Source organism: Eubalaena glacialis, chromosome 10 (genome assembly GCF_028564815.1).
Source record: "Eubalaena glacialis isolate mEubGla1 chromosome 10, mEubGla1.1.hap2.+ XY, whole genome shotgun sequence".
In the NCBI taxonomy this organism is placed as follows: domain Eukaryota; kingdom Metazoa; phylum Chordata; class Mammalia; order Artiodactyla; family Balaenidae; genus Eubalaena; species Eubalaena glacialis.
The window spans coordinates 21566691-21710869 of record NC_083725.1 but is presented as its reverse complement, the minus strand read 5'-3'; the positions used below and the strand labels follow the sequence as shown (position 1 = coordinate 21710869).

At 36.4% G+C, this 144179-nt stretch overlaps 1 protein-coding gene and 1 long non-coding RNA gene across 2 annotated transcripts in view; one reads left to right on the top strand and one right to left on the bottom strand.

Moving 5' to 3' along the window:
• Nucleotides 1-40187, bottom strand: part of LOC133100051 (uncharacterized) — a 47639-nt gene extending 7452 nt beyond the window's left edge. Inside the window, exons 1-2 of the long non-coding RNA XR_009702381.1 lie at nucleotides 40029-40187; nucleotides 32786-32886 (exon numbers count right to left, since the gene is read on the bottom strand). This is a non-coding gene — a long non-coding RNA (uncharacterized LOC133100051). The remainder of the gene's footprint in view (nucleotides 1-32785; nucleotides 32887-40028) is intronic.
• A 12676-nt stretch (nucleotides 40188-52863) lies between these two features.
• Nucleotides 52864-122126, top strand: RDX (radixin). The gene is made up of 14 exons (XM_061203911.1): nucleotides 52864-53101; nucleotides 66117-66190; nucleotides 74880-74963; nucleotides 86407-86502; nucleotides 87022-87296; nucleotides 92604-92687; nucleotides 92893-93039; nucleotides 94187-94283; nucleotides 95150-95313; nucleotides 100457-100587; nucleotides 112363-112523; nucleotides 113982-114074; nucleotides 118347-118589; nucleotides 119551-122126. The coding sequence occupies exons 2-14, from the start codon at nucleotides 66179-66181 to the stop codon at nucleotides 119713-119715; spliced, it is 1752 nt and encodes a 583-aa protein (XP_061059894.1). The 5' UTR covers nucleotides 52864-53101; nucleotides 66117-66178; the 3' UTR covers nucleotides 119716-122126.
• Nucleotides 122127-144179: the final 22053 nt, after the last annotated feature.

The window sequence follows — 144179 nt, the reverse complement described above, 5'->3', positions numbered from 1 at the left end:
CTTATACAAAAGCTGTCAGTCATTCTATTCAAGAGCTTCTTGGGGAAACAAATCTAAACAATTGAAGAGGAAACCCACACAAGCTATCTCTACTAAATTAAGGTGTTTGTTTAGTTCTTAATTCATTCGTGTAAATGGACAGCAGGGAACATCAAACTTGTGAGAAAAAACAATGCAAAAGTGAAAGACTTAGAAAAATAAATTAAATAACTGAGGCTGAAGGAAAAAGATAATCCAAGTGGTTAAAGAGAATTTTTTTAAAAACATAATTAACACACACAAATCAATCACATTCCTAATACCTATATTAGGCAATTAAGAAAATTAATATTTAAAACATTTCCAATAAGAGCAATAAAAATGCTAATTGTATCATCAGCAGAATTTATAACCTACTGCATTCTTAAGACAATTATAGTCTGTGATAAAAAGTAACAATCAGAGAACTGGAAAGAGTTCTTAGAAACTAAAAATTAAAATTTCAGTGGAATTGCTAAATAATATAGACACAATATAAGATCAAGTTGGTTACCTGGAAGATAAAGTAAAGGAAATAAAGAGACAGAGAATATGAGAAAAAATGAACACACGTGGAAGTTAGTAATAGGAAATCTAATATTTATCTAAATGTGATTCTAGAAGGTATAGGGACTATGGAGAAAAAGAAATAGTCAAGAAGATAATGAAATAAATTTCCTTACACTAAAGAGTTTTTAGATTGACAAAGCCCACCAATTACAGAGCAGGAAAAACAAACAAAAGCACATTCTAGACACCGTGGTGAAATTTTAGAATTCTAAGAAGAGGAAGATATCCTAAAAGCTTCCAAAGATGGGAGAAATAAAAAAGAACAATAATCAGACTGTCATCCAATTTCTTTTCAGCAATACTAGTACCAGAATACAACTAATTAATAAAACAAATATATATTGAGTATATACTGTGTGTTAGACACTATTTCAGATCCTTCAGATAAATCAGTGAATCAAACAGACCAAAATCCTGCCCTGGTGGATCTTATATTCTATTGGCAAAATGTCCAAAATCCTGAGGGGAAAAAATGAATCTTAGTATTCTAAATCTGGCCAAACTATCAATCAAATGTGAGGGCTAAAAAAGACATTTATCTATCTATCTATCTATCTATCTATCTATCTATCTATCTATCTATCTATGTATTGTGGTGAAGGAAAGTACAGCACTTATTGTAGGGTGCCAAGCAAGGAGAACGGGCAGCACATACTCAAAAGACCAGAACTCCACAATAGCTTTCAGGCAAGGATTTTTAAAGGCAACGTTTGGGGTGAGGGTCACCCAGTATGTGATCAGCTCGTGGACATTTTTCTGATTGGTTGGTGGTGAGGAAACAGAGTGATATTTCAGGAATCTTAATCATCAACCTTCTGGTTCCAACCAGTCTGGGGTCTACATGCTTGTGATCAGCATGTAGTCACCATCCTCCACCAAGTGGAGAGGGTCTTAGTTCCTGCAGAACAACTCAAAGATATGTGTCAGGTTGTTATGTATATCCCTTGAGGAGGAACTAGGAATCCTGTGACTCTGTTGTATCACTGAACTATTTATTAAGCTATCATTACTTTTCTTGCTTGACTGCTTTTCCTTTCTTTCTGCATTCCCTCACTTCTCTAATCAGTAACTTCTTCACTCTGCTCTTTGGAACTCAAGGAAGGCCTAAGAGACTAAAGCTCTAAAAACAAGAGACATGGAGTGGTTTTTGTACCCAGGAGGGCCTGGTTGGCTCCAATCCCCCCCTTTTTTGGATACTCTTCAATCCTGAGGGGAACAGGATGGGACAAAAAGGGAATAAAGTTTTGGATAGAGAGATTAATCATAAACTTGGCAGGTAAACTCGGTTTCAATCCCCATTCCTGTTTTAACATTCCCCAAACCTTTGAGAGAGCGGGTGACTATTGCTCTGACTACTTCCTGCTGAAACAGGGCACAGTTTTGTCTCAGTTTGGGGAGTGGACACAGAGTTGGAAATATTCCTGAGTTCCAGGTCTTGGATCTGAGTCTTGCATGATTAAGATCTTTGTCCCTTGGTCCACTGTTTTGGTGCAACAGACCCAATTAGAAGTCGGAGGAGGAGTGAACACCCAAACTTTAATAAACCTTGGAAAATAAATCTCATTCCTTGAGTTCAGTCTGGAACCAGTCTGGACCTGGCCCTTCTGAGGAGACTTGTTATGGCCAGGTAGCCAATTGCCTAAAAAAAAAGACCATTTTTAGACATTTAGGAATTCAGAGAACTTATTTCTTACACAACACAAAACAAGAACTTAAAGAAGTAATCCAACAAATAGTAGTCCAAGAAAGAAAACAAGAAGCAATGCTATCTGAATATGAGCCAGAGGAATTACAGAAAGCAAGAAAAGGAGTCAAGGAAAGAAGGTAGGAAGGATCTCTAAGTTCTTCAAGCTTAGAAGAATCTCATTTAAGCTGCAAATTTTTAATTAAATAAGATTATATTTCCTTCTCAATGAGGGTTCATCCACACAACTCAGTTGATAGTAATAGCTGGCAGTTATAGAGGACCTATGTGCCTGGCACTGTGCTGAGTGCTTTATATGGATTAACTTTTTTACTCTTCAGAAGACTTAATTATAATTACAGAGCAGAATATAAATATATTAAAATATGACCACATAGATACATATACATGTATCTGCACATTAGAGGTGTGTTGAGAGATGGACTCTCTTATATAACTGGTAATCAAAAAAGTCTCTCTTAATAAATAAACCCAGAAGTAGAAGTATAGGCACATTATTTAAAGTTATAAAGAATAATTTAAATATAATTTTTTGAAACATTAGAAATATATTATAAATAATATAACTAACACAAATTAGGTGATGGAGGGATACAGAGAAGTTGGGAGGAAGTATGAACATAAGAAATTACTCATCTTTCCTGGATGGGAGTCAGTACATACTTTCTAAATTTGCCAAATTGAGAAATGAAGCTGTAAGCATATTATTTTAAATTATAATGGTAACTGTGGCATGATCTAGCAACAGTAACTGTTAACAGTGCTTGTTTCTAAAGAACGGGCCTAGGCTGCAATGGTATGGATATCATATCCATCTTATTTTATTTTTTAAAAATTTTTATTGGAGTATAGTTGATTTATAATGTTATGTTAGTTCCTGCTATACAGCAAAGTGAATCAGTTATACATATACATATATCCACTCTTTTTTAGATTCTTTTCCCATATAGGTCATTACAGAGTACTGAGTAGAGTTCCCTGTATACAGTAGGACCTTATTAGTTATCTACATATCCATTTTATACTCTTCTGTACTGATAAATTTTTTTCTTATTATGTGTGTATAAAACTGCCATAGAATAATAATAAACTGCTTCAACAGTATTAAATACATTAATATTTTTAAAGAGTGAAAGCATACTAAATTAATCTTTTCCACAAACACAACAATAATATTTAATATAGATATATGTTGCTTGGTCATAGTTGCTAAATGTCCTCAAAGATTCACAGTTTTTAGAAGTTTTTAGGTGAAAGAGAGTTTAGCATATTACTTACTTGACTTTTTTAAGTTGAAAAGAAAAAGTAAAATTCACTATGCAGGTTTTCTGATTTCAAACTGGGGAAAGTTGCAAATATTGTGTGTCCTAAACTTTTTGACCCTACAAATGACTCAAAAACTGATGAACTAAAAACTTTGCACTTTCAAAAAAGGAATTCATCACTGAGGATTACTCATCTGTCAAACTAGAATAAAATGCATTTTGTATTAAGCAAGCTTCTTTAATGCTTAATATTTATTGAGTCAAGGATGCTGTGGTGAAGTGGAAAGAGCTCAGGTCAGAAAACTTTCTGTCCCAGCTCTGTCCCCAACTAGCCTAGTGACCTGAGGCCACCACTTAATCTTTAGTTCCTTCATTTGTAGAGTGTGGATATAATCTCCCTCTTCACTACTTCATACTGTCCCTATGAGGATCAGAAAGGATAAATCAATTGAAAGTCCTTTGAAATATTACAAAGTGCTCTGAGATTACAATGTAGTATTATTTGGATGATAGAATTTCAAAGTTGGAAAGAACTTAGAAATTATCTAGTCAAATTTCTTTAATTCGGTCTCTTTTTCTCATCTATTACTTGCTTAGAGTCCCTTCATATATTATTACAAAGAGTTTTACAACAGAAATTGATTTAAAACTATATTCTTCTGAACTATGCCCTCTTCTAAAATTACAAAGAATCGTAGCCTGTTAATGCTGCAAGGGACTTTGCCGGCCATCTCATCTAATCCTCTTGTTTTAACATGAAGCAATAGCAGCCCAAAGAGGGTGGCTGGCCTAAGACAAACACAGGACGATGAACTCAGACCTTGGATTAGAACCCAGGTTCCCAGACTCGCAGTCACATGATCTTTTCCCAGGTCACAGCTGAATCAAGAAAAGAATGACCATTTATGGATAATCACAGTTAATAAAGGTATATATTAACCTGACAAGGTATAATTAACCTGACAAGAGTATGCTAATTATTTCTAACCATTTTTGCTATGTTCAAAAGATTTTTCTTTCCTCAAAAAGCAACTATATGACAAAATAAACTAAACAACAAAAATATAAAAATTAAGGGAAAAAATTTTAATAAAAAAAAGTACTTATGCTTGAAAAAAATAATATAAATACATAGACCCAAATTATTCTCTAAATAAAACTAAGATTGTAAGTATCAGAACAGTCAGGCATTTAATAGTCAAATTAATTACCAACATTTCAGTGACACTTGATCTCACTTAGTTCCTCATACAAATCCTTGGGAGAGAGACAGAAGAGTATAAATGGTTAGGAACACAGGGCTTTAAGTCAAGCCATAAGTTCAAATTCCAGCTCTGCCATTTACTAGATACGTAAATTTTGAAAATGTACTCTATCTCCCTAAGCCTCAATTTCCTCATCTGTATTATGGGAATCAAAATAATAATTATTTCATAGGGTTGTTGTAAGGATTAAAATACAATTCACATAATTCAATAAACAGCATCACTCATTGTTATCACTTAGGATTTTCACAGATGGAGAAACCAGAGCTCACAGCAATTATTTACTCAAGACTGCCCAGCTAGTAAGTGGTAGAGACCAAACTGAAATCTATTTAGCTTTGCTAAAAGTTCCAGCTCTTTCCACAACCAAAAGAGAGATTTTCCTCCTAAGTAGGACAGCTCTGTCAGCCAATTTCAGATGATAAGGCCTCTAAACGGTTGCATCTCTGCCGGCCTGCCAAAGAAATCACTTGACTCTTTCAAGTTCACAAGCCCCCGTGTGCTGTTGAGGGGGTGGGGTGGGGTTGCTGCCTGCCTGTGTCACACAACCCTCTCTTGTACTCTTAGGACCCTGACTCTGTATCCCAAGAGGAGACACATGTCCTTCACTCCCCTCCCCCATCTCAAGCTGCTCCTGCCAGAATTGGGAAAACCTTTATCCTTTTTTTTTTTTTTTTTTTTTTACGTTTTATTTTATTTATTGATTTACTTTTCTCCCAGTGACTGAACGCAGGCTCTTCAGCACTCAAATCCCCCTCAAGCACCCTTGATTTTTCTCTGAGAGGCTCGTCCAAATTTGACTCCCCCTGTTCTAGAGGTTAGGGGACCCAGTCTTTTTATTTTTGTAACTCTCAGAGCCCAGCATGAGCTGACATTCATTAACACTTCATAAATGTCTGCTGGAAAAAAATTGGAAGGAAGAAGAAAGGAAGAAAGAGGTGAAGGGAGGGAGGAAGAGGGAGAGGGAGGTAGGTACCAGTGGTCTTGTCACCCTAGAGTTCCTGAAAAAAGCATAGCATTGAGGTCACCTCCCTTGTTCCAAAAACATTTAACAATATTTATATATTTATCTATCTATCTATCTATCTCTGGAAGTATTGATAATAGAGAAATCACTTCAATTTTAGTCTCAGAAATAAAGTTTAAAATCTAGGAGACTCTGTGTGTGTGTGTGTGTGTGTAAAAGTCTGAGTTAGACTGGGACCATGAGGGTTGAATTGCAAATATGAGTAAAGTCCAATAGCAGGACACGGAGATTAAAAGCCCTATGTTCTTCTTAGAGATATGCCTCCAAACTGTATAAACCTGGGTAAGTCACACTCTCAGATCTGTTAAAATAGAAGTAATTTTAAAGGATGTCAATCTTACAGAATTGTCACAGACAAAAATGATAATGTATTTTAAACAGTCAATTTTAAAAGGATCCATAGCAGTGATCACTGCGCTTTCTGAATTTTACAATGCCTATTGATCTTTATGGACCATATTCTATCATTTGAGTTTTTTCTAGTTGCACTTTCTCCCTACCTCAACTAATACCTCTAGAATTCATAACTTTTGGCTATACAGCCATTTGTTCCCACTAATTCTGTCTCTGAAATGACTTTAGAATCTGTTCCTGGCCTCTCTGTTCCCACTGTGACTCGCCTAGTCTTTTCATAATTCTCACTTAGATGCAATAGCCTTTTTAACAATCACTTTCCATTATATCTGCTTCACCCTAGGATATTTAAATAAATTCAGACTGCCCATGTCCTGTATCTCTGAGAGTATGCAAAAGCTCAGCTTTTGGCAGCAGATATCTTTGATATATCCTTCAATATTCTCTGGTTTCTAATCCCTTGGCACATGATTCCAACTCCTGATATCAGTCACGGACTCTCCCAGCTTTGATTACCTGGGTGGGTGGACATGCTTCTCTTTCACCGTGTGTTCTCTTTGACTCAACATCATTTTTATTCACAAACTCATATCTGCAACCCTGGGTAGAAAGTATTTTCATCGCCTCATGCTGGCTATGACTGACTCATGCTAGCCCACCGGCCTACTCATCATGAAAAGGAGATCAGGCAAAGTCTGTCATTAAAGTGTCATTCCAACACTCAAATTGTAACATGGTACTCTCTGATTCCAGTGCCAAGAGCAAAATGTCAGTGTGGTTGCTCAAGATTTGGGGACTTGGCTGGGTGGGTATGAGGCACAAATGATCTTTGGCGATGGAAGCCTGGTGGGAAGGAAAACAGAAGCCAGCTTTTGGGGAACACCCACCACTGGAATGGAAGGTGGCCTGGGAGGAGCTGGCCAGGCTCCAAACGCAGGCCCTGGAATTAGTTATTAGGGAAGCAAAGGCAGGAGGTCTCAACAGTCTCAGCTACCAATCCAGAAGCTATTGGTCCTGCCATGGAGGCAGAGGGGATGGTAGTTAGCCAAGCCGGCAGCAAATTACACTCTTCAAATTTTCACCTTAAAAAGCATACAGATAAATCCTTGCTGAACACTCCATTTATTCCTTCAATAAATAGTTAGTCACTAACTATATATCAGGCATTGTGTTAGGCATTGAATACACAAAGGAAAAAGAAAGTAAGCATGGTGACTTCTTTGGCAAGCTTTGTTAAATAACTTGGCATGCACCACTCTTCTTTATTGTCTTGTCAATATTAGAATAGGTTTTGGATCAGTAGATGTGGCTTCTAGCCAGTGCATTTATGCAAACAATTCTCAGATGTGCCACAAATATGTGGCCAAGATAACATTATAGCCTCCATCCCTGCTCTGGAATAATGACAGTCTTTCAAAAAAAGGAAACTTCATAGGCAAATAATAAAAATATACCAAAATATATAGCCAAAATATTGGTGGCTTCTGGATGTCTTGAATTTTCCAAGCAGCTTTTTCAATTGGTCATCCCTCTATATTCAACTCAAAAAAATCCCAACCTGGAATCTCAGATAGTTAATCATCACAGCACAGTTTTCAGCAATACACCCATGTGTTTATGCTAACTGTCAAGAGTACTTGGTGATCCAACATGAAATGATTTCATTTTGTTGAACTTGCTTCTTACAGCAAGATTAGTAACAAAAAAGTTTAGTCTCTTGAGAAGAAACTAGTTCATATCACTAAGGATCAGTGTCCAGTGGAAAAGAAGAAGACACATAAATAAAGAGGCATGTCATATTCTTGGCTTGAAAGACAGACATTGTAAAGATGTCAGTTTTTCCTAAAACCAACCTATAAATTTATTACAACTCAATAAAATTCTAATGGAATTCTTTTGGTACCTGGGAAAACAATTTTAAAATTTGGAAGTATAAAAATGTGCAAGAATAGCCAGGAAGATCCTAATACAGAAGAATATTAGGGAGGATTTTGCCAGTTATTTAAACTGCAGTATTTACTGCTTATCGATATCCTTCTGCAGGAATAGACAGAGGAAGACTAAAACAAAATATTTGAATACAGAATTAGATATGAATATGATTTGATTATATAATAAAACGATGAAAAGAAATGTGTTATTTGGACAACGAGTTTAATCATTTGGAGAAAAAATAAAGTTGGGTCCCTACCTTGAACTTTCAGATGTAATAAAGATTTAGGGTACTAAAAACTTTTAGATAAATACTTTTATAATGTTTAAGTGAAAGAGGGCTTGAAAACCTGACACTTGGCTGTCCCAGCATCAGATCCCTGCCCTGCCCACCCAGGGTGGGATTCCCCACTTTGAGTAGTCTTGGTATGACAGAGTATACTGCCTGCACTTTAGGAGCTGAGGAGAAGGACCCTCCTCCAGCTCACACACGTGGCCTTGTGGGGACTCCCTGTGAGTTGCTGACTAAAAAAGCTTTCAGGTTTTCAGATGGCTCTTCTCCGAAGTAAGACACTAGTACACTACACTAGTACATCTCATTGCCCACCTTCCTGGAAGGAGCAATGGCCTTTGGGTTTAGAATCCAAGGAAAAAAGGGTTCAGTCAAGGGACATATTAAAGATTCCACTGAACTGGAAAATGAAACTCTTTCTTTTTCATATCTTGGCATACAGACAGAAAAGAAAGTTCAAGTGTAGACTGGGCAGTTAACTCTGACTATAAAGGGAAAGTGAGTTATAGCATAATAGGGGCAGAGAGGTGATCCCCAGATACACCACCACATACTCTATGGTCAGTGTTAAAAGTCAGTAGGGAACACACTAGTAACACTACACAAGCAGGGCCACTATGTGCTTAGATCCCTTTGAAATGAAAATTTGGGTCACCTCCACTAGTAAAGAACCTTAACCAGCTAAAGAACAAGTGGAGGGCAAAGAATCAGTTTTGTATTTTCAAGATTGTATAAATGTATTTTGGGTTATGAATCCCAGGACTGACTAACTTTAATGTCAGTATAGCCCCATTTTAAGCACCAAGTCTGTGTGGAGAAAAGGGAACCCTCCTACACTGTTGGTGGGAATGTAAACTGGTACAGCCACTATGGAGAACAGTATGGAGGTTCCTTAAAAAACCAAAAATAGAGCTACCATATGATCCAGCAACTGGACTCCAGAGCAGAGAAAACCATAATTTGAAAAGATACATGCACCCCAATGTTCATTGCAGCACTATTTACAATAGCCAGGACATGGAAGCAACCTAAATGTCTATCAACAGAGGAATGGATAAAGAAGATGTGGTACATATATAAAATGGAATATTACTCAGCCATAAAATGAAATAATGCCATTTGCAGCAACATGGATGGACCTAAAGATTGTCATACTGAGTGAAGTAAGTCAGACAGAGAAAGACAAATATCATATGATATCACTTATATGTGGAGTCTAAAAAAAAGTGTACAAATGAACTTATCTACAAAACAGAAATAGAGTTACTGTTGTAGGAAACAATCTTATGGTTACTGAGGGTAAGGGGAGGAGGAGGGATAAATTGGGAGATTGGGATTGACATATACACACTACTGTATGTAAAATAGATAACTAATAAGAACCTACTGTAGGGACTTCCCTGGTGGTGCAGTGGTTAAGAATCCACCTGACAATGCAGGGGACACAGGTTCAAGCCTTCGTCCGGAAAGATCCCACATGCCGCAGAGCAACTAAGCCCGTGCGCCACAATTATTGAGCCTGCACTCTAGAGCCCGCGAGCCACAACTACTGAGCCCGTGTGCCACAACTACTGAAGCCCATGTGCCTAGAGCCCGTGCTCTGCAACAAACAGAAGCCACAGTAATGAAAAGCCCATGCATCACAACAAACAGTAGTCCCCACTCGCCGCAACTAGAAAAAGCCCGCACGCAGCAACGAAAACCCAACGCAGCCAAAAATAAATTAATACGTTAATTAATTAAAATAAATAAAGAGATAAATAACACCCCCCCCCAAAAAAAAGAACCTACTGTATAGCACAGGGAACTCTACTCAATACTCTGTAATGGCCTATATGGGAAAAGAATCAAAAAAAGAGGGGATATATGTATATCTATAACTGATTCACTTTGCTGTACACCTGAAACTAACACAACATTGTAAATCAACTATATTCCAATAAAAATTAAAAAAAAAAAAGCACAAGGTCTGTTCAAGGTTCAGAGAGGAAGATGCATCTTCTTGTTTACAAATAGTTCTGCAGAGAAAGTTTATACCATCTGCTAATTTTCATCTTGCTCTCTCTTCTCTCTCCATCCCCTACCTCCTGGCCCTTGGAACTCTCTCCACCTCTCTCTTTCTGCTTTATGATACTTCACTATTCAATCCCTCAATCTGTCAGGCTATATCCCACCTCCATCCACTCACACCCTGTCCCCTTCCTCCCCCTCCTTCCATGCTGCTCACCTACTACCATCTGAGATTCCACCTAACAGTCCTCTCTGAAGCCTCACAAGTATATGCCCGAAAAGACTGATCACTTGCTCCTTATTTATGTAGGAGTACTTTAATGCTTTATTGTCATTATAGGTTTACATGTTTGTCTCTGCTTACCAAATTTACCTTTAAAACTCCAGAGCTTTCACTCTTATTCAACATAGTTTTGGAGGTCCTAGCCATGGCAATCAGAGAAGAAAAAGAAATAAAAGGAATGCAAATTGGAAAAGAAGAAGTAAAACTGTCACTGTTTGCAGATGACACGATACTATACATAGAAAATCCTAAAGATGCCACCAGAAAACTTCTAGAAGTAATCAATGAATTTGGTAAGGTTGCAGTATACAAATTTAAGGCACAGATATCTCTGGCATTCCTATACACAATGAAAAATCAGAAAGAGAAATTAAGGAAACACTCCCATTTACCATTGCAACAAAAAGAATAAAATACCTAGGAATAAACCTACCTAAGGAGGTGAAAGACTTGTACTCAGAAAACTATAAAACACTGATGAAAGAAATCAAACATGACATAAACAGATGGAGAAATATACCATGTTCTTGGATTGGAAGAATCAATACTGTGAAAATGACTATACTACCCAAAGCAATCTACAGATTCAATGCAATCCCTATAAAACTAGCAATGGCATTCTTCACAGAATTAGAACAAAAAATTTTACAATTCGTATGGAAACACAAAAGACCCCAAATAGCCAAAGCAATCTTGAGAAAGAAAAACGGAGCTGGAGGAATCAGGCTCCCCAACTTCAAACTATACTACAAAGCTACAGTAATCAAGACAGTATGGTACTGGCACAAAAACAGAAATATAGATCAATGGTACAGGATAGAAAGCCCAGAGATAAACCCACGTACATATGGTTACCTAATCTACAACAAAGGAGGCAAGAACATACAGTGGAGAAAAGACAGCCTCTTCAATAAGTGGTGCTGGGAAAACTGGACAGCTACAGGTAAAAGAATGAAATTAGAACACTCCCTAACACCATACACAAAAATAAACTCTAAATGGATTAAAGACCTAAATGTAAGATCAGACACTACAACTCTTAGAGGAAAACATAGGAAAAACACTCTTTGACATAAACCACAGCAAGATCTTTTTTGACCCACCTCCTAGAGTAATGGAAATAAAAACAAAAATAAACAAATGGGACCTAACAACACTTAAAAGCTTTTGCACAGCAAAGGAAACCATAAACAAGATGAAAAGACAGCCCTCAGAATGGGAGAAAATATCTGCAAATGAAACAATGGACAAAGGATTAATCTCCAAAATATACAAACAGTTCATGGAGCTCAATATCAAAAAAACAATCAATTCAATTAAAAAATGAGCAGAAGACCTAAATAGACATTTCACCAAAGAAGACATACAGATGGCCAAGAGGCACATGAAAAGATGCTCAACATCACTAATTATTAGAGAAATGCAAATCAAAACTACAACGAGGTATCACCTCATACCGGTCAGAATGGCCATTATTAAAAAATCTAGAAACAATAAATGCTGGAAAGGGTGTGGTGAAAAGGCAACCCTCCTGGGGCTTCCCTGGTGGCGCAGTGGTTAAGAATCCGCCTGTCAATGTAGGGGACACGGGTTCAAGCCCTGGTCTGGGAAGATCCCACATGCCGCGGAGCAACTAAGCCTGTGTGCCACAACTACTGAGCCTGTGCTCTAGAGCCCACAAGCCACAACTACTGAGCCCACGTGCCACAACTACTGAAGCCCGTGTGCCTAGAGCCCATGCTCTGCAACAAGAGAAGCCATCACAGTGAGAAGCCTGTGCACCACAATGAAGAGTAGCCCCCACTCATCTCAACTAGAGAAAGCCCTCACGCAGCAACAAAGACCCAATGAAGCCAAAAATAAATAAATAAATAAATTTATAAAAAAAAAAGAAAGAAAGAAAGAAAGAAAAGGGAACCCTCCTGCACTGTTGGTGGGAATGTAAATTGATACAACCAATATGGAGAACAGTATGCAGGTTCCTTAAAAAACTAAAAATAGAACTACCATATGACTCAGCAATCCCACTACTGGGCATATACCCTGAGAAAACCATAATTCAAAAAGACACATGCACCACAATATTCATTGCAGCACTGTTTACAATAGCCAGGACATGGTAGCAACCTGAATGTCCATCGACAGATGAATAGATAAAGAAGATGTGGCACATATATACAATGGAATATTACTCAGCCATAAAAAGAAACGAAATTGAGTTATTTGTAGTGAGGTGGATGGACCTAGAGTCTGTCATACAGAGTGAAGAAAATCAGAAAGAGAAAAACAAATACCATATGCTAACACTTATATATGGAATCTAAAAAAAATAAAAATTAAAAACAAAAATAATGGTACTGATGAACTTAGTAGCAGAACAGGAATAAAGATGTAGACATAGAGAATGGACTTGAGGACACGGGGTGGGAGGGGGAAGCTGGTGCAAAGTGAGAGTAGCATCAACATATATACACTACCTAATGTAAAATAGTTAGCTAGAGGGGAGCAGCTGCATAGCACAGGGAGATCAGCTTGGTGCTTTTTGACCACCTAGAGGGGTGGGATAGGGAGGGTGGGAGGGAGGCTCAAGAGGGAGGGGATATGGGGATATATGTATGCATATGGCTGATTCACTTTGTTGTACAACAGAAACTAACACAGTATTGTGAAGCAATTATACTCCAATAAAGAGCTATTAAAAAAAATTGTTTAACTCCAAGGCTTGACACTGAGAATAGCACAGAGTAGGTGCTCAATAATGCCTGTGGACTAAACTATTGAATCGCCAGTGTTAGAGGTAGGTTGAGAATGAATAGACTCTCAGCCATGGATGTTTTTTTTTAATTGAAGTATAGTTGATTTACAATGTTGTGGCAATCTCTGCTGTACAGCAAAGTGACTCAGTTATACACGTATAGACATTCTTTTTTATATTCTTTCCCATTATGGTTTATCACAGGATATTGAGTATAGTTTCCTGTATATAGTTTTCTATACAGTAGGACCTTGTTGTTTATCCATTCTAAATGTAAGAGTTTGCATCTACCAACCCCAAACTCCCAGTCCATTCCTCTCCCTCCCCCCCTCCCCCTTGGCAACTACAAATCTGTTCTTTATGTCTATGAGTCTGTTTCTGTTTTGTAGATAGGTTCATTTGTGCCATATTTTAGATTCCACATATAAGTGATATCATATAGTATTTGTCTTTCTCTTTCTGACTTCACTTACTGTGATAAACTCTGGTTGTACATAGACTTTCAAGGGAACAAATATTCCTCTAGGTTTACTCTGCCCTAAATAACTAAAGCTTATACCCACAAGCACTTGGAAAGAGCCAGAATTAATTCTGTCCTCTAGAACATGTAAAATACAGCTGTTTTTCAGGTTCAACACTTAAGCGGGAAAGCTACCAGGCCTGTGTGTCCAAAAAGATCCTAGTAATAACCAGTGAGCCTTTTTCTACCTTTGGACCTGACCATGTGACTCTCCTCTCCCTTTTCTGTTCAAAGGGCAAGAGGAAGTTGTACAAGCACACGACATAGTCTGTAGTGCATTTTCAGTTTCAGTGATAATTAAGGCTAGGAGGAGTTCAATACTATTGCTGTATTTCACAGTTTGCATTTTTGTTACAAACTTCAATCACTCACTGACCGAGTTCTTCTTCCTTTCCCTAAAATTTCCCTAGGTCTGATAACTTTCTTGGTAAACACACTGTATATTAATAGCAAGTGAAATTCTGGGAAATTTCCATTTCCTTCCTTTTTTCTCAAAAACACTGTTTTTCATTTTTATCCGCCATCATTTTCAGAAGTATATTTTACATGACAGGAGTCTTGTAACCTCTCCAAATGGTCTCTATTTCCTCCTGAATATATTTCAATCATTTTTGTTTCTGGTTGACCTAATTTTAATTATGATTCCACTGGTCATGGGGCTACTCACATCCAGCTTTCTGTTCTATGTAGTTACTCATTGAGCCAGATTTTTAAATCCACAAACTCAGCATATTAGCTACCATTGGGAAGACACATGTAAGCTTTGGGGATAGTAGAAGCTATTTTATGCACTAAAGCAGTAATTTGCCAAATGTTCCCTGGTGATCTGAGAAAAAAATTGCTGAGTTTTTCATGGTATTTAATTTGCTTCCAGGAATTTAGGGAAAAGGAGAATCTGAGCTAATACGAACAAATGGGTAATCTTAGGTGTTACCTGTCCTAAGATCAATACTGTTGCCTAATTGAGTGAGCATGTACAGGAAATGTGCTCAAAGATACAGGCCCAGCTCTCTGAACACTGAAATGCTTACGTTCCTTTCTCAGGAAAATAACTATAGGAGAAATTCTGTTTCTCCCTCATGACTTCTCTCAAAGTTAATTTTTTACTTTATGTACCAAATAATGGTAAAAACACGCATGTATTTTTAAATCTCAGGTTACCAAATATCAGGAATTTCTTGTTTACATTCACCATTTTAAACTTAGAAAGTCAATATTTATGAAAATTAAAAAGTGGTCCTTTAATGACTTTATAAATTACCCTTTCCGCTCCATTATAATCACCGCTAAGTCCCCAAATAGTCTACATCCTCAAGGGAATTCCTGACAATAAATTCCTTTGAAATAATCTGAACAGACTGGAATATTCCACAAATATCTGTGGAGTGTTTACTATGTTCCAGGCACTGAGCCAAACAATGGAGACAAAACAGTGACTAAAAGAGACATCATCCTTACGTTCATGAAATTTACAAACTAGCTGGGGAGATTGCTATAACAGGTCTTCATGTCTAATCAAAACTCTGAGGATTTTGATCTCAATAAAGTATTGAATTCATCTGGTCAAGATCACCACTGATCTTCATATGGTGATCTACATCCAATTGTCCATTCTCAGTCAATCTTACTCAGCTTCTCAAAACATTTGATGCAGTTGATCACACCCTCCTTTTCTAAACATTTCTTTAATGGATGTCCAATTTCTTTTTTTTCTTGAAATATTTATTTATTTATTTATTTATTTGGCTGTGCCGGTCACACGGGATCTTCATTGTCACATGTGGGATCTTCGTTGTGGCATGCGGGATCTTTAGCTGAGACATGCGAGATCTTTTAGTTGCGGCATGCAAGCTCTTGTTCACTGACCAGGGATTGAAACAGGGCCCCCTGCATTGGAAGGCAAAGTCTTAACCACTGGACAGCCAGAGAAGACCTGAAGATTTTTTTGATGTGGACCATTTTTAAAGTCTTTGTTGAATTTGTTACAATATTGCTTCTGTTTTATGTTTTGGTTTTTTGGCCAGGAGGCATGTGGGATCTTAGCTCCCCTACCAGGAATCGAACCCACACCCCCTGCATTGGAAGGCAAAGTCTTAACTACTGGACAGCCAAAGAAGTCCCCAATTTCTTGGTATGACTGCTAAATTCATATTTTCTAAATTTGACACTTTTATATATCTATCTGCCTACCCAATGCCCCCTCTCAGAGATCTAATAGCATCTTAAACTAAACCCGTCCTGAACGGAACTCTTAGAGGGAACTTTGTTCCCTTCTCCACTCCACAAAAATCTACTTCTCCCCTCCTGTTCACTATTTTATTAAATGGAAACTGTATTTACTCAGTTCATCAGGCTAAAGATCTTGGAAATGACCGTAATTTTTCTTTCTTTCATACTCCTTATTTAACTGACCAGAAAACACTATTGGATTTATTTTCAATTTATATCACAATATTACTGTCTCCAACCACCTTCATCAGTATTATCTTAGTTCAAGACAACATTTTCTATCATCTGGATTATTCCAGTAGATTCCCTACTCATCTCTTTGATTCCACTCTTTTGTTCTATTCTCCACACAGCAGTGAGAGAGAGACTTTTGAAAGTCTCATCATGTCATTTCCTTCTTTATATCCTTTCCATGGCTCCCCATGACACTTAGAGTAAAATCCTTACCATGGCGTATAAGACTCTACGATCTGGTCTTTGCCTGCTTCTTCACTCACCTTCTCTCCTATTCTTCTTGCTATTCCTGGAGTTTGCTCTGTACCTTCCCACTTTGAGGCCTTGGCATTTGTGCCCCTCTGCCTAGAATATTGTTCACCTAGATATTACAAGCTTCTATTCTTCAGTTCATATGTGTCTCTATTCAAATGTTAACTTTTCAGAGAGGACTTCCCTTACTCCTAAACTAAACTACTAAAACAGCACAAACTCTCCATCTCCTTCTCTTGACCCTCTTGACCTGTTTTATTTTCTTTCTAGTTCTTATCACTCCCTGACATTGTGTGTGTGCGTGTGTGTGTGTGTGTGTGTCTATTGTGTGTCTCTCCAAGAGATTCAAGATTCAAGAGCACAGCAAACTTTGCCTCATTCACTCTTGTATCCCAATGCCTAGAACAGTGAGTGTCTGACACATTCTAAGTACTCTTCAAATGTAGGTTACATAAGTGAATGTGATGATAGTAAAAAGGAAAATTACAGAGGATGTCAAGATATCATACATAGTTATGCAACTTAGACTGAGGTATCAGGGAAGCCAGTAAAGGAAGCAATCATGCGTCCTGGTTAACATCTATAAATAGAAAAGGCGGCTCACAAATGTGCATAACAGAGTTCTCTAATACTCTCAAAACAGTTGCACATCCCTCCTTCTGAGCTGACCCATTAGTGGTAGGCATAAAAGCTCTATTGAAGAAAAATGTTTTTCATGTATAGTTTGCTTTTGCTTTTTCCCAGAGAAATGTGACCAGCAATATCTCATTTATCTGTGTAACAGATCTGTTACGTAGTCAGACAAGAGAGATGAAAGGAAAAGGGGAAAGAAAGGAATAATACCAGTTTTGTCTTAATAAAAAGGCAATGAAACAGAGAGAAGTCTTGTGACATACCCAGCATGATAGCGGTAGAGCTAGACATGTAATGAATCCTTCTAGCTTATTATTGATCTCTGCTTCTAGGACCTGAGATGCGGGGTGGGGAGGAGGTGGGGGAGATGGGGGAGAGAAATTTCTACATATCAATCCAGACTGGATATGTTTTCTGTTATATCTTCTCAACCCAAACCACTACCTGTAATTCCCATCATGACTCCCTTTAGGTTTGCAGTGCAAGAAGTAGAAAAGGTGTAGAAGGAAAGAGTGGGTGTTCTAAAAATAGCTGTTGAATTGATAAATTAGTTGGTAAGAGAAAAGGGAACAAGAAAGAAGATTTTGTTGTATGTGAATACATGTGAATTCACATGTACACGCACACAGGTACGATTCCTAATGGTTTGAGCCTATGTGAAGAAAAGGAATTTAATTAATAGCATAAAAAGAATTGTAATTTATGGAATTGGAATATGGAATTGAATGGAGAATTTATCTTCATTTCTCTGACTTCTGTGTTTATAGTCTCAGTGACCTCTCAACCACCAGATAGTTCTTATTTATGACAAAGTATCTTCTTTTCAAAATGATAAAAGAACTATATTTGTCAAGTACAACTTTATTGATATATCAAATTTAATTGTGTAATACGTTTTTCCACTCCAGTCCAGGTATATGGTAAGATCAAAATGACAGTAACAAACAGTATCAACTTGACTTGGCCCTCAGAATCCCTTAATCCCTTCCAACCAGGTGCATGCTCTTTAGTGTGTGCTCAAGTGTGATGCCTGGTCTGCAGCATCTATATTTCTTCCCTTTCTGCTCCTGACCTGGGCCTTGTGGGTGCTGGGCCTCAGGCTGTCATTTTCTGTGTGCTTCTCTATATCAACGTCTCTGTGATTCTTTCCCATTTCACTCTTAACTCTTCCAACACTTGACTGTCCTCTGGCCACTTTTTCCTCATTTCTGATGCACAATATGCTCTGCTCCTCCTTTTCTGTGCTGCTAGCATATTGTATTTGAGAAATTGACTGCCTTGTTTCCTACTCAGCAGGAAAGAATGAGGGGTTGTGGAAGATAATGTTAAATGGCTCCTACCAAGCCATTCCCAAACCTCTCACCCATCCATTTATGCCTCCTACTATACAGCCTGAAAAGCAAGATACATTCTTTTCCATCTTTCTTTGCATTTAGACATGGCCCTAGGACCCAGTGCTGGCCCATGGGATGCAACTGGAGCCTACTGGTCAAGGGAGAGGGGATTCTGAGAAAGATTCTGCTTTCCTGCAAAAAGAAAACTGATGAGACCAGTGTTGTTGCCTCTTTCCCTTTACCCCATTCTTTCTCTTTCCCATGCAGAATTGATGACTGGATCTGCAGTGTCATCTTGTAACCTTGAAAGAAAAGGTCAGGAAAATCATAGGTGTGTCCACTGTGACATCACTGACTTAGAGAACCAAGACCAGCATTTAACTTCTTGATAAATGAGAAAAATGAACCTCTTTTAAGCAACTGTAGGTGGTTTTCCTGTTATTTGTGGATGAATGCAAGTTTAAGTGATACACAGGAACTTCCTCACCACCACACCATAGTCCCCTCTAAAGAAAGAACCCAGGCCTTTGTAAATTGAGAATAGGGCTTCTTGGTCACCACGGAAGAGCTCATGGAAGATGTTTTTATTTTTTAATGTAGGCTAATTGGAGGACAAAATTGACTTATTTAAGAGAAGAGAGGGATCTAGTCTGGGGGAAGAGAGAGAGTCGCAAGACTGGCAAGGATGGGAAACAGATTCTACAAATGTCCTTGAATGGCTACTACCCAGTGCCTTAGAGGGGTAGGACCTCAGGTGGGTGTTACCTGTGTCACCAACTACTACAGTTCTGAAAGCAGAGGTAGGGTCCTCTGTAGCTGAGTCTGTGGTCAGTAGAGAAGATCACTGTAAAGTGTATCTCTTTACTTTCCCAGTGAAGCCATACTGAGGAGCAATTGAAACTGGCATCATGTGGTACTGAAAGACCAAGTGTAACCTCCAGCAACTATGTAGATTAAGGACCAGGCCTCCTGTTTACTTACAGGCTCTTATATTTTTGTGCAATATAACTATGAATGGGGAAAGGATGTGCAAAACCTTCTTAGTTTGATGTAGCCCTATTTACTTACTTTTGTTTTTGTTTCCCTTGCCTGAGGAGATATATCAAAAAAATATTGCTAAGATTGATGTCAAAAAGTGTACTGCCTATATTTTCTCCTAGAAGTATTATGGTTTCAGGTCTTCAAATTAAGTCTTTAATTCATTTTGAGTTTATTTGTATATAGCATGAGAAAATAGTCCAGTTAGATTGTTTCACATGTAGCTGTCCAGTTTTCCCAACAACATTTATTCAAGATGCTGTTTTTTCCCCATTGTATATTCTTGCCTCCTTTGTCATAAATTAATTGTCCATGTAAGTGTGGGTTCATATCTAGGCTCTCTATTAGGTTCTATCTATGTGTCTGTTTTTGTGCCAGTAACATACTGTTTTAATTACTTTAGCTTTGTAGTATAGTTTGAAATCAGGGGGCATGATACCTCCTGTTTTGTTCTTCTTTCTTAAGATTGTTTTGTCTAATTGGGGTCTTTTGTGTTTCCATGCAAATTATTTGTTACAATTATTTGTTATAATTCTGTGGGAAATGCCATTGGTATTTTAATTTAATGCCATTGGTATTTTAATACCCAGATTGCTTAGGTTATTATGGTCATTTTAACAATATTAATTTTTTCCAATCCATAAGCACAGTATATCTTTCCCTTTGTGTCATTTTCAATTTCTTTCATCAGTGTCTTATAGTTTTCTTAGTACAGGTCTTTTACCTCCTTAGTTAGATTTATTTCCAGGTATTTTATTCTTTTTGATGAGATTGTGAATGGCATTGTTTTCTTAATTTCTCTTTCTGATAGTTTGTTGTTAATGTATGGAAATGCAATAGATTTCTGTATATCAATTTTGTATCCTGCATATCAATTTTGTATCCTGCAACCTTACCAAATTCATTGATGAGTTCTAGTAGTTTTTGATGGTGTCTAGGATTTTTTATGTATAGTATCATGTCATCTGCAAACAGTGACAGCTTTACTTCTTTTTTTCCAATTTGGATTCCTTTTATTTCATTTTCTTGTCTGCTGTGGCTAGAACTTCCAACACTATGTTGAAGAAAAGTGACAAGAGTAGGCATCCTGATCTTGTTCCTCATCTTAGAGAAAATGCTTTCAGGTTTTCACCATTGAGTATGATGTTAGCTGTTGGCTTGTCATATACGGCCTTTATTATTTTGAGATATGTTCCCCTATATCCACTTAGTGAAGAGTTTTTATCATAAATGGATGTTGAATTTTGCCAAAACCTTTTTCTGCATCTATTGAAATGGATCTTTTATTCTTCAATTTGCTGATGTAGTGTATCACACTGATTGACTTGTGGATATGGAGCCATACTTGCATCCCTGCATAAATCCCACTTGATTATGGTGTGTGATCCTTTTAATGTATTATTGAACTCAGTTTGCTAATATTTTATTGAGAATTTTTGCATCTAAGTTTATCAGTGATATTGGCCTATAATTTCTTTGTGTGTGTGAATCCTTATCTGGTTTTTGTTGCAGGGTGATGTTGGCCTCATAGAATGAGTTTGGGAGTGTTCCTTCCTCTTTGGACTGTATATCATCATTAGTACTACTAATGAATACAAAAATGTTTCAAAACATGTATTTTGACTTTATTGTTTAGCTCTTCATTTGAAGCTTACTTATATGTTGGTACCACATTTTGTAAAAATGGCCTATGTATTAAACTAAACTTCAGTCAAACAGAGCAGAAGCATTTTAAGAGTCCTGAAAGCCTAAGATCTACTATTAGACACTTAACAACTTATATATTCCAACATTATTTCCAAATTTATGGCACTTATTTTTTGAACTGACACTAAAAAGTACAATATGAGGAGAATGCAGCCATGCTTCCAACAGAGTCCCAAAGGTATATCGTAATCAATGTATGTGTTCCTCAATTCTCAGGCAGATGACAGATTCATTTTTTTGGAATATATTTGAGATAGAAAGTGAATAGGTCTTCACAGACCTTGTTCAAAATGGTACAGTGTTTGCAAATATATAATTCACACATCTTTGCTTGTATTTATTTGTTTGTTTTTCAGTTGCTTTTGTATGTCTCCATATAGGTCATCAGTCATACTTCAAAGGTAATACATATCAAAAAAAGTATTTATATATTTTTAAATATCTGTGTCTTTAATTGATAGCTCTATAAGCCTCCAAGATTTAAGTAAATTTTTGTTTGTTTGTTTATGTCCATTACAGGGTTATGTGTCAATGAGACCAAAGTCATAATTCTCATAAGGTAGGTGTTCCAAGTTTTAACTCCTGAGCCCAGTCACCAGGCTTATACAATCACTACTTCTAAAAATGTCTTAGTTAGTTCAGGTTGGTATAACAGTACACCATAGACTGTGTGGCTTATAAACAACAAACATTTATTTCTCACGGTTCTGGAGACTAGAAGTCTAAGATCAGGGTACCAGCATGGTTTTGGAGAGAGCCCTCTTCTGGGTTGTAGGCGGCTGCCTTCTCACTGTGCCCTCACATGGGAGAGCCAAGAGAGAAAGCAAGCTCTCTTGTGACTCTTATAAGGACACTAATCCCATTCATGAGGGCTGCACAGTCTTGACCTCATCTAATTCTAATTACCTCCCAAAGGACCATCACATCAGGGGGTAGGGTTTCAACATATGAATTTGGGGGCAGGGGGACACAAACATTCAGTCCGTAACAAATAAAAACAACTCAAAACCTACAGATAGGAGCTCAAGAAACAATTAACTTGTTTCTGTGTAAAAGATTAGCAGCACCATAACACTGTCCAAAACACAGCTATGACCTACACAAATAACAGGGCCCAATATCCACTCTAGCCCAGTGCATAAGGAAATTTCCAATTGGTTCTTTCCATCCTACCTTGGGAGGGAGATACACCACCTCTACCACTATCACAAGGTGTCCAGAGGAGGAGGCTCACTAGTGTATAAGAATGCTACAGGGTAGGCTGACCACAGGCAAGGAGGACTGGGTAGGAGGTTGCAGCACTGGCTGGCGGGGGCACGGGCGGGTTGTTGGTGGCAAGCTGCTCTGTATCCAGTCTGTTTTCACAGCCTGAAAGTGTCCTTTCCTCATCTTTCCAAACCTAGTTTCTACACTCTTTCCCCTGCCTTCCCAAACAAGAGTCTCATGTAAGCCCTAGAAGATAAAGCTTCCACAGCTTTCTTCTTTGACCTTTTGTTTCGCCTCACTAAGTGGGTAACTCATGGCTATCATAGTGCTCTGGGGAAGAAAAATAAAGTGTCCTCCAATACCAATGAGAGTATGGAAAGGAAGGGGGGAAAACCAGAAAGCAACAGATTAATTCCTGGAGTTATAACCTTGCCATGTTCAAATACGATCCTCAGGACTATGTTTTTTCGACATGTGCTATGATGTATTTATATAACCTCCTGCCTGGATTTTCATTTTCTCTCCCTGTTGTCTCCTCTACCTGCCTCTTTAACGTATTTAAGAATGTTGGTTAAAAAAACAAACAAATAAAATAAACTCTCTTGACTTTACATCCCTCTCGAGTTACTATTTTACTTTTTCCCTTTAGAGCCAGTGTCTTGAAATAATCTCTATATCAGGGACTTCAAACTGGGGGACAGGTACCCCTGGAAGTGTGCCAAGACTTAGAAGGGACTGTAGTTTAATGGTAGGTGTGCAGGTCACACATAATAAATCCACTCCAACCTTCCTATCTCCCTAAACCTTTGGGTTCCCTTCTGCACATCATGCAGGGAAGCTCTGGCATCTCAATCTCATTGTCACCGATCAGTCCAAGTTTCAGTAAATCCATCAGGTAAGTTACTAGAGGCAACTACAGCTGCATGAATTAACATATTAAATCTGAAATCTCCAGTAAGTGCATCCATATTAATTTAATTAGCCTATTTTTATATCTTCCCTCTTTAGTCTAACACCTTTAGAATCCATTTCCACACACATTCCCCAATTTCTGCTGAAACATATTCATAAAATCTTGCAATTGGTTTGGTGTGCAATCTGTTATCTCCCATAAATGTTTTGGTCCTTAGAAATATGATGAAATTTGACCATAGTTACAGGTATAATGAAAACAGAAAGTGATTGTGGTGGGTATTGAGAAGAAAGAATATCCCCTTGTAAAGCATACGTCTGAAGTGAGATTATCACAGGAAGACTAGTAATCTCAGACATAAGATAGAAAGCTATGACTGGGGTTAAGGGAGGCTTAGATTCTCAGTTTCATATGAGTCTAACTAGATGTTCTCATATCAAGTTTCAGAGTGCCATAATGTCCCAATCAATGCCCTAATTTTCACATGAGTTACTTAATGAGGCTGTAAATTTAACCAATGTTATAATTCTGCAACCCACATTATTAAGTTTTATGTTTGATTTTCAACATCAGCTCTGTAGCGACAAGAACTGAGCTTCTTTTAAAGATCTCATAGTTCTGTTGTTCTAAGACCATGATTTTAACTAAGTGTTATAGAACCTGAGATTTTCATTTTCTTTCTGTAAGCACTGCAATGCACTCAGAAGAGTCTATAATAGTCAAATACAGCTGCGTGGACTCCCACGACACTTATTTAACTGGCACTTAATTAACCATAGGTGATAAGTTAATTGTAATGTTGCTGCATTCTATGGGTTACTAGCATCTTGTTTCCCATTGGCAAGAAGCCCAACACATTACCCAATCCCGAAATTCATCTTTTCGGGTCTGTCTCCTGGGACCACCCCAGATATGAATTCTGTATCAGTCAGAGTTCAGTTAGGAGACAGAAACCGTGCCAGTAATTAGAGCAAGGGAAATTTAAAATAAAGAATTGTTAACTAATAAAAGGTAGTTAACTATTAAAAAGGGTAAAGATGACTCAAATATCCATAAGTAGCAAGTACAAAAAAGAAGCTGTAGTCTAAGAAAGAGTGAACAATGTAGAAACAAGGGATTGAGCAGAGACATGAGACCTCTTCAGAGAGAGCTGCCACAGAAAGACACAGCCTGTCCATGGTGTGTAAGCTTGCCAGAGGGTCTGGACCAGAGCTGGTCTGCAGAAGTGTATTCTGCATTTCCAGAATACATAGGTGAATAGCTGGACTATAGACGGAGGACTAATTATTATTAAGACTTTAATTTGACACCTCCAAAACCTGCCCTTTTCAATATGTTGGTGGCTCACCCCCACTTTCATCTATGCCTCATTTTCCAGAGTTCAAAGCCTCTGGTTCAGTTTCTCCAGAGAATGAATTTTGCTCCAGTTTTCTGCACAAGCGAGGGAGAGGTCATAGAATAAAGGAGGAGATCTGGGTGTACTAACTGCTCCTTTCAACCAATCCTTCTGTTTTCAGACCAACCCTGTACCCTTGTCTTCAAAGGTTGCTGAAGACTACATGCTTGAATCTTTCTGGAACTCAAAGGCTCAAAGGCTGAGACTATTTCACTTGTTACCTTCTCACCTAAGTAGGCACTTAGGTGATTTTAGTGAGTTTTGAAGAGAAAAGACAGAAGTCCTTTCTTTTGTTCAGTCTATCATATTTAACCAAAATCCCTCTTATCTTTTTTTATACTTCACTTAAAAAATGTCTATCAGATATTTATTTTGGTGTGTGAAAGGAGATGAGGATATAAGTTGAATCTTACTCTGCACCAGAGCAAGCCAAAAGCCCATCATTTATTGAACATTCTTTCCTTCCCTCTTGTTTGTAACACACAGGGAAGAGTATACTTGGCTTTCAGAAATCAGAAATGGTATCAAAAATTTATAATATTTTCTCTGGGTCTTAAATGATGAGACAAATAGAGACATGTGAAGTAATTGAGGCATATGAAATGATGTGTGGGACTGCGTGCAGAAGTGAAAATGATGGGACATGAAAAATGAGGCTGATAAGAAGACATTGGGCCAGATCTTGAAGGACATTTTATACCACATAAAAAATTAAACTCTATGTATAGGACCCACTAGGTCATAATATGATAAGCTAAGCCTAACACTTTAAGAGATACACACAAACCATCTCCTTACCAGTTGATTAAGTGACTTTATGGTGGTCCCTTTTCAGTTATATTAACTAGTAATTTTTTCATCTTTTACTCTCCCAAGCATGTTTCTTTATGAGTCCATCAATGCCTTATGCCTTTATGATTTTTACTTGTTTCTGCATCTGCATGTGACACCACTGAAGAATTACTCATCTCATATCTGCTAAATAAATTCTTCACACATCTCTGGATGACTGGGAAACTCTACATACACACAAAGGAGACACAACGGAGTTCAGTAGAAAGCAAAAGCCAAGGGACACTTGACAATTGGCTAAGCTTTGAATGCCCTACCCAATCACCACACAAATGGATCAGCAGAGTTTGGAAGCCTTATAGGCTTGGGGTATCTGGAAACAACTTTGTCCAAATCACTGGCTGACTACTAAGTCATGAAAATACAAAAGTAAACCCTAGGAGGTTAGGCTGAAAGAAATAAAAATTGCAATGAAAATGTCAGCAGACATATCAACAGCCGCATACTGCGAGGAAGACAAAATCTGCAGTTCAAGTCCAGGAGAGATACCCCCGCTCCAACAAATCTCAAAATCCATAGTTGCTACAACATATTAGCTAAAATGTCTAGTTTTATAAAAAAAAAAAAAAAGGAAATGAGATATGCAAAGAAGCAGGAAAGTAAAAAAGTAATCAGCAGAAACTGACTTTTAGTGAGCTCAGATGTTGGATTTATCACAAAAAGACTTCAAAGATATTATTATAAATAAGTTCAAATAATTTTTTAAAATATTGTGACAATATTATATATATATATAAAATATATATCCTCAACAAATTGAGGATACCAATGGAGAAATATAGACTATTTTTAAAAATGAGATTCTAGAGTTGAAAAATGCCACACTAAAAAATTTTTTTAAATTGCTATATGGGCTCAACAGCAGATCTGAGATGTCAGAAGGAGGCATCAGTGAACTCAAAATAGAGCAATAGAAATTGTTCAGTCTGGGGACTTCCCTGGTGGTGCAGTGGTTAAGAATCTGCCTGCCAGTGCAGGGGACACAGGTTCGAGCCCTGGTCCGGGAAGACCCCACATGCTGCAGAGCAACTAAGCCCGCATGCCACAACTACTGAGCCTGCGCTCTAGAGCCCTCAAGCCACAACTACTGAAGCCTATGTTCCTAGAGCCCGTGCTCCACAACAAGAGAAGCCACCGTAATGAGAAACCCGCGCACCACAACGAAGAGTAGTCCTTGCTTGCCGCAACAAGAGAAAGCCCACACACAACAATGAAGGCTCAATGCAACCAAAAATAAATAAATAAATAAATAAATTTTTTAAAAAAGAAATTGTTCAATCTGAACAACAGAGTAAAAAAAAACAGATGGGAAAAATGAACACAGTCTCAAAGACCTGTGGGATAGCATCAAACATATAATAGGAATCCCCCCCCAAAAAAGAAAGACCAAATGGTACAGAAAAACATATTTGAAAAAATAATGGCCAAAACCTCCAATTTGATGAAAAACGAATATTTATAGATCCAAGACACACAAATAATCCTAAGTAAGATAAACACAAAGATATCTATATCTGAACAAAGAGAAAAAATGGATAAGATTTTCTCTTTCTTGGTCTAGGTGTGACACACTTTAGATTCAAAGACTCAATGATAAAATAAAATGCAAAGTATGGAAAAGGGTGATAATGCAAACAGAAACTATATGGTAGCTGGACTGGATATGTCAGTCAAAATATACTTTAGAAAAGTATTTCTCGAGACCAAGAGGGACATTTCATAATGGTAACAGGGTCAATACACCAGGAGTAGTTAGCAATTGTAAATAGATAACACCTACAAACAGCCACAAAATACATAAAGCAAAAACTGACAGAATGGAAAGGAGAAATAGACAATTCAACAATTGTAGTTTGAGATTTCAATATTCCTCTCAAAGTAATTGATAGAGCAAGTAGACAGAAAATTAGTAAAGATATAGAAGACATGAACAGAACCACCAACCAACTTGATATATACAGGACTCTCTACTCAAACAGCAGAATACATGTTTTTTTCAAAGACATGGAACATTCTCTAGTAGAGATCATATGCTAGGATATAAGACAAGTTTCAGTAGATTAAAAATTATTGAAATCATACAAACTATGTTCTCTGACTTCAATGGAATCAAATTATAAATCAACAACAGAAAGAAATTTGGAGACTCTCCAATATTTGGAAACTAAGCAACACACTTTTAAGTAACCATGAGTCAAAGAAGAAATCACAAAGAAAATTAGAAAACATATTGAACTGAATAAACATGAAAACACAACATGTCAAAATTTATGGAGTACAGCTAAGGCAATACTTAGAGGGAAATTTATAGCTTTATATGCTTCTATTAAAAAGGAAGAAAGATCTAAAATGTATAATGTAAGTTTTTACCTTAAGAAGCTGGAAAAAGAGCAAATCAAATCTATACTAAATAGATGGAATTAAAAAAATAAAGAGTCAGAGAAGAAATAAATGACATAGGGACTTCCCTGGTGGCTCAGTGGTTAAGAATCCGCCTGCCAGTGCGGGGGACACGGGTTCAATCCCTGGTCCGGGAAGATCCCACATGCCACGGAGCAACTAAGCCCATGTACTACAACTACTGAGCCTGCAAGCCACAACTACTGAGCCCACATGCCACAACTACTGAAGCCTGCGCACCTAGAGCCCATGCTCCGCAACAAGAGAAGCCACTGCAGTGAGAATCCCATGCACCGCACTGAAGAGTATGCCCCACTCACCACAACTAGAGAAAGCCTGCATGCAGTAATGAAGACCGTGTCCCCTGCATTTTTTTTTTACTGTAAAAAAAAAAAGAAAGAAAGAAATGAAATAGAAAATAAGGATACAATAGAAAAAAAATAAGTAAAACCAAAAGTAGACTTTTTAACACAATCAACGAAATTGATAAACTTTCAGTTAGACTGACAAAGTAAAAAAAGAGAAGACACAAATTACCTAAATCAAAAATGAGAAAGACCCAACAGAAATTAAAAGGAATACTACAAACTACTTCATGCCAACTGAACTGTCTCAAGAAGAAATAGAAAATTTGAAGATCTGTATCATGTAAAAAAATGGAATTTTAATTAAGAACCTTTCCACAAAGAAAATCGGAGACCCAGAAGGCTTCCTTGTTGGATTCTATCAAACATTACAGTAGAAATAATATCAGTCTTATAGGAACTCTCTCATAAAGTAGAGGAAGAGGGAACATTTCCCCAAACCATATTATGAAGCAGCATTTTCCTGATGCTAAAGATACATCACAAGAAAAGAAAACTACAGACTAATATCTCTCATGAACATAGACATAAAAATTCTTAATAGAATATTAGTAAACAGGACTCAGCAATGTATAGAAAAGATTATGCATCACAACCAAGTAGAGTTTACCTCAAGCAAGTAAAATTGCTTTAACATTCAAAAGTCAATTAATGAAATACATTATATTATTAGAATAAAGGACAAAATCTATGTAATCATTTCACTGGACACTGAAAATGCAATTGACAAAATCCAACACCCTTTCATGATAGAAATGCCAACAAACTACGACTAAAAGGGAACTTCCTTAATTTGATGAACAACATTTATAAAATACCTATGGCTAACATGATACTTAATGGTGAAAGTCTGAATGTTTTTGCCCTAAAATCCATAGGTTTATTAAAAGTAAGGAAAAAAGAAAAATAGAAAAAGAAACATAGAAAGGTAAAAAAAGAAGTCCTTTTAGACTAATCTAATGACCTTCTTTGAAATAGTGGTGGATAAGGGGGTTTGGGAGGGAAAAAAACTATAATCTTTGTAACCAAAAGTTCTGTGCTGATGCTCCAGGAAAGAGCATGGTAGATCTGAAGGGGAAAAGTGAGGAAGGAAGTGATGGGTAAATGATTCAAAGAAATTCTCACATGTATATTCGTTCTTTTCCATGTGGAAGCGTGACTCCATATTTGTTTGCATATGTACGGTCGCTGTTTTTTTGTTTTATATATTTTTATATATACATATATTTATTTTTGGTTACATTGGGTCTTCGTTGCTGCACGCGGGCTTTCTCTAGTTGCAGCGAGAGGGGGCTACTCTTCGTTGCGGTGCACGGGCTCCTAATTGGGGTGGCTTCTCTTGTTGCGGAGCATGGGCTCTAGGCATGTGGGCCTCAGTAGTTGTGGCAGGTGGGCTCTAGAGCTCAGGTTCAGTAGTTGTGGTGCGCGGGCTTAGTTGCTCTGCAGCATGTGGGATCTTCCCAGACCAGGGCTCGAACCTGTGTCCCCTGCATTGGCAGGTGGATTCTTAATCACTGCGCCACCAGGGAAGTCCCCAGTCGATGTTACAATGAGAAATTATACCGATTCTGTGTTGATAAGTGTCTGTTTTTCACATTTTGGTTGGTATATTTGTATTGGAAAATGCTCAGCACTGTTATTGATGCTATTGCATTAGAATCTATTCATACCAAGGAAGTGAACCTTCTCATCTGAGTTTTGGCTTTGATGAAAGATGTATTTGGATTTGTTTTGGAAGAGCGTAAGACCACTTGATCTATCCCATAAGAAGGATTGTTAGGTCTTCTGTAACAGGTTTTCTTGGAATCCCTTGGATATGCATGCCTGTTGACACTAAGCAGGGGACTAGGCCAGCCCCATGTTAGATGGAATCTGAGTTCGTAGTGAGCTAGTTGAACTGCATAACCAGTCATAAACAGAAATAACTTTGGTGGGTACTTTCCTGGACAGGAGAATACTAGCTCAAATACAAAATGTGGCAGAAATGTTGGGTGGTTCCTGTACCTACAACTGAAACACAGTTATTCAACATTTCAAGTAAGGATCCTCTCTCAGTCCATTTTTGTTCATTGGAGTTACCCTTAACTAATCTCTAAATTTTAGTTACTGTCCTACTGCTAAAACCACTATACCAACCATTACTTTTTAAAATTTTATCTATTCAAGAGACCTGTACAGTGGTAATAATGGGGGCTAACATTTACCAAGTACTTACGATGTACCGGGCCCTGTTCTATATGCTTTACGGGTATTAAGTAACGGTCGCAATAACCATAGTAGTAGTTGCTATTATTTCTCTCCATATTCCAGATGGAAAACTAAGGCACAAAGTGGATAAGTAATTTGCCAATAGCTAACTAGCTAGTAAGTAGCAAAGTTAATATTCAAATCCAATGGCCTGCTTCCAGAGCCTATGTGCTTGACCCCCATGTAAGCCTCTAGAAGCTCAGTTGTTTGGTGTAAAAACTATAGCCAGGGCTCCCAAACTGTTTGTTCAGGGATTTTAAAACATTTGCAGAAAAAAATCTTGGAGGTGGGAAAACTCCTCTTTCCTCACTGGTGAGCAGGACTGTGTGTGTGTGTGTGTGTGTGTGCATGTGTGTGTTTAAATGGTACAACTAAAGGGTCACATCCAGTAAGTGTGCTACCACAAAGTGGTGAGGTCCATGAGAGATGAGTTATCTCAGAGAATCTGGTAATAATTGGTGGAAATGGTAACTGAATTGTAGTGTTTGGGCTCAAAATATGTCATTCTCTCTGCCTGGCAGCTGAGCTGAAAAGAGGAGGCCATCCTCAAACAGGAAATGGGATTGTCCGAAAGAGGGTGTATATTTTCAAACAGAAATAGAGAAGATGTCTGCTTCTCATCATTTGAGGAAGACAAAGCTCTAGGGGACTGTGGCCACCCAAGCTACATGAGAGAAGCCCAGATATTGACTTAGTGTAAAATGAAGAAATTGTACTATATCACACCCAAAGGTAAACCCAGCCCTAACTACTCACTTGAGACAAGCCAAGCAGAAAGGAAGGGATTAGAGCAAAAGTAGAATTTCCAAGGGCCAGAGCCGTAAACATGAATTGGAATGCTGGAGCTGATTCCAAATGCCTGAAGATTAGGGGCAGAGTCCTTGCAAATCAGGGAGGAAGATGCTTTTTCTATTTAGAAAGACAGAGAAACAAAGCTGAGCCAAAAATTCTGGGATTTGTGTGAAGGAAAATCAGTTGAGCCCCAAGCTGGAACTGGCAGTCAGAGAGCTGATCCTAGAGAACAGACACAGAGGCAAGCTCCGGAGGAACCAAAAATCCTTCCTGAGATTCCACCAGAGATCGTTTGTTCCAAAGTGACGTTGGGCCAGAAATCCAAGGAGCTCAATCTAGCCTCCATCCTATCTGGCCAGACAGCTTGGAGGCCAGGAAAAAGAATTGAAGCTGGGTAAACTCCTCAAACAGTGCCAATCTAACCAGGCTATAGCTGAACCTTGGTGAGATTAGGATGAAAAATCTGGGATTTGTAAACCTATCCACTTCTCTGCTCTCATATTTGCTTTCTTTTCCTTCAGTTCTTCCCGCCACCGCCCACCCCCCCCAATTCCAACTAAGTCCCAGCTGAACCCAGAGAAAAAGTGATCTCCCATACCTAAATCAGGATAAATAATGGAAATGCTCCAGAGGCAGATACAGTGGCGGCAGAGCCAGGGAATCTGAGGCAGAGCAAAAAGTAAGGAAGAAGGATGTGGAAGAGTTCTGAACAGTAGGTTATACTACTACCTCCTTCCTAGGGATTTTTACCTTATCTTTATCCTTTTCCTTGAAGTTTGTGCTTGCATGACGACCTTGGGTAAGAGGTGAAAGAGGCTTTGTGACTTCTCATTGTCAGGGCAGGAGGAACAAATAAAGGATTGCCTCTATGGAATTGTGGAATGTTTATTATCCTAAAGAAAAGCATTTATCTTCTCTCACAGGGAAATCCTGTCATCTTATCTCAGATATATATTGAGATATAATTGACATTGTGTCAGCTGAAGGTGTACAACAGGATGATTTGATATAAGTGTGTGTTGTGACCACAATAAAGTTAGTGCCTTTAATACAAGAGAAAACCAAAACAGGAAGGTTTGGTGACCTATCTGATCTATCTGTGGGCCCCCATCTATGGACGGTGGCTAAGTTCAAAAGCAACCCCCCACAGCTGCTCAGGTCAAAAATGACCATGAAACTAAACCCTCTCACCTGATCCCAGCACGTTTCTGCCCTGTCCTTTCTTCTTTCTCCCTTCCCAGGGAGCAGGATCTGGGAGGCTATGGTCTTGAGCAGAGCATCAAGGCTCAACCCTAGAAATGAGAAATGTAACTCATTGACAAAAATTGCTGTGAACTCTTAGTATATTTAAGAACTTGAAGGAAGCCGGGAAAAGTGCAGGCAACCCCAGCTTGCCTTCCAGCTCACGCTGTCTTGCTGACAGAGAGTGCCTGATACCCTGTAAGGGACACACAACTGCTTTCACGATTCCGAAATTGCCCAGAGAGTGAGAGACTTTTAAAAAATCTATTCCTAGTTTAAAAACAAAAACCTTTTCCTCCTTTGTGTTAGGATTTTATACATTTTTTTTTCTTAATCTCTTCTGTAGGATCTAAGCAAATAAAATGTGACATTAACAAAAACCCATTATCGTTTTCTGTAACTAATACATAAATATCTTACAATCCTACTTCCTTTTTTACTTTTTTTTTTTTTTGGCCATGCCATGAGGCATGCAGGATCTTAGTTCCCTGACCAGGGATCAAACCCATGCCCCCTGCAGTGGAAGTGCAGTGTCCTAACCACTGGACTGCCAGGGAATTCCCTACTTTTTCTTTTTCACTTTTTATTTCTGATGCTCACTTTTCAAAAATAGCTTGCCAAAGTGAATTTAGGAGCTGAATGCAAGACTTATGTCTTTGTCTTCCTATTTTCATTGTCCTCCTTTGCAGTCTAGTCTATAATATACTCACACATCCAAACCAAAAGAAAACACACTTTTGTTTACATAGGATAATTACTGAGCTGATGTTATCACTGATTTATAAACGCACATTTAGAGATTTGTAAAAATGCAGTTTAGCAGGTTCAGAGTCTAATTGACTAAATAGTTCTTATTTCTAAAAAGGGCAGAATTGGAGGATTTTGTGCTTAAAATAGAAAAAAAAAAATTCAGCAAAAGAACTTTATGATCCTGGTAGTATAGAAGTTAAATGCCAGAAAGAAGACCAAAGGACACAGTGAAATCTTCATCTCTAGAAGAACAAAGCTAACATGGAAATTTATTCCTAAATGAAATCAGGTCCCTTTTTGCTTTAAGGTTATATAATTTTGTAACACTGTCACTCACTCTGTGTGCTGGAGTTTGTTATCTTATGTTTTACCAAATAAGACTGCCTTTAAACAATAGAAAATTCTTACTTTAATGAAATCTAAAATGATTCATTGTCAAATCAAAGAAAGGAGAAAATGTCTCTACCAAAGATAAATGTAGCCAATTCTATAATTTTTCCTAAAGCAATATGGTTTTACACATTTTCTCTGTTTACAGTTTACCAGTCACATGTGAACCTTGCAAATTTTATCAAATGTATGTTTGTTAAACAAATGAATTGTTGTTTCAGACAAGTAGAGAAAGACTTCTAAGCCTCAGACTTTTGATAAATGGCAGAAGCCCATGTAACTGTTGAGGACCAGTCTGACAGGAACAGGCAACGATAACACACAGAACAATGAAGGTCCATTATCTCAGTGTTCACAGAAGAATGGCTTGGCACCTAGCCAGGTGTATAATAAGTCTATTTTAGTGTTTATCATACAAACCAATGGATTTTTCCAAAGAATAGTAAATTAGGTGTGGCTCTTTTCTTTCTTTTTTTAAAAAGAGGATTTCCTGACAATCTGTCTAGAAGTTATGATAATATCTTTGCATATTTTCATAAAATGGTACATCATGCACCTATGATAAACAATGGGACTTTGGTATCAGCTTTTTGAGTCTGGGTGTTTGGGGAATTTTAGTTTCAATGGTTCTCTCTTGACTATGTTAGTCTACATCAAGGCTGACTTTACCTGAGTCTAAATCCCTTAAAATATGTGACTTGTGATGCCCCATTGCAATAAATAAGGAGAATCGATTTGCTTATACTGCAGCCTGGTCTCCACACAATCAAGAGGAGAGCGAAGCAAACCCAGGCATCACCTGCAACGTATAATTCTAGGGTCACACATGTGTTTTTGAAACCAAATATCTGTATTTATTAGCACATTGGAGTAACTGCTGAGTAATTAACTTTCCTCATTGTCACAACATATGGAACTAAAATTTAAGTTGTTGACTGTGAAAAGAAAACCTCAACCTCAAATCACTTAACGTTCTATTTATTATTAAAGCTGCCATAAAGAAGTCAAAAATTTGATTTTTAATATTAATGAGATAATTCTTCTTTTTTTAAATTGGAGATACTATAAATCCATTGCAAATTTTATAAATAATATTAAACATGACTCACTCTTGTGTGTATTTGGTGAAAATTTTAAAATTAATATTAAAGTAATTGCTCAAACTTCAAATAATGCTCAAAATGTTTAAAACTCCAACATCATTAACAAAACTCTCAGCAAAATATGAATAGAAAGGAACTCCCTCAATCTTATAAAGGGCAACTATGAAAAACCTACAGCTAACATCATATATAATAGTAAATATTGAATGCTTTTCCCCTAACTTTGGGAGTGAGGCAAGGATATCTGTTCTTACTACTTCTGTTCAAGATTGTACTGAAGGTCTTTGGCTGTGCAATAAAGCCAAAACAAGAAATAAAAGGCACATTGGGGCTTCCCTGGTGGCGCAGTGGTTGAGAATCTGCCTGCCAATGCAGGGGACACGGGTTCGAGCCCTGGTCTGGGAAGATCCCACATGCCGCGGAGCAACTAGGCCCGTGAGCCACAACTACTGAGCCTGCGCGTCTGGAGCCTGTGCTCCGCAACAAGAGAGGCCGCGATAGGGAGAGGCCCGCGCACCGCGATGAAGAGTGGCCCCCGCTTGCCGCAACTAGAGAAAGCCCTCGCACAGAAACGAAGACCCAACACAGCCATAAATAAATAAATAAATAAATAATTAAAAAAAAAAAAAAAAAAAGGCACATTGATTGGAAAGGAAGAAGTAAAGCTGTTTTTATTTGCAGGAAACACGATCACCTATAGGAAATCCTACAGAATTACAAAAAAGCCACTAGAACTAATTATTGAATGTAGTAATATTGTAGGATACAAGACCAATATAAAAATCAATTATATTGCTACATTCTAGTGAAGAACAATCTCATCTTGAAATTTATAAAAGTGGGCTTCCCTGGTGGCGCAGTGGTTAAGAATCTACCTGCCGATGCAGGGAACACAGGTTCGAGCCCTGGTCCGGGAAGATCCCACATGCCTCAGAGCAACTAAGCCTATGCACCACAACTACTGAGCCTGTGCTCTAGAGCCTGTGCTCTAGAGCCTGTGCTCCGCAACAAGAGAAGCCACCGCAGTGAGAAGCCCACGCACTGCAACGAAGAGTAGCCCCAGCTCACTGCAATTAGAGAAAGTCTGCGTGCAGCAACAAAGACCCAATGCAGCAAAAAATAAATAAATAAAATAAATAAATTTATTTTGAAAAAAAAGAAATTTATAAAATCAATACCATTTATAATAGCACCAAAAAATATTTAGGAATAAATTTGACCAAACATGTTAAGACCTATACATTGAAAAGTATAAGACATTTCTGAGACTTAAATTAATGGAGACGTGCAGTGCGTTCCTAAATTGGAAGACTCAGTATTGTTAAAATATCAATTCTTCCCAAACTGATCTGTAGAGTCAGTGAAATTCCAATCAAAATATTAGCATTATTTTTTCTATAGTAATTCATAAACAGATTCTAAAATTTGTATGAAAATGCAACATACCTGGAATAGTCAAAACAATTTTAAAAACAAAGAATAAGGTTGATAGATATACACTACCTGGTTTCAAAATTACTATAAATCTACAACAATCAAAATTGTGAGGAATTGTCATAAAACAGACATTTAGGTCAATGTAATGAAAGAGAGAGTCCAGAAATAGATTCAACTGGTTTTCCACAAGGGTACCAAGGCAATTTAATGAGGAAGGGAAAATCTTTTCAATAAATAGTACTAAAAAAATAACCCCTAAAATGAACCTCAAAACCTACTTCACATCATGTGCAAAAATTAACTTGAAATGTGTTACAGACCTAAATATAAATGTTAAAACTATAATAGTTCTAGAAGAAAACATAGGAGAAAAATCTTAATGACATTTAGTTTGTTAAAGAGCTCTTAAATATGACACAAAAAGCATGAACCGGAAAAGAAAAAATTTAGTAAATGGACTTCTTCAAAATAAAAAGCTTTTGCTCTTTAGACACTGCTATGAAAATGAAACAGCAGGCCACAGACTGGGAGAAAATCGTTGCAAAACTTTTATCATGCATGGGACTTTAGAATTTTAAAATATCTCATAAACCAATCAAATGGAAACCTTTGTTAAAAATGGGCAAAATAATTGAATAGACACTTTAGCATAGAAACTATATGAGTGACGAGCACATGAAAAGCTCATCATGAGTCATTAGAGAAACACAAATTAAAATCACAATGCAGTATCACTATACATCCACTAAAATGGCTAAAATTAAAAAGACTGACAATATCAAATGTTGGTGAAAATATAAAGCAACTGGAATTCTCATACACTGCTGGTGGAAATGTGAAGTGGTGCTGCCACTTTGAAACCAGTTTGGCAGTTTCTTAAAAAGTTATACATATACCTACAATTTGACCCAATCATTCCACTCCTGGGTATTTACTCAAGAGAAATGAAAATATATTCCATATAAAACTTATACACAAATGTTTATGGCAGCTTTATCTGTAACAGCTCCAAACTGGAAACAACTCAAATGTTCATCAACAATTGAATGGAAAAACAAATTACAGTACATCCATACAATGAAATACTATTCAATAATGAAAAGCAACAAACCATTGATACATGCAATGGCATGAATAAATCTCAAAATAATTATTCTAAGGTGAAAGAAACACGACCAAAAAAAAAAAATACACACTGAATGATTCCTTTTATATAAACTTCTAGGAAATGCAAACTAATCTATAGCAACAAAGATCTGATTCAGTGGTTGCCTGGGTCTGGGTTGGGAAAAGAGAGGAATGGATGGAAAAAAGGGCACATGAAACTTTTTGGGATGGTATGTATTCATTATCTGGGCTGTGGTGATGGTGATGGATTGTGAGGCTCAATATGTCAAAACTCATCAAATTTTATACATTAAATGTGTGCAATTTATTGTACGGAAAGTATAGCTCAATAAAGCTGGGGGGAAAATGCTTTGTAAACATTGCTCTTTTTACCCCTTTGTTTGTGAATTATGTAATGTTAGCAATCCAAGCGCATGTGCTTGACCCAACATTTCAAAATTCATACTTAAAGTCTTTGTTATATTTACGTAGTTAAGCTAAAGTTATATTTAAGTGTCTAAACATAGTTTAATAACATTTTATTACTAAAAGTTACTTCAGAAAATGTGGAAAATAGAAAAAAATATTAAATATATTTCTGACCACTCAGGAATAACAGCTGTTATTTTGTTTTCAGACTTTTTCATGCATATATGAAAATAATATTTTTTTTAAAAATTGGGATTATGGGGCTTCCCTGGTGCCGCAGTGGTTAAGAACCTGCCTGCCAATGCAGGGGACACGGGTTCGAGCCCTGGTCCGGGAGGATCCCACATGCCGCGGAGCAGCTGAGTCCGTGCGCCACAACTACTGAGCTTGCACTCTAAAAACCGCGAGCCACTACTGAGCCCGTGCGCCTAGAGCGTGTGCTCTGCAGCAGGAGAAGCCACTGCAATGAGAGGCCCGTGCACTGCAACGAAGAGTGGCCCCCGCTCGCCACAACTGGAGAAAGCCTGTGTGCAGCAACGAAGACCCAATGCAGCCAAAAATAAATAAATGAATAAATTTATTAAAAAAAAATTGGGATTATGTTATACGTAATGTTTTGTATCTTGAATTTAATTTAACATTACATTAAAAGCATTTTACATGTAATTATATAATTTCCAAAAATGCAATTTTTCTATTGTATAATAAATGTTACGTTGTATGGATATACCATGATTTATTTAACTTTTCTTGTATAGGGACATTTAGGTTGTTCTCAAATTTGCACTAATTTATATAATGCTATGTTGAACATCTTTGTATATGTGTGTGTTAAACGGTGTCCTTATTTTTAAGTATAGATTCTTAGAAATGGATTAATGATCAAAGTGCATGAATATTTTTAGGACTCCTGACCCATAGTGCCAAACTGTTTTTCAGTAATATTGTACCAACTCACATCCCACTGGAGTATATAAAAGTATATGAAAGAGCTGATCTTACAATATTCTCCAAAGTATTGAATCTTACAGAGCTTTTAAATTTTAACACTATCCGCCCCCTACCCATTGTCTAAGGAAACAAGGAAATTCCTTCAAGGAAATTATTATTTTGATATGACATCCTACTTAAAAGACATGAGTCAGTTTTGCAGAAAAGTAAAAACTAAAGCATTACATTTATGAGACAAGTAGTGTCAAATTCATCAACACTACATTGCATTGTAACTCATATATCTATAGTTTCTGATTCTGATACACAAACAAGTAAAAATTTAAGGCATAATTTGTGAAATGATAAGTTGATTTTTCTTTTTCTTAATGTTTTATTATTTTCCAGCAGAGAATGGTCACTTGGCGAGAAGTAACAATTACTTAGCTATAGATATCAAGTATAAATTTTATGGATTATGAATATGAATATAGACTATGAATAGGTAAAGCCATGAAGAGTCATTCTAGGATCTACAATCTAGATATATTTCCTGTTTTTTTTTTAAACTGTGTTATATCAGGAAGAAAACTAAGACAAAGATCAAGTGCTAGGGCGTTTTCATTTTTGTGCATTCTATAGAATGCTGAGTCTTTTGAGTCTTTGACAGCTCTGACCTTCACCCAAGTGATTGTCCTTGCTGGTCCAGCACTCAGCAAATGGTGTAGGCTCAGTCTGTGGTGCTGGTGGGCAAGCACTACAGAGAGAATCCAGGCTGGGCCAAGGTCCATGGGTCCAGTGTCAGTTTTTGGTGGCGTATTCAGAAAGAAAAATGGTAAAGAAGCAGACAAAAAGTTATACTATTTGAGGCCAAAGAATGACTAAATATACTATGAATGAGGTCTACAGAAACCTGCTTAAAGAAATTATCTAAAACGTGATTTAAAAGTAAATAATGTGTATATTCATTAGAAATTGCAGTATGTTATAAAAATGTGTTGAAATGATGAAGGGTAGTATTGAAATGATAGGTGCAAGTAACTTACCCCTGCTGCCTTTCATGGTGCTTGGTGTTTGCAGGTTCTTTACAAAAGTTTGCTGGATGAACAAATGATTGTTATCTTGGAGTCAAGAAAAAAGATGGAGAATAAAACAGCAATAAAGGAGATTGACACCTTGGGTTTGGATGTTATGCTCAGAATAGTCCTAGATGATTTTCTGTGTGAAGAATGAAGAGATGAACGTGAAGATGAGCAGTCTGAATTTTCTTTGAAGTTTAAATAAATCACACTTGAGCCTTTGTCAACCTTATCCACCCCCTCAGTATTTCTGTTCTTTTCCATACAGATTTATAGAGGAGATTTGGTTGAGTGGAAAGAATGATGTCTTCCTTAGCCAAGGAAGGAGGCCTCAGAGGCTCCAGTGCTGAGGGTAGATAAGAGATCAAGGAACTGGATTGTCTAGATCCAATTTTTACCAAAATGTGGGGCCAGAAAACAGAAGAAATCTTAGACAGTCTGACCTAGTTAGGTTTACATTCTAAGGAAAAATGAGTGAGTAGTATAACTATCAAGTTTTAAGGCTGCTTATAAGTTTGAAATTTCTCTGTGATGCTATTTTAACCACCTCCCCCCCAAATGTTTTTCTTCTTTTGAAAGCTGTAAAACTCCTTAGAAACACTTTCCTGAGTCATTTGCTGGCATATAGACAAGGAAGGGAGGAAATAAACAATGATATTGTTTTCAGAGTCAAAGAGGGAAGAAAATTCAGGCTGGGGAATGAGGGATGATGCCAAAAGAAAGCTAGGGTCAGACTTGGATCATCTGGGAGAAAAGGATGAATAAAGGGCCAGGCCTGGCAAGGAGACATGTCCTCAGGAATTATCACTAGCAGGGAACTTTGCTACAAAAGGCACTGCTAGTTTCTGGGTAGGAATAGATGGATGTACTCTACAGCACAGAAGAAAAAAACATTAGTTTCTTTTTTCTATCAGATACTGACATGTGTTTTAAGATCATGAAGTTTCCTTTCCTGAAAATATCTTCTTTTAATCCCACGCTGATTTTGCAACTTTCTCATTATTAATGCCCTGCCTCAGAGAAGCCCTGCCTCAGGAGATCACCCAAATAAGCCTTGGGTGATTTCCTGAGTATAAATCCTGACCCCACCAATTACTAGCTATGTTAATATGTCCATTCATTTCCTCATATAGAAAATTAAGAGCAAAAAAAAAAAATAGTAAAAGAAAAAGAATAATACTTTCCATCTGGGTTTGTTGTGAGAATTCAATGAAATAGTACATACAAACCTCTTAGCAGACTACCTGGTCTAGAGCAGGTGGTTGCTAAATGTTATTGTTGTTACAAATTCAGTTGTATAAGTATCTCATTTTGGGGCATATGTACCAGGGGCTTACTGGCTTTGTCAGTGAGACGTTAACCCCAATTTAAAGTAGTGCGGCAGAGAGACTGTTGGATATTTGTTGCATCAGGTGCCCCTTGAGATCTGTCAGCCTCACTTGTCTCCAGGGTTTCGACTTCTTGTTTGGCCCCAGCTGCTGCTGCAGTACCAGCTCTGCATGTACTCTGACTTCATGCAGATGCCGTGTGATGGTGACTCCCCTCCTGCCCATGCACACACATACTGACTCTCTTGCTGAAGCTCCACTATTGATGCTGAAGCATGAGATGCCATGGGACCCATACAGCACCCAGGCAAACAGCTGGAATTGCAAGGAGGTTAATACCTGATGGGGTGAATCTCAGATGACAGGAGATAGGAACCGGAGGTTGAATTTCTCCTTCTTTCTCACCTGGACAAACCGTTCTGAGATGTGGTCATTCACACTCCTCTCTGAGGGCTACCATATAAGATCAAGTGGTTAGTTGTGCTTGATACAAAGTGATGGCAAATTCAATAAAGACTTTGACATTGGCTCTCCCTCCTTCCCTGCCTCACTCACCCTCTTTTCACTCCTTCTCTCCTGGCTTTGTCCTCCATGGTAAATGGGAGCCCATTCACTTTGTCTCAGCCTCTGCTTTCTGGGGAACCCATGTTAAGATACTTATCATATCCATTGTTACTTCCTTTATAGAAGATAGTATTTTTAATTTGTAGCTAAATACATGGTTGCCCAGAGTAAACCCTGTAGTATGCAACTTCTCTTGCAGCTATACTTGGTCATATGACTAAGTTCTGACCAATGAATATTATTATTTATATATAAATATAATAATAATAACATATATTACATTATAATAATATGTAATGTATATAATAAGATCTAATAAGATGCACACACGCATACACTTTGGAAAATGCCTTTGAAAGAATGGGAGCGGCTTTCTCCTTTCCTCCTGGCTTTAATGTAAATACGATGGCTGGAGCTGGGGCAGCCATCTTTTGCCATGAGTTGGAAGACACATGTTGAAGATGGTGGAGCATGAAGATAACAAGGCTGGGGTTGGGGCTCCTGGTGATTGGGCAGACACCACATCAGCTTTAGAATGCCTACCTGGATATCATTTTAAGAGAGAAGTTTCTATCTTTTCAAAACCACTGTTATTTGGGGCTTTTAGTCAGTTTCTGCTGAGCTTAATCCTAACTGGTCCAGTAGAAAATTGACTTTCTTTGGAATAAAAAAAAGAAAAAGGAAGAAAAAATAGCATCAAGTGTCACTTTATATTCCTTACATGGCAGCACTGGATACAAAGGCCAAAATTTTTACCATTACATTATACTACCTCTTGCAAATTTAGATTATATAAGCCAGATATCCAGTGACCCGATCACCTTTGAGTTACCAGAATGTTGACATTCCAGACTAACATAAAACAAATAAAATGCTACCCATTCAGAAACCTGGCCTGTCAATGCTTCTCATCTACATGAATACATGGCATTAATTACGATAGTACTTACTGTGGGTCAGGCCCTGTGCTAAGCTCTCTAGTTAGAAAACCTAAGAAATAGCACTCTATGAAGGATATGTTTGAGAAAGAACCCTAGTCTGGGATTTTAGTCGGGAAGCTGGCCAGTATCCTGGATTAAGACAGTGGTAGGTAGCAGAGTTAGATAGGAGGAGTGGGCTAGAAGACTCTTTAAGAGATAATGTTAGTAAGACTTGATGACTGATGGAATGTGGGGGTTGAATGAATTCAGGATTATTCTCAGGCTTCTATGATGGATGTCTCATTGGAAGATGGTTTCACAAATTGAGATGAACATATACAGAAGGAGGAAGAGGAAAAGAGGGAGGAGGAGGGGGAAGGGAAAAGGGAAAAGGAAGTTTAATGAAGAAGATGATGGGTTCAGCTCTGGGCATGTTGAGTTTGAGAGATTCCTGAGTACCAAGTAGAGACGTTAAGCAGGAAATGAATATATAAGCCTGGGAAAAGGGCTTAGCTAGAGTACTTTTCAAATTATTTTGTAATTTTCTGCTTTGACATTACTCCTTCCAGTAGACTGACTTTCTTGGGGGCAAAGTAGTCTTGTTAATCTTGGGTTCCCAGCACCTAGAACAGAGGCTGCAGCATAGCCAATGCTCAATAAATGTTTGTTCAGTGATTGAGAGACAGATTAAATAAATGAATGAATGAATTTCAATCTATCAAAAAAGGGACATGTTTTTTTCATCTCAAGTTGAAACTCCAGTATACATTCCAATGGAAACATGATTACAAACCTCAGTTGGTTGCACATTACTGTGGGTCCAGCTACATTATGTTGTTTTTTTTTTTTAAATAAATTTATTTATTTATTTATTTATTTATTGACTGCATTGGGTCTTCATTGCTGTGCGCGGTCTTTCTCTAGTTGCATTGAGCGGGGGCTACTCTTTGTTGCGGTGCGCTGGCTTCTCATTGCAGTGGCTTCTCTTGTTGTGGAGCACAGGCTCTAGGCGTGCGGGCTTCAGTAGTTGTGGCACGTGGGCTCATTAGTTGTGGCTCGCAGGCTCTAGAGCGCAGGCTCAGTAGTTGTGGCACACGGGCTTAGTTGCTCCGCGGCATGTGGGATCTTCCCAGACCAGGGCTTGAACCCGTGTCCCCTGCACTGGCAGACGGATTCTTAACCACTGCGCCACCAGGGAAGTCCCCTACATTATGTTTTAATAAGCTTCTGCAGACTAGCCTCAGAATTGAACCACCCTTCAAAATCATTTCCACGGGGGTGGGGTGGGGGACATTTTTCAAATTCCAAATTAGTTACACCATACTTTTGAACCAAATGTCCTTCACTTGTTGGGAATGTCGTTCTGTTATGTTTCCCATGAAGAACTTACATAATGCCCTGTACCTGCACCCTGGAAGCCATCATGTTTACCCTACAACTGAGAGTCGGTCAGAGTGTCGAGTGGTCACTACCTCAACGCTTCAGTGCCACCCTAGGCACCCATTTTTGGAATCAGGTCACTACAATGCCTATAGAAGGAGTCTTGAGGAAGGGAACAGAGGCATAACGCAGTGACTTGAAAAGAACTCCAGAGACTAATAATTGGACTAGATCAAGGACTTAAGTGGATTTGCAGAGGGCCTAGAGTTTGTCCCTTTTCTTCACACATAGTTATCAGTAACAGCTAGATATTTATCAGCAATAGCCAACTCTGATTCAGACAGTCCCTCCAACTTTTCTGTAATCATTACACTTATATTGTATGTTAGCTTCTTGTGTAAAAAAAGCATTCATACATTCAATTACTAACTTAATAAATCCCATACTGTGTAAAGCAATTTATAGTACAAGTTGTGTTTTAGTTATTTTAAGTAATGGTTGTTGTATGGCTCACTCAACGTTCTCAGAGAAACAGAACCGATAGGTTATATAGAGATATGTGTAAGAGGAGTTTTTTGTTTTTTTTTTTAATAGGAATTGGCTCACATGTGATTATGGAGATGAAGAAGTCCCACGATCTGCCACCTACAAGCTGGAGAGCCAGGAAGCCCAGTGTTGTAATATGGTCTGAGTCTGAAGGCCTGGGGACCAGGGGACTGCTGGCAGAAGTCCCAGAATCTAAAGGCCTGAGAACCAGGAGCTCCAACATCCAAGAGCAGGAGAAGATGCATCTCCAGCTAAATAAAAAAAAAAAAAAGAGAGAGAGAGAGAGTTCACCCTTCTCTCACCTTTTTGTTCTATTTGGACCCCCAATGGATTGGATGATTCACCTACATTGGTGAGGGCAGATCTCTTCACTCAGTCTCTCCAATCAAATGTTAACCTCTTCCAGAAACACGCTCAGAGACACACCTAGAAACAAGTTTTTACCAGCTATCTAGACTTCAAGTTAACACATAAAATTAACCATCACAGTTGTATTTCAGGAAATAAGTGGCAAAGTCACAAAGTAAACAAGTCTACATGACAGCTTTGTCATTATAATACAGTAACTATGCCTAGATATTGTATACCACTAGTGTTGCCAAAAACAATATTTGAAGAATGTCAATGATTTTCTTTGCACTTAATAAATGTATTATATTGGTACTTAGAGTTGAATACATCAAATTGAGAGCAGCAGGTGTTGTAAATAACATTAAAATTGGAGTCAGGAAACCTGGATTTTAGTCCCACACTAACTTCTTGGGTGATTTCATTCATTCATTCAACAAATATTTCTTGGCCACCTTATAATGTTCTGGACATCGTGCTAAGTGCTAGGATACAAGAGTAAGAAGAAATTGACATCGTATCTACATTTTTAGACTGGTAGTTTAAGAGGACAGACGTCAATTTTGAAAAAAATCTATGTGTTAACAATGTACCTGCTATTAAATACTGTGAAGAAAAGTTACGTGGAGATTGGACCAGGGTAGTAGGGTGGTCAGTACAGGCTTGATTGTGATTGACATCTAAAAGATGGTTAGGTGTCAACTAGGTGAATGGGGCAGAAGGAACTGCGTATGCAAAGTCCCAGTACCCTGGGTGGGACATCAGGTGTATTCTAGGAATTATAGGCCAGAGTGGCTTGAGCTCAGAGAACAAGTGCAAACCAATGACCGGCAATAGGAATCAACAAATGAGTGTGGGGTAGGCAGGGGCAGGGAGATGGGAAGAAATGAGATAATCATAATTTTTTCAACAAATTAACTCTGGATTCAGTACTGAGAACTAATTGTAGGAGGCACAAGTAGACGTGAGAAGACCAGTTAGGGGGCTACTGCTGGAGTCCAGAAGAGATAACTGTTGTGTGACCCGGTTGGGAGTGGGATAGATATAAAAAGGTGGACAGACACAAGAGGAGGTAAAAGCAACAGGAGTAAATAGTAACAGGCTGGGTATGAAGGAGGTGAAGGAAAGTGTTAGGATGGCTCCTGCATTTCTAGCTGAGATAGGGAATAATGGAAGCACACCAGACTTGAGCAAGACAAACTCTGCAGATCTTAATTTCTGTTTCTGCAAAATAAGAGGCAAACTTTAAAGTCCTGTCCAGTTCTATTGTAAAATTGTGTGATTGTGTTATGTAATTCAATCATTTTTTGAAAATAAGGAGTGGCCTAATTAGAGTAGAAATTCCTTATAGGTAAATGCATTAGTTATCTGTTGTTACATTAAAAAAATTATCCCAAACTTCAGTGACTTAAAACAACAGACATTATCTCACAATTTCTGTGGGTCAGAGATTCAGGAGCAGCTTAGCTGGTGGTTCTTGCTCAGGGTCTCTCAGGTGGTGGCATTCAGAATGTTGGTAGTAGCTACAGTCATCTGAAGGCTTGACTGGGGCTCGAAGATTCATCTGCTCCCACAGTGGCTCACTCACAGGGCTGTAAGCAGAAGCCCTTACTTCCTCATGGGATTCTGGCAGGAGGCTCCATTTCTCACCACATGGGCCTCTCCATAAGGCTGCTTGAGTGTCCTCATGACATGGTGTCTGGTTTGCCCCAAAGCAAGTGATCCCACAGAGAACCAGCCAGAAGGAAGCTGCAGTGCCTTTTATAATGTAGTCTTGGAAGTCACATGCCGTCAATTCCACTTTATTCTTTTGTTAGAAGCAAGTCACTAAGTCCAGCCCACATTCCTGGGAAGGGAAATTAGGCCCCATCTCTTGATGGGTATCAAATAATTTGTGGTTATATTTGAAAACTACCACAGAAAAGTTTAAATCTTGACACTTTGCAAAGTGCTGGGTACCTTTCCTTGACAGTAAATAACACTGTTGTATAGGATTAAATTAAAATAAAACTACTGTGTTATAAACTAGAAAAGAGCTGCCTAGAATACTCAATGCTAAGTTCAGGGCAAATATTTATCATTTATTTATTTATAGCTCTGTAATGAGGCAAGGAAAGTCTAACAATGTACAAAGCTTAATGGGTCATAAACTAATGGATATTTGAGTCAAAAATTGTGAAATATCATGGTAAGTGATCCTCCATGTAAATGCTTTATGTTGTAAAATACATAATGAATTCTAGAAATTACACATTGTTATGTATGAGAATCAAATATTTTATATGTGAATCACAGTCAGAACTGAAGGATTTTAGAGCTTGAAGAAAGCTTACAGATGGTCTGTCTAATCCAGCTCCCTTATTTAGTAGATGAGAAAACTGAGTCCATTAAAAAAAAAGAAAAAAGAAAAAAAGAAAAAGATGTTCCTAGAGTCTCACATAGTCAGTGGCAGGAAGCCACTGCTGATGGGATGGATGGCCATTTCACAGTAATACCAGGGAGGGGATTTAGTGCTTTTTGAGCTCCTTGTCTAGTTCTGAAAATCTACAATGCCTTAAAACAATCTCTGGGACAGGCCCAAAAGGTGTATGTAACATTCTCCCTCTTTTAACATTGTTTGCAAGTAAATTACAGACTAGTCCATTGGCTCTTTCAAGGTCACTTAGCAACCTGTTGGTAGAAATTGGGAATAAAGCCAAGGTTATAGATTTCCTCACTTGGACCCTTTCCACTCCATTTATTACTTACCTCTGAAATGTTATTGCTGTTTATCATGAACTAAATTGGCTTTATTACCTAAGCAGAGAGGATTAAGCAATAACTTTTACCTTGTCTTTGTTGAAGACTATATGCTCATATCTGTGATCACATTATGAATTATGTACCTATGTAATTTAATCTTAGATAGGGAGAGAATAAAGGTAGGAATACACCTGTGGTTTCTTGACTCTTAGTTTAGGTACATTGGACATCAAACCTCTATTGACTGTATTGAAATTTTATAGCTTGTATCAGCAGTTAAATTTGTATGGCTTACTAGGCATACAAAGCAGATGATAAGATAGTTTTATTTACTTTGCCTGTTTTTACTGAGGTCTGTTATATTGGTGAACACATTGTGAATATGTACTTAAATATGCAAGATAGTGTGAATAGTATGAAATATCAGTTTACAACAGAAGATTCTCATTTGTATTTTTTCTATGTATAGGTTTTAAAAATAGTGATTTTACATTGTTGTAGCTTTTTAAAAATAGTGAATAAAATTTTTAAATAATTAAATAAATAATTAATTAATTAATTTGGCTGTGTTGGGTCTTTGTTGCTGCACGTGGGCTTTCTCCAGTTGCGGTGAGCGGGGGCTACTCTTCCTTGCGGTGTGCGGCCTTCTCATTGAGGTGGCTTCTCTTGTTGTGGAGCACGGGCTCTAGGCACGCAGGCTTTGGTAGTTGTGGCACGTGGGCTCAGTAGTTGTGGCTCGCAGGCTCTACAGAGCAGGCTCAGTAGTTGTGGCACACGGGCTTAGTTGCTCTGCGGCATGTGGGATCTTCCTGGACCAGGGAAACCCATGTCCCCTGCCTTGGCAGGAGGATTCTTAACCACTGCGCCACCAGGGAAGTCCTGTGAATAAAATTTTTTGATGGAAAAATATTTTAGTATGTTATGGTGCTCCAGGTTAATTTAATTCTAAACTGTAGTAAAATCCTTGGCTTGAACGAAACTATATTTTCCAAAGAAATAGCTGGAAATGGAAGGCCTATTTTAGCATGTTATCTATGTTCATTTCTTTAACAAGTATTTATTGGATGTCGCATTTGCTGTACTTATAGTTCATATATTTCCAGTTACTGAGTCCTAGGGTGCCTGTAGACACTTAAAAGTCAGCATCTTCCTAACCTGCCTAATTATCTTCATCTCTCAGTTCTACTTTTTTTACAATCCGCATTTATCTTAATGGTACCCATCAGAAACCCTGAAAACATTTTCACTTCTTCTTTTCTCTTACTTCTAAAATCTTTTGAAAGATTTTATTTCCTCTTTTTCATCCTCACAAACCTCCCAAGTTCAGACCCCTCATCCTTTTGTGCTAGAGGCAAAACCGTCTACATAAGGCATCCCTCAGATCTCAACATCCACTTTCACTGTCATTGAACCTCTCTCCCAAGCAATCCACACAGCTGCCAGTTACTTTGCTAACATAAATCGGATCACATTATTCCTCTTCTTAATACCTATTATGGGAATTCCCTGGTGGTCCAGTGGTTAGGACTCTGTGTTTTCACTGCTGAGGGCCCAGGTTCGATCCCTAGTCCGGGAACCAAGATCCCACAAGCTGCATGGTGTGGCCAACAAACAAACAAACAAACAAAAAACAAACAAAAAAAGAATACCTCTTATGGACTCCTATTTCCTCAAGGATGAAGGACAAATTCTGAACTTCCCAAACGGACCTCAACTTACCTTTCTGAAGTCTCTGGTTATAAATATTCTTATGTCTAAACATCAATGCCATCTTTCCACTGTGTCTCCCAAGCTAATTGCCTTTCCCCTCACTTCTCTTAGGGAACTTCTACTCATTCCTTTATTCTCCCCTTCTCTGCTTATCTTTCTCTTCTCTAGGCACAGTTAATTACCCTCTCTTCTGTCTCCTTGACAATAATGTGTTTATCTTTATTATGGTGCATATTACACAGCATTGTTTGTTTGCCTTTCCCATTACTGAATCTAGAGGGCAATGACCAGGTGTTATTCAAACTAGTAAAGGCCTGGAACTCAATGTTAGTTCTAGACTAAAAAAAAAAAACCTTCCATTTATAAACCATACTTGCAAAAATGAATTTTCTTCATTTTTAAGAAAGACTTATATGTGCTAGTGAGACAAATGCTTTATAACTAATCATTGGAATCCCAGAATTCAGAATTAGCCAATATATTTTGGTGGAGTAGAGCAGGATTCTAGCATGGAAGACTTAGTAATAGATTGTAATAGATTGGTTTTGTCTTTCTTTTTTATGCATACTATGTGCTATATATAAAAAAATTTTTGTAACTACTGATAATATCATCAGATTTTTTCTAAAAAAAAGTAGTTTTAGCAAATGTGATTTTACCACTTAAAATCTGAAGTATTGGAATTAAACTGAGAAAGAAAATTTTCAATTAAGCCTTATTATTATTATTTTTTCCACTGCAAAAGTAATACAGAAAATACTGAAGGATAGAATAAGGGGTGGGGGGGAGGGGTGCCCATAGAAACATCATCCTGAGACAACTCTGGGTTTCAATCTTTCCTTTTTTCTAACACTTCATAGTTTGTTTTTTTTTTTAAACATAGATGTGATCATACTACATGGTTAGTTTCATAACTTGTGGGTTTTTTTTCACTTAATACTACTTTTTAAATTGTTACCTAAAATGCTACAAAGTATTTATGGTTACTTTTAAGACATTTAGTTTCCATAATCTTTATTTTTGCATCTTATAAATAATATTGTGACATACAGCTTATGAATAAAACTTTTGCTCTATTTCAGATTATTTCATTCAGAAAAAATCTCAGATACAGAGCATGAACATTTTTTTAGGTTGAATCACAGCACCAAATTGTTTCTAAATAGGTTGTTTCAGTTTACACTCCCACTCACAATGTCTGGGAGCACCCTTTTAATCTCACCAGCATTGAATATTATCCTTTACTTAAATATTTACTAATATGATAGCTGACTGAAGTATTACAATTTTTGGTCTGCTTGCTGTTGAAGAGTACAGGATAAAATCAAGGCTTTGGAGTCAAATAATACTGGGTTTGGTCACAGCTCTGCAACTTCCTAGCTGTGTTATAATACATCAAGCAAATTGCTTAACTCTTTTTTTAAAATAAATTTATTTATTTATTTATTTTGGCTGTGTTGGGTCTTTGTTGCTGCCCGTGGGCTTTCTCTAGTTGCGGCAAGCAGGGGCTACTCTTCGTTGCGGTTCCCGGGCTTCTCATTGCGGTGGCTTCTCTTGTTGTGGAGCACGGGCTCTAGGCGCATGGGCTTCAGTAGTTGTGGCTTGCGGGCTCTAGAGCTCAGGCTCAGTAATCGTGGCACACTTCCCAGACCTGGGCTCAAACCTGTGTCCCCTGCACTGGCAGGCAGATTCTTAACCAGTGTGCCAACAGGGAAGTCCCTACTTAACTCCTTTGAGGCTCTCTTTATTCATCGGTTTTTTAAAAAGGTCGGTGATAATATTTACCCCAACTCAGGGTTGTTGTAATTATTAAAAGAAATAGTCATGTAAAGCATTTCACACCAGTGCCTGGCATGTGACAAATGATAATGAATGCTTCATTTTCTGTTGCAAAAGTATGTTTGATTAGTGCACTGTCTAGGAATTTACACAATACTTTTACTATCCACGCAGCTTGTTGTGGAAGGCTGGACAATCACCTGGCTAATTCTTGCACCCCAGGGAGAAGGTCAGGGAGTAATCTTATAGTTAAAAAAAAAAAAGCACACACTTGGTTCCCATTCTTGAGGAATCTAAAGGCCTTTGAGTTAACTCTTGGGGCTTTTAATTGTTCAGAGAGGTCTCAAAGGGCAATGGTGGAAACTCACTAAAGAGTAAATTTAGTGAAAGTAATCAGGGGAGAGAGTTCCTGGAAAAGCTATTGTCTCAGGGAAGGCAAATGCTAAGGCAGGAAGGATATGAATTATTTGTTCTGTAGAAGTTAAGTACACTCGTGAGGTTTTATTTGAATCTAAAGTTTATTAATAAAAAGTATATAAAGCACTGCAAACAGAGCAAGCTCGGCGAATCTGATTTTGTGCACTTGCTCCTTCTATACTCAGAGCAAGTTTTGCTCTTTGAATCCCAGCAGAAAATACCAGGGGCTTGGGAGTAGATGACACAGCATCGACCAGAAGTCTATCTCGTCCCGACCACTGAAGTGAGTGGGCTGGAGTCACACCATGGTCAAATGCGTAACTTTCACAAAGTCTAGGATAATTTAGGTTTGGCTGCTCTTCGGGGTCCCACTTCCAACATTTTCCTTTTAACCGACTTCTTCCAACTGCCGAAGCATGCCAGAGATAATAAAAATTTATCAAATATCCTTGCCTGGATAAAAATCTGCATTCTCGATTGGGGCCATATCCATCGAGGTTTCGGTGGGGGTTTAAAAACTGCCCCTGAAAAAGCAAGTTTTTCTAGTTGGGTAAATTCTGCGAAAATAATGTAAAGTTCTTTACTGCATGCATAAATTCCTCTAAGGCAGGTCTTTTTCTCTCTCCAGGTCCAGGATTTTCAAGCTGAACAGCCAAGTAACACGCTCGACTCGGTTCTGGATTCCCTCGGGGAAGAATTCCTCCTTGGGGGCGATAGAAACGCCCTCGGTGAGTTTTCCGGCACCAGCAGGAGTTTCAAGTTTCCACCCGTCGAGGGGAGGCGGCGGGCCCACTCCCAGCTCCGGGTTGGGCGGCTCCTCTTCCCTGAGCGTCGGGCTTAGCTCAAGCCCAGTCCTGCCCGGAAGGAGTCCCCCACCCCCGCGCTCTCCCCCTTTCCCTCCGGGCTCCGGAGCCGCAGCCCGACCCTCGCGCGTCCCCGCCCGGGACGGGGATCCCAGGCGACGCCCCGCGCGGCGGGCGGCCGCGAGCCCGCGGGCCTGGGAGGGACGGGGGCGGGGCGCGGGAGGTCTGGCGGCGGCGACTGCGGCGTTGCTTCTCGGGACGCGGCGCGAGGCCGGCCGGCCGGCAGGGGGAGGCGGGGGGCGTGGGGCAGCCCCGCCTTTCCCGCGAGGAGCCGCCGGGCAGCCATATTGCGGAGCTGTCTGCGGTGGCGGCGGCGCCTCTCGTCTCTCGCGAGCCATCGCTCCCTCCACCGCCTCTCCCTCCCTGCCGCAGCCGCGACATCCGGCGCCGCCGCGCAGCGCCCCGGCCACACTCAGGGCGGGAAGGAGCCGCCCGCTCTCGGGGTAAGCCGCCGGCGCCCTACCTTCCCCCACTCCCGTTCCCGGGCTTCGCCGGAGACGCTGAGGTGGCGGCGAGAAGTTTCGGGGCCCAGTGCTGCCCGGCGGCCGCGCCGCGAGGGCCGCGGTGTCGCTGCCCTAACAGCCCGGCTGGCCAGGCCGCATCCGGGGCCGCGGGAGCCACGAGGCTCTGCCCGAGTCGTGGCTGCGGCCTGAACACGCCGGTGCGCGCTTCTCCTCCCTTCGGGCGTGGGTCCGCCTTCAGCGTCCGCCCCGGACCCCCTCCGCCTCGAGCTCGGTCGGGTTCCCGTCGCTCGGTTGCGGCCCCGGGCTCGGCCTGGCTCGTCCCTTCTAGGCAGTTTGAGAATACAGATTTAAGCCTAGGAAAAATTACGTTTTGCCATGTAGGGAAGGAATTTATTACAACTTCTTCTCCCCGGTCTCCAGTTTGAAAGTAAGGGTGTTGAATTACTAGAGAACGTGTGTTCCGCCCTGGTGGCAAAGGGATGTTGCCTTACGGGGTTTGGGGCGCGAACCGCCCTCAGCCACCCGCACCCGCGCGGCGAGGGCCGCCGTTCTGGCCCCGGCTCTACCTGCTGCTTCTACTGCTGAAGGCGGCCTCCGAGCCCCATAACTTTCTTCGGCCTTTGAGGCAGCCCAGTTGAGTATCTTAGACCCCAGTAGACAAGTTGAGTACATTACAGTCCCCCCTTCCTTTAAAGGGTTGTAAACTTAATTCCCGGGCTAACTTTGAAAGCGGGGGGGGGGGGGCACTGCATTATTGCAGTTTAAATAGAGCACTTCACTTTTTATACACATGTGGCATGGTTCTTTAACCATTCACAACATGTATTTAGCGTTCTTTACCATTAAGGAGTGGTTATTAATGAGGCTGGAAATAGGTTAAAAGTCAACTTCATCAAAGATACATTTTAAAATAGAGTTGAGATTTGTGTAGAAGACATTTTAATGAGTTCTGTGGCACTAAGACGGGCATGATGTAAATGTAAAAACCCAAGATAATAAGGGTTTATTTGATAAACGAGCACTTGGACATAGACATTGCAATCTATTGTTTATGGAGCATACATTTTTTAGAACACTAAATACTCTTTTATATTTCGGACGGAGCTCTGAATGAACAATTGCCCCGTTCATTTTGCTGGATGAATCATGGCTTAATCCATTTGCCATAACAACATTATTATCGATGGATTTAAGAAGAGAGACTAATATTCAAGATTGCATTTAAAAAAAAAAATTTCGGTATTACATTACTTTAACCAGTGGGCTTTATCTTCCAGAGACTAATTACCTCAAATGTGGTAAAATGTATTGAATAAGACATTTCTTTTGAAGTTAATGGTATCCTGTAAAGTTGATTGCACTGACTTTGTTTCTTTTGCTAAACCACTTTTTTAAATATATGATGGGATTTAATAAACAATACATTATTAGTGAGGAATGAATAGACATGCATTGGAATTCTTTACAGTTTTATTTAAATGAGACAAAATTTGTGGCATTTAGGAATGTTAAATTCTTGCCCTAGTGGATTATACGTTGTTTTGTTCACTCCTGTATTCATTCCCAAGCATGGCAGAGCATGTAGGAGAGGCTCAGAAGTTAAATGTAATTAATTTCAGCGTGGGGAAAGTATGTTTAGTCTGTCCTTTGTTTTGGACATTTGTATTAACTGGAGATGAAACTGATATGCTTTTTTCTGTGGCGGTGAGAAATGACAGACTCTGCTGTTCTTTCTCTCTTTTGTTAACTCTCAGTCTCAGGGAGAGAACAAGGCTTATTTCTTCTTTTTTTGCTTCACTATTCCCAAGAGCAGAATTGGATTTTATTATTCATTTTTATCTTTGGCAGGCAGTTGAAATGAAAGTCTTTATGTACTTTTATCTTAATTTCAGTTCTCAATCTTCTAATGTAATCTGTGTATAGTCTAATACAATGGAGCCTGAAATCTTGAATGATGATGGGAGTCTTGTTTTTTCTTCCATTTTTAACTTGATTCAGTTCAACTTGTACAATTTAAAAATGGCAAATTTTAACCAATATTTCCCAAAGACCAAAGCCTAGAAAAATGTGTTCTATTAAGATTGTGAAGGTAGCCATGTTGGTGAACATACTTGATAGGGTAGAGTTAATATCATATCGTGCTATTGCTGTGAATCTGGGAAGTTGAGGAAGTCACCCTTTCTTGGATGGCTTGGACCTCCTGCAGACCAGGAGCTAGTGGGCACTTCTCACGACCCTGATATTATCCTTGGGGTACTGGATTCAGTGGAACTGGATTGGGTTGCTGTAGACTCCAGCTTTACAAGGTTATTTTAAACCTCATGGTGTTAAAAGCCCTTCAGGGAACTCCCCTAACTTATGCAGCAAGTATATCCTCACCTGTTGCGTGTTAGAAATGGCCAGTCTGAGCCCAGAGAGTTCCTGAATATCTAGCCTCTTTCAGAAGAATCCTGCCTTTACTGTTCATATTAGTTCCTGGTATATTTTTCAATATTAATTTATAATGAACATATTTTAAACCATTTTTAAAGACGATAAAATTAATAAATTTTATGACAAAGTTAAAAAAACCCAGAAAGATGTTAAGGAAAAAGTAAAAGTTCTCCCCAGCTTCCCAGAACCCACCCCCCCACCTCTCCCAGTCCCGGTCTCTGTTTTTCAGAGGTAATTGCTATTAGCTATTCCTTGTAGTATATAGAAAATGCCAATATTTATGCAAGGGTAAACATATACTTTATATATATCCCTTATTTGCAATTTTAAAGTCTTTAAAAATAAGGTTATTTTGTAACAAACATTGAAAGGGTGTTTATTACTGTGTTGAGCATTAAGTAATTAGTATTCCTTGGATTTTCATCATTTGAATGAAATAAAAATGGAATTTCTGGTAATCTCAAAAGTGTTCATGTACATGTGCAAATTTTCTTGATTAATGATTGAAGGTGAATTCACTTTTTTTTTTTTTTTATTCTAGGGTATGGTATATAACTGACACTGAAAAGTGGTGTCCTTTAAAAAAGGGTTTATGATTTTGGGTAGTGAAATGTCCCTATTATATATGTAGCTTTTTACCTGGGAACTGTTTGGAAAGGAAATATGGTCCATATGATTCAGTTCTTTATTTCTTTGTTCCATTTAATGGTGAATCCTAGCTTTAACTTCCTGGAAGGCGGGGGTTCTTTCAGGTTAGTAGTTGTATAGGTTTTTTTTTTTTTCTTTGAATAACCAGTATGTATAGAAACTCTTGCAAATTCACAAAGTTATTTTTTTCCTATTGCAGTATCAGTTACCTTTTAGAAGAATTCTAAAGTACATTTTATAGAGGCTAGTTATATATGTAAATACGGTATGCATATGAATTGGATGCTCTAGTAACACTGGTTCCTTTTCTGCTTTTCTACATAATTTACATACATTTGAAATAAGAAACTTTTGGGTTCTAGTAAAGTTGATTTATTTGAAAATGATATTCTCTTTACTGTTAACCATTTGGAGAAGAGGTCAGCAAACTGGTTTGAAGGCCACATTCAGCCTACTACCTTTTTTGTAAACAAAGTTTTATGTGAACACATGATGGCTCATTGGTTTACATATTATCTATGGTTGCTGTTGTGCTACAACAGAGTAGTTGCAACAGAGGCTGTATGGGCCACAAAACCTAAAAAGTTTACTTAACCTGGCCCTTTACAGAAAAAGTTTGCTGACTCCTGCTTTAAGGTATTATTCATACATTCAGACATTTATAATCATATGCCAGATATTCTTTGCATTTGTTCAGTAAGATAATGAGAACGCCACACTCTAATGGGAATATACTTGTGCCATTTTGTATACCATAAAGTGTTTTTGCTTAAGTGCTCTTTGTGTGTATAAACTGGAGTTCATATTCAGTGTTAACAGTGCTGTAAGCATAGTCTGTGATGTGAATTCTGGGTGTTTCTTGTTTTGTACTTTAAAAAAAACCCAAAACTTCTTGTTGTTTCTGTAAATTAACTAATAACCTTTTGATAAATTAACCAGAGTAGTTGTTTGTAACTGAAAATCCTGTTAGTACTCAGAATGTTGTGGGTACGAGTATAATAGAGGGACCATTAATAAAAGGGAGAATGGGGACATAGGAAATCTCAGCCATGGTAATTGAATCTAATTACCCTTTGGCTTTTATTGAGTGTGTGGGATGGACTAAACTTTGTTAGACATCATGAGCGCTCTTGATATGTAAGCTGTCTCTAGATTCTAGACTTAAGGAAACTATAAAAACCTAGTTTGGTTATTAAGCAAAGTTGGTATATACAGTTGACACTCCACATCTGTGGGTTCTGCCAACCTTGGATTGAAAATATTTGGAAAAAAAATTCCAGAAAGTTACAAAAAGTAAAACTTGAATTTGCCACATGCTGGCAAGTATTTACATAGCATTTACATTGTATTCACTATTGTTTACATAGCATTTATATTGTATTAGGTATTGTAAGTAATCTAGAGATAATTTAAAGTATATGAGAGAATGTGTGTAGGTTATATGCAAATATAATATTTTATATTTATATATATGTATGTATGTATATAAATGTACATATATTTTGTGTAAGGGATTTGAGCATCCCTAGATTTTGGTATCTGCAGAGGGGTCCTGGAACCAATCCCCTGTGGATACCAAGGGATGACTGTATACCTAAAGTGCTTACTATTTACATCTAATTATCAAGCAGCATGATACTTATAGATATTATTAAATGTGTCAAATTAGGTGGCCTTTAAATTTAATTTGATTGTCAAATTAAATGAGATTATTGAAAGAGACTTAGAGATGATAAAGGCCTGAATTTGGGAGACCTCGTTGGGAGTTTTTTTTTTTTCCTCCCACGTTCATGGTTGCTGTCTCTTATAGCCTATTGCTTTCTAGTTCGCTCACTTTACAATGTAAAAGATGAGAGGAAAGTATTACCCTTGATAATAATCAAGTGAGTATTATATATGAACTTAATTTACCAACAAAATCAACAAACATCTGAGGCCTTACTGAGAGCCAGACACCATTCCAATTTCTCAAAAGGGGGATTGAATATCTCAAAAGTTAGAAACTTAATGATAGAGCTGCCATATAGCCTTATTGACTGCATGAGCGAATACTATCTAATTTTAAAGATATTTAAGAAACATATTAACTTTATTCTGTTTTGAAAATAAGCTACTGTAATATCTAGTGTTTCAAAACATATATAGAATTGTGAGAATTCCTCAGGTCAGTTTGAGACTTTTCTTCTTTCCTTCTACCTAGGTGACTTACATGAACCTATCTTTGTTTTTCCATTTTTAAGCATTTATTTTATGAATTTTTGATGTTTCCTTAACTGTAAGATGAAGAAATTGGACTGGATTTAGCTTTCTTACCTCTTAGCATTTAAACTTCATTTTTGCAAATGGTAATGTATTGTTTTTCCACCCTCCTAGGAAGCAATACAGGTATGGTGTTTCTTTTAAATTTACCAAATTCATTTAGAAAAGAATTTAAATTCAGTGTAAAACTTTGCTTTGTGCCTTATATTTGTTTTAAGTGCTGGAAATTTGCTTTGCATTTCCAGTAACGTGTGTTTTGCTTTAAAATGTTGAATATTTTATTTCCTTGAACAAAAGTCAGTTCCTACAAAAGCAAGCACTTAATACCTTATTTAGAACTGCATGCCACCCTTACAGGATGTTAATTTACAGAGGTGACTATACCAGTATTAATGTGCACTTACAACAAATCTTTAGAGGTAGTCTTTTTGACCTGAAAACAACAGAGGGTAGAGCTTTAACTTCTTGAAAAGCTCTGGTAATTGGGATGAGCTTGTCTAAAATGATGTCAGAGGAAGGCAGAATAGGGTAGCCAAAAGAGCACAGGACTTGAATTTAGAAGGACCTATGACTTTGTTGACTAGCCTTATTACTTTGGGCAAGTGACTTATCTGAATCTTAATTTCCTTAATTAGAAGAACAAGGGATTGTGATACTTATCTTGTGCAGAGGGAGGAAGGGCAGTTATTAGGAAGATTAGATAATGTAGGTAAAGTGGCTGAAGAGTGAGCATTCTACAGATAATTCCATTTACTACCCTTGTCCTTGCTTTTGGCCTTATTTCTTTTTTGCAAAATGGAACTAAAAGTTCTTGTCCTCTGCTTCACTTGTGGAGTCACATGGCATTATATAGGTAAAAGTACATTATTATTGCTATTAAATTCAGTACTTAACAGAGCTAAAAAATTTAATAAGCATAGTTCTTTGTATATTCGAGGTTTTAAACCTGTGAGTCTGTGAACTTGAATAGTGAAAAAAGTTGCATCTTTATTTACACGTTTTCCATTGCGAATGTGGGCAGCAGTAGCAGAGACTGTTTCTAATAGAAATTGCAGATATTTTCATGATGCATAACTGTTATTGCAGATCTCAAAATGACATTTAATACCCATTATTACTTAAAGTTTAATTATTAGATACACTGGTAGATATTGTGATTTAAAGGTTAACAAAGAAGCATATATATTACTGTATCATAAATTTGTGCTTTTTATATTTTTGATATTATAATTCAGTATGATTGATTTTTTTAATGTAATATTGTGTATTTTATTTTGTGCATTTAAAAATACTTTTCTAGGAAGGGGTTCATAGGCTTTACCAGAGGGGCCCAGGTTGGGGAAAATAATGATTAAGAACTTTTTTTTGTGGATGCCATTATTGTGTTAATTTGACTGCCAGAATTACCTTATTAATTCAGTTTATACTTCTCTTTGTTACCCTGCTTCCCAAACCCCCAGTAAGCTGGCAGAGGACTGCGGAGAGACCACAGTTATGTTCAGGGAAGGTGTCTCAAAAGACAGAAAAAAAAGTACAGTTAGGCTTGGGGAAAAGAAATTCTTAAGAGTAAAATTAGGCAGCCTGGTATAAATTATTGAAGCATCACTGTAGGCCCAGTATGGACAGACTTAACACCTGTTTTACCACCTGACAGGTGGGGAGAGTCTCTTGTTGTGTCAGTGACTAACAGAACTCAAGGTGTTAAGTGTGAGGCTGTTTTTTCCATTGTACTGCAGAAAAGAGGCTGTTTTAGGGTCACCCTCAGAGTTAAAGGACAAAGAGAATGTTTTATGTGAATGTTTCGTCTGAGAAATGTGGCACTGTGTTTGAGTACGTATTCATACGTTTTCTGGAAATGGGAGATATATATGCTGGTGGCATCTCTTAATACTGCTTGCCATGACTGTGCTTCATTGGTTCTGTGGGAGTCAGTGTGGAAAAGAGGTAGGGTAAGACCACTTTAAGAAATTTAGGAAGAGTGGGGAGGAAGGAGTAAACGTTGTTTCAATAATTATTATGAGGGTAGAGGGGAGAAGAGTTGATTTTTATTATACATCTTTGATATACAGTGGTTTAGGTGATTATATGGTGTCATTTTTTTAGAGAAGAAAAGAAGGCACCGAAACACAGTTTTCAAGATGAACCAGTTAGAGGTACAAACTCAGGACATATATCTAGGTACCTTGGCTTTTCATGTGCCATTTTATTAAATTGTCCATTCTACTACTAACAGATGCCATTTTCAAGGAAAAAAATATGCTAATACAATCAAAGGAGGACTAGAAATGTACTATTGAGGTTAAATAATATTATCGTGATATAAATATTTTTTAATGATCACTAAATTGGCTAAAAACTTAGGTTTTAACTACATTTATACACAGCTTCAGTCTAAAAAATTTAAGGTAGAATTCTTATGTATGTTATGATATCTTATGAATAAACTGGTATGTAGACAATTTAGTGAAATATATTTTTAAAATTCTTACCTGCTTTTTAAAATTAGTAACTTAACAAAAATAAGACCCTGATTAAGTGCTCAGTTCTGTATATCCAAATATCCTTTGTAAGGGTACCTGTTCTTTTACTTAGTTATAATAGGTGGCTACGTATTCTGCCTTTTCACTTATCCTTATGTAAATGTTGACACAGTTTGTCCCCCTTGTTTTCACATAATTTCAACATTAATTGTGATTTTGATTTTAATCATTGGCTGTTATAATATCTTTGTACTGCTGAGAACATCTTGGTACAGATTACTTTGTTTTATATTTATTTATTTGTGGTATATTTAGGAGAGAACACTGGTCTGAAAATACACATTTTTAGAAGCTTCTTTTAGAAGTAAACCGTATCCTTATTTGCAAAGGCTTTTTGTCAGGCCCCTCACTTCCCAACAGTTCATATAGATCATTTAGGCTTGTTGGAGATTTTAAAAGCTTAATGTGTATAAACTTGGTTTTGTATATGTTGGCCTGTGATATATTTGTACTTTTATGTCACCAGAGCACTCATATTAAACCTAAAGCTTTAATATGGATTATTTTGCTTGAAAGGTCATTTTCTATAGAGTATAACTTGAAGTAACTCTAATATAGAAAACTGGGATAAATTATTTCTTAAAGGAAAAGGAAAAAACTCTACCTTTATTTAGTTCCAGTATTTGAGTAATACAAAACTTAAGAAATTCTGCAAAACCTGACATACGTGATGTTTATTTACCTGCCTAGCTGGTCCTATGTTTGATGAGTACTCTTTCTGTAATTTGAGTGCTGTAACTTAGTTTATAGTCTGGCATCCAGTTAGTGTTCACATTTTCCCTTTGTTCTTCCTTACCAGTGAGAGATGGCACAGGAAGGGCAGAGCAGCCAAATGGCTTAGCAAACAAGAATGATCAGTACATGAGCAAGCTCTCTTGAGTATCTGCTAACTTCTCTAGGGTGTGGCCATGGGGCCTGATATGGTAATGGAATGCTAAATCAAGAAGGTAATGTAAAAATTGATCTCGGACAATTAAAATTCCTGGTACTGTATGCTGGTAGGAGCAAACCTGAAATACCTCTATAGGGAGACACACACAGCTCAGGGCTTGCAGGAATCCCATACTGGGCGGGGAGTGGGTTAGGGACATGAGCTTTCTGTCCAAAATTACAAACTCCATAAAGAAACAAGTCATAATGAACTGGAAATAGAAAATTTTATAGTGACATAAAATAAACATTATAGGGGTAAAATGAGGATTCAATACAAATTATAAAATATTATAGGAGTAAAAGGAGGATTCAATACAAATTATAAAGTAGTACAGCATTAAAATTTTTTTTAAAAGACCAAAAGTGAATTTCTAGAAATTAAAATATATAATCACTGAAAATTTAAACTAGTGGACAGGTAAAACATTAAGAACACCATTCAGCAATAAGAATTGCTGAATGGGAGAGACAATGGCTAATAATTTTCCAGAATTTAAGAAAAGCATGAGTCTTCAGAATAAGGAAGCTTACCAAATCTTGAACAAGATAAATAAAAGGAAATCTGAAGAACACACACACACATACACACACACAAAATCTTAAAGGAAAGCAGAGAGAAAAGGCATATTACCTCAGAGAAATGAGTTAAATTGCCAGCAGACTTCTCCTCATCAGTAACAGATGGCAGAAGAAAACTAATATCTTCCAAATGCTGAAGGAATAACAATTTAGAATTCTATATGCAATTAAATTATTACTTAATGAAAAAAGGAAATATTCATTAGAAAGATATAATAATTCTAAACCTTTACTCAATAACATAGCCTAAAAGCATATAAATTAAGAACTGGCAATTTATAAGAAATTAACATCCACAATCTGAGTTGGGAAAATTCAATACATTTTTTCTCAATTTGATTAACTAGACTAAACTGAGAGTAGAGAGACTATAAACAAAACATTAAATACTTACTCTGGCTTGGTCTAACTTATCAGATGCAAAACATACATTATTTTCATTTATAGCTGGAACAATCAAAAAAGAAATGGAACTGACCAAGCACTAAACATAAAGGAAATCTTAATGAATTCTTTGACTAGAGTATATAGTAAACTTAGAAATAAATAATAAAAAGACAGTACTCTGCCCCCAGGCCTCTGATCATTCTATTTGAAAATTTAAAACTTATTAGTAGTGAGTAGAAATCATAATTGGAAACTGAAACACCTAGAGCTAAACAATAATGAAAAAACTATATATAAAAACCTATGTGGGAAGCCACTAAAGTGATACTTAGAAAAATAGTGGAGTTTTAAATATAAGGTATTTTTCCCCAAAATTATTCCCTCCAAAAGGAGATGTATATTTGTTTCATAGGAACTGTCTCATTGCAAGATGTTCTCTTTCTCTTGAGCATGGAAGTACTGTTTAAGAAAGGCACATTGACCTGAAATGCCTTTACTACATGTCAGTTTGGAAAGCTCATGGAGCTCATCTGATAAGTGATTTAAATGTAAAAAAGAGGCTAAGGGGACTTCCCTGGTGGCGCAGTGGTTAGGAATCCGCCTGCCAGTGCAGGGGACGTGGGTTCGAGCCCTGGTCGGGGAAGGTCCCACATGCCGCGGAGCAACTAAGCCCGTGTGCCACAACTGCTGAGCCTGCGCTCTGGGGCCCGCGAGCCACAACTGCTGAGCCTGCGAGCCGCAACTGCTGAGGCCCGCATGCCTGGAGCCCATGCTCTGCAGTGGGAGGGGCCGCCACAGTACGAAGCCCGCGCACTGCAGCGAGGGGTAGCCCTCGCTTGCCACAAGTAGAGAGGGCCCACATGCAGCAATGAAGACCGAACACAGCCAAAAAATAAAATTTAAAAATAAATAAATAAATAAAATTGAAGTTGCTTTTAAAAAAAAAAAGAGGCTAAGAAGTCTAGAGGAGATCTGGTTTTAAAAGTCACTTAAAAATAACACATCTAGTTGTACTGTGGATATTAAAATATATTCCAACAATACAAATAGGAAAAAATAACGTCCTACTAATGTTTTCTGTAAATGGGTAATTGTGGCTTGGGATAAAAATTTTAATTTTAGTGATAGATTCAAAAAGTACTTTATGTAATCTGGAAAACTTACTGTGATTCAGAAGTTTGATATAGATGCTCATGTCTGGTGTGTGAGGAATTTAGATTACTTTACATAATCAGATGATAATTACTTTAAAATAGTCTCACTGGCAAAATAGGGAGATCATTTTATGTTTGGAATTGCCTTATGGTGGGACATATTTAGTTTGTGACCTTAATGCATGTTATTAGAAAAAAAGATTGGAAATTACTTAGGTAAACTTTCAATTTCAGGGATTAGAATATGAGCCTCAGAGTAAAAGCCAATTAATGAGAAGAAAAATGATGAGAAAAAAAGGACAGAAATTAACAAAACAGAAAAATAAAAGAAACCAGAAGATCAACAAAACTGAAAGCTGGTTTTTAGACCAATAAATGAAGCAAACTTCTGGCAAGATTAATCAAGCGAAAGCGAAGACAAAAATTAACAGTATTAGGAATGGAAAGGGGATCATAACTGTAGATGTAGTAGAGATATAAAAAAAATCATGAGAGAATACCATGAATAACTTTATAGAAATATGTCACCAAGACTTGTGGAAAAAGCAGATTTGACTGTGGGGTGTAGGGATTTAAGCCATGTTTTAGCCATGTTGTATTTGAGGTATCATTTAGATATTGAGCAAGCCAAGTTAGCCAAGCAAGTCTGGAGATACAGATTTGGGAGTTACTAGTTTATAAATGATGTAAAAGGTTGGTTTTTGAGGCTGTTTTAAGATGAGTTTGATAGTAGGGATGAAAAGAGGATTTAGAAGTGGAAGACAGGACTGAAGTACAGTTAGGTTCATGAAGGTAGGTGATTGTAAGTAGGGAATATTTATCTATCGTTTCCTAGCTAAGAGTTAGGAAATGAGGAATTTAATACTTCTAACTGAATTTCATAGCCCATTGTATTAGATAAGAAATTTCTCTTGATGAAGTTCCCTGTATGGGGAGAGGTTCATTGACATGTGATTGGCTAAAATTTAGAGAAATGACCTTACTTTGATCCTTTGTTTTTATTTCAATTTGGAGAATTTTCAGTTTTATTAATAATAGTATCTTAAAAAGCAATTGATAATATATTTTTAAAATACAAAATTAACTCTATATTAATTTAGTTGATAGTATAATGAATAAAATTTCTTGGCAAAGATATTACTTATATAAGCTGATTTTCAGGTGATTAATATATTTCTTACTATAGGTTTTCAAATTGGAATGATAATCATTTTTTTCTGGACAACTAAATGGTTAAAAATGTTACATCTTTTGGTAGGTTTGTAGGGGGAAAATCCAATTTTGTTAGATGTTTGTGAGAACATTTACCCTAAAATAGCCCATTGTTTTTCCTGGATTAAGATTTACTTCTTTTGCCTGAGCGGGAGAAGGTATAATTTAACATTGGTCTTCAGGACAATTCTGTATTTCCGTGAAGGCCATTAGCTTGCTGATGAGTAGCATGCAGATTACTAGTGTGCAGACTATGGCTGTTTTATCCACCTTAGGTGAAAAAGTTACTCTTATGTTATTTGTCTCTACTTGGACTTTTAAACTCTCAAGGAGGAAAAATAATTTTCTTTAAAAAGTTATCTTTTTGTAGTTTACATTAATCAGTATTTCCTTTTTTGTCTTTGGCAGTACAGAAGAAAGGTTGAGAAGTGTTCCTGAATTCATTTCTTTAGAATCTGAATCTATCTGTTCTCTTCTTTGCCGTCCCTCTTTTCTACCAGTCTGGGTATAGGGGCGGACTTGACTCAGAAAGAGAAAGCATTTGGCCCTTAGTAATCTTTTCTTTGCTATGTGTTGTCTGTAATTAAATTAAAACTTTTAGTTGATGATTGAGATGCTTTATACTATGTTATTTGAGATGTGTGCTGTTTTAAATCACAGATATAAGTATTTTTAAAGAATGTGAAATAATAGAAGACATTGAAAATTAGAATAAAATGAGAGCTCCATGTTAATTGTAACATTTTAAAATGTTAAAGTTTTATTTAATCTATACAAATTATATTGTTAAGCAAAAACATTACTATATAAAAAGATAATAGATCAATTATGCTTTCTTTTCTTTAACAGAAGAACAACAGAATTCATAAAAGTGAAGAATTTTTAAAGAGGGTGACAAAAAGAGAAGGAAAATGCCGAAACCAGTAAGTGTATTTTATTACTTTTGACACTGCTTACTTAATAAAATATCAGTGGCATTAAGTTCCTTTCGGAACAAGGCAAAGTATTATGGTAGAGTTTTGGGGGAAAAAAAAGCACTGATATTACTGTTGTTTGTTTTAGATTAATGTGGCTAGAGTACGGCGTTATGTGGGCCAGTGATGAAGAGGTTTAGGTAACACTGTAATTAAGATTACTACAGGTTGTGGGGTCAAACTTAGTTCTTATCCTCACCCTGCCACTTAACCCGACTGACCTTTGTTAGATTAGTTCAGTCTCTCCAATTCTTAATTTCTTCACATATAAAATGGAGATATAATTAGTTACTTACTGGAGAGTCTGGTGAGGATTAGAAGATCCTGGTGCATATACATTCACTGCTCAGTAAAAAGTGACTTAGTGTTAAACAGGAGAAAATAATGAGAGGTCAGAAGGATCCATGCAGTATTAATTTTCTCATAATTCTAGCTTTGATGCTAGTGATACCAGTGCTGATATTATATATAGTCCTAGATTTTTAATTTAATGGTATATATGTGATCATTTTATTAAGTTTTATAATTATATAATTTGTGACTAAGGTTTGTCCTTTTATCTTAGGATAAATGTACTTTTCTTCATCTAACAAAATCGGGGGTTTTTTTTCAAGAATTTTTTGGCCAGCTATCTTTTTAAGAAAATCATTGGTTGTGGTTATTTGAATTTTCTGGCATGAATGTCACTTTCGAATTACTTTTAAAGATTTAGCAGGTAAAAAAGTGCATTGTTGGAGGGGGAGAAGAATAAAAAGTAAAAGGCATAATCAATACAAAGCAAGAATTAAATTTTTCTGTTTGCAGATGACATAATTATGTAAATAACCTGGAATTTACAAAACAACTATTAGAACTAATAATGGAATTTAGCAAGATTGTTGGACATAAGGATATATTTTTTAAAAATCAGTTTTCTGTTTTATATACTAGCAGCAAAATTCAAAAAATGAAGTAAAAATTCCATTTGTAATAGCATCGAAAACATAAAATATTTAGGAATAACTTTACAGAAGCTGTACAAGATCTCTACGCTGAAAACTTATAAGTATTTAAAAAGACCAAAATATATACAAAAATAAACATTGGTCATAGATATGTCTAGAAAATATTATTACAACGTCTGTTCTCCCCAAATATATTGGTAGAGTGAATGTAATTCTAATCAGTTGAATCCCTTTGGTTAAAATTGACTAGCTGATTATAAAATGTTTATGGAAGAGCCAAAACTTACGTGGAATAGCTAAAGCAATAGCTAGTGGGAAGCAGCCACATAGCACAGGGAGATCAGCTCCGTGCTTTGTGACCACCTAGAGGAGTGGGATAGGGAGGGTGGGAGGGAGACCCAAGAGGGAGGGGATATGGGGATGTATTTATACGAAAGCATTGTAAAGCAATTACACTCCAATAAAGATGTTTAAAAAAAAAAAAAAAAGAACAAGGGTGGGGCTTCCCTGGTGGCGCAGTGGTTAGGAATCCGCCTGCCGGTGCAGGGGACACAGGTTCGAGCCCTAGTCCGGGAAGATCCCCCATGCCGCGGAGGAACCAAGCGGGTGCGCCGCAACTACTGAGCCTGAGCTCTAGAGCCTGTGAGCCACAACTATTGAAGCCCGTGTGCCTAGAGCCCGTGCTCCACAACAAGAGAGACCACCACAGTGAGAGGCCCGCACACCGCAACGAAGAGTAGCCCCCTCTCGCTGCAACCAGAGAAAAGCCCTCACGCAGCAACGAAGACCCAACACAGCCAAAAATAAATAAATAAATTTATTAAAAAAATAAAATAAAATAAAGAACAAGGGTGGAGCACTTACACTCCTGGATTTCAACACTTATTTTCAGGCAACAAAAATAAGACAGTGTGGTATTAAAATATTAGGTAATAGGATCAGTGGAACAAATATACATCTACACACACAAGGTTGTCACACAGGTCAATGGGGAAATTAAATTCTTTTCAAGAAATGATGTTGGAACAAAGAGTTATCCATACAGGAAAATACGAATCTTGACCCTTATATCACAGTTTACACAAAAAACTAACTCTGAATGGATCACAGGCCTAAATTAAAAGGCCCAAATTATAGAACTTCTAGAAGAAAATAGAAAACATTTTTGCAGTCATAGGGTAGGCAAAGATTTCTTTGATAGTACACAGAAAGTTCGAAGCAAAAAAAAAAAAAAATTGAACATCAAAATGAAAGAAGTTGCCATTTGAAAGACAACAATAAGAAAGTAAAAAGGCGGGGCTTCCCTGGTGGCGCAGTGGTTGAGAATCTGCCTGCTAATGCAGGGGACACGTGTTCAAGCCCTGGTCTGGGAAGATCCCACATGCCGCGGAGCAACTAGGCCCGTGAGCCACAACTACTGAGCCTGCGCGTCTGGAGCCTGTGCTCCGCAACAAGAGAGGCCGCGATAGTGAGAGGCCCGCGCACTGCGATGAAGAGTGGCCCCCACTTGCCACAACTAGAGAAAGCCCTCGGACAGAAGCGAAGACCCAACACAGCCAAAAATAAATAAATTAATTAAAAAAAGAATCCTCAATGTCTGATCATTGTTTAAAAAAAAAAAAAGTAAAAAGGCAAGGCAGAATGGGAGAAAATAATTGCAGTATAGCATTCTCTTAGAACTCAATAAGACAACCCAGTTTTTAAAAAGTGGGCAAAAACTTTGAACAGATACTTCACAAAAGAAAATATATCAATAGCCAATAAGCACTTGAAAATATCCTCAATATCTTTGGTTATCAGGGAAACATAAATTAAAACTACAGTGAGATACCACTTTATATTTACTAGAGGGGCTATAATTAGACTGATAATATCTTGCCTGTAAGGATGTGGATCAACTAGAACTCTTATTTCTGGTAGGAATGCGAAAGTTAAAAGTAGTTTGGAAAACTGTCTGAATAATTGAGTGAAGAACATTTATTATTCCTAAGAGTAAGGATTAAAAATTGTGTATAAGGCTTCCCTGGTGGCACAGTGGTTAGGAATCCGCCTGCCAATGCAGGGGACACAGGTTCGAGCCCTGGTCCGGGAAGATCCCACATGCCGCGGAGCAGCTAAGCCCGTGCGCCACAACTGCTGAGCCTCTGCTCTAGAGCCCGTGAGCCACAAATACTGAAGCATGCTCACTATTTATGCCTAAGCTGAAAAGTGGCCTTATATCTGTCTCTTCTGCTCATGTTCTGTTGGTGAGACCTTAGTCACATAGCCATACCTAATTGCAAGAGACATTGAGAAATGTTCTTGTAGCTCAGTAGCCATGTCAAATGGTAATTCTGTTAGATTTTGGTGGTCAAACAACAAGTAGTCTCTGCCACAATCATATGGTTAGTTTTAAGGAGAAAAATCATATAATAAATTCAGAAAGAGCAGTTGCTAAAATTGAACAACTATTCATGATTTAAAAGTAAAAACCAATACCTCTTAAGCTAAGTGTAGAAGAAAACCTATAACAAAAGTAATTCTCAATGTGTTAACAGTGGAAGCTTTTCTTTTAAGATCGGGAACAAGACATAATGTACACACTATCACTGCCACTGTTCAACATTGAACAGAAAGCCTGTGCAGAAAAATTAAAAACTCTAGGACTGGAAAGGAAGAAACACTTTGAAGATGTTAAGGTATTTATTTATATCAGGGGTTGGCAAATTATGGCCCATAGGCCAAAGCCAGCCCACCACTTGTTTTTGTACAACCTTCAAGCTAAGAATGATTCTTACATTTTCAACGGTTGGAAAAAAATCAAAAGAATAGTAATATTTCATGACTTGAAAATTATATGAAATTAAAATTTCAATGTCTATAAAGTTTTGTTGGAACACAGTATGCTCATTGTTTATTATCTATAACTGCTTTTCTGCTATAGCAGGAGAATTGAGTAGATGCAGCAGACAGTATGGTCTGCAAAGCCTAAAATATTTACTATTTGTACCTTTACAGAAAAAGTTTTCTGACCCCTGGTTTATATAAATACAAGAATTTACACAGACTCATTTTAACAGTTGGCAAGGGAGCTGATAAAAGGATCAATATAAAAATCAGTTGCATTTCTACAGAAGTAAAACCAGAAAAAATTTTGGAAAGATACTTCATCATATTTATGACCCTGTGTTTGAAACGCTTTAAGCTAGATGAGTTTCAGTATTTGGAATTCTTTGGATTTAGAAAGGTGAATATACAATGTATTATATGCATATGTAGTATTATGAAATTTCCATCAAGGTCTGTTGCATCACATCAGTATTTCTATAGATCGGTGTGTGAATATTCATTTGAAGTGGGATAAATTAATTCACCAGGTGGACTTATTTCAATTGTTTTTGCTAGAAATTAGCTAATAAACTAGAGTTTTCAATGCATTTAGGATGTCATGGGATTATGAACCTATAATTATAATAGCTATAAAACCATAGGAGAAAGATATCTTAAATGATTAATATGATTTTTCTGGAGGAAATTATAAACATTTTTAAAAAAGATCTTAAAGAAGACCTAAATCAATGCATAGAGAGAACCATACACTTGGATAGTAAGAGTCAATATTGAAAAGATGTCATTTTTTACCCCAAGAGGCTGATGAATTTAGTGTAGTTCCAATTTAAATCATAATGCGGTGTTTTGAAAAATTTATAATTATATGTGGAGTCAAGAGCAAGAACAAAGAGACAAGAATAGCCAAAACAGTTCTGAAAATAATAAGGGAAGACTTGCCATACCAGATATGAAGACTTATTTAAAGATACAGTAATTGAGACAGTATGGTATTGGCAGAATAGTTCAATTGAACAGTGCAACAGAATAGCACAAAATTAGACCCATACCTGTGGACATTAAATTTGTGACAGTGCAGTCTTTAGAGAGTGAATGAGGTAATCAATATACATCATGTTTGGATGTTTAAAATCACTGTATTATTATCCCTCTGGGGATTAGGAAATGAAATTGGATTTCTACCTTAAATCATAAGCAAAAATCATTGAAGACAAACTATGAAAAACAAAACTTTGATAGGAAATATAAGAATATCTTTATGACTCCAGACTAGGGAAGGATTTCTTTGCTTTTTTAAAAAAAATTTTTATTTTTTATTGGGGTATAGTTGATTTACAATGTTGTGTTAAAGGTTTTCTTAAATATGGCAAAAAATTGATATTTGCATGTAAAACATTGATAAATTCAACATTAAAAATTTAAAAATGTTTATCATAGAGAGGGACTCTTCATAAAATAGAAGGGCAAGCTACAAACTAGTAGATTTCTTTGTAATGCAAGTAACTGACAAAGGATTAATATCTAGAATATATAAAGATCTCCCACATATGAGTAAGAAAAAGACAACCCAATAGAAAAATAAGCAATACATGTGAACAGACATTGTGAAAGATGAGGAGACTGAGTGGTCAATAAGCATATTATATTACTTTTCTATTGCTCTATAACAAATTATCACAAATTTGGTAGCTTGAAACAACACACATCTATTATCTCACAGTTTTATATGCTAGAAATATGGGATGATATGAATGGGTTCTCTGCTCAGGGTCTCACTACCCTGAAATCAAGGTGTAGCTCAACTGCATTCTCATCTGGAGTTTGGGGTTCTCTTTCAAGCTCATTCCTGTCATTGGCAGAATCCATTTCCTTGCAGAATGATCTATCCTTCTTTACTGGTGAATGAAGTCCCCATTTTCTTGCTAGCTGTTGGCCAGGGGTCTCTCTTAGTCCTCGAGTGTGGTATGTGTGACAAGTCCTTTGCTCATGCCCCCTCCAATTCAGCAGTGGAGAACCTCTTTAATGTCAAAGTCCTCTCACACTTTAAATCTCTCTGACTTCTGCAACCAGTCAGAGAAAACTCTTTGCTTTTAAAGTAATCATGTGATTAGCTCAGGCCCACCCACAGTGATTTTCCTATCTTAAGGTCAACTGATTAGTAACCGTAAGTACATCTGCAAAATCCCTTTTGTCTTGTAATGTTAACATAATCATGGGAGTAAGGTGGGGGTGGGGGGGAGGAGATCATGGGGGCTGTGTTATAATTCTGCATATCACACATAAGAAAATGTTCCCAACTTCATTAGGGATCAAGAACCTGCATATTAACACCATATTGAGATATCATTTTATACCCACTAGATTGTTAAACATTAAAAAATCTGATTATATCCACTATTAGTGAAAATATAGAGCAGCAGGAATTATTATTTATGGGAGTGTAAATTGATACAATCATGTTGGAAGACAATTCAGCATTACATTGTAAAGTTGAAGCTATGCATACTTTATCACCCAGGAATTCTGAGTTATACTTCTAGAGAAACTCAGAACATGCACTAGGAGACATGTACAAGAATGTTCATAGCAGTATTGTTCTTAATAACCAAAAAATTGGAAACAATTTAATGTCAATAGATAGGAAAATGGTAAATGAATTACTGTCTAGTCACATAAAGATGAATGAGTTGCAACTACTCACAAAAACATCAATGAATCTTACAAATACAATTGTGAAAAGGCAAACTATAGTGTAGCAAAATTTTTGTTTAAACCTTTTATTGAAATAGAATATACATATGCAAAAGAATCTATCATAAGTGTGTAGTTGATGAATTTTCATAAAATATACATATGTAATCATTGCCCACATCAAGAAAGACTTTATTAGCAAGTATTATACAATTCTAGTACATCTATACTGCTAAAAATCAAAAACTAAACAATATTTTACATATAGATACCTACATTTGTGACAGAACTATTGTTTTTTAAAAAGCTAAGGGGATGACAAACACAAAATTTAGGTTAGTACTTACCTGTGGGCATTGGGGTCAGGGAAATTCACAAAGAAGAAATACACTGGTGACATTTTTTGTGATTTCTAGTTTTTAAGTTGAATGGTAGATTTATGGGTAAAGGAGAACCTTTTCTTTGTTCAAAATGTTCTGACACCAAAAAGAAAAACATTTTCTTTATTCAGAATGTTCTGATACCAAATGTGTGGGTTTTCCATACCAAGCAGTTCTCCAATTCTATGTGGATACCAGTTGTGTGTCCTGCAATTTAATTTGTTCTGACACAACTACCCAGAATTAGCGCAGACCCACCGGACTGCTCTGGACTTCTGAAGCTAATCACAGGTAGTGCAAGTGACTCACACTTCTAACTTGGCTAAAGTTTGGGGATTCCCACGATCCCCTCTTCAGATTCTGTAATTTTCTATAACAGCTCACAGAACTCAGGGAGACACTTTACTTACTATTACTAGTTAATATGAAGGGTACTATAAAGGATACAAATGAAACAGATGAAGAAGGTGAGGTCCAGAAGGGTCCCGAGTGAAGGAGTTTCTTTCTGTCTTTGTGGAGTTTGCAGTGCACCACCCTCTCAGCAGGTGGGTGCGTTCACCAATCGGGAAGCTCTCTGACCCTTTTGTTTAGGGTTTTATGGAGGTTCCATTTCATAGGTGTGATTGATTAAATCATTGGACATTGATGATCAGCTCATTCCCCAGCCTTTCCCCTCCTGGGCAGTCGGGGTGGGTGTCTAAAAGGTTCAGTCCTCTAATCATGTGATTGGTTTCTCTGGCTACCAGCCTCCATTCTGAAGCTATTAGGGCCCATCTGGAGTCACTTCATTAGCATAAACTCCATTATGGTTGAAGGGAGCTTATTATGAATAACAAAAGATCTTCCTCTCACATCTATCACTCAGGAAATTCCAGCGATTTTAGGAGCTCCGCCAGGAACCAGGATGAAGACCAAATATATATTTATTGTTATGTTACAGTGGGTTTTATTTTGTTATGCTTCATTGTCTATATATTACAAGTATTTTATGTATATTAATATTTCCTAAAAGATTATTTTAAAGGAGCTCTATAAGATTTTTTTGATTAGAGAAGGTATTTCAGATAAAAGTACATGTGTGGAGGTACATGTGGTTGTTAGCATGAGTAAAACATAAGGGGAAATAAGTCTGATTTAGCGTTCTAATAGTGTGAGTTAAAAGTTAAAAAGATAGGTTTTTACCATATCATGGTGAATTCTAGGTGAAGATGCTATTCTGGAGTAAAAATTATTTTGGTTAAGGCATGTTACGTTTTTGGTGAGATATCCAACTAGAAAGGTATTTACACCCAAAAATTGGAATTTAAAAAAGTCTAGCAAATAAAAGGCAATAGATGAATGGTTTTTATAAAGTGAAGAATAATACATTTGCAGTATAAATAAAATTAAATATTTGATTTTTGTATTGAAAGAAATGTGGAATAGTGAATGACATTCAAAGAATTTGGAGTTATACCTCTGCCCTGCCATTTGATATCCATGTGTCCTTGGGCAAGTGATGGAAACTTTTCTATAGAAATGAACTTTTCTATAGAAATGCACGTATCTCCTAGTATTGTTGCAGAGGCTAAATAAGAAAATGAAAAGCGCAGGGCCTCGTGCCTACTGTATGTTAAGTATTCAATAAATCTAAAACAAATATAATAAATAAATCAAACTATCACTTTAATAAAGAAAATATTAGGTACATTATAGAGTTGCTTTTTACTGCCTACATATGATACCACTTTATTTTATAAATCAGATAAAAATATTTTCTCTTTTCTACTGATTTTCCCTTTGTTTTTATTGCAGATCAATGTAAGAGTAACAACAATGGATGCTGAGCTGGAATTTGCCATTCAGCCCAACACAACTGGCAAACAGCTTTTTGACCAGGTATCATTTACCAAATGAAGTATGTAATTTTGACACCATAGTGTGGATGCTACTGCATACTTCTTTCTGTGTTTTTCTATACCTTTACTTATAATGCAACAGTGTAGCACTTGGAATATTTCACAGTACCTGTTCAAATGTCTTGAACAACTGTAGGGGATAGTCTTTCTCATTCTTAGATTTGAGAGATAGGACTTTTTAAAAATAATTATTAGCAGGTATTTAACATCTGTTATGCAAATCATTGTAATGGGGACTAAAAGGAATTCAAAGATATTCTCCATAGTCCATGAGTGGAATAGGTGGAGATCCTAGACAGAGGGTGTAACCAAGCAATGGGCTTGTGTTCCCGCAGCACAGAAAGCCAAACTCTTGACAGTGAGAGTTTGCAGCAAAGTAAGGGTTTATTGTAGGGCACCAAGCAAGGGAGTGGGAGACAAGTCTCAGATCCACTCCAACCTGGTCTTTGAGTTAGAGGTTTTTTTTAAAAAGGGAAAGAACAAAGAAGCTGGGGTTAATCATCATCTTGTGACGTTTTCTGTGACATTTCTTAATCGTAGAAGAAAGGATGTCTCTGGTTTATGATTCGCTAGCCAGGTCCATGACTTGGTGGTCTGTTAGCTTATCTTGCCCTGGAGAAGTAAGCTGTACATTAATGATGATATCTGATGATACAACAGCAATTTTAGTACATTAATGATATTATAAACAACAGCAGTTTTGGTCATCTGACTCTGGTTGATTAGTGTTCATTTAGCACAGGATTAAGGTCAGAGGGGACAAGAAAGGGAATAAAGTTGGATAGAGAGGTTAATCCTAAACTCGGCAGGGGAACTCGGTTTTAGGGGGACTTGGTTTCAAGGGGATGGCAGGAGCAAAGGCACAGGCTATAAACAGGCACCTGACAGCAGTTTGATGTCGTCGGCTCATAATATGCTAGCCTGGAGTTAGAACATGTTAAAGAACTTAGACTACTGATATTGTCTTTTTTTTTCTCACTCTTGAGAGCACATTTGAGCCACCCTGGGGAGCTTTCAAGAGGAAAAAAAAAAGCAATGCTTGGAAACCACCTCTAGAGATTCTGTTAGTCTGGGACCTGCTCTAAACTATTAGTATTTTTATTTAGGCTCCCTAGGTAATGCTGTATATAATGTAAGTAATCAAGTTTTATTGAGAAAAGGAGGAAAGAGATTGGTGACCAGAGGTCAAGTGGTTAAGAAGTGAATTGATTGCAAAAAGGAGGAAGGTAACTTTTACATAAACTTTTATTGATACGTATGAGCAGGAGAGCAATAGTCTGCGATCCAGCTTACTGTTGACCTTAGAAAATGGGAGAGAGAGTTTCTGGCATTACAGCAATAAATAACATATTAGATAGCTACTGATCCAAAATATGATGAAATAGAATTTAAAAACTCCTGGGAAGTTGTTTCTTCTCTTGACAAAGTAGTCAACTTAATCTCTTGATTAGATAATTAATGAGCTTGAACGCCCTGATAAAGTCTGTTTGGAAGATGAAAGGCTTTTTTTGGTGTGAGTGAGCAAATTTTTAAGAAAACAACATAAGCAGCTGCATGCACCATACGTTATAGATATTTTACTTTTGTGAACTAATATTCACTTCTGTTGATTCTTCTAGGTCTTCTGTTTTGTAAATACATAGTCTATCTTATTTGAATAAAAATGTAGATGCAGTTAGCATTTACTACTTCATAGCATATTGAAATGTTATTTATAGTGAGCAAATTGTTTTGTGTTAGTCAAAAACTAATCAGCAAGTGGACCTTTTTGGTATTGGATAGTGAGAAATAAAATATTTGTTTTTTACTAAGCAGAATTGCTTTAGTTTGGACATGAGGGAAAATGAAACTACATATATTATAATGCAGTAATATGTAGTAGTTGAAAAGTGTGGGCTCTGGAACCACACTGCCTGTAGTAGAATCCCAGCTGTAGCTGTTTGACTTCACACAAACAAATACTTTCTTTGCCTCATTTTTCTCATTTGTACGATTAGGATGATGATAACATTACTCCTTCAGAAGGTTTTTGTGAGAACTAATTGAGACTCCGTGTAAAGTACGTAGAACAGTATTTGCTATACACATTTCATATTGTAAATGAAGAGGTCTAAATTAAAGAGTATTGTTATCTGTTATGGGCTCTCTCAGCAATTAATTCTTGTAGTCCCTGTTCTATTTCCTGATAATGAGAGCCGGAATGCTAGGATCTAAAAGCAGGCGTTACCTTGGGTGTAGTGAGTATATGGATGGGCTGTCAGGTCAGTAGGTTCAGGGTCAGGCCAGGAGCAGACCTAGGGGTAGGAGTTCTCTCAAATGAATCCACCTGTAACAAAACCTCACTTCTGATTAGGATGTCAACTTGAGGCCATCTGCCCTGTGGAGGACTCTAGTTGAGTGCTTGAGGTCCTTTGGTTTGCTCCCTGCTGACTCTTTCTTCACTGGCCTCCTCTTCTAGCTTCTGCTTGTGGGATTAGAATAGTAATACCCCCAAGGAGTACTCAACATGATCTGTTAGGATGCAAGAAAAAATATTAAAATGTTTGTCTATATTTTTGTCTTTCCTCTTTCAAATTATTTTTTTAACATATGCTAATATATTAGTGTGATAGCATTGTATAACTTATAAATAAATATACATATAATGTAGTTATGTGCCCAAGTATGTTTTTACTTGTAAGTTCATGATTTAAAGTTTCCTAGAACACTTTTAGAAGTAGGGAAAGATGGGGCCTCTTAAGGAATTTCACAACTGTGCTCTCTTATTTTTCCTGGTGTGTGTGTGATAGTCTGAAGTTAGTTCAGAGACTGTCCCTTGTGCCCCACTGTGGCAAATCCCCCTTTTACTTAGCAGCATTGTGAATCACAAAAAGCCTGGAAACAGAAGCTGAGGCCTGCGCTTTGGTACACTTCTCTCTGCTCCCCTTGACATTTCCTACTCCTGCCACTCTGAGCTGGAATGTTTTCTGTGGAGCTGTTGGGACAACCTATCTTTTGCCAAAGTTGAATTATCTGGGGTCTCTTTTGTCCACATTAGAGTTTTGGTTGTGACTTCCCTGGTGGTGCTCTGGTTAAGAATCCACCTGCCAGTGCAGGGGACACAGGTTCGATCCCTGGTCTGGGAAGATCCCACATGCCACGGAGCAACTAAGCCTGTGCACCACAGCTGCTGAGCCTGTGTGCCACAACTACTGAAGCCCACACTCTCTAGGGTCCACGTGCTGCAACTGCTGAGCTCGTGTGCTGCAAATACTGAAGCCCACGCGCCTAGAGCCTGTGCTCCGCAACAAGGGAAGCCACGGCAATGAGAAGCCTGCGTACCGCAATGAAAAGTAGTCCCCGCTCGCAGAACATAGAGAAAGCCCACACGAAGCAACGGAAACCCGATGCAGCCAAAAAATAAATAAAAATTTAAAAAAAAATAGTTTTGGTTGTTTGGCATTGGTCAGCATTTGCCATCAGTATGGGTCTTTATATCCCATACCATTCAGAAATTTCTCAGTTTTTTTTTTTTTTTAATGTGGTAACCTTTCCTAGCACAGCTAAATGTTTTTTCTTATTTTTAATTTTTTGCATATGTCATGTCAGTGAAATTTTTAAACAGGGAAAGTAAACTGAAGGGTTCAGTTTGCTCTCTTGAAACCAAAAGCCTGGCATGTTTTTAGAATTTTGACATATACACTAATATGTATAAAATAGATAACTAATAAGAACCTGCTACATAAAAGATGAAATTCAAAAAAAAATATATTTTGAGCCTAGACCCAGCCCCATGCTCAAATGCCACCCTCCCCCACCCCAACTAGGCCCTGCTCCACCCTAAACCCCGCCCCTGCCTAAGTTCCACCCCCCACCTAAACTCCACCTCCCATAACCAAGGCTTTTTTTTCCTTCTTTTTTTTTTTTTCTTTTAGATTGGGGTTCTGTTTTACCTTGTTGATTCATTTATATTTTGATTTTTTCTAATCTTTTATTTTTCTAATTTTATCTTATTCTTTATACTTTGTTATTGTTCTGCTCCTTTTGGCTTGTTCCCCCCACCCCCCATTTTCTTTTTCTGTTGTGGTTTTGTTTTACCTTGTTGGAGTTGTTTCAATTATATTTTTATTTTTCCTAATGTATTTTTATCTTTATTTTTTATTCTTTGTTATTGTACTGCTCCTTTTTCTCTCTCTCTCTTTTTTTTTTTTGGCCGCACCACCCAGCTTGTGGAATCTTGGTTCCCAGGCCGGAGGTTGGGCCCGAGTTCTTGCGGTGGGAGCGCCGAGTCCAAACCACTGGGCTAACAGAGAACCTCAGACCCCAGGGAATATTAATTGGAGTGAGGCCTCCCGGAGGTCCTCATCTCGGCACCAACACCCAGCTCTACCCAACTGCCTGCAAACGCCAGTGCTGGATGCCTCAGGCCAAACAACCAGTAAGACAGGAATACAGCCCTACCCATCAAAAAAAAAAAATGAAATGACAAAAAATATGTTACGGATGAAGGAGCAGGGTAAAAACCTACAAGACCAAATAAATGAAGACAAAATAAGCAACCTACCTGAAAAAGAATTCAGAGTAATGATAGTAAAGATGATCCAAAATCTTGGAAACAGAATGGAGAAAATACAAGAAATGTTTAACAAGGATCTAGAAGAACTAAAGAGCAAACAGACAGTGATGAACAACACAATAACTGAAATTAAAAATACTCTGGAAGGAATCAATAGAATAACTGAGGCAGAAGAACGGATAAGTGAGCTGGAAGATAAAATGGTGGAAATAACTGCTGGGGAGCAGAATAAAGAAAAAAGAATGAAAAGAATTGAGGACAGTCTCAGAGACCTCTGGGACAACATTAAATGCACCCACCAACATTCGAATTATAGGGTTCCCAAAAGAAAAAGAGAAAAAGAAAGGGTCTGAGAAAATATTTGAAGAGATTATAGTCAAAAACTTCCCTAACATGGGAAAGGAAATAGTCAAGTCCAGGAAGTGCAGAGAGTCCCATACAGGATAAACCCAAAGAGAAATACGCCGAGACACATACTACTCAAACTATCAAAAATTAAATACAAAGGAAAAATATTAAAAGCAGCAAAAGCAACAAATAGCATACAATGGAATCCCCATAAGATTAACAGCTGATCTTTCAGCAGAAACTCCGCAAGCCAGAAGGGAGTGGCAGGACATATTTAAAGTGATGAAAGGGAAAAACCTACAACCCAGATTACTCTACCTGGCAAGGATCTCATTCAGATTTGATGGAGAAATCAAAAGCTTTACAGACAAGCAAAAGCTATGAGAATTCAGCACCACCAAAGCAGCTTTACAACAAATGCTAAAGGAACTTCTCTAAGCAGAAAACACAAGAGAAGAAAAAGACCCACAAAAACAAACCCAAATCAATTAAGAAAATGGTAATAGGAACATACATATCGATTATCACCTTGAATGTAAATGGATCAAATGCTCCAAGCAAAAGACACAGACTGGCTGAATGGATACAAAACCAAGATCCTAATATATGTTGTCTACAAGAAACCCACTTCAGACCTAGGGACACATACAGACTGAAAGTGAGGGGATGGAAAAAGTTATTCCATGCAAATGGATATCACAAGAAAGCTGGATTAGCAATGCTCATATCAGATAAAATAGACTTTAAGGTAAAGACTGTTACAAGAGATAAGAAAGGACACTACATAATGATCAAGGGATCAATCCAAGAGGAAAACTTAACAATTATAAATATTTATGCACCCAACATAGGAGCATGTCAATACATAAGGCAGATGCTAACAGCCATAAAAGGAGAAATTGACAGTAACACAATAATAGTGGGGGACTTTAACACTCTACTTACACCAATAGATCATCTAGACAGAAAATAAATAAGGAAACACAAGCTTTAAATGACACAATAGACCAGATAGACTTAATTGATATTTTTAGGACATTCTACCGGAAAACGGAAGAATACACTTTCTTCTCAAGTGCACACAGAATGTGCTCCAGAATAGATCACATCTTGGGTCACAAATCAAGCCTTGGAAAATTTAAGAAAGTTGAAATTGTATCAAGCATCTTTTCCAAACACAATACTATGAGATTAGAAATCAATTACAGTAAAAAAACAGTAAAAAACACACATACATGGAGGCTAAACAGTGTGCTGCTAAACAACGAGATCACTGAAGAAATCAAAGAAGAAATAAAAAAATACCTAGAAACAAATGACAATGAAAACACGACGATCCAAAACCTATGGGACGCAGCAAAAGCAGTTCTAAGAGGGAAGTTCATAGCAATTCAAGCTCACCTCAAGTAACAAGAAGAATCTCAAATAAACAATCTAACCTTACACCTAAAGCAGCTAGGAAAAGGAGAAAAAATAAAACCCAAAGTTACTAGAAGGAAAGAAATCGTAAAGATCAGAGCAGAGATAAATGTAATAGGAACAAAGAAAACAATAGCAAAGATTAATAAAACTAAAAGTTGTTTCTTTGAGACGATAACTAAAATTGATAAACCATTAGCCAGACTCATCAAGAAAAAAAGGGAAAGGACTCAAATCAATAAAATTAGAAATGACAAAGGAGAGATTACACCTGACACCGCAGAAATACAAAAGATCATAAGAGAGTACTGCAAGCAACTATATGCCAATAAAATGGACAACCTGGAAGAAAGGAACAAATTCTTGGAAAAGTACAACCTTCCAAGATTGAACCAGGAAGAATTAGAAAATATAAACAGACTAATCACAGGTAATGAAGTTGAAGCTGTAACTAAAAATCTTCCAACAAACAAAAGTCCAGGACCAGATGGCTTCACAGGCGAATTCTGTCAAACATTTAGAGAAGAGTTAACACCTATCCTTCTCAAACTCTTCCAAAAAATTGCAGAGGGAGGAACACTCCCAAACTCGTTCTATGAGTCCACCATCGCCCTGATACCAAAACCAGACAAAGATATCACAAAAAGAGAAAATTATAGACCAATATCACTAATGAACATAGACACAAGAATCCTCAACAAAATACTAGCAAACGGAATCCAACAGCACATTAAAAGGATCATACATCATGATCAAGTGGGATTTATCCCAGGGATACAAGGATTCTTCAGTATAGGCAAAAAAATCAATGTGATACACCGTATTAACAAATTAAAGAATAAAAACCATATGATCATATCACTAGATGCAGAAAAAGCTTTTGACAAAATTCAACACCCATTTAATGATAAAAACTCTCCAGAAAGTGGGCCTAGAGGGAACCTACCTCAGCATAGTAAAAGCCATATATGACAAACCCACAACAAACATCATTCTCAGTGGTGAAAACCTGAAAGCATTTCCTCTAAGATCAGGAACAAGACAAGGATGTTCACTCTCAACACTGTTATTCAACATAGTATTGGAAGTCCTAGCCATGGCAGTCAGAGAAGAAAAAGAAATAAGAGGAATCCAAATTGGAAAAGAAGAAGTAAAACTGTCACTGTTTGCCGATGACATGATACTATACATAGAAAACTCTAAAGATGCCACCAGAAAACTACTAGAACTAATCAGTGAATTTGGTAAGGTTGCAGGATACAAAATTAATGCACAGAGATCTCTTGCATTCCTATGCACCAACAACGAAAGATCAGAAAGAGAAATTAAGGAAACAATCCCATTTACCATTGCAACAAAAAGAATAAAATACCTAGGAATAAACCTACCTAAGGAGGCAAAAGACCTGTACTCAGAAAACTATTAAAACGCTGATGAAAGAAATCAAAGATAACATAAACAGATGGAGAGATATACCATGCTTCTGGATTGGAAGAATCAGTATTTTGAAAATGACTATAGTACCCAAAGCAGTCTACAGATTCAGTGCAATCCCTATCAAATTACCAATGACATTTTTCACAGAATTAGAACAAAAAATTTTACATTTCGTGTGGAAACACAAATGACCCCGAATAGCCAAAGCGATGTTGAGAAAGAAAAAAGGAGCTGGAGGAATCAGGCTCCCTGACCTCAGGCTATACTACAGAGCTACAGTAATCAAGACAGTATGGTACCAGCACAAAAACAGAAATATAGATTAATGGAACAGGTTAGATAGCCCAGAGATAAACCCACACACATATGGTCACCTTATCTTTGACAAAGGAGGCAAGAATATACAATGGAGAAAAGACAGCCTCTTCAATAAGTGGTGCTGGGAAAAATGGACTGCTGCATGTAAAAGAATGAAGTTAGAACACACTAAATAAACTCAAAATGGATTAAAGACCTAAATGTAAGGCCAGACACTGTAAAACTCTTAGAGGAAAATATAGGCAGAACACTGTATGACATAAATCACAGCAAGATCCTTTTTGACCCACCTCCTAGAGTAAGGGAAATAAAAACAAAAATAAACAAATGGGACCTAATGAAACTTAAAAGCTTCTGCACAGCAAAGGAAACCATAAACAAGACTGAAAGACAACCCTCAGAATGGGAAAAAATATTTGCAAATGAAGCAACTGACAAAGGATTAATCTCTAAAATATAGAAGGTGCTCATGCAGCTCAATATCACAAAAACAAACAACACAATCAAAAAATGGGCAAAAGACCTAAATAGATATTTCTCCATAGAAGACATACAAATGGCCAACAAATACGTGAAAAGATGCTCAACATCACTTATCACTAGAGAAATGCAAATCAAAACCACAATGAGGTATCACCTCACACCAGTCAGAATGGCCATCATCAAAAAATGTAGAAACAGTAAATGCTGGAGAGGGTGTGGAGAAAAGGGAACCCTCCTGACCTGTTGGTGGGAAAGTAAATTGATACAGCCACTATGGAGAACAGTATGGAGGTTCCTTAAAATACTAAAAATAGAGCTACTCTGTGACTCAGCAGTCCCGCTACGGGGCATATACCCTGAGAAAACCATAATTCAAAAAGAGTCGTGTACCACAATGTTCATTGCAGCTCTATTTACAATAGCCAGGACATGGAAGCAACCTAAGTGTCCATCGACAGATGGATGGATAAAGAAGATGTGGCACATACAAAAAATGGATTATTACTCAGCCATAAAAAGAACAAAATTGAGTTATTTGTCGTGAGGTGGATGGACCTGGAGTCTGTCTTACAAAGTGAAGTAAGTCAGAAAGAGAAAAACAAATACCGTATGCTAACGCATATATATGGAATTTTAAAAAGAGGTACTGATGAACCTCGTAGCAGGTCAGGAATAAAAGACCCAGATGTAGAGAATGGACTTCAGGGCATGGCGGGGGTTGGTGGGGGGAAGCTGGGATGAGATGAGAGCGTAGCACTGACATATATATGCTACCTGATGTAAAATGGATGGCTAGTGGGAAGCTGCCGCATAGCACAAGGAGATCAACTCGATGCCTTGTGACGATCTAGAGGGGTGGGATAGGGAGGGTGGGAGGGAGACGCAAGCGGGAGGGGATATGGGGATATATGTATATGTATAGCTGATTCACTTTGTTGTACAACAGAAACTAACACAACATTGTAAAGAATTTATACTCCAACAAAGATGTGAAAAAAATAAATACACAAATAAGATAGAAAGGGAAAAAACTAAAGAGAAAAACTGTAAGAGAGAGTTAACATTAAGAGAGATATAGCAATCAAATAAAAAGTGTGGAGTTTGGATTGTGGCTCAAGAAGCCAACTATTAAGAAAAATTCATAAGACCGTTAGAAAAACTTGTGCTCTAGATATTTGATAGCAAGAAATAACTGCTAATTTTTTTAGGTGTAAATAATGGTATTTTAACTATGGTTTAAAAAATGAAAGATTCTACAACTCTGTGAGGGTATGAATGAGCAAAACATGTCTTTAAATTGTCATAATACAAATTTACCACAACATAAAACAATTTAAAAAAATGACTTAAAATGATAAACAAATGAAATTTGTAAATCTCATTTGGATCCTAACTGGAACAAATTAACTGTAAAAAAATATATATTTTAAAAATAGCCACAGAAATTTCAGCATATTAGGGAACTACTGTTAAGTCTTTCTGGTGTGATAATGGTATTGTAATGTTTTATTTTTGTTTTTATAAGACTCCTTATGTTTAAGAATTTTAAAATAAAGTATTTACAAATAAAATGGTGTATCTGGGATATGCTTCAAAACAATCTGAGAGGGGAGAGGTGCTGTAGATGAAGCAAAACTGGCCATGAGTTTCTGTCTATTAAAGCTGACTGATGAGTACATTTACACTATTGTACTGTTCTAACCAACTGCTTATTTGTATATGTTTGAAGTTTTCAATAATAAAAAGTTTTTAAAAGCCAAAAAAAGTAAAAAGAAATATTTATTGTTTCTTTTAAACCAAGAATGTTTATTACTTAAGAACTAATGTTGAATCTTTTTGTAAAGCTTTTAAAATCTTAAACTCTCACCTCCCTCATTTTATTTTAAATATAGAATTAAAAATATGCTTTTGTTGGCCTCATCCTAGGTGTGGATTAATAATCCTAGTTTACCACTTTATTTACCCTAATACTCCTGAGTACCTACCACAGGCTAATCATTCTTGGAGATGACATGGATATTAAGATGAATAAGGCAATAATCTCTCTCCTTAGTTTTAAACAGTCAAGGAGGGTAAACAGACACTCTACTAAGAATAGTTAATTATGATGAAATAAATGTTCAAATAGCAGTATAGGTAAAGTACTATGGGATTATCAATGATCAAGTGATTAATTTTATCTAGATGATAGGAAAGCTTCATTCACGTTAGTTGAGCTGGGCCTTGAGGAATACATTATTTAACAGGTGGTAAAAGTACAGAAGAAACATTCTAGACAGGGGAAGAAGCACGACCAAAGGTGTAGAAGTGTAAAATTTATGGCATGTTCCAAGGATGGTTTTTTGCTCATTGAGGGTAGAACATAGAATATATGATGGTGAATGAAGGGAAGTAGGAATGGGGGTGAAATCAGCAGCTGGATACCCTGAGGCATGGCATTTACATGTCCTCAGAGACTCTTATCGCCAAAATGATACTATTGTCTGGGCTACCTAATAGTATAGTTTTGGGGGTGGGGTGCTAAACTGAACTAGGAAAAGTGGGATTATCACAGCTCTGTTCCCCAGATTCTTCTTTTTATCTGTTTGGGTCATGATGGGAGATGAGAAGGAAAAGGACATACAAAAAAGTGGATCAAATAAGATTGAAATGACACTACAAAATTTAATAAACAAAACCTGAATTTAAATTTTCAGAAACGTTCCTTTAATTACTATGTTAAATTTAGGAAAGATCTTTTCTGTAGCAAAAGAATAAACCTATAATTTCTATGTAGTTTTGTTCTTCTTTGGAAGTATAGTGCCATCCAGTTATAATGTGAGTGTTGAACTGAAATTGGCTTTTTTTTTTTTTTTTTTTTAAGGTGGTGAAAACGGTTGGTTTGCGTGAAGTCTGGTTTTTTGGGCTGCAGTATGTGGACAGCAAGGGCTATTCTACGTGGCTTAAACTAAATAAAAAGGTAATACATGTATGATAACATGCAGCTAATAATTAAGGTTCTTAGAAGTTATCATGGTCATCAATTTGTGCCAGAAAAGCTCAGAGTCTGACTGATTTCAAGCTTCCTTTTACAGTTATCTCTGAATCATTAGAGGTATCATGTCTTTTAATTTAGTAAGGTACCATCAACTTATCATCTTCGAAAAAAGAAATGTTCATTTTTGCTATTTGAAAACTCAGAAGTAAAAAATATTATGAGGTGTTACTTAGTACTTTGACCTTAATATAAACATCTTCAGGATAAGCTTCTCAAGAGAAATTTCAATTTGGGTATTAGTTATGATCTGTGAACTACCAGTCACATTCATGAGCATAGAATCTTTTTTACACATACATTTTTTACAGGTTTAGAATCTTAATAGATTTAGAATCTTACTTATGTTTTACATCCTACTTTGTTCCAAAGAGAGGTTTATGTGACTGTGGTCAGTTATTGTGAACTTAATATTTTTGACAGTACTTGAAATTACTGTTTCAGGTGACACAGCAAGATGTTAAAAAAGAGAATCCTCTGCAGTTCAAATTTAGAGCTAAATTCTTTCCTGAAGATGTTTCTGAGGAATTAATTCAAGAAATAACCCAGAGACTTTTCTTCTTGCAAGTTAAAGAAGCTATCTTAAATGATGAGATATATTGTCCACCAGAAACTGCAGTTCTTTTGGCTTCCTATGCTGTCCAAGCCAAGTATGGAGATTTTAATAAAGAGATTCATAAGCCAGGCTACCTGGCTAATGATAGACTCCTACCCCAGCGGTAAGTGAAACGTGCTTTTATGTTATAGTCTCTGAAAAATCATATTTTAGAAGTTTGCAAATGGTTGTGTTTTTTGTTGTTGTTGTTTGTTTGTTTTAGATTTTTAAGTTGCCAGCTGGATCAGAGAGTATAGTTTTAAAAGTTATGACCCAGAAGCTACATAGATTTATATACTCTGTAATTACTTAAAGTTTCTGCCTCTTCTCATTCCCACAAGATAAGCAATAAATGGAGGCAGTGATAATTTGGGCTTGAGGAAGACAGGACTATTGTTGCTCATTAGTAAAAATTCTCACACAGGTAGATAGTTGCTTAATAAATGCTTTTGAAAATAATAAGTGCCAGGCTACATTTCCTCCGTAGAATTAAAATTAAGTTTCTAACTTTTCAGAAGGCTTTTTAAACTCGGTTTTCAGACTCCTAGTCTAGGGCTCTGTTCTCATCTGCAGCATACTGCTGTCTCTACTGAACTCGGGTCTGCTCACCAGACCAGGCAGGAAAGCCAGTCTACTGACACCTGGTTGTGGTGAAGGAAAGTGTAGCATTTATTGCAGGGTACCAAGCAAGGGAGTGGGAGACAAGCCTCAGATCCACTGCCACTTGGTCTTTGAGTTAGGGGCTTTTTAAAGGGGAAGAACAAAGAGGCTAGAATTAATCATTGTCTTGTGACAGTTTGGGAGTCAGAAGTCTGTGGTTTAAGATTCTCTGCCCAGTGGTCCGTGGCTTGAGGGTCTGTTAGCTCATCTTGCCCTGGAGAAACAACCTGAGTTTGTACATTAATGATGATATCTATAATAGCAACTTTAGTACATTAACAATGTTAACGACAGTAGGACAGTAGCAACTTTAGTCATCTGACTTGGTTGATTAGTGTTCAGTTAGCACAGGATTGAGGTCAGAGGGGACAAGGAAAGGGAATAAAGTTTTGGATAGAGAGATTCATCAAAAACTCAGTAAGAGAACTTGGTTTAGGGGGACTCAGTTTCAATATAACAGTTATTTTAAAGTAGCATGGCATAGGAAAACATCATTAGCAGAAGACCTAGATTTTGAATGCTGATTCTACCCTTTGCTAATTATGTGGCCTTAGTACATAACTTAAACTCTCTAAGCCTCAGTGTCTGAATCTGCAAACTGGGGATAACAGTTGTGCTCTGTCAACCTTACTGTTTATGATTGCAGTTCATGAACTGTATGCTTTACAGTTTTAATTGTGAATACAAGTGTTAGTTGGTAGTGTTATTTATAAAATCTAGAAAGTACATCAAATGTTACTTTTAAATATCTCAGTTCTTAATTATAGTAGCGTACATGACCCTGATATTAGAATGTACATGGGGATTTTTCATTAGAATCCAGAGAAGTTATTACAATTCTTAGCTCAGATTCCTGAATTTTAAAATTTCTATTTAAAGGCAAAACTGTATATTAACCTAAAATTTCCGTTCTCTATCACTTCCTCATAGTATTTAAGCCCTTAGGTGTAATTTCTTTTTCATAGGTACTAAATATGAAGAAAGACAAAACTACTTTGTCTACTTTTTATGAATTTCCTTTGGTTGTAAGCATTAACAATTATTTTTGGCTAATAAATTATATTCTGTTGTTGTATGCTTTATAGGTACCCTTAAGTACAGTAGCTTTAATAATTGGTTATTAAATGTTATACTGTTCTGCTCTTTAATATTGCAACAATAATAGTTATCTTAGAAGGTGAAATAATGCATGTTGTTCACTGAAAGAATCAGGAATATGAGATACTTACTAGTCTCTGTTTGTCTGTTTTTGATGATTATTCCAGCCCAAAATTCCTTGTCTCAGATTTTTTAAGCACTAAATTGAGTAACTGATTACTGGTACAGTAGAATTTCATTTCAGTTAAAAGTTTTTATTTTAATTGAGGTATAATTTATATATAGTAAAATGCCAGCAGATTAGCTTTTAAATCAGAACATAAGGTAACTGTTATATATAATCAAAATTACCCTTAAAATTCTTAATTGTTCATAAAATGGTCATGTTTTATCTCAACAAGTATAACATAGATAGTTGTTCTTTCAATGTTAGATCAGATTGCTGTTTGGGTGAATACCAGATGAAGTAATTGGCTTACATTTAATAGTCATGTGATTAAAAAAAATTTTTTTTTGATACTGGAATCACTTAAACACAATTAGTTTAACTTCTTTTACATGCATATGTGCTGTAACCCATTCTATTTAGAAGAAGGAAGATAGCACATGCTGTTCAAGATTTGGTCTTTAACTTTGAAGGTCCAGTCAGGTGTCCTTCAAGTTGTTAGTCTAAGGAGGACTAATTCAAGCTATCTAAGTTTAAAAGAGACTCATAAAGTCAGAATACTAAGTTGTTGGTTTAGAATGGAGACGATATCTTCAGTCGTTGATTTTTTCCATGTAGAGTATATAACAAACTTTTATCACTAAGTATCTGGGGGAAAATTAGTAATCAGCTTATTTGGTGAACCTAAATCAAACACAATAATTTGATGATTTTGTTGGATGTTTATAATTTTTGTATTGAAAAACCCAGACAAGCAATCTGTTCTCCCACAGTAGAGTTTAGCAGTCTGCTGATAGGAATAATCAGCTCCACCAGATAGTATCCCTCTCTTTTAAAAAGAGCTAGATATACATAAGTTTTTGTGTACCAGGTTTCTGACTTGGGTATTTGGGTGGTTTGTAATACCTTTTCAAGGTAAGAGGAGAAGGAACACATTTCAGAGGAAGAAGATTTCAGTTTTGAACCTATTGAGTTTGAAATATCTGTAGTATAAGAGCAGTTCCAGTAGATTATCGGGGGTTGAAGCCAGATTGTGGTGGACTGGGGGTGGTGATGTGAGGTATGGAAATGAAGGATGGTGAATATGAACAGTTCACGAAAGAAATTTGGCTGTGACAAAGAAAAATACTAAGAGGAGGGAAGCATGAGTTTATAGACATGTTCTTTAAAAGATGGAAAAGAATTAATTCCTTTATTCACTCTACAGATTTTTGCCTCTTTTGTTCTGGCACTGGGCATAAGTGGTGAGCAACATGGATGTGATCTTTGCCCTCTTAACACAAATAAGCGTATAGGCATACCTCCTTTTTTCGCACTTTGCTTTATTGTGCGCTTTAGGTATTGTGTTTTTTACAAATTGAAGGTTCATGGCAACCTGCCATCAAGCAAGTCTTTTAGCACTATTTTTTCCAGCAGCTTTAGCTCACTTCATGTCTCTGTGTCACATTTGGTAGCTCTCGCAATATTTCAAACCCTCCACTAGCAAAACGATTATGACTCCCTGAAGCCTCAGATGGTGGTTAGCATTTTTTAGCAATAAAGTATTTTCAAATTAAGGTATGTACATTGTCTCTATGGATGTAATGCTATTGCACACTTAATAGACTACAGTATAGTGTAACCATAACCTCTATATGCACTGGGAAACCAAAAAATTTGTGTGACTTGCTTTCTTGTGGTGGTCTGGAAATGAACCGAAAATATCTCTGTGGTATGCCTGTATCTGGTAATATATGTAGGCAGGGGACAATAAATGATGGAGTGAAGATCCTGAGAAAATAGAGGGATAAGTCTTTTAAAGTCCCAAATAGACAGATTTAAAGCCAGGTGGGACAGATTAGCCTTACCGTGAAGAAGATCTCCTCCTTTTTCCTGGACAGAAGGAAAAAAAAGTGGGAATTTTTTCCTTTTTTTTTTTTTTTTTTTTTAGTTTTTAATCTCTTTTTTTTTAATTTAATTTTTATTTTATATTGGGGTATAGTTGATTTACAATGTTGTGTTAGTTTCAGGTATACTGCAAAGTGGTTCAGTTATACATATATATATATATCCATTCTTTTTCAGATTCTTTTCCAAAGTGGGAATTTTTGTATACCTGCAAACCAGTCATGCAGATTAATAATACAAGCACATTATACAAAATGCAAATGAATGAGATTTGAAATGCAGAATATAAAAAGCTAGAACATAAATCTTAGTGACATTTAATTTAATTAATCCATACCTTCAGATTTAGTTAACATTGTAATATCTGCAATTGGCTGCACTGATTATGCCCTCAAGGCTTGCCTCTTGGTGAGCACAGAGGCCAGATGGCAAGAGAGAGTATAAAGACAAGAAAAATGTGGAAACTTAAATGCTGTAAAGAGGAAGACAAAAATCTCCTCAAAAGCAAGAGCTTAAAAGAGGATACATAGAGAAAGTGGTGTGTAGTAAAAACATCATGGTGTGTCTGAGGCCCCATTAAGGAATTCACTCTAAATAGTGAGTAACTTGTCCAAGGGAAGATTATATCCCAAGATTCCTTTATGCTGCTAAGAAATCCGTGGGTTTACCTTAAAATTTTTACATAGTACAAAAATAATATTTTAATACCACAGCTTTTGCTATCAGTAAAATAGGATCTGAGTATTCATCAATAAAGGTGGATAATTATCATCATAATTCCCAAGGAGAATAGAAATACATAGCAGGATAGTGAACACAGCAGGTAAATTATATGCATGCTGAATTTGCTCATTTGGTGTTAAAATATTAGTCGTTGAAAATGAGAATGTTTGTGTTTGCTTACATTTGCAGAAGAAACACTGGAAGGATACAAAAGAGACTAATAAATTATTTGAAGTGTTGGGGGGGTGGTGAAAAAAATGCCTTTTCACTTGTATACTTCTTATATAAAAGTATTACCGATAGAAAATAACAAAATTAAATTTAGCAGCAAAGAAAGTAAATACATAGAGTCATAGAAGAATTAAGACCCAAGAATTCTGATTTTCAGTCTGTTCTTGTCTAATTTTTTTTATTAATCATGAGGAAGTCATTTTCCCTTTTTTTGGCCCAATATTTTATTCATTTCAAACATTTGAATTCCCATAAACTAGCCATATAACTATCTTAAAAACATATATTATGTAAAATAGTTTCAGGATCATAGAATCTTTTTATTTTGAAATAGTTGTAGATTCACACACAGTGGTAAAAAATGATAGTGAGGTCTGGGTCCTGCGTATCCTTCTCCCAGCCTTCCGTAATGGTAACATCTTGCATGACTTTAGTACAATATCACAACTAGGATGTTGACATTGATGCAATCCACTGACCCCATTCAGGTTTCATCAGTGTTACTGCAGTCATTTGTGTGTATGTATATATTTGTTAATTCTGTGCAGTTTTATCATGTGTATAGCTTTGTGTGACCACCACAGTTAAGGTACTGAATGATTCTAGACTTTTAAAAAGAATATTTGAATCTTAGAGGCATTTTCATAGATTTTTTTTTCCTTGCAGTGTTTTGGAACAACACAAACTGACAAAAGAACAGTGGGAAGAAAGAATACAGAACTGGCATGAAGAACATAGAGGAATGCTAAGGTATTTGGGTGGTTATTTTCTTAGTATTTTTTCTCAAATTAAAGTTTTTTTTTCATAACATTTATTATTACATCAGATTATCCCCAACAGATTATTTGACTTATATAAATAAATATAAAGCACTAAATTTTAATCCAGGATGTTTTTGTAATTTGTTTGGTATTACTTTTACTTATATATATTAAAATTAGCTTTATTTCAACAGGGAAGATTCTATGATGGAATACCTGAAGATTGCACAGGATCTAGAAATGTATGGAGTCAACTATTTTGAAATAAAAAATAAAAAGGGAACTGAATTGTGGCTAGGCGTTGATGCTTTGGGTCTGAATATTTATGAACATGATGACAAGTAAGTAAATTAGTTGCATAGTAAACTAGTCATTATTCATTGGTCTATATGGCTTTGCTCTTATGTTTGTAAAGTTCTTTTTGGGCTAAATTACTCTTAACTGCTTTTTCCCCCCCAAAATTAAAAGGTTCGTTAGTGCCACATAGGCTCTCAGATAACATATATCTGTTTTCTCAACATCTTGCAGTTTCAGAGTTCTCAAGTGTATTTTTTAAATAGAATGATTGACTTTTATTTGAAGTGTGCTTCTTGATGTCTTGTGAGTTATGTCTAGTAACTTAATTAAAATTTGTTCTCACGTAGATAAAGAGTGATTCCTTAAATGTTATGCCTGGCATGTAGGTTGAAATTGAAATTAACATGTATACATCAGGAGCAGTGAGACAATGAATTAATAGGTGTATAATTTACTGTATTTTGTAACACTTTTTTTTGAACATTTATCTTATAGGAATTGTTTTGAATAATTTTAGACATCAATGAAGTAGAATATTCCTCCTGTATCATGCATAGTGAACAGTGTAATTTTACTTTGAAATTGACCAGGAATATATATGTCAGGTTCTTAGAGCACTTTTCAGTAATGATAGCTACAATTGCTTTATTCCTTTCTTTAATTTACCATCTCACATAAGCATCCAAGTCTGTGCCAGTAATGCCTTCTCCTAAGACGTTTCTTTTTATTCTGGGTTGGCTCCAGAATTTTATTTTCATTATTTACAAGTATCTAATAAAATACACATTCCTAAGCAAATAGAATAACTCCAAAAGAGAGGATTTTACTAATTTTACTCTGATATATTTTTTCATATATTACAAAGCAAGTTAAAATGCTATATCATTCAGAAGAGAAAATTTTGAAATCTTTGAATGAAAAGCAAAAATGACTTCAAGAGTAATTTTTGTGGATGAAATCTTTTCTTCTTTTTCTTCCTTTGGAAAATTTTTGAATGAGTTTCTGTAAGAGTACCTATTACAGTTATGACTACAGATAAGGATGGGGAATGTGAAAGAGGGGTTAGCTCAAGATGGGAGGGATTGGGACTGGGGATTACGGACAAAGGGGACTTTGGACTTAACTGGAATGGTTCAGTTTCTTTTTATAATGAGAATGCATTAATCTTAAGGGATGCTTTCATTTTTTAAGGTTAACACCTAAAATTGGTTTTCCCTGGAGTGAAATCAGGAATATTTCATTTAATGACAAAAAATTTGTTATAAAGCCGATTGACAAAAAGGCACCTGTAAGTAAAATTCTTTCATTTTATGTATTAACTCTAATTTCTGCCACTTTGCTATGATACCACTTGAAGAATGGCATTGTTCATTTATTGAATTGCTTCTGAGGAATATTCTCTTTTCATAGTTTAACTTTCCCAATGATGAAATAACATTAAAAATACAAGGTTTTAATCTTTATACAACATGTAAATTACTAGAGTTTTATTTTAACTGAGTTTTAACTATAAGGTAGGTAATATTTATTAGGAGGTGGTTGAAAACAATCAGCATTCCTATTTTAAAAAAACATGTTGGTGGCTAGAATTAGTAGAGGTTGCCCTACTCTAACTTGTTTGTAGAACTTTGCATTATGAACTTTGTATTTTCATAACTTGAAGCCTTGAACTTAAGAAATCTTTATATTTAAATAGATTTTTTGATTCCTCTAGTGTCAAGTATACTCCAGTATTTTAACTCAGTTATTGGAAAGACAAAGATATGGAGAACATTTCTAGGTTAAAAAGCTTAACAGCCTTGAACGAAGGTCCAGTTTTGAGATAAATGGCAAAAGGCAAAACAAACAAAAAATCCTCCTCTGAGGTGAAGGAACTGATGCTCATAGTTTCTTTGGAGAAGAAAAAAGAATAAATGACATTTAATGCACTGAGAGGGTTAAGAACATTAGCTTCTCCACGAAACTGGTAGGGAATGAAAAGGTGAGGAACCAGTTATGTGAAAGTATGGCATATACATGAGGAGTGAAGAAATTTTATGATTTCTAAACTATATGGAATATGACATTAGAAGTCATAGCACAGGTTGAAATTTAGTACAGATTATTGTGACTGTCCTTCATGAAGATTTTAAATTTGGGCTCCTTTATGTTTAGGATTTTGTTTTTTATGCACCTCGTCTGAGAATCAATAAGCGGATTTTGGCCTTATGCATGGGAAACCATGAACTATACATGCGAAGAAGGAAGCCTGATACTATTGAGGTGCAACAGATGAAGGCTCAGGCGAGGGAGGAGAAGCATCAGAAGCAGTTGGAAAGGTATGGAATTTATAGCCTTTCATTTTTAATTGATAGGAATAGGTTATCTAAAATTTAAGAATCCTCATCAGTTTCTTTAACATACTCTAAATTTACATTTTTACATTAGTTTCATTGTTACTAAAATTGAATGACAGGGACTTCCCTGGTGGTCCAGTGGTTGGTACTCCCTGCTCCCAAAACAGGGGGCCAGGGTTCGATCCCTGGTTGGGGAACTAGATCCCGCATACTTCAAGTAAATATCCTGTGTGCTGCAACTACCACACAGCACAGCCAAATAAATAAATATTTTTAAAAAAATTGAATGGCAGCATGTATTATCACTATCCTCTTTTAAAATGAGTATGTATAATTTTCAAGTTAGAAATCTTTGACAAATATTTCTGAGAAAATGGCTTTTCGTGACTCCATAGATGTGCTTTTCTTTTATCGTGCTTGCTTTTTACTGACAGACTTTGGTATGGATGTAGTAGTTTGAAATTTTCAAGTTTGTTTTGCTTGTGATTTGTGTGTCCTAATTTTTCAGGGTAAGAATGTGCTGAGTATTTGCTTTGAAACAGTGTCAGTGACATTGTAGAACTGAATTGAACAGTCAGTATACAGAGCTGAATAACAATAGCACTCTCTACCAATGATACTGATATTTTTAACCATGGTTCACTTAGACTTTTGAAAAAGGTGTTAAATATATTAAATTGAGATTTTTGAAATGTAAAAATACTGAATAAAATCCTTGTCGACCCTGGAACCACATTACTGGGTCCAGCAACATAATTCCTAAATCTGATTCTATATTAATTTAGACTTTATGCTTTATTTGAAAAAATTTAGAGACCAAATTAAAGTTAATCTCTATTGAGGAAATCTTTGGAGAATAACACAATAATCTAAGAATAGAGTAGGTCCTAAAGAAAAAAAAATTGATGACCCCTAACCATATATATAAAAACATATGTCATGTTGGCAATAACATGATTTGAATCCAGCAATTAAATTGGCCCTCTGCCAGATATAATTTTGCTACCTATATTTTTAGTGTTTGTATTAGATATATTTTTTTCTTAAATGTTCTGTGTATTTCAGATATTTTAGTAATTCACATTGCTCCCCTCAATTTGTCTGCCTTAGAGAAGTTTACTGCTTCACAAAACATTTTTTATACAGGCATGAAACTTTCTGGTAATTCCTGACCCCACCATTAAAGATGCTAAGTTGGAATGTTACTTTGGGCTCTGTCATTTTTCACTGCTCTCTTGTAGCTTAGAATCACACTGTAGTTCTAGTCTTACCTACTTTTTAACATAGTTCTGTATTGGGCTTTACTTTCTCTCTTTTCTTATCCAGCATAGCCTTTCCCTCTCTCTCTCAAAGACAAAACTTTTTCTTTCTCTCATTCTCTCTCTCCCCCTCACCCTCACCCTCTCTTTCTTCCTTCCTTCCCTTCCCATCCCTCTAAAGTCTCCTATCTGAGTTAAATGAGAAATTATATCTCATACTCATCAAGCCGTAATATGTCCTGACCAGTCTGCTTGTCTATGATGTTGATGTATTATTTACATTCTTAACGTAAATATATTTGTCTATTTTTCTTTTGTTTCTCACACATAGAGAGGAGTGTAGTATAATTAATAAACACCATTTGGTGATGGTGCTATATTTTAGTTAGTCTAAGGCCTAGATGAAAGTGGAAGATTTTAAGTTTCTTTCTTTCTTTTTTTTTTTTTTAAACAGTAACAACCCCATGGTTCCTTTCTTGGATTCCATGAAAGGTTCCAGCATTTCATTAGCAAGCATTTATTGACTGCTTTGTACACAGTAGGAATTCAGTAATTATTTAATTCATTTGAATGCCTAGAGGATGTTTTTTGTTAGTCCAGCCACATAGGGATTGGCAGTCTTTCAGAAATGGCATTCCAAGTCTTCATTTATTCCCTGCTTTACAGGTCAGAGAGAAATGACAGCTATGTATGTGGAAACAGTTTTGGTCAAGCCCAATGACAAAGTAGCCAGCAGACATACTTGGGGGAATGCTCAGAGATATGCTGCCTGTGCTGCTGGAATCTCTTGGGCAAGAACAGTAGCTGGGAAGGGGCAGCAAGAGGCCTCTTTCCCTACAGTACGTTGGCATATGTGGCCATATTCTCTCCCCATAACTCTGATAGCTTTTTTTCTTATAGTGAAAATGATCTTATTTTCCATGGGTTATTGGTCCCTGTAGTCTGTGTTCTTAAGTTATTTGCATCCAAATTGAATTGAGTTTACAGTTTAGAGCCAGATACCTACATGTCAGTTGTAAGTTAGCTATGGGATATTCTGTGTCGTGGCTGGCTGCCTGTATCACTAGGACTCAGCTGGTGTCATGCAAAGAATACAGGCTTTGGAATTAAATAAATCTGGGTTTGAATTCTCTTCTGACACTCGTTGAAAAGTAACTTCTGACCCACTGTTCTCTTGCCCTTAACTATGAAAATAATGGTCCTACTTTCAGGAGTTTTTGTGAGAAATACTAGTGTCAGTATAGAAACATTTAGCAAAGTACCTGATGTTTTTAATAAATAGTAGCAGTAAATAATTCTTAATATTATTAATACATAGTCTGAATAGAAGTTAGAGAAGTTAGTCTGAATATGTTAGTTTTAATCTTCACTTTAAGAAAAATGTAATTGAGGCCATCTGATATTCTTTAAAAAGTAGTATATTCTAAAATATTTTTTGTATATTAGTACAGAGAATTGATAGTTTATTAATATGTTATTTATTTCTTAAAATAGAACAGCTTGGTCAAATGAGTGTTTCCAAATCCAAACTCTAAGTAAAAATATTTACATCTGTGGTTTAGAGTAATCACAAGAGGCTTGCTTCATGGGGAAAGTGGGACTTCATTTTGAGAGTTAGAGACAGGGGTAAGATATTTTCAGAAGATGAGCCAACCTAAGCAAATGTGTAAAGATAAGGATATGCACGGCATGCCTAGTGGCCTGTGAATGGGCCAGTTTGGTCCTCCAACAATGTTTAGGGGAGAAGCAAGCTTTTTCAACTTCGTAAGGGAGACAAGACAGGCCTGCAAAAACTAGGTATCACTAAGAAATGTGGAGAGCCAAAGGCATTTGTATTAATTGAATGGGATGTTAGTTGGTGATGGCTGTAGTCAGGCGAGAATTCTTATTAAGATATGAGACACAAGCCTCATAAGAGCGCAGCAGAGTAAACTTTGCAAAATGCTTTGAATATTATAGTCAAGTTAAATATCGGCTATACATTTATTCCATTTTTCAGTACAAAGACTAAATTTTCCCCCCAACTTGCTTGTTACCTTCTGTCTTATTTCCTGCTTCCATATCTCCTTTACCTCCATCCTTGAGGATGAACAAATGAAACATCAATAGGGAAAAGCTAAATAACACCAGTGCCTATCTCCAGAAGGGGCCATCTGTGTGCCAGAGCTGGACCTGAAAGGTTCTGAGTTCATGGAATATTATTACAGCCTTTGGTCTTGAGATCTGTTTTGTGGTGTAAGTCCTCATAAAGTGTCTCAGGGCCTCAGGGAGGGAGGGAGGAAGGTAACTAACTGTCTTGGAGAACTGTGGCAACACTGGATTTGATTGAGCAGAGGCTGGGGAATGTTGGGGGTAGGCTATTCAGCATCCTAGAGTAGCAGACAGCCTGGCACGAAAAAAAGTAGCTCTTGGCTCTACTAGCAATTCCTTGAAAAGTACTGTGCTCTTGCTTTCACAATCAAGCCTGCCTTTTCAGCTTTCTTAAAAAGAGTACAGAAAGGTCAGCAGCCTCTGCGGAGGCCACCAGGCCCTTGCTTTGCTCAAGGAAGTTGGGAAACTCAAACATTTCCTTAAACCTCAAGCACCCCTGTCTTCTAGAGGGGTGGGGGCTCCCAAATTCTTACGTCTCTTTACCTGTGTATACTCTTACAGGTTGAATAGGATAGGAAGAAAGAGGTGAATGTGCTGCAGAGTGAGTCCAAGTCTTGGCGGCAGAGGGGTGCTTAGTTATTGACTCCTGGCTGTTGAGAAAGTACCTTGTAGGGAATTCTAGAACAGAGGTGGAGCTCCCCTCGCATGAATGAACTCCAAGCCCTAGATTATTAAGTGCTGTGAGGATTCATTAAAACCAGCTGGGGAGGTATGGTCACCCTTACACTTAAGGGTCTATCTCTTGCCGACTTGCCACAACTGTACCTGTTTATCCCAAAGCTGGGTTGATTCTCTTTTCATGTTGGAGGCATATAGGTACTAGGAGCTGTAGGAATTTTTAAGTTTAGGTTTACTGAGTAAGGAATTGATAATAAAACTTTGCTGGTAAGCTTATCAGAGACTGCAGGTTGAGAAACTACATGGTTTGGGCCTGAAATTCAGAATTGACATCAAATGGCAGCAGTGTCTTTTAGAAATATTTAGGTATATTCAGATAAGTGTCAGATGAAATCGTAATCGATTTTTTTTTAACGAGAGAAAATTATTCCCATTAAAGTAGAGAGTATTATCTGATAATTAACATAGGGTCTCTTATTCATCATTATACTTCTGGCCCTCAACATAGAGTCCGACCCACAGTAGGCCCTTGGTAGATGTTTGATGAATGAATTTGGCTATATTTAGATACATACTGTCATTCTAAGGGATTTGTCAGAGGAGATTAAACTGGTTTGTCATCTTGTATCTAAGCATAAGTTGGTACTACCTTAGAAATTAAACTTCTATTAATTAATTGTTAATGGTTGAAAATTGTTGCCCTCCCAGGTTATTTTGCTGTTTAAAGTGAAACGGCCTTGTTTACTCCCTTCAACCCTTTGTTACTTCCCCCAGTGGAGGGCTTCTGCTAATCTAAAGAAGGCATGTCCTTGGGTATAGCAGCTGTGCAGTTAACTCGTTTTGTGCTGACATAATTTACTGTCAAGAGTTCATTTTAAACAGTCATTGACTAAACTTTTTGCAACCTCACAATTGTGTATGTTAACAGTGTAGTCCTATATTCTTAACTATATGAGTTTTGAACAAATCTGAGTATAATGAGGACTCTTAAAATATTTATGCTGTAGTTTCTCCTTAGTTGATCCATAGCTAGTACTTAGGCTTCATATGAATATTTGCATATATTAAGTAAAATCACAATTGTAATTCCTTTCAAGGGCGCAATTAGAGAATGAAAAGAAGAAAAGAGAAATAGCAGAAAAGGAAAAGGAAAGAATAGAACGTGAAAAGGAAGAGCTAATGGAACGTCTGAGGCAAATTGAAGAACAGACAATGAAAGCCCAGAAAGGTAAAAGTTTCTTTTTGACACTGGATTCAAAATTGTTGCTCTGTCATCAGCTAATAGTATTTCTTACTGCTGTTAAATCTTATTTGTCTTATCTAGAATAATTACATTTAATTGCCAATTTAATACTTGGTGGAATTACATCATAAACACGTTTAAGGCACATTCAACTATATACAAGGCTCAAATATTCTTTGTCTTTCATTTACTTAAGCACTCAAATATTTTTATGTGTACCCTTATTATATATTACAAATGACTGTATATATTAATTTATTCCTATCACTCTTCAGGGTTCCATAAACAAAAACACGTTTTCAATACTTTCTAGTATTTAAACAAAAGCATTTTATGGATATGTAAGAACTTCAAGGCATCTAGATAATTAAAGGCATTTTAAGCTATTCTGACTATTTAAACTCTTCTGGAACTGTCTCTAAATTTAATTTCAGTATATTAAAAAAATGCACAACACATAGTAGAAGTGTTTTGTTTGTTTTTGGTAACATGTTTGGAAGAGCCTATGTCCTAGGCAGTAGGTGACCAAAATGCTACATTGTATATATAGAAAGGATACATTGGATTTAGAGAGTGTGGTTTATATAAAGTAACTCTAGAATATACTAATTTCAAACAAGAAATAGTGGGGAGAACAAAAGAAAAAAGGTATTGAGCAAAATAAGATGTTATGCTCCTTCCTAAGCAGTAGGATCTAGGGGATAACATGAAAATCTACATTATTTATAAAATTAAATTAATACCTGCTTTCCTGACAACTGGTAGGACCAGCCATTCACTTCTGTTGGAAATAGCTAATGGTCTCATTTAAGGTTTATTTTCATTCCTTACATCAGCCTACCATGGTGGGGAGATGCTGTTGAGCAGTGGGTAGAATAACTTGCAGATGGGTAGCTAGAGGAGGAAGTCACAAAGACTGTTATAAATCCACAAACTGATCATTCCAATTGCAAGATGATTGGAAATAATATTTCTAAGAGAAGAAATAGAAAAAAAAACAACTGGATTTTATTCTGACTCATGAGAAGCCTCATTTCTCAGAGCTAGAAAAGACCTAGCAACTATTTAGTTTAAAGCCCAGAGGTAGTAAAGAGACTTATTTGCAGACCATAACACAAGGGTAGAACTTGTTTCCTGAATTCCAACTTGATGCTGTTTCTACCACTCTAGGTGCTTTTTCATCAGTTAAAGCAGACATTTGTGATGTGCCTACTTGGTGCTGTGTTTTAGAAAGGCAGATACATAGCATGCATGGGAGTGAAGGCTGTGTGGTTGACAGAAATGAGATGTATACATTAAAAATATTAATAAAGTGAGGTAACATGTACTAAGCACCATGTGAAGAGTATAAGCAATACTCTTAGAGGAAGAATACTGTAAAAAAAAAAATCTGGAATATACTAATGTGTGTTTTTTAAAAAAAGAAAGTTTAGGGCTTCCCTGGTGGCGCAGTGGTTAAGAATCCGCCTGCCAATGCAGGGGACACGGGTTCGAGCCCTGGTCTGGGAAGATCCCACATGCCGCGGAGCAACTAAGCCCGTGCACCACAACTACTGAGCCTGTGCTCTAAAGCCCGTGAGCCGCAACTACTGAGCCTGCGTGCCGCAGCTACTGAAGCCCGCACACCTAAAGCCCGTGCTCTGCAACAAGAGAAGCCACCGCAATGAGAAGCCCGCGCACTGCAACAAAGAGTAGCCCCCCGCTCAGTGCAGCTAGAGAAAGCCCGTGTGTAGTAACGAAGACCCAGTGTGGCCAAAAATAAATAAATAAAATAAATTTTAAAAAGAGAGGAAAGTTTAAAGAAATGTATGATACTGCTCTGATTTTGAAGAGAAGATTGAAGGATAGCACTTTTTCATTTACATAATACATTTTCTTAGAGAATAGCTATTTACTAAATCTTTCAATCTTATTTATTTAGGATGTATAATAAAAATATTAATGATTTACATACAGCAAAGTACTCAAGTAAAGAAGCACCAAAGAATATAAGGAAGATAAAACATAAGAAAGAATATAGAGCATGCCTGTCAAGACAGTTTCAAATCAGTCATCCTAAGGCAAAGGACATCTAGTTTGTTTTTTTGTTTGTTTTGTTTTGTTTTGTTTTTCTAATAATAAAGCTTTTCCAGGCTGTCCTAAACTCTGCATGGTTGTCTTGTAATTTATGCTAAATTCTCATTCAAATGCAGTAACTCTGGTCATATCTAAATCATGATATTTAGTAGATAAACCTGTAAGTTTTTGTTTGAAAAGAAACTTCCATACTTCATTATTGTCATTTTCTTGAAAAAAAATTTTATTGAAGTCATTATTTGAAATGTCATAAATCATTAAATAGAACCATTCTGACATTTTGCGCTGCCATAATTCATCATTGTTAAATTATTTAGCTTCCTTTATCATTCTTTTAACCATCTTTAAGATATATTGGTGACTATATTTGAGATACAATACAGCCAAACTTGGATTTAGTCACTATTCCAACAAATATCAAAGTGAATTTCCACCTTCACAAAGACAAACCATAGGAAAGAGTTGGGGGTATAGTGATTTCATTCATTCTGGGTACTTGTTAAGCACCTAGTACTTAATAAGTACACCCAGTACTGTTCTAGGCATGTTCTAGGTATTGGGGATATAGTATTGAACAGATAAGGTTCCTACTCTCATGTAGTACAGTTTATTGAGGAAAGACAGAGTAATAAAATTAACAGATAATAAAAATCATTTTATGTAGTTCTAAGTGCTGTGAAGGAGATAAACAGGATAATGTGATAAAAGTAGTAATGGTAAGTAGGAGGGGGTTTAGGTATGCATTGTTTACAAATAGGAGCCACGCTTTAATTCTGTCATTAACTTATGACCATAAGCAAGTCATTTTAGCCTCTAGATTTCCTTGTGTTCCTAATTTCTAAAATGGAGGTAAATAATGCCTAATTTAGCTTTTTTGAGATTTTTTGATATATAAAGTTATATTAAAGTTTTTTGTTGTTGAAATTTTTCATAGGTATAATAATGTGCATACCTCTTAGGTATAAGGCTCAATGAATTTTTACAAAGTGTATTTATTTTTGTAACTACCCAGAAGAGGATAGAGAACATTACCTGCCCTCAGGGAACCCCACCTTGTGTCCCTTTGCAATCATTTTTTCACCCCAGATGTGATATATCATTCTGATTTATATCATCATGAAGTTTAGTCTTACCTTTTTTTCTGATAGCTCTGTTGAGATATAATTTACATACCACACAGCCATTTGAAGTGTACAATTTAATAGCTTTTAGTATAGTTGCAGAGTTGTGCAGCCGCCATCACAATTTTAGAACAATTTCGTCACCCCAGAAAGAAGTCCCATACCTGTTAGCAGCCGCTCCCATTTATTCCCAGTTCTCCCTCCCTCAGCCTTCGGCAGCTACTAATTTACTTTTTATCTCTATAGACTTGCCTTCGGGACATTTCATGTGAATGCAGTCATGCAAAATGTGGTCTGTTGTGACTTGCGCTGAGCATAATGTTTTCAGGGTCCATCACGTTTTAGCGTGTGTCAAGGACTTTATGCGTACAGTGCTACATTTTACTTTTTCATCAGTTGTTTCCACTGTTTGGCTGTTGTGAATATGCTGCTATGAACATTTGTGTACAAGTTATTGTGTATCTGTACGTTTTCATTTCTTTTGGGTATAAGCCCGGGAGTGGAATTGCTGGGTCATATGTTTAACTTTTTGAGGACATGTGCATCTGATTTCTAAAACAATTATATGTCATTTAACATTCCTACCAGCAAGGCATGTTTTCTCCTCATCCTCACCAACACTTGTTAATATTTATCTTTTGAATTGTAGTCATGATAATGGGTGTGAAGTGGTATCTCATTGTGGTTTTGATTTGCATTTTCCTAATGGCTAATGATGTTGAGTTTCTTTCCATATCCTTGTTGGCCATTTATATATCTTCTTTGGAAAAATGTATTTTCAAATTTTCTGCCCATTTTTCAATCATGTTTTTTGTTGTTGTTGAGGTATAAGAGTTTTTTTTAATATTTGTGTGTAAATCCCTTATCATATATCAGATATATGATATGCAAATATTTTCCCCTGTTCCATGGGTAATCTTTTCACTTTGTTGATGGTGTTAAATTTGGTTTTAAATTTAGATGAAGTCCAATTTATTTATTTTGGCTTTTATTGCTTGTGCTTTTGGTGTAATGCCTTAGAATCATCTTGCCTGTGTTTGAGCTACATAGAAATGAATTCATGTGTACTTACTTTTGGCTTCTTTTTGCTCAAACTTATGCAGGTAGCTGTAGTTTGTTTTTTCACATTGTTGTGTAATATTCTATTGCATGTATTTACCACAGTTTGTGCATTCTACTGGTGATGGACATTTGTGATATTTCCAGTTTGGGGTTATTATAAAATAAGGCTGCTATGAGCATTCTTGAACATAGCACTTGGTGTACATACCTACTAGTTTGTGGGATGTACACATCTAGGAGTGGAATTGCGGGATCACAGCTGTATAGAGCTATAGTAGATACTGCCACCAGTTTCCCAAAGTGGTTGTGTCAAATTTCATTCCTGCCACTGCTCTACATCTTCATCATTACATTCACCACTCATTATTATCAGGGTTTCTTTTTTGTTTTGTTTGTTTAGCCATTCTGGTGAATACAATGAGTACAGTGCATTTTCTTGATGACTGATGATTTTGAGCACCTTAGCAAATGCTTATAGCTGTCTGTGAAGTGCCTTTTCACTTGTTTTGCCCATTCAAAAAAAAAATTGGATTTTCTTCTTTTTCTTATTGATCTGTAGGAGTTCTTACATGCATTGTGAAAACATCTCTCCGTGGTTTACCTTTTTACTCTCTTAATGGCGTCATTTAATGAAAAGACAGTCTTAACTTTAAGCTCCATTTATCACTCTTTTTCCTTATGGTTGTGAATGTATATTGTTTACTACCTCCTAGAAACTTTGTTTTACCTTTCACATTTAGGTCCACAGTCCATATGTAAGTGATTTTTATAAGAGTCAAGGTTTGTTTTTTCCCGTACGTATTTCTAACTGACCCAGACCCATTTATTGCAGAGACTTTGTACCATACATAGCATCACCTTTGTCACAAATCCAGAAGTCTATATGTATGGATCTGTTTCTAGACTCTGTCCTGTTCCACTTATCTATTTGTCTATCCTATTGCCAGTGCCACAGTGTTCAGTTACTAGTTGTACCTAAAAAGATTGTTAACTGACGTGTCATAAATAAGTCATAGGTATATAATAAAATGGTAGGAAGCATGTTTCAAAGACAAGGCAACTCTTGGGCTCCCATGTTACTTAACTTTATCTTTTATCTTTAATCTTTTATGGTATTAGTTGTTAATTGTTACACATTATATACTTTCATAAATTATAATCCTGAAATTGAGAAAAGGAAAATAATTACTTGAAAAAGTTAATACAGAGAGCTATTTAGTTTATAACAGGACAAACTAAGTCTCCAGAAGAGTTTAATATCTGCCAAGACTGGACTTCTCCATTTAAGTCAATGGACTGAATATTCTGCATATTTCACAGAATAAACCCTCTCCTCCCATGGTATTGCTAGGTGATGCACCTCCTGGATCATTCCTGGGTTGGTAGTTTTCTCTTTGTTTGCTGTATTAACTATACTTTTCCTTTCCTCCCATCTCCCGTAGCTTCCTGTTCTACTTATTCACAATCCTTTTCTTAATAGAGAGCTCCTGGAGAGGAAGTTCTGGAGATGGAAAATCCAGGAGAGGAAGATCAGCTGTTGAAATGTCTTTGCTGCAAACCTCTATGGGTTGAGGATGTGATAACAGTTTCTCAATGTGATGACAAGCTCTGTAACTCTGATTTATCTTCTAAGTTGGCATTTATAATACAGCTTTTCTTTTGGGTTTCCCACCGCTGCCCAAGTCTGGTCTTTTCAGATTTTCTTCCTTTAATCTTTCATTCTCAGCCACAGGAGGAGCTTCACATCCTCTTCACATTTACAATATTGCTGTTTATTTGGTGGTTATAAATGTTTTATCTTTTTTGAGGTGGGGAGGGGGCTTTTTTTTTTTTCCTTCAATGCATGATTCTAGTGCAGTGGCTTACTGTTTTGCTAAAATAAAATTAGTAGTGTATTTGGGTCCCTGTCAAAGAGCTCCTGAATTTTTAGCTGATGTTTCTTTATAGAGGGCCTGTGGATTGTGAACCTAAATGTTAAAGGTAGAATGAAGTTTCTAGAAGGTAGTAAAGGAGAGAATGTGTTCATAACCATAAGGAAAAGATTGATAAATTGAACTTTTATAATTATAAAGAGGACTCTGGCCCTTGGCATCTTTGCAGAGGGTTTGTAGGACCCCTGAAAATCTGTTTCTACATTATTGTTAGTGTTCCTCTGGCCTTTGATTCTTTCCTCATACTTTGCTTTTTTTCCACCTCTCCTAGATGAGCAGTGTCAATCATAGTTCTTTTAGTGACCTTGCTTGCAAACTCCAGTATCTGGATAACCTATGGGCCTATTCTATAGTCTGTTTTCCCTTTTTGGGGTGGGGGGAGGGGGTCAGGGGCTCATTTGGTCCTATCTGGTATACCTGGTAATTTTGATTGAATGCCTAACATTGTATATAAAAAGTTATAGAGACTTTGGATGGTGTTATTTTCCTTTAGAGAGGATTTAATTTGCTTTTGACGGGCAAAATATGTGCAGATCACCTTGATAGAGTTGAGCTGGGTTTCAGGCTTTGTTAACGTTGGTCTCTTTCTGGTTTTCCCTCATTGCTAGTCTGTAGCCCTTTGGGGGTGTCCTCTGAAAGACAGCATATTTACTGGGGCCCGTCTGTCTTAGAGGGCCTTGAACGCCAACCTTTGACTCCCAAGCTGCAAGAGAGTGTTAATCTCTCTGGTCACCTCTTTACCCCTTACAGTTGCTTTTTGCTTATTTCCGTATATGTACATTTTAGGAGTTGGCAAATATCTTGAGGGGAAATACACATAGATTTTGAGACTTTTCTGTTTACTCCTTTTCAGGATCTTGTCCTTTCAAGCCTTGGATGCTTTGGCAGCCCCAAAGTCTAAATCTCTGTCTTCTTAGCCTGATAGAATACTACAGGCTCTGCCTCTATTCCACTCTACTGGGAATATTATATACCTATTTTTTTGCATATAAAATAAGCAAATACATGATATACACACAAAGATATGTTTTTCTTTCCACTTCTTTCTTTTTTTTGTTGTTGTTGTTGTTGTTGGCAATAATCTCAGATTTTATTCAAAAGCAAGACCACCCACCCCAATTACTCTGGTTATCCCTTCATAATGAACATATCCTACTTTTATAAAATGTTTCCTTGGGTCTACTTCAGTGAATTTAAAAATTAATTTATTGTCTCAATTCTCTTCTAATTGTTTGGCTGTGGAAAATTGGCATATTAGATTGCACTGCCTGGACCAGCAACCAGAAGATCCCCTATAAACTTGTTAGAAAAGTAAATTCTCTGGCTTCCTCCCACATCTATTGAATCAGAACCCGTAGGGGTGGTACCCAACAATCTAGTTTAACAAGTCGTCCAGGAGATTCTGGTAGAAACCATTTGAGAAACACTGACATATGAGAAACATGTGCTATTTACTTAATGGACAGGCAGACATGGAAGTGAGGGAATACATCAAATAAGAAAATAAGCAGTGGCCCAAGTGCTTTGACTCTAAATGGGTACAGAACAAGAATAGCCATGAATGAGACTCATAAACTGGTTCTATTCAGATACATATGAACTGCCCCTCTCTTCTGCTTGATTTCCATGGGCCTACGTTAGTGTAAAACCCCAAGTACATTTGTCTTGGGCAGATCTGTAAATTCTTCAGCATATGGACACTGTAGAGAAAGAAGTAGGATTGACCATTTCCTCCTAATCACCTCCCAGGCTGCATTACCCAATACGCAGTCTGTCTACGCACATGTTTCTGTCATCTGCCAAGCAGGGGCAGAAAAAAAGAAAGTAATATATAAATATATTTATATAAATAAGTACATTTATATAAATATAGATTTTTATATAAATAAATATGTATAATATATATTTTTAAAATCTTCATTTTGGGTAATTTTTTTAAAAGTACCAAAATGGTCATTATTAGAAAAAGCAAAACATTTTCGGCCTTCTTTATATCTTTTTATGACTTTGTATTGTTTTTAGTTTGATTGCTGGGACTAAGGCACTAGATGTAATTTTTCAATGCCTATGGCCTTATAGGGTTTTAATCTGGCTCAGAATTCTCCACTTCCACTTCTCTCTTAAACAAAAGGTACATATATCCTTTTGCACCTTGCTGTTTTCAGTTACCATTGCTTAGATGTAGTACAGGTATTCTAAAATTGCTTTTTCAGTAAGTAATTTGTAATCATATTCTTAATTCTATGATTTCTAAGAATTTTGATAATAGAACTTTTATTTGCTTTTTTTTTTTATAATAGTATTAGTTCTTTTCCCAGGGTAGAAATAAACTATTGCCCTAGACTGGAAAGAGGAAGAAAAAAATCTATAATTTTCTGAGATTTTTTTTATTAATTTTTTTTTTTTTACTAATACTGTTACAATTTTTATAGCTTCCAATCTTTGCCCTTGGGGGTGACATAAGAGTTGATTTGGCTTGCCAAGTCTTAGACCTGTCAAAATCAAGTAATGCTTGTGTTCAAACCTGATTGAGAAAGAGAAGCTTTCACAAATTTTATTAGCTTGAATTTAGAATAACTTCCCTGGTCTACACCTAATTAACTTCCAGAGCTATCTACATCAATATACTGTGTACTATTAATGAGAGAAACAATTTATTCTTGTAACCTTTTACCTTTGTCCTGAAAGAGCTGAGATTCTAAAAGAAGCCAGATTTCCTTCGTACTCTCTTCTCACATGCCAGACCTGAAAAATTGTAGGTTCTTGATTTTTTTGTGACCCAGATAGGCAAAACATTGATACTATTCACATTTCTCATCTAATCCTTCTCCTCAAGGGCTTCTAACTGGATCCAAGGTCTGGAGGGATGTTTGTTTCATAGAAGTATATATATATTTTTTGGCCATGCCGTGGACCTTGAGGGGTCTTAGTTCGGTCTTACTTCCCCTGACCAGGGATTCAACCCAGGGCCACAGCAGTGAAAGTGCCGAGTTCTAACCACTGGAGCTCCAGGGAACTCCTGAAGTATTCTAATTTGTGGGTTCACAAACTTTTTCTGTAAAAGGCTGGATAGTAAATATTTCAGGCTTTGCAGGCCACATGGTCTGTTACAGCTGTCAACTCTCCCATTGCAGCATGAAAGCAGTCATGTGCAATACCTAAACGAATGAGAGTGTGTTCCAGTAAAACTTTATTTACAAAAATATGGCATTGCATTGGGTTTGGTCACTGAGCCATAGTTTGCCAATCATAGTTAACTGGAGAGGAAAGAAAGAGATCATTGTGGGATATATGGCACTTCAAAACCTTCCTTTCTAGACTAGAGACTAGAGTAGATTTGAAGTTTTCAGTTCATTTTCAACATTAAAAAAAATTAGACTTTTATGTAATTCTTAATATACCACAAAACAACCATTGCTCTGGCAACTATTCCTCAAATTAATACTTAGTACAAAAAAACTGTTAGAAAATAAAGAATATTTTGAAATTTAACTTTGTAACCCAGACTTATTTTTCTTTATTGGCTCATAGTACAGAAAGAATTTTTATTATGAGAGAAAATAAGGCATTGTTTTCATTTGTAAACTTATTATTTGTTTGCCTGTTTAGAAGGAGGATATAGCTGTGAACTTTGTGAGCTTTATTTTATGTATTAGTCAGCCAGATGGAAAGAATGATCATAAAAAAAGTTAGATGGGCTAGCTCTGATGTCCAAGTTTTAGAAGACATATACTAAAATGAATAATCCTAGAATTTAGCTTCAGTAACATCCTTCGTTATATACATTTCATCTTTATAGCCAAATAGTCACATAGAATTTTTGCATTTTATCTAGAGTTTAAAGTCATTTTTCTTCTCAGTCTTCTCAAAACCTCCCAGGTTTTAACTGCAGTTACTTAAATTAGTTCTGACCAAGAACAACAAAATGAAGAACAGTAAGGTGATTTGTACATTACAGTTAGCTTTCAAATCTTTTGACACATAGATTTTCAGTTTTTCCTTTTTTCTAAAGTATACAGAAAGGGAGAGTCATTCTTTGTAGGACATTGCACCCATCTTAATAGATGACATTCACTTGTGTTCTGTCACAAATGTCCTTGCTATTGAACAAAGATTGTCAGAATAATATTTAAAATTAGTACTTTCAAATTGATTTCAAATCTTTTGGCTTTGTGCTAGTAATATTTTCCTTTCTCAACTCATTAGAATAAGAAAGGAGAATTAACTTTATGATCTGTACACTTATAGATTAAAATTCACCTCATTTATCTCCAAATATTACTTACTTGTCTTCATGCTTGAGGAATGGATATGTACTAATAACTCAAAATTTTCAGTAATTCATATAATTCACATCAAAATTCCTGTTTGAGTCAGTAAGTATTGTTTTCAGTCTTAATGTCTTGGGTTTACTTATCTAATACTTAGTTTAGGTAAGTAAAAACTTATTTAAGTTTTAAAGTGTGTTATTTTATAGACTTTTGAAACAGATGGCAGTTTGTTTAGGTCAAAACTTCGGAGAGAGTTTTTTTTTTTTTAATTTTCATTGGTGTATAGTTGATTTACAATGTTGTATTAGTTTCAGGTGTTCAGCAAAGCGAATCAGTTATACATATACATATATCCTCTCTTTTTTTTTAGATTCTTTTCCCATATAGGCCATTACAGAGTATTGAGTAGAGGTCCCTGTGCTATACAGCAGGTTCTTATTAGTTATCTATTTAATATATAGTATTGTGTATGTGTCAGTCCCAATCTCCCAGTTTATCCCTTCTCCCCGCCCCCCCCCCATCCCCTGGTAAACATTGTTTGTTTTCTACATCTGTGACTCTGCTTCTGTTTTGTAAATAAGTTCATTTGTACCTTTTTTTAGATTCCACATATAAGCAATATCATATGATATTTGTCTTTCTCTGTCTGACTTACTTCACTCAGTATGACAAGCTCTAGGTCCATCCCTGTTGCTGCAAATGGCATTATTTTGTTCTCTTTTATGGCTGAGTATATAGGTACCATTGTATATTCCATTGTAGATAGGTATCACATCTTTACCATTCATCTGCCAATGGACACTTGGGTTGCTTCCATGTCCTGGCTGTTGTAAATAGTGCTGCAATGAACACTGGGGTAATGTATCTTTTTGAATTATGGTTTTCTCTGGGTATATCCCCAGGAGTGGGATTGCTGGGTCATATAGTAGTTCTATTTTTAGTTTTTTAAGGAACCTCCATACTGTTCCCCCTAGTGGCTGTACCAACTTACAGTCCCACCAACAGTGTAGGAGGGTTCCCTTTTGGAGAGTATTTTTTAAAAATAAAGGATGTGCTTCTAGCTTTATGACATAACTTGAATTACAGAGAATTTTCATTTCTTTGCATTTTTGAATTGTGTAATAGAGTTTTAAAAGTTATTAGGCTTTTGCCAAGTTAAAAACGAGGTAGTGTTCATTTGCATATGTGCTAATTTTAAGAAACTGTACAGATTAGATTCCTTGCTACTATTTTGACTTCTTTTGATAATGAGAAAATTAGAATTAATCATTGTTTTGGGGGGATACATATATTTGACAGAACTAGAAGAACAGACTCGAAAAGCTCTAGAACTGGACCAGGAACGAAAACGAGCAAAAGAAGAAGCAGAAAGGCTTGAAAAGGAGCGTCGAGCTGCTGAAGAGGCCAAATCTGCTATAGCAAAACAGGCTGCCGACCAGATGAAGAATCAGGAGCAGCTGGTAGGGAACCTGCGTTCTGTTAGGGGAAAGGAAAAATTCAGACAAAAGCATGGACAAAATCGGTCCCGCAATTTCAGAGTATTTATTCTCTGAGCGCAAAGGTGTTGGTTAATTACGTTTTCAAATCTCCTTACTGTGGTATGTGTGCAATCACTGCAAGGAACTTATATCTTTTTATTTGAATGTATTTTAAAGCAGTAAGTAGAATAACAAAGAATTATGAAAACCATAGACTACATGGACCATTTTCTGTATTCAGACAGAGGAATACCCACCATCACAAATGAAATACCGGTGTAAAAATAGACAATTTGGAGGTTGCAGTATTTAGTACAGTAAATAAATGATCAGTATTGTGCAGCCACTACCAAAAGTGTGTTGTAATGTATCCAAAATCAACAGTAAAATTTTGTTTGCTAATGAGTACCAATAAAATAATAAAATAAGTTCAAATAATGGAAACTTAAAAAAAAAAACACCTTTGTAAAATTAAGTATATTATACCTTCTGGAAAGCAAACCAAAGAGACAAGTGTGGAAATAACAAAGTGTGGAAATAAGCCTAAAATGTTTATTTCTTCTTTTAAAAGGAAACCTAAAAATAAAACCATAAAAGATACATGGAGCCTGTTGCTAACAAAAGATTCTGATTTGCTTAGATTTTGTATAAGCCACTGGCATGTTTTGCTTTAGATAAGTTGACAATTACGTATATTCTAAACCCCGTAAGATAACCGTAGGTTAACCATAAGATAGATCATAATTGATTGGGTTTTTTTGTGTATTTAGTGGACTTGCAAATAATGAGGAGTAGGCATGACACCTAGAAAATTTGGGATTTAAATATTGGTTTAGGCATTTCCTTGCTATGTGTCTTTGGGTCTTTCTGCGCCTCAGATCCCTCCCTTTGAAAAAAGGAATAATACCACCTAATAGTATTGTTGGGGAATCAAATGAGATTATTTGACAAAGTGCTGTTTAAATTATAAAGTGTTATGTAAATAGAATTCTTTTTCCTTCTGTAGGCTTTAACAGATACTTTATTGATGAAAGTTAAAAAATAGCTCCTAGGTTCCTGCTATGAAAACAGGAATAACTACGTATATATAGAATAATAAAAATTTTTTCACTTTGTCTCATTAGCTCATTATACCTAGTACAAGTAAGATATTTATGCTCTTAAAGAAATAGTTCCTTTTTTTAAACAGAAGACTATCTAAGAAAAACATATAACACAGTCCATGTGGGAATTCCCTGGCGGTCCAGTGGTTAGGACTCTGAGCTTCCACTGCAGGGGGCACAGGTTCGATCCCTGGTCGCGGAACTAAGATCTTGCAAGCTGCACGGCATGACCAAAAAAAAAAAAAACAGTCCATGTACATTAAAGCTTTTTTGACTTAATATAAATGACTGAAAATATATTACTTTTTAGTATTGGTAATTGTTTTGTTTATTTTAGGCAGCAGAACTTGCCGAATTCACTGCCAAGATTGCGCTTCTAGAAGAAGCCAAGAAAAAAAAGGAGGAGGAAGCTACTGAGTGGCAACACAAAGTAATCATTTGTTCATCACTATAAATTATTGAACATCTATTTTGTACCCAGCCGTATGTGGAATTTATAGAGATAAACATAAGATGCTGTCATGATTTAGAGGGGAAGAGGTACCTCTGTTTGAATGTGTATGTACTGTAGTAAATACTAATCTAGTGATAATAAGCTAAGTACTTTGGGAACACAGAAGAAATGTTTAATTTCTGAGGGAATGAGGTAGGTGTTAGGGAAACCCTTATAAATTTAAGCCGGCTTTTGAATAATACATTCAGTTTGGGGGTAGAAAAGATGGGGACTGAAGAGGTAGTCATTCCAGATCGAGGGAATTGAATGAGCATAGGAAGTATAAAAGCACACGACAGATGTGAGGTCAACTAGTAAGTGAGCAAAACTTAGAGTCTGTTTTCAGAAATTTTGAGAGTTGTGGCTAGAAAGTTAGAGAGGGAATTAAGTTGTGAAAGGCTTTAAATAAATGCCTGCTAAGGCAAGATGCTGGGAAATATCTGTAGACGTTGGGCTCTGAAGATTTCAGAACAGGATTGTAACATGATCAAGCATGGTTTTGTAAAAACAGCTTAGTAATCAGCATGAAAGATGGATTGGGATAGTGGGCAGGATTACTTAAGAGCTAATGACTCACACTAAGGATGTGGCATTGAGAAAAAAGAGGAACAGGAATTATTGAAGGACATTTTGTGGTAGACTCAAAGGGGCATGGCAACCAAATGATTGGATGTACAGTTGAATTAGAAGAATGCAATGAAGATGATACTGAGATTTCTGAGTTCCTAAGTAGATGAAACCACTGTTGTCTGAAATGGCGTAAAAGTGAAAAATTAGGCTTTATTTGGGGTAGGGGATATAAGATAATGAGAATTTAATTCAAACTTTAATGTTAACTCTTAAATGGAACTATAATAATAATTTTTTACACTCAAAGGTATATAGCTCTCTGATTTTTCTACGACAAAATGTACTTATTACAGAAAGCAGTTTTCTTTCCCTCTTAAATTTTCGTTGTAGCACTTCGGATTTCATAGGGAAGTTTTTGGTATTGAGAGTTATGTATATATGTATATATCAATAGAACTCTACAAAAGGAAAAAGACTTAACTTTTTTGTTAACACTACTTTATTAGAATTGTATAGATCCCTTTTAGGGATGATTTATGAACTTCAGGGACACACAAACTTACAAAAATAACATATCACAGAGGCACATCCTGTGAATTGTAGAAATTAGAAAATGCATACAAAAGAAAAATCACATTCTTGCAAACTGGGATCACTATTTTAACACTGTAGTGCATATCCTTCCAGGATCTTTTCCTATTTGCATATGTGTATACATACACATTTATATGTCCAGAGTGAGATCATACTGTACATACTGTTCTATTTTAGTCAGTTTTCATCTCATCTAATATTAGACTATATTCAAAATTTTTTTATTTAGATGTAATTGACATATAACTTATTTTTAGGTGTACAACATGATGATTCAATATTTGTATCTATTGTGAAGCGATCATCACAGTAAGTGTAGTTAACATCCATCACCATATATAGCTACAGAAATTTTTTTCTTGTGATGTAAACTTTTCAGATTTACTTTCTTAGCAACTTTGAAATATAGAATATAGTATTATTAACTGTAGTCTGTATGCTGTACATTATGTCCCCATGACTCATTTATTTTATAGCTGGGAGTTTGTACTTTTTAACTCCCTTCTCCCATTCCTCTTCCATTTATGCCTCTGGTAACCATCAGTCTGTTCTCTGTATCCATAAGTTCAGTTTTTTTGTTTGTTTGTTTGTTTGGTTGGTTTATGTTTAGATTCCATATATAAGCGAGATCATATGGTAATTTGTCTTTCTCTGTCTGACTTATTTCACTTGACATGATACCCTCAAGGTCCATCCACGTTGTTGCAAATGGCAAGATTTCCTGGGACTTCCCTGGTGGTCCAGTGGTTAAGACTTCACCTTCCAATGCAGGAGGTGCAGGTTCAATCCCTGGTTGGGGAGCTAAGGTCCCAGATGCCTTGGGGCCAAAAAACTAAAACATAAAAAAGCAGAAGCAATATTGTAACAAATTCAGTAAAGACTTTAAATATGGTCCACATCAAAAAAAAACTTAAAAAAAAAATTCCTTTTTTATAGCAGAGTAGTATTTCACTATATATTAATATTTATACCGCATTTTTTTTTAATCTGTTCATCTGATGGACACTTAGGGTGCTTCCATATATATCTTGGCTATTGTAAATAATGCTGCAGTGAACGTGGGGGGATGCATATATCTTTTCAAGTTAGTGTTTTTGTTTGATAAATACCCAGAAGTAGAATTGCTGGATTATATGGTAGTTCTATTTTTGAGTTTTTTAAGGAGGAATCTTCATACTGTTTTCCACAGTGGCTGTACCAATTTACATTCCCAGTGAAAGTGAACAGGCGTTCCCTTTTCTCCACATCCTTACCAACACTTGTTATTTTTTGTCTTTTTGATAATAGCCATTCTAACAGGTATGAGGTGTTACTTCATTGTGGTTTTGATTTGCATTTCCTCAATGATTAGTGATGTTGAGCACCTTTCCATGTGCCTGTTGGCCATCTCTATGTTGTCTTTAGAAAAATGTCCGTTCATATCATCTGCTCAGTTTTTAAAAAAGAATTAGGGTTTTTTTTTCCTTCTATTGGGTTGTATGAATTCTTTATATATTTTGGGTATTAACCGCTTATCAGATAATATGATTTCCATATATTTTCTCCCATTCTGTATGTTGCATTTTCATTTTCTGGATATATATATTTTTTGCTTTCAGAAGCCTTTTGGTTTGAAGTAGTCCCACTTGTTTATTTTTGCTTTTGTTGCTTTTGCTTTCGGTGTCAAATCCAAAAATTTATCATCAAGACTTATATCAAGGAGCTTACTGCATGTATTTTCTTCAAAAGTTTTATCGTTTCAGGTCCTACGTTCAAATCTTTGATCCATTTTGAGTTGATTTTTCTGTATGGTGTACAATAGGGGCCCGGTTTCATTCTTTTGCATGTGGCTCTCTAGTTTTCCTAGCACCACTTATTGCAGAGACTGTCCTTTCCCCAACCTATATTCTTGGCTGCTTTGTTGTAAACTAATTAACCGTATATGTGTGGGTTTATTTCTGGGCAGACTATATTCAGAATTGAACCAAAAAGTCTTTTATAGCTAATTTGCCAGGCCAGTGTCCAAAGTAGGACTTTGCATTGCATCTGTTTGCTCTAAGTCTCTTTTAAAGTAGGACAGTTCTTCTTTTTATGATATTGGTTTATTAAAAGGACCCACAGATTGTCCCTCCTCCTGTATTTGTCTAATTCCTTTCTTATGGTGTCATTCAGCTTGTCTTTTTATCATCAATATTTCTTGTAAGCTGGAAGATAAACCGAAAAGTTTGAAGGATTCAAGTTAAAAATTTCTGGCTATGATGCCTCATAGGTGAGACTTTGAGATAATTTATCATCCAAACTAAAACACTTTTGAGAGTGAAAGGGGGTGTTGTTAATAATTAACACCAGGACAACAGTGTAAAGCAGTACTTTTCCAGACAAACCAGCACAATATAATTACTCAAATAATTGGTGATGTTGGATACTTCCTGCTGTATTATATCAGAAGACATTTTATATCTGATTAACCCACCATTAGTTGTTTTAATTGATCATTGGACTAGAGTAATAACAGTCTGTTTCCTCCATTGTCTGGTTATATTTTATCGTTGCTAAAATGTAATCTGTTCGATGTGGAATTCTTTGGCATTATACTTACATCCGTTTTCTCATCAACCATTTGTACAACAATTTTAGCAACAGTTGATAATCCTTGCCAGAATTAATAATTTTATTAGGGTTTTGCACAGTGGTGTCTTTAATTCTGTCATGTACCTGCTGGCATTCTTCTATAGAAGTAAGCTTTTATCAATAGGGCCTGTTTTCATTACCCTGAAATATAGTTTATATTAGAAAGAAAGGATAATAACTTGATTTTTTTTTTCTTTTGATGTGGACCATTTTTAAAGTCTTTATTGAATTTGTTACAATATTGCTTCTGTTTTGGTTTTTTGGCCGCGAGTCATGTGGGATCTAAGCTCCCTGACCAGGGATCGAACCCACATCCCCTGTATTGGAAGGGGAAGTCTTAACCACTGGACCGCCAGGGAAGTCCTAGGATAACTTGATTCTTTTAATTACCAATTTTCAAAGTAAGTTGCTGATAAACTTATTTTTTATGTTCAGGCTTTTGCAGCCCAGGAAGACTTGGAAAAGACCAAAGAAGAGTTAAAGACTGTGATGTCTGCCCCCCCTCCACCTCCACCACCACCAGTCATTCCTCCGACAGAAAATGAACATGATGAACATGATGAGAATAACGCTGAGGCTAGTGCTGAATTATCAAATGACGGGGTAATGAACCATAGAAGTGAGGAGGAACGTGTAACAGAAACGCAGAAAAATGAGCGTGTTAAAAAACAACTCCAGGTATTTAAAATTTGCAGTTGTATGCACATTTAAATATAGTTTGCATTTTCCCCATTTGTTAAGACAAACTTATTAAAAACGTAACATTTGATTTTTGGAAGCCTTTACCTCTAGCTGGCCTTGTGATTGGTTTGTAAGTACTTGGCCTACAGTCACGTTATTTCATTTTTTCTGTTGTATGTCCTTGTTACCAGATGTTTGTTAGCCTTGTGTAATGAGGCCTTAATTAGTAAGCTATTATTTAATTATAACTTGAGCCATGTTAAAAGTAGAACATAAAAATACTGTGTTTAAAAAACAAATAAATTTCGTTTTTAAACAGTATACATTAAAAAGAAATGATAATTTAATGGACTACCTGTATGACATTATATAATCTGAATTTTTTTGTTGAGATTTTGTAATGGCAAAAGGTCAGTTTATTAGATGTACATAATTAGATTAAAATAGTAAATTTTAATATTACACCTATTAGAGAACTTAATAGAATCAGTTCTCTAATTTTTAAATTGGTGAAATCTTTAAATATTAATAAAGAAAAGAAAATGAGGTGATAGTTGTGATAAATGTATTAAGACTTTTGGAGAAAGCTTCTCTCATGGTGTAGAATTTAGAACTTACAGTAACATTCAATAACAGCTATATTGAACCTTCTGTAAGTCATTTCAAGTATTAGGTGAGAAAGTTTAAGGAAATTTAGAATAATACACAAAATCATCATGCAGAGTGTAGAAATGAAAGGCCATGGGTATTCCTCTCTAACCACTACCCCCCACCATTACTAAAAGTACAACAAACGTAAATACTTTAAAGAAAAAGATTTCACAGTGGAAATTTTAATATACTAAAAAGTCAGAGATTTGTTATTATGTATTTTGTGTCTTTAAACCTCTTCCATAGGTTTTTAAAATCTAAAAAAAAAAAGTTAATAATGGTCATACTTTTTATTTTTTAAACATAGGCATTAAGTTCAGAATTAGCCCAAGCCAGAGATGAAACCAAGAAAACACAAAATGATGTTCTTCATGCTGAGAATGTTAAAGCAGGCCGTGATAAGTACAAGACTCTGCGACAGATTCGGCAAGGCAATACAAAGCAACGTATTGATGAGTTTGAAGCAATGTGAGAGCTGTTATTTTGCATACATGTTCTTCATAAGCTGAACCACCAACAGAGAAAAGCAGGCCTTTGCAGATGTGATGGAAGGCATCTCACCTTGCCAAAGCACTTACACCAGTTTGACTGTGGTAGCTAAAAGACATTTAAGGGGAGCTTTTAAACATTAAGACAGTGTGATATCATGCTTGGTTTTCTTTTTCTTTTGGGCCAGGGAATGGAGAACGGTGTTCCGTCACCTCCTTTTTCACATTTTTCATTTTCCATTTTTTTTTTTTTTTCTGTTGAAGATTAACACTAATTACCATATCTGACAAATGTGTATGTATGATTTAAGCACTTTGTACATTTTAAAGGATGGTGGTGACTTAATGAGTGTTTAGGTAGGACACTCTGTTTTTTCTTCTTCCATATTTTACCTGCATGTATTTCCCACATTCTCTCTCATTCATGTTTTCTCAGTGTGTACTTGTCATACCTTGATATGCCCTGTAACCATAGCGCTGCCACTATACAGATCATTGGCAGTGATTAAAATGAGCATAGGTCACACGGTGGACAGTCTTTGATCATTGTGTAGAAGATGGCTGTGAATCATGAAAAGGATTAGAATGTTTAATAGTGTAGTGTACAGCTAGTGGTTAATTTTTTAAATCCCAGCTTAATAACATTATTGGATATTTGTTATTTGCTTACTTAATTACGGTCATCTTTGACAGCTGAATTGATTGGTGTTTCATCTCCTGTCATCATTTGGTTTTCTTTGCCCACTGATCTTACAAAGGTATAGACAGCAGGTAGTAAGTAGTTCCCTAGGAAAGTTTATTGATGAAACACTACTGCAAATAACAGTTGTCTCTGAAAGATTCTTTCATAGATTGATTTAGAAAAACAGATGTTTAATAAAAGAAAAAGCACATTTGTTGGTAATTGATTATCATCATTAATAAAACCCTGGACCTTGCTAGAAGGGCAGCATATGAAAACAGCAGTCCCGAGGAGGGGACAGTAATACTACCTCACTACTATACCTGCGATGACTGGTTGTTCAAACACAGTGAAGTGTGTAAGCTATATGTTTTATAATACATAGTGATACTGTCAATCATGAAGGAATATTTTTGAGATTTCCTTTTCCTTCAGAATATCTTAGAGTGCTAAATTTTAACTGCCTTTTTGATTTGTATTAAAATTGTTAGCGCTCACTGGTATACTGTCTTCTTGGAGGGGTGTTGTATGTCTAAGGAAGTGTGTGTGTGTGTGTGTGTGTGTGTGTGTGTGTGTGTGTGTTTGAGAGAGAGAAAGAGATATTGCCCTTGTAGCATATGACGACGAATGTTTGTACCTTCATTTCTTGATGTAATTATTACATAATCATTTTAGCATATTTGGTTTCTAAATCATTGTGCTTATTTTTTTCAATCTAACTAAAAATACTTAAATTTGGTTAGTTAATTCTATTTTAGAAATTATAATTTTATAGGTTATATTAATTTCAGTTATGTTTTACAAAGAAATCTTTCCAGTTTGAAAGATGTTCAATATTCACAGGTTCTAACATTTTCTTTATTATAAAACATTTAGATTTGGAGATAAGGAAAGCCTTGTTTTCTCTGTGTGGTTCAGCTACTCTCCATTTGGTATTATGCATTCAAATTTACATTTATCTATTAAAATTGCCATTTTGTTAGACATTTTTCATGCACAATAGATTCAAGTTGTGTCTGAAAATATCTCTGTGCTTTTTTGATTTTGCTGACTTTAAAAGGATTAATCTGGGCAGACATTATGAAAAGGAAAGGTTGCATTTAATATATTTTTTGGATTTAGTAGGACAAAAGATAACTGGTTAACCTTGAAGTGACTGTTGTACAGTGGTTGTGCACATGCTTCAAAACACTGTGGAAGAGGACATTTCTCCTTGCAGCACATTAGAGGAATAGATGATAAGCCCTGCTATTCATGGTTTAAAGCATGTGCTCACTCTTCCAAAGCATTAAAGCAATTGCCATAATAGGTGAAAACTTGGATTTTTATTGGATTTTTGTTAATTTGCTTCATTTTGAATTGTGTGCACTACCATTCCTACATCAGTTTGATATCAGTGTTGAAAAATTACCAGTTATATTTGCTGTTTATAATCTATTTGTAGATTAGAATTAAAATGGATTTAATCCATTTTTAAAGCTGTGTGAATTTTTCTAAACAGGAACAACTATTTGCAATATGGGTTTTCATTAAACCAATTATAACTTTTATTATTAGCATTTGAGAAGCACATGTTCATATAGCAATGTAAAAATATATTAATGAGTATTTGGTAAATTCCAACAGGCTTTTACCATTAGCATAATTTTGTGTTGTACAATTAAGTTACATCTATAATTTTGGATAACATTCATTGGTTAACAATAAAGTGACAAAAGCTCATGCCTTCATGCTTCACTGTTGTTATTTAACATGGATTTCTTGTATATTTCCTGAATATTATAATCTCTATTAGATCCATAAATCATTACATCTTAAAAACGAGAAGTGGATAGGAAAAAGTTCAGAATCGTCATACATTTACTCTTTCCCCCAAATTATATATCCCTTTTGGTATGGAAGTAATAGTGATAATTCTCCGGAAAAGTTAAATCATTAAATTAAATCGACTCTCTCCATAATAGAAAATCATTTAAGATTTCTAGTCATTGCTTTTCTTATATAGTGAGTGTTTAGTTTTCCTAAGGAAGAAACAGTTTCATTGTCCTTGATTAATCTCACTATTAAAATGCTAATGTTCCTTAAAGAACTGTATACTAAGTGCTTCTTACTAATTTTTATCATAAAGATTATTCTTCTTAAATAACAAGTGATAAATCTGTTCTAAGCATAGTAAAAGCCAGTTGTCTTCTCAGTTTATAGTAATATTTAACTGTCACTTTATTATTTCTATTCTCAAAGACAGGTGGTGATCTCTTTATTCTGGTCCTGTTAGAAAAGAAAAGGGAATTCTGTAGTATAAGATTTTGCTTTATGTCTAATTAGAGTTCTTTTTTTAAGAACTAGAATTACCACTTAGAAAGTTATCTTACACTGTATTGGAACTCACTCCTGGTTATCATTGGAAAGAGTTCCAATGTTAGTGCTGTGATTAAAAATAAAAAATGCACATCACTTTCTCAGTTCTTATTACCTGTTGATTGGTGATATTTTTAGAATTGAAGATAAAAGATTTTTTAGATCCCACAGTATCCCATTTTATGTATGCATAATGAAAATAGTCTTTTAAAATCTATAACTTAAAACTGAAGTATAGGAATTACTGCCTTTAGCATTAATTTAGTGAACTGATTAGTAAACCCAAGCTTAGATATCTTTAATAAGAATAAGGGGAAACATTTAAATATGGAACTACACTGGTAGACAGTCCTCTCTTCCTTAAGTTTGTTCTAAATGAACAGAACTTTAGCTTTTCTTATTCTGTACTTCATTCTTTTTTTAACTAGGAGATAATCTATTAAATATTCTAGTGTGGTTTATCATGTAGAATGACAATATTCTAGTACATTTCAAAAGCACAGTGATTCAGCAGATATGATAACTTCATAAAATGTCAAGGCAGTATGACTTCTCACATTCTACACTGTTCGCAAGGAAAAATTGGCTCACGATCGTGTTTCATATATTAAAGCTTATCACCTTCCCATCCTTGGCCTTTCCAATTAAATAATCTTAATTCCCATTTTTTCCTAGTGGACCTATTTCTTTTTTTTTTTTAATTTAATTTAATTTTATTTTTTATACAGCAGGTTCTTATTAGTCATCAGTTTTATACACATCAGTGTATACATGTCAATCCCAATCGCCCAATTTATCACACCACCATCCCCACCCCCCCCGCGGTTTTCCCCCCTTGGTGTCCATACGTTTGCTCTCTACATCTGTGTCTCAACTTCTGCCCCGAAAACCGGTTCATCTGTACCATTTTTCTAGGTTCCACATACATACGTTAATATATGATATTTGTTTTTCTCTTTCTAACTTACTTCAGTCTGTATGACAGTCTCTAGATCCACCCACGTCTCAACAAATGACCCAATTTCGTTCCTTTTTATGGCTGAGTAATATTCCATTGTATATACATACCACATCTTCTTTATCCATTCGTCTGTCGATGGGCATTTAGGTTGCTTCCATGACCTGGCTATTGTAAATGGTGCTGCAGTGAACATTGGGGTGCATGTGTCTTTTTGAATTATCGTTTTCTCTGGGTATATGCCCAGTAGTGGGATTCCTGGATCATATGGTAATCCTATTTTTAGTTTTTTAAGGAACATCCATACTGTTCTCCATAGTGGCTGTATCAATTTACATTCCCACCAACAGTGCAAGAGGGTTCCCTTTTCTCCACACCCTCTCCAGCATTTGTTGTTTGTAGATTTTCTGATGGTGCCCATTCTAACTGGTGTGAGATGATACCTCATTGTAGTTTTGATTTGCATTTCTCTAATAATTAGTGATGTTGAGCAGCTTTTCGTGTGCTTCTTGGCCATCTGTATGTCTTCTTTGGAGAAATGTCTATTTAGGTCTTCTGCCCATTTTTGGATTGGGTTGTTTGTTTTTTTAATATTGAGCTGCATGAGCTGTTTATATATTTTGGAGAATAATCCTTTGTCCGTTGATTCGTTTGCAAATATTTTCTCCCATTCTGAGGGTTGTCTTTTCGTCTTGTTTATGGTTTCCTTTGCTGTGCAAGAGCTTTGAAGTTTCATTAGGTCCCATTTGTTTATTTTTCTTTATTTCCATTACTCTAAGAGGTGGATCAAAAAAGATGTTGCTGTGATTTATGTCAAAGAGTGTTCTTCCTGTGTTTTCCTCTAAGAGTTTTATGGTGTCCCGTCTTACATTTAGGTCTCTAATCCATTTTGAGTTTATTTTTGTGTATGGTGTTAGGGAGCGTTCTAATTTCATTCTTTTACATGTAGCTGTCCAGTTTTCCCAGCACCACTTATTGAAGAGACTGTCTTTTCTCCATTGTATATCCTTGCCTCCTTTGTCGTAGACTAGTTGACCATATGTGCGTGGGTTTATCTCTGGGCTTTCTATCTTGTTCCATTGATCTATGTTTCTGTTTTGGTGCCAGTACCATATTGTCTTGATTACTGTAGCTTTGTAGTATAGTCTGAAGTCAAGGAGTCTGATTCCTCCAGCTCCATTTTTTTCCCTCAAGACTGCTTTGGCTATTCAGGGTCTTTTGTGTCTCCATACAAATTTTAAGATTTTTTGTTCTAGTTCCGTAAAAAATGCCATTGGTTTTGATAGGGATTGTATTGAATCTGTGGATTGCTTTGGGTAGTATAGTCATTTTCACAGTGCTGATTCTTCCAATCCAAGAACACGGTATATCTCTCCATCTGTTGGTATTGTCTTTAATTTCTTTCATCAGTGTCTTATGGTTTTCTGCATACAGGTCTTTTGTCTCCCTAGGTAGGTTTATTCCTAGGTATTTTATTCTTTTTGCTGCAATGGTAAATGGGAGTGTTTCCTTAATTTCTCTTTCAGATTTTTCATCATTAGTTTATAGGAATGCAAGAGATTTCTGTGCATTAATTTTGTATCCTGCAACTTTACCAAATTCATTGTTTAGCTCTAGTAGTTTTCTGGTGACATCTTTAGGGTTCTCTATGTATAGTATCATGTCATCTGCAAACAGTGACAGTTTTACTTCTTTTTTTCCAATTTGTATTCCTTTTATTTCTTTTTCTTCTCTGATTGCTGTGGCTAGGACTTCCAAAACTATGTTGAATAATAGTGGTGAGAGTGGACATCCTTGTCGTGTTCCTGATCTTAGAGGAAATGCTTTCAGTTTTTCACCATTGAGAATGATGTTTGCTGTGGGTTTGTCCTATAAGGCCTTTATTATGTTGAGGTAGGTTCCCTTTGTGCCCACTTTGTGGAGAGTTTTTATCATAAATGGGTGTTGAATTTTGTCAAAAGCTTTTTCTGCATCTATTGAGATGATCATATGGTTTTTCGTCTTCAATTTGTTAATATGGTGTAGCACATTGATTGATCTGCGTATATTGAAGAATCCTTTATACCTGGGATAAATCCCACTTGATCATTGTGTATGATCCTTTGAATGTGTTGTTGGATTCTGTTTGCTAGTATTTTGTTGAGGATTTTTGCATCTATATTCATCAGTGATATTGGTCTGTAATTTTCTTTTTTTGTAGTATCGTTGTCTGGTTTTGGTATCAGGGTGATGGTGGCCTCATAGAATGTGTGTTGGGAGTGTTCCTTCCCCTGCAATTTTTTGGAAGAGTTTGAGAAGGATGGGTGTTAGCTCTTGTCTAAATGTTTGATAGAATTCACCTGTGAAGCCATCTGGTCCTGGACTTTTGTTTGTTGGAAGATTTTTAATCACAGTTTCAATTTCATTACTTGTGGTTGGTCTGTTCATATTTTCTATTTCTTCCTGGTTCAGTCTTGGAAGGTTATACCTTTCTAAGAATTTGTCCATTTCTTCCAGGTTGTCCATTTCATTGGCATACAGTTGCTTGTAGTAGTCTCTTAGGATGCTTTGTATTTCTGTGGTGTCTGTTGTAACTTCTCCGTTTTCATTTCTAATTTTATTGATTTGAGTCCTCTCCCTCTTTTTCTTGATGAGTGTGGCTAATGGTTTATCAACTTTATCTTCTCAAAGAACCAGCTTTTAGTTTTACTGATCTTTGCTATTGTTTTCTTTGTTTCTATTTAATTTATTTCTGCTCTGATCTTTATGATTTCTTTCTTTCTGCTAACTTTGGGTTTTGTTTGTTCTTCTTTCTCTTGTTCCTTTAGGTGTAAGGTTAGATTGTTCATTTGCGATTTTTCTTATTTCTTGAGGTAGGCTTGTATAGCTATAAACTTCCCTCTTAGAACTGCTTTTGCTGCATCCCATAGGTTTTGGATCGTCGTGTTTTCATTGTCATTTGTCTCTAGGTATTTTTTGATTTCCTCTTTGATTTCTTCAGTGATCTCTTGGTTATTTAGTAACATATTGTTTAGCCTCCATGTGTTTGTGTTTTTTACGTTTTTTTCCATGTAATTGATTTCTGATCTCATAGCGTTGTGGTCAGAAAAGATGCTTGATATGATTTCAGTTTTCTTAAATTTACTGAGGCTTGATTTGTGACGCAAGATGTGATCTATCTTGGAGAATGTTCCGTGCGCACTTGAGAAGAAAGTGTAATCTGCTGTTTTTGGATGGAATGTCCTATAAATATCAATTAAATCTATCTGGTCTACTGTGTCATTTAAAGCTTCTGTTTCCTTATTTCTTTTCTTTTTGGATGATCTGTCCTTTGGTGTAAGTGAGGTGTTAAAGTCCCCCACTATTATTGTGTTACTGTCGATTTCCTCTTTTATAGCTGTTAGCAGTTACCTTATGTGTTGAGGTGCTCCTGTGTTGGGTCCATATATATTTATAATTGTTATATCTTCTTCTTGGATTGATCCCTTGATCATTATGTAGTGTCCTTCCTTGCCTCTTGTAACATTCTTTATTTTAAAGCCTATTTTATCTGATATGAGTATAGCTACTCCAGCTTTCTTTTGATTTCCATTTGCATGGAATATCTTTTTCCATCCCCTCACTTTCAGTCTGTATGTGCCCCTAGGTCTGAAGTGGGTCTCTTGCAGACAGCATATATATGGGTCTTGTTTTTGTATCCATTCAGTAAGCCTGTGTCTTTTGGTTGGAGCATTTAATCCATTCACGTGTAAGGTAATTATCAATATGTATGTTCCTATGACCATTTTCTTAATTGTTTTGGGTTTGTTTTTGTAGGTCCTTTTCTTCTCCTGTGTTTCCCACTTAGAGAAGTTCCTTTAGCATTTGTTGTATAGCTGGTTTGGTGGTGCTGAATTCTCTTAGCTTTTGCTTCTCTAAAGCTTTTGATTTCTCCATCGAATCTGAATGAGATTCTTGCCGGGTAGAGTAATCTTGATTGTAGGTTCTTCCCTTTCATCACTTTAAGTATATCATGCCACTCCCTTCTGGCTTGTAGAGTTTCTGCTGAGAAATCAGCTGTTAACCTTATGGGAGTTCCCTTGTATGTTATTTGTCGTTTTTTCCCTTGCTGCTTTCAATAATTTTTCTTTGTCTTTAATTTTTGCCAGTTTGATTACTATGTGTCTCGGCATGTTTCTTCTTGGGTTTATCCTGTATGGGACTGCTGCGCTTCCTGGACTTGGGTGGCTATTTCCTTTCCCATGTTAGGGAAGTTTTCGACTATAATCTCTTCAAATATTTTCTCTGGTCCTTTCTCTCTCTCTTCTCCTTCTGGGACCCCTATAATGCGAATGTTGTTGTGTTTAATGTTGTCCCAGAGGTCTCTTAGGTTGTCTTCATTTCTTTTCATTCTTTTTTCTTTATTCTGTTCCACAGCAGTGAATTCCACCATTCTGTCATCCAGGTCACTTATCCATTCTTCTGCCTCAGTTATCCTGCTATTGATTCCTTCTAGTGTAGTTTTCATTTCAGTTATTGTATTGTTCATCTCTGTTTGTTTGTTCTTTAATTCTTCTAGGTCTTTGTTTAACATTTCTTGCATCTTCTCGATCTTTGCCTCCATTTTTTTTCCGAGGTCCTGGATCATCTTCACTATCATTATTTTGAATTCTTTTTCTGGAACGTTGCCTATCTCCACTTCATTTAGTTGTTTTTCTGGGGTTTTATCTTGTTCCTTCATCTGGTACATAGCCCTCTGCCTTTTCATCTTGTCTGTCTTTCTGTGAATATGGTTTTTGTTCCACAGGCTGCAGGATTGTAGTTCTTCTTACTTTTGCTGTCTGCCCTCTTGGACCTATTTCTTAATATCTCCATCTTTAGTGATTTTAAGAGCTGCTGTTTTCCCTCTGGAAAGATGATGACTTCTTGCTTTGTTGCCTCAATATTTCAACCTCTCTTCAACTGTGATAACAAGAGTTTTATGATTTGAGGTTACATATGCTGCTTTAGGAGTTGAAGTATCTATCCATCATTATTCCTCACAAAATTTTAAGGTTATCGATTGTGACTAAAATAATTAATTACCCCATGGCACATCTTTTAAATTCAGGTTTATATTTGGCTCGAGTTCCCTAGCTACTAACGGTTCCAGGTTCTTATTTAATGACCTTCATTTAGCCAATACACTTTTATTAAGTATGTGCTATATTCTAGGATATAGAAGCAAGATTAGAATGACTGTGACCCTTTGTTTTGGACTATCTTAAAATGTGAAACTTCAAATATTTATCTTAGCTCTTGGATCATTTGCAATAATCTGTTACAATACTAGATTTCTTTTAAGATGGCAACACATTTAGTTGATTCATGTTATTTGTATGCCCAGATTCCTCCGTGCTTGTATCTAGTCAGTTGCTTCCATCCTTGTAATTATTACTCTGTTTTAATTGTTCACATATATTTAATGAACATTTTTAAAATTTAGGTTTGCTTTGGTAATTGTGCATGTCATTTAGTTTGCTCCTAAAAGTAGTTTACTGGTTTTAGTTTATCTTTAATAAGTCTATATAGCTAAATGTCCATCTTGGTAACATGGGATCAGAATTTCTGAGATTTATGTAATATTCCTTGGAAAAATTCCTTTTGATAAAATGTGGATTTGTTATATCAAATTCTTCTTGTGCTGTGTTACAATGTATGCCATGATAGCTCTTAACTTTTTGCAACTTAAATTAAAATGTTTTACCTTTTGTTTTACACCTAGAAATGCAAGTATGTCTTAGACTCTTAAGGCAGTACTACCTTCTCCCTCCCTTTCCTTTTGTTTATACTGAAAAGTCTATGTAATTCAGATCTAGCATTTGAGTCTTATATGCCATCATTCCATTTATGTAATTATTTGCTTTTAAATTTTAGCTAATTTGGATAAAATGATACACTATGTCATGAAGGAGACTACTACAACATAAAGAGCAATAGAGGAAAATAAGCAACTGGTAGAGAATAAGAATACACAGCACAGTTTCTCAAGTATGCTTGTTCTGTGATAAATTGCTTAATTTTCATTTTATAGGTCAAATTTTAAACTCTGATCAATATTTAAAGATATCCTAAAAAATAAAGTGCCTAATTTAGAAGTTTTTCTAACTTTATAGAAAGACTCATTTTATACCCAATTGACAAACCAGGCAGTATATAGTAATTAGTAATCTGTATTAAATACTGTGAAGTTCAGTGGAGTTGGGAGATTTCAGTTGAATCTTCATTACTGTATTGTGTTAAAATATATGTAAGATTTACCATTTTAACCATTTTCAGATGTTTAGTGACATTAAGTATATTCACATTACCATTTTAGCCATTTTCAAGTGTTCAGTGACATTAAGTATATTCACATTGTTGTGCAACCATCACTGCTAATCCATCTCCAGAACATTTCATCATCCCAAACAGATTCTCTGTACCCATTAAATACTAACTCCCCATTCCTCCCTCTTCCCACTCTCTGGTGACCACTATCCTAATTTCTGTGCCTTTGAATTTGACAATTCTAGGTACCTCATATAAGTGGACTGACTCCTATATTTGTCCTTTTGTGTCTAACTTATTTCACGTAACAATGTTTTTCAGGTTCAGCCACATTATAGGACGTATCAGAGTTTTTTTTTTCTTTTTTTTTTTAAGGATAAAATAATATTCAGTTGTATGTATATACTGCATTTTCTTATCTATTCATTGGTTAATGGCCATTTGGATTATTTCCACATTTTGACTATTGTGAACAATGCTGCTATTATGTACATTGGTGTACAAGTATCTGTTCGAGTTACTGCTTTCAGTTCTTCAGTATATACCCAGAAATGGAATTGCTGAATCATATGGTAATTCTGTGTTTAATTTTCTGAGGAACTGTCAATACTGTCTTTCTCAGCAACTGCATTATTCCCACCAGCAATGCATAAGGGTGCCAATTTCTCCACATCCTCACCAACAATTTTTATTTTTTGTTTGCTTGTTTGTTTGTTTGTTTTTTGGCTGTGCCACTTGTGGGATCTTAGTTCCCCGACCAGGGGTTGAACCCAGGCCACAGCAGTGGCTGAGTCCTAACCACTGGACCACCAGGGAAGTCCCTTTATTGTTTGTTTTTGATAATAACCATCCAAGTGGGTGAACTGGTGTCTCATTTTGGTTTTGATTTGCATTTCCCTATGATGCATTTCTCTCTGATGTTGAACATCTTTTCATATGCTTATTCACCATTTGTATCTTATTTGCTGAAGTGTATATTCATGTTTTGACCATTTTTAAATTGTTTTTTGTTGAATTGTAGGAGTTCTTTGTATGTTATGGATGTTAGTCCCTTATCAGATACGTGAGTTGCAAACATTCTTCCATTCTGTGAGTTGCCTTTTTCTTCTATTGATAGTATCCTTTGATGCACAAGTTTTTAATTTTGATGAAGCTTAATTTATCTGTTTTTCTTTTGTTGCCTGTGCTTTTAGTCTTGTGGTTTTTAAAGAGACAGAAGAGAGATTATGTACAATGGTCGAAGTCTAGAGAGATGAAAAGTACACTGTCTTGACTACAATAGAAAATGTAATTTCCTGTGTATTGACTGTAGGATGATAAAGCTAGGGTAGGTTGGGTCAGGAATTTATGGAGCCTTTAATTCTCTGCTGAGGTGGTTTAGTTTGATTTGAAGACATCTGGTGCCTTTGGGAATGCAGTTACAAAAGGGAATAATAACTAAACTTTGCTCCAAAGGAAAATTCATGCTGCTATGTAAAGTATACTAGAAAGTGCTATAATGTAATTAGTCTGAAGAAAAGCTGTGGTCATGGGAATGATCTTACTACCTTCTGAGTATTTAAAGGAAATATCTAGATGTATTTTGCTCTCATGTTCGCTATATGTAGTAATGTTTTTCCTTCTGCTTATTTTCCAAATGACCTCTTTTGGGGACAGTTAAGACCTCTGTTTTATCCGTAACCTTTTAAGAATGGGTTCTTTAGCGGCACAAAAAGAGAACTAGAAATTAAAGACACCCAAGAACAAATGGATTTGATTCTGAGTTCTAATTGCGGGTCATTGTACTCCCTTGTGCTCTAGTTTTATAAGCAGTTTCATAGTTCTGAATTAATTGTCTGTTTCAGAGCATTTCTCTGGAATCAGATACAGACATTTAGATTCCAGATTCATTGTTTCACTAAAATGTGATGACCAAATGTTAATATCCATGTACTTTTGAATTATTAATACTTGTTTATAGTTGAAAAACTGTTACTGCAGAGTGTGCTTACAACAGTTCTATCAACATCCTTTTGCTCTCAGATGATTCTAATAACGTAGTGACTGGAAGAAAGTTGAAGGGTTTTTTGAAATAGGTTTTAAGGGGTTAGGGAAAAAAAGTTCTTTCAGATCATTATGAAGGGGTTATATTTATCAAAATACAGCTCAATGAAGATTATCTCAGAATATATACACACAGTTAACTATTCACTGGCTGTGACAGCTTTGAACAAATTACTTTGGAAATTTCTGTAGGTTTTTTAAAGTTGAGAATCATTTGATTATGCTCATCAACTTAACTTTCTTGCTAGATTTGATTCATGTGCTTATGCCCAAATGATATGTTAGGTGTTTTTGTTCCCCTTATTTTTGCTTGTTTTCCTCAGACAATTCTTAATACAATATACTTCTCAATTTTTAGGCCATAAAAATTTTGAATATAGGTATATGGTCTTTCGGTAATCTAAGTTACAGGTGGATGGTTTTCCTCCTCACTAACTTTAAAATATGGTGGTTTATCATTGGTATGTAGATTAAATGTAGAATTTTGCAACTTCTTAATTTGTGTGTTTTAAAAGTACTTTCTATCAAAAGACAAAATCAGTGTATGCAAAAGGAAATCATAATCAAAGATCTGTTTACTTTCTTTTAAATTCTTTAATTAATGTTTGCAAACCTACTGCATGATAGCACATTTTAGTTTCTTAGAACTTTTACATTGATTAAACTATCATTTTTTTCAAGAAATATTAAAATCTTTAAAAAGTAGTTGATTATAAGTATGAAAAATGTTTTTGTTGGTAGGGGCAAAATCAAATCAAATCACTACTATTTAGCAGTTTATATGTATTCTTAAAATACCTTAAGAAAATACCTCCATTTTATAAAAACTAGAGTACCGAACAGTATAAAACCTGAAATTAGAACCCAGAACCTAACCATCTGAATAATTTATAATCTAGTTTAATGTGCTGGGCCACATTACATTTCAGTATAAGCTGATGTTTTAAGAATGTTTATAATGAATTGGGGGTACATAGGCTGTATCAAAGGCTTTGCATCAAAATGTATAGAAAATATATCCATTGGAGAAATAGTTTCATCTTTAGAGGAGATTATTGGCATTAATGTTTTAGGAATATTCTCAAGCATTAGGAAGACTGGAAACCAGTATGTCTTCTAGATTACTGATGTGATGTATACAGGTAGGAAAATGTTCTCCACTACCTTATTTTTGAGCAATTATGCCTTAGTTCTTAGGCATTACAAATTTAAGAGGTTTTCAGTTTAATGATACTATGAAAGGAAAGCTGAATGGGAAATGAGGAGGCATGGATTTTTTTCCATAAAGTAATAAGATTAATACCTACATGCATATGCATTCATAGATGCAGTCCTTCTTCCAGTGATTTACAGAGCAGTTGCTATTTATGCAAAGCACTGGTTGAGTTATGGGAGATAGATGTGACCCTGTGACTGTGTCAAGGAAATTGTAGTTAGGGACTTGGGACGTGGACTCAAATTAAGGTACAGAAAGTAAAAGTAGTAAAAACCAAAAGAAAAATTGAGATAAAATGTTCAGGAGTTAAAATGAGAGGTTATTAGTAGGTGCTAATTAACATACAAAGAAGCATGATATTGACTTGATTAATGAGGTTGGGAAATATTTTCTTCATTTGTAAAATTACAGCTGCTGGGGAGCATCAAAGTTATAAATTAATCACTAGGTAGGCTAGCTAATGTTAACTTGGTTCTCTGCTACTAAGGAATTGCATTTTCTTTAATATCAACGTGTCTGGTTTTCTTATAATAGAATTTATTGAATGTAAGCAACCTTAATAATAATGGTTTATATTAGAATAGCCAGTATTGAAACGTAATTTAATATTAAAGTTTTCTTATAACCCTTTTGTTAATTACTTATTTAACTTGCCACTAAGTTTACCATTTTTTTACTATAAATTATTTTTTTACTTTAAGTAAATATCAGGATACCCATTACCTCAAACAGTACAGGTAGAATTTCCTTCTCAGACACTGGTTAATTGTCTGTGTTGATTTTTGTAAATGCATATAGCAATACTTTGTATCATAGCAAAGCTTCAGAAAACTGGGATATTTAAGGATTGGTTTTTTTCCCCTTTGGTTATTTTCTTTCTTTCTTTCTTTCTTTTTTAAATATTTATTTATTTATTTATTTGGTTGCACTCGGTCTTAGTTGTGGCAGGCGGGCTCCTTAGTTGTGGCTCCATGGCTCCTTAGTTGTGGCTCACCATCTCCTTAGTTGCGGCATGCAGACTCTTAGCTGCAGCATGCATGCGGGATCTAGTTCCCTGACCAAGGATCGAACCTGGGCCCCCTGCATGGGGAGCGTGGAGTCTTATCCAACTGCACCACCAGGGAAGTACCTGGTTATTTTCTTTGGAGATTATTTTAAGCATTAAAATAACTGTTATTGCCAGAGTCCCCCCTTTTTTATTAAAAAAACAACTTTCAGCTATGCATAAAGAAAATTGTTTTTAAAAAACTAGAAATTAGGTATTATAGCTATTTTAAGAAAGGCATATTTTTCATTGGCTTCCAGTATTATCATGTTATGTGTTGAAGTTGCCAAATACTAAAGGTGCTTTAGGTCATATTTAGCTACTTTATGACTGAAGTATAATTTTTTAAAAACTTGGTTAAATCATTAAAATTAAAAAAAATATAAGTGAACATGAAACAAAATTCAATAGATAAAAATAGGGTAACACAAAAAAGTAAGCCTCCTTGCTTTGTCCTCTAGCCCTGCAGCTCTCCCCAAAGGTAACTATTTTTTTCAACTTGTGCCTCCTGGAAATTACCTGTACATGTAGAAGCATGCATATGTTGTATACTTTTTGTTGTTTACATAAGGTATGACATTCTCTATACACGGTGTTGTGCTTCTTGCACTGAATGGTGTATTTTGGAAATCGTTACATATAAGTACAAAAATACCACAGTATTTAATTATGTGGATGCCCCTTAACTTCTGATGAACATTTATATTTTTACTTTGCTTTATATACAATACTGCCATGTATTGTTGTACAAACACTGCTTTTGTTTTATCCTGTTTAAGATATTGTGTTATAGTCCAGTGGATGAGGTAAGTTTACGTAAGATTTAGGTATTCCTAAAATATAGGAAGTTTTTTTTTTAACTTAAATGATGTAGGTGCACTTTTTACATTTTAAAAATTTAAATAGTAGTATGTGCTTATTGAAGCACCTTTATAAGAAAAGTAGGCACTTTTCCTTTTCATAAATAGGATTTCTGTATTTGAGGTTTAAAAGGTGACATAGCTATAATGGCCTTAATGTTTCACTTTTGAGGGCTCAAGTGTAAAAGATCTGCCAGTATATAAAAATTCTCTGACTTTTTCAAATTTTATAATCAGAAAATGCTATTTTTAAAAAAGAAGGAAATCAGTACCTTTCTAAAGGTACTTTGGTAGCTTTTTGGTTTTTAATTTCCTTTGAGTGTCACCATTTCCTCAGTGTAGAGTTTTCATTTGCTTACTTTTATTAAAATGGAAAATGACAAGCTCAGATCATTGCAAAACACCCGACCACGACACCAAGCAACAGGAAAATTATTTCAAAGAATATCAAAGTTTTCTTTGATTTTTAAGGAGGTAGATCAACTTAATTCATCCTGTTATGTGATCTTTCTTTCTGACTTTAAGAAAATGTCCTTTGATTTCACACCTCACTTTTCAGATCAGATATTGCTCTTGTACCTCTAAACTTTTTGTTCTTAAGTGATTTTCTTGGGCACCAAATATTTTGGGGGGTACAGCCTAATTAGTTTCAAAGTGCTAATGATATTTCATGTTAATCAGATAGAAGAAACACTGATCTTAGTGGTTTGCAGTCTCCCTCTCTTCCCCTGTTCCCTGAGATTCACAGTAAATTCTAAGCTGATGTACCGGAGAGGCTCATAAAGTCTAGGTCCTCAGTCTATAGTGTTCACCATCTTTCTGTTGCTCTTTCAGCTGCCTAGTGCTACTGAGTTCTGATCCCTGCTGTTTCTGCATAGGTTTTCAGGCGTACTCAGAAATTGTCAAATCAAATTACAGACTTCATAGCCCATGGTTATCCCCATTCTAAGGGTTCAGGGATAATTTCCCAGATTCTCTTGCTTTTTCAGCCATTGTTTTTGTTTTTTACAGTAGATACTTAGATCCAGGTTTTATCAGTCCAGAGCACATTAGATACACAGGCAGTCTGGCATTTAGAGTGTTTGGAATAGATGTGAAGCAGCACGATGTAGAGTTAATTGCATCTGGGTTTGAATTGTGGCCTGGCCACTTTCTAGATGTGTGACATTAGGAAGCCATGCAGCCATTTTGAACCTCAGTTTCCTCATCTGTTAAATGGGAGTAACACTATTGATTTTATGAGCATTGACTGTAATAATATACATGGAATACTTTGTTTACAGCTTGGCATATTAAAGGTGTTTATTAACTTCTGTCATTTTGTTTTTCATACTATTTTTGTTCATCTGTCAGTATTGTGGGTATTAGTATTTATACTCCAGTCCTTTGGATTCCAATTTTTATGTCTTCTTGCCTTTTAAGGATTTTATTTGTGATTCTCTTTAGACGGTATTGCTCAGCATATGTTTATTGAGTGTGTGCCAGGCCCTGTGCTAAGTATGTAGAGATAAAATAGACATGGTTTGTCCTGAGCAGTAAAGAGTTCATGGTCTACTCCCAGTAGACAAAGTAAATAATGTGTGTGTATGAGTAAGTAATGTTCCCTCCTCAACCTGTTAATGTTGGAGTGTGCCAAGGCCCAGGCCTGCCCCGTCTACACTTGCTTCCCTTAGTGACCTCCTCCAGTGTTGTTGCTTGAGATACCATCTGTATGCTAAAAACTCAAGTCTCCAGCCAAAACCCTCTACCTTGAACTCCAGATGTGTATATCTAACTATCTAGCTAACATGTCCACTTTGATATCTAATAAGCATCTCAAACTTGCTATGTCAAACCAAACTCGAGGTCTTCTCCCACCCCCTGCCCACTTGCTCCTGTCTCAGTCTTCCTCCTCTTCTTCCCTCCTTTCAGTGGATCTGGCCCAAACCTTGACTGTAATGTGATTCTTCTTTTTCTCTCATAACCCACACCCAATCCAACCACAAACCTGTTGGCCCAACATTCAAAGTATATAATATATTCAAAAAATGACCATTTCATACATCCTCCACAGCTATCACCCTGTTTCACACACCAGGATTGCTTGTATTATTGCTAGAGCCTTCTGATGGGTTTTCTGGATTCCTCTCTTGATATTCTACAGTCTATGAAGACAGTAGCCTTAAAAAGGTAAGTCAGATCCTGTCACGCTCAAAAATTCTCCAGACCTTTTCCATCTCAGTAAAAGCTATATCCTTCTCAATGGTCATTCAGAGCCCAAGATCATCTGATTCCTTGTCACTGTCAGACCTCATCTGCTGATTTCCCCTTTTCTCACTGCATTGAGGTCAACTGGCTTCCTTGTTATTCTCTAAACTAGCCAGTGCTCCTGTTACATCAGCCTGGAATGCCTTTTCTCCCCAGGTATTTTTATGATGCACTTCCTTGCCACTTCCAGGATTTTGCTTAAATGTCACCTCAGTGTGGCCTTCCCTTACTACCCTATTTAAAATTACACTTTCCCCAGTATTCCCTACCCATGTCTTTTAATTATTTTTCTTTATAGCACTTACTATCCAACACACTATATATATTTTTAATATTTTAATATATATTTTATATTTATATATATTTTATTATTTTTTTACCTATTTGTATTGTTTATTATCTGTCTTCTCCCACTGGAATGTAAGCTTCATGAGGGTAGGAATTTTGCTGTTTTGTGCAATGAAATGTGCTCAGTGCCTCGAGCAATGCCTGGTGCATGATAGAGCTCAATATTTTTTGTTAAATGAATGAGGTGGATGAATTTTGGGAGCTCAGAGGAAGGCATCTAATCTTGGTGGAAGGCTTCCTGGAGGAGATGATTCCTAAGCCAAGCCTTTAAGAATGAGTTATTCTTAATGGCGGGAGGGCTATCCAGATAGCGGGAACTATGTATGCAAATACCTTCAGGCACAAAAAGACTTGGAGTGTGCTGGAACTACCTGTTTGTACTGAGAAAGTATAAACTTTGAGATTCAGAAGGTGGTGCTATGAAACACTGGAGAATCATGAGGGGAAGCAGGTGTGGATGTGCCTGTGATGACCTTTTTGGACAATTTTAAGTTTGGAATGCTGATGGAATGTCATAAGAGTTCCCAAGGAGAAAGTGTAAGGAGAGAACAGCTAGTACAGAGCCCTGGTGAACACCAGCATTTAAGGGCTGGCCTAAGCAAGAGGAGTTGGGAACGTGAATTGGGATTCACGTTCAGGAGAGAGCTTCAGAAACACAACAGGGCAGAGTTAAACATCCTGGGTGACCACCAACGCCATAGGAAACAGGTCTGTTACAATGTTTCAATGTACACTGGCTTTGGCAGTAAGAAAATCATTGAAGAGAGCAATTTCTTTGGAGTTAGACTAGTTTTTCGCTTAGCTTAACTGTACAGTATCTTCTGGGAAGTGTTTTCCACAAACACAGAACAGGAAAATGCTCTTTCTAGTAGTGTCCTCCGTCAACTCCAGATGTCTGAAGCTGACACTGGCGTGCACCCCACCCCACAGCCCTGCTCCAGTCTGTGAGATTGTACCTAGGAGGTGAAAAGCTGTATGCATGTTTACCTTTTAGGGGTGCACCATGTGGCATTTGAATGATTTAATCCATTCAAATAATTTCATTCACTAAGCACTTGTTAAGTACTTGAAGTTAGGTCCTGAGGATTCATAAATAATTTTTTAAAACATTCATAGTCTAGAGAAAGAAACGAAGAGTTAAGATATAGTGTGACAGACAAGTAGACGAGATATCAATACATAAAAAGATCTGGGGAACAACAGACCCCTTGCTAACATCTCCAAGGATGTAGAGGTTATTGCAATTGTCAGAAGTTATCTCAGGAGCACATACAATTTTCCCCCAGCTTCCCTTTAGGGCTGAGGGAACATCTCAGTGGATGTCCAATGGTGGTCTCAATGCTGGTTTGCACAGGGGTTCCAGGAAAAAATCATACCTTAGGAGTAATTTCCAGTGCTAGAACCAGGGATGTCAGCTATGTAAGCAGAGGCTGATGAAGTCTGGGCCTAAAGCCAGCTCTAGAGTTGAGCAGGGGATAGTAGGACTGCCTTGGGCTGTGGGTTAGGAAAGTCCACTTATAACTTGGGCTACTTCTAGGTACCTCAGGATAGGTAAAAATGGGTTTTGTGTATGTTCTGGAGCTACTAAGGAACTTTTGGTAGGAGGAGTCCTTGCATTTATTCATCCATATATTTTAGTGCCTAGTACCTTCCAGGTACTGTGTACCTACTAATCATTGAGAATATAATAGTGAAGAAGACTAGATCCTTATTAATGGGCTTACTTTCTATGTTAAGTCATGAAACACATGCAGAATAATTTAAAAGTTGTGAATCGTATTAGATTGAATCATGTAAAATTGCTAATATTCAACCATCTTTGACCTATAAAAGCAGCAAATTTGTATCAATGCTGTGAAAGAAACAAGGGACTGAGTTGGGGAAAATAGGATGATAATTTGGGATAGGAAGGTCGGAAAAAGTCTCTGTGAGGAACTGGCATATAAGTTGCCACCTGAAAAAAGAGAAGGCTAGCTTTTTAAATTTAAATCAAGATGGCAAATGCAAATGCCCAGAAGGATCAAATGAGCACACTGGGCCTGGTGGGGGAATCTTCACACCCTGTCTAAAGAGGGCGGCAGCTCCTCAAAGCAGTGCTACTTTGATTTTCCAAGATAAGCCAGCAAACAGCTTTTTAAAAAAGCATCCAAAGAATAATGCTTTAAATATCTAAGTAGAAATGTAATTTTATGTGAAATCTCTCAAATTTTACACATCAGCTATTTAAAAAATTTTAGAAAATGTTTTGCAAGCCAAACAATATATCTGCTCTCTGGAAGTGGCCCACTAGACACCAATTTACAAGATTCGCTTTAAAGCATTCCAGGTAGAGAGAACAGCATATGCAAAGACCTTGAGGCAAGAAAGGACTTACTGGTTCAAGGAACAGGAAGGAGGGCAGTATGTCCAGAGCTAAGTGAGCCCAGGGGAGAGTTGTTTGTGAGATGAAGTTGGAAAGGAGCCAGATCTCAAGGAGCTCACACAAGCATAGTGGCAGAAGTGGAGGGACAGACATACAAATTTAGTGTGTACCAGACAAGCGTGCACCTTGGGACCACACCTGTGCCTGGAGGAAGGGACACACTTTCCTAATCTGTACAAAGATATCATAAATGCTGCAGGTGTCCTTGGAGGTAGGTGCACTATCCCATTTTAGAGTTCAGTAACCTGCCCAAAGGCCACCATAGTGGCAGAGTCTGCATTTGGGTTTGGGTTTCCTTGAATTGAAATCTTCTCCCACCCTTTTTTTTAAACTACAAAACACCAACTTTCCAATTGAGACATGTTTACATGATGGTGCCCTTCGGAGGATTTTCTTGTCTGCATAACTTAAAGTGAATGTATTCATTAGTTTAGAGGCCAAAGAAGAATGCTATAAATATGTTGAATACAGAGTAACAGTGACCTGGAGATCAAACCCCATCAAATTGGGGACCAGGCTTATTCCACTGTTTGGTGTGGGCTAGTAACGCCAAACTGTGAAGAGTTTAGTGCTCTCATTTTCAGGAAAAGGTGAGTATAGCTTAAAGATTTGAAGTTGAAATATACGATTTACGCCCGTGGGGGTGAGAAAGCATCCTTTTCTTTTTATTGAGTGTTAAAGCCCTCGAAATCAAATGAAGGGTCAGTGCTCAAGGGGTCTTAGAAATCTAGAAAAAAATGCAATTTGAGAAGTGAAGATGGATATGAATAGAAATAGGCTGTTTGAGCTAGTTAATAGATGTTAAATAAAATATTTCAGAAATTTGGTGAGCAGGACTGCAGTGATAAGAACTGAACTTGGTCTAGAAAAAATTCAAGAGGTTGAGGATCCGATTGCCTGGAGAGTTTCAGCCTGGGAAAGAGCCAGGGAGGAAGGTGGCCACAGCTTGAGGCCTGAGAAATCAGTCCCAGTGCAGCCTTGAGACAGGCTCACAGTTAAAGTGAAACACCTGAGGAAATGCCTGTGGAGGAGATTGCTAAACTAGTTTTCAGAACTAAACGTGATGGAATATTTCATTAAAATTCACCAGTCATTTTTTTTTGTCACTTATTAGAATATTTGAAGACAGAGAGAAAGTAGCATAATTAACAACATTCTCCAGATGCTCTGTGTGGGTTATTTGATTTACCTTGTAGATAAAAATGGTTCTGATTTGACTTTCCTAAGAATTCTTTTAAACTATTAGATTTTTGCCTGTGGAATTAAAAGGAAAATTGTACATTTAAGAGGCAATCACTATGATTATATTTTGCTTCAAGGTTAGTAGATTGTAATTACTGATTAAAGTAGGAGTTGGCAAACTTTTTCTGTAAAGGTAGGTCCAGATATTAAGTATTTTCAACTTTGCATGCCAAATAGTCTCTGTCACAAGTACACAGCCCTGCTGTTTTGGCACAAGAGCAGCCATGGGCGTATGTAAGTGAAGGAGCCTGGCTGCCTGCCTTCCAGTAAAACTTCATTCATGGACACTGAAATCCGACTTTCATACAATTTTATTTTATTTTTTATTTTTTCATACAGTTTTATATGTCATAAAATTATCTTCTTTTAATTTTTAAATCATGGTCTTTACAAAAACAGATGGGGAGCTGGATTTTGGTCCATGAGCCATAGTTTGCTGACCTCTGAATTAAAGGATTTTAAAAACAGTTACGTTCTTCCAAGGGCCAGCGGTGTGGCTTTCTCAGCTGTCTAGACTGTTTATTTCATGGTAGAGGGGTCTTATTTTGTAGTAATGAAGAGATTTCCCTACACATTTGAGAAACTTCTAGCAGTGGTTCTCAAACTAGCATACATCATTATCACCTGCAGACTTTGTTAAAATGCAGATTGCAGGGCTCCTCCTGAAGTTTCTGATTCAGTAAGTCTACATGGTGCCTAGGAACTTGGATTTGTAACAGGTGAGGCTAATGCTGCTGTGCTGGGACCACACTTTGAGAATCACTTATTTAGAGATGAGGGTGTCAGACACTGTGGGAATGACACAGTTGCTTCTTTTACTCAGTGTCCTTAGAGTAGGTATTGACTTCTCTACCTAGACGATTTGAGACCTTCAAAATTCTAATGGTTCAAAGACCAAAGATAATTGGAACAAAATTTATAACTTCCCTGTCTATTGTAGTATTTTTCCTCCATCAATTTCTGAAAGTTTTAAACATTTACGAACTAGAGATTGTTTTACAACAGTGCCTAGGAGAAATATAAAGAAATCTGTTATGATATATAGTATATATTCTTATGTAGTATTATACATGTAAATATATATATAATAAGTACTCACGCATCAGTTTTTAAAATAGTACATTGCCAGTAACTTTGGCGTTCTGTATTCCTCCTCTATCATGTCTCCCTTTTCTTTGATTTTAACTGTTTGTATCTACAATATAATGTCTTCTTTTGCATGCCTATGAACTTTACCTACTTTGATTACACACATGTACACACACACATCCATTTTGATGAATATAGCTGTGGTTCATTCATTTTCACTGCTGTGAGGGTGTCTGTTTTATGAATGCACTATAATTTATCCACTCCTCTGATAATGGACACTTGGATTGTTTCTAGTATTTTTTATTTTACAAACAATATAGCCTGAAATCTTCTTGAACATATTTCCTAGTAGTGTGAGCAACAGTATCTCTACCTAGAGAAGGGAATTGTTCAGTTACAGGGGCATTTCAACTTTCCTATGTAACCATCAACTTGTTTTCCAAAGGAAGGATATACCCACACTGAATTCAGCACACTTGATACCACTAGCTTTTTTTAACTTTCTGCCAATTTGATAGGTTTAAAATGTGCTATTAGTTTGCATTGTCTTGATTGCTAATATAGTTCAGAATTTTTCTTAAATTTATGGGCCTTTCATGTCTCCTCTTTGAAGTGACTTTTTTTTTTTTCCTGTTTTCTTTAAAAGTTTCTCCACCTTGTTTTGATAGAAATGTATTAATAGATTAATTTGGAAAAAAATATCTGTACAATATTTAAGTATTCCTAGTCATGAATATGTAATATCTCTCCATTTAGTTATGTCTTCCTTAATACTTCTCAGTAAAGTTTAGATTTTTCCATTTAGACCATCTATTTCTTTTGTTAGATTTATTATTAAGCATCTTATTTTTACTATCTTTTTAGTAGTTAATTTTAAAACTATTTGTGGCTGGTATATAAAAATGAAGTTGATTTTTGTTTGCTGACCTTATATTCAAGAACCTTGCTCAATTCTTATTTTTTCTCATAATTCGTGAAGCCTTTCGGGCTTTCTGCATAACCAGTCATCTTCTGCAATTAATACAGTTCTTAGTCTGTATTCTCAATCCATATAACTTACTTCTTTTCCTTATCTTACTGAGTTGATTTAAGTAAAGCTTTCAGTACAATGTTGAACATAAGTGCACCTCATTTCTGATTTAAGAAGAATGCTTCTAACATGTGCCATGACATATGTTTGCTGTTTTGGTAGATGACCTTTATCAGGTGAATGAAACTTCCTTTTATATATATACACCTGTTTTTCTAAGAGTTTTTTTAAAAATAAAAAGGATGTTTAAAATTTATCAAATGCAAATTCTGTGTATATTGTGATAATATGTGTGTGTGCTTTTTGTCTGTTAACATATTGAATTAATAGATATTTCTAATATTAAACCAAGTTTCGTTCCTGGGATAACTTGATATGATGTATGTCCTAACCTGTGGTTTGGCACTCCACGAACACTGAGTCACCTGTATTGTGAATATCCTGCCCCTCTGATTTGTATGTATCTTCCACTCACCGCCCCTCCAACAAGGGTTGCTGCTTTCTAGAGGTATTTTAATTTCATGGCGCCACCTGGTGGCAAACTTTCAACATGTCTGATGATGTCTCTTTGCCGCCTTTCTTTTAGGCAACTGTATGCATGTAGTTTCCTCTGTTATCACTGTAACCCCTCATTTAAC

Bases quoted from the DNA above. Each gene is read 5' to 3' on its own strand.
- RDX (XM_061203911.1), top strand. The intron at 92,688-92,892 runs GTATTTGGGTGG...TTATTTCAACAG, and splicing joins GAACATAGAGGAATGCTAAG to GGAAGATTCTATGATGGAAT. The intron at 94,284-95,149 runs GTAAGTAAAATT...CTTTATGTTTAG, and splicing joins CGATTGACAAAAAGGCACCT to GATTTTGTTTTTTATGCACC.